This window comes from Drosophila hydei, unplaced genomic scaffold, assembly GCF_003285905.1.
Source record: "Drosophila hydei strain 15085-1641.00,03,60 unplaced genomic scaffold, DhydRS2 tig00000001-arrow-pilon, whole genome shotgun sequence".
NCBI classification, from domain to species: domain Eukaryota; kingdom Metazoa; phylum Arthropoda; class Insecta; order Diptera; family Drosophilidae; genus Drosophila; species Drosophila hydei.
In genome coordinates this window covers 12,555,014-12,687,001 of record NW_022045643.1, presented here as the reverse complement: position 1 = coordinate 12,687,001, position 131,988 = coordinate 12,555,014, and the positions used below count along the sequence as shown (strand labels likewise).

The window sequence follows — 131,988 nt, the reverse complement described above, 5'->3', positions numbered from 1 at the left end:
CTCACACGGGTCTAAAAATATATACTTTATTTATTAAGTTTTGTAGCTATATATATTGACTTGAATCTTGCTGTAGGACTCTGTTAGACAAGCAAAATATATAGTTTTTTAAGAATTTGGGACTCCCATTTTAAAATTCCTAAAACATTTAAGAAATTGTATGAATATAATTAAAAAAATAAAATATTATAAATATTATATATTATATACATGTATGACTTATAGGAACACTTAATCAGCTAAAACATGGGAGCTTGATGGAATTCCATTTTTCATTTAATATATTAAGCAATCCTATAATATTTAATATACCCCAGTTCAATTATTATTAATACTTCTCTAGTTAGTAAGCCAGAGACATATAATAATTTTCGAAAATATTTTGTCTGCGTCTTTCCTACGAAATAAATGTAATAATTAGCAAAGAATTTGTGGAATTCTGTTAAGTAGGCTCTAATTTCATTTTAATAACTTAATAAATGCCAGAACTTTCTAAGAAAATTATTATAATAACAGAAGACAGACTGAGACACCCAGAGACGAGCTGTGTCTATGCACTTCAAACGCGATTCCGTTCAACACCAGGCAAACAAAAGAGAGGGAGAGGAAGAGGCAGAGGCACGGCGCTTGGGGCAAGCACACACACACACACACACACACGAAAGACAGCAGCAACAAAAAAATGTGTCTACTTCATTCATAAGATTTTTTAGTGGCGCCTGGCGCCAACATTTTTCTCTTGCGTGCTGCAAGCGCGGCAACTCGAGTGTGTGTGTGTGTATGCGCTTGACTGCGCCTCGCAGCACTTGACTTGTAGTGCCAACATTTTCATTAAGTCAAATGTGCCACGTACCTCCAAAAAAGATTTGCCTCTCGATTGTCGCCAGCCCCGCGGCGGGCAGCGTTTAAATGCACTTCGTTGATTTAGCGTATCGCTCATAATTTGTTTTTATAGTTTTGCATTAGAGCGCGGCACGGGGCACGGGGCATGGGGCACGGAGCACGGAGCATGTGGCTTGCGGCATACAGCATGATAAGTGCATTGCCATACCCCAGCAGCTGCAACTGGCGCTTATCAGCACTAGAAGCGGAAACCGAAAGTGAACAGCAATGAGTAGCAGGAGGTGGAGGTGGAGGAGGAGGTGAAGTAGCAGTGACTTCGGAGCAGTGTCAACTGTGCCGCAAAGCGTGGCGCCACGTCTCAGCTACTGCACAGATAGGCTGATAGTTGGGCATCGTCCATTGTTCTGTTGCCGCATAATGGAAAACTTTAATTGCCGCCACAACAATATTTTCAGTTTATTTTGCCAAATTGGGCAAGCTGTTAATTTTGGTACAAATTCGGTTCGAAAATAGATGCGAAGCTCCAAATCGAAATATTCCATCTGCCCACGCAAATATTTTTCGTCGCCTTCGCCGAGTCATCGTGGCTATTCCAGATTTTTATTTATTTGTAATACCCTGTAAATAGCTAAAACGGAGTTTGATTGTAGTGTAGCGCAAAGACATATCTAACTCATGCAGATCACTATTGGAGATACAAACGCCCATTGCCCTATATATAAATCTACCCTTCGCTGTCTTTGTCCATTAATATCTATAAATCACATATATTTTTATTTTTTTTATATTTATATCTTGGCTGACATATCTTTAATATTTGACTTTGTTAGGGCTTACATCATTGGCTTGGCTATTTTAAGACTCGTATCCATTCCCAATATCTTAAAGATCCTTTATTATTTCGATTCGATTTCGATATGATATTCCCTACCAATCTCGTCCAGATCAGATTAGAAGTGCGAAAGTCATTCTGACTTTATAGCAACCCAACACATGAATAGCATTTTGCTTGACTGTGAGAGAGTCAAGAGCACGACATGCAACAGTTCTGCATTTTTTGCGCAGGGTATATTGTAGTCGTGAGCCACCCGAACACGTGATTTTATTATTTGGTTTTTTGTCGTTGGTTTTCTAGTTTACATTTTGAATTTGGGCATCAAGCTTATGGGTCGCTGCGTCTACAGAAGCGCTACCAAATGTTGACACTTTCAATTCGAATGCAAAAGTCTCGAGTCGAACGATCCGCAAGCTCCCTCTCAGCTGCCCAGTCTCTCAGCCACTTCACCTGCGATCGCTGTTCACAATTTGTGATTCTCGTATGTAAATGTTGTTTAACGACTCTATATGAATTCGTATGTAGTATTCGTATATTTATTGTGTCGCTGATTGAATATGCAAATGCAATTTCACACGTTCAACACAGGTAAATAAGCCTGCGACTAAATACAAAGAATGGTTCTTCTCCAGATTGGAATACATACAGTGCCTCTGTGTGCTGCTCTCTGCCCACTCTGAAGTGCCAAGCTGGAGTTCTTCTTCTGTTTCCCATATAAATATTGACTTAATTCCTTCGGGCGTATGTCTCTGACCTACAGCAGGCACCAACGCTTTTGGGCGTGCAGGTGATAATGGCAGCTCCCCTGCCACATTCCGCTGCACATATAAAAAATTAATATTACCTAATAAATCTGTCAGAAGTATGGCTAACTGCGCTTTAACAGCAACACACAATAGGCTGAGAAAAATAATTTTTTTTTTTCAATTTATTAAAAATCCTAATTTTGTGGAACATCGATTTGTATATACTCTAAGGCGTTGCAGTTTGGGAGTATACAATAAATATTTGTGGGTCACTAATACTAGTATAAATTACACAAATAATACTCTTATTGAGCTCTTCTTTTAGGTGTTTTCCAACACTTTTCCTATGTACAGCGAATCTATCAACAGCAAAAGGTGGTATTGTTTCCTTATGAAATATTTTCATAAGAGTATTTGTAGATCAGAGAGCATCTCGAATTCTGTAGCCTGCGTATGCAAAGATTCAGGCAGTAGGGCGCGGCTGCGCTAACCGGGCGGTCAGTCGGTAAGTTATTTTTTTCCCAGACGTTTACCTGTCAAATGTTGCACTCGCACACGAAAAATGATGGAGTGAAGAGTTTTAATTTTATGACGCAGCAAAGGAGAGAGAAGCCTGGGACAAAGTAGGCGACGGCGACGACGACGACGGAGCCGATGATGATGGCGCCAAGAAATTAACGAAACGCGCCATAATAAACACAAGAAGAGGAACGACGCCGAGCGTCGAACGCCGAGTGGAGGCTGTAGGATCGTTGCTGTAGATCGCAGATGCACAGCAATATAACTGATGTGAATGTGTGATCCTTTGCTGGTCTGGTCTGGTCTGGTCTGGTCTGGTCTGGCCTGGTCTTTCAGTGGGCGTTATCGAAAGGTGAAGGTGATGTTGGGAATCAGGCATGGCTAATCTATTAAGTATGCAGTTAGACTATTAGGTGCTAGCTTATCTGGCAGCAGCATCGATCTTGTTAGTCGCTTTTAATTGGCTGTGAAAGGTTTGGCGTTCAGCTTCAGCTTCAGCTTCAGTTTCAGTTCATTCAATAAAAGTGTTTCATCTGCATAACGCAAACGGCTCAACACTTTCCCACCAAAGTCCATTGACATTATTCGACTGCTCATTTATCGGCAACAGCAACAGGGCACAGTCTACACATATGTAGCCATAGATACCTATATAAACACCGATACAAGATCGTATCTCACAATCAGTTACAACAACATGTCTATAAATTGCCGCAACCGCAACGCATACGCTCGATCGATCCATAGTTAATTATGCCTCCGAAAAAAGGTAGAAAACTAAAAAATTAAAACAAAAAAAAACTAAACATTTTTACGAGCGAAATTTGTAATCATTGCCACATTCATATGCAAATGGATTTCCTCCATGTGTCTGTATCTGTAGCTGTATCTGTATCTGTAGCTGAAATGTATCTGTAACTAAGGGCCAGCTGCTGCTCGAACGGCAGCTACGCGTCTGTCGCTTCTGTGCTGTCTTGGCCTTTCTTAAAGCGGCCGTGTTTTTGGTGTTAAAAGTACCGTATTGTTTGCCATGTATGCCAACTAAAAGTCTACGAAAATTATAAAAAAGAGAAGCAACATGCTGTGCGACTCCAGTCCAGATAGCGATAAGGCGTAGTGTGTCCCACAGGTTAATTTATTAAATGTTCCAGCCGTTCTCTCATCTCTGTGTGTTGTCAACGAAAAAGCCAAACATAAATTCCAGATGCGACATCTTATAATTTCTTCTTTGCTCTGCCTAGCTTCCATCTGTCTCTGCTTTTCTCTCTCTCTAGCACATTCTCTTTCTCTCTCTCTCTCTTTCTCTATGTGTGCTCTTGCACGGTAGCAGCTAAGGTTGTGAAAAAGCTTAAATTTTAATCAAAATTAGATCTTTATCTGCTGCAATTTATTTGCTTTTTTAACAAATATTTTCATGCTTTTCGCTCTCGCTTTATCTCGTTGAACTTCTTTTCTGACAGTGTATGTTCACGTGTGCGTGTGTGTGCGTGTGTGTTTTGGACTAATTGTAAATATTTAAGCTTTTGACGCCTTAGTTGAGAGGCTGAAAAAGAAGAACCATTGCAGTGGTGGCATAAATTGTTCTCGCTTTGAGTAATGGCCGTGTTCCTGTTGACTTAACGCCATATTTGATATACCCCGTAGATGGTATAAAGAGAGCAAGTATACGATCTTACAGTAGTATCCATTTGCATTGGAAAAGAACAAAGTAGAACAGATCTTAAACTTATTGAGAATTATAAGAAAAATACTTACAAAAGTACCGATCGTGTAATAATTCAATATTATTCTATAATATTGACTTTCTGAAAACTAACTAACAAAAAAATAACTGAATCTAGGCCTCCACTGCTCATACTTAGTACTGGGTATCTTATGCTCTATCATTCCTGCATTGCTACTTGTTTTCGCTTGCGTTAAGTATACCTCATTTCAAGACTTAGGGTGCTTGGTATCGGTAGCTTCTTCTCACTTGCGTCGCCAGATTCTTGTCTAGTTTTATAATAGATTAAGTCGGTTGGCTTTGTAATACCAACAATAAAGATTTGGTTCAAAGCTGTTTTACCACATGGCTTAGCATGTTTTCCAAAAACTGTATATATTTAAGAAAATCTTAAGTTCTTTAAAAAAAAAACCAATTTATTTCTCATTTAAATGCCTCTCAGATATTCATACAAACATTATACAACGATCAAATTTCTAGCTGAGAATCAAGTTCCAGCTAATGCGGACAGATACGCTTCGTGGAAGCAACTGCTCCATAAAAGCGAAAGTCTTGACGCCATTAAAGCAATCAACAACAACAGCATTGAGGCAACAAGTGTCAACGAGTGACTAGTGCCATAAGTACACATAAAATAAAAGAGGGAAATAATAAAAAACCGAGATAGACTCACTAGCAGACATGGTACATGGTGAGCTAGTCAAATAGGAGTACATGACGTGCTGGCTGGGCAGATGATACGAGAGACATTGGCCAGCATAAACAAATGTCCAACACAAGTCAAGATAATGGAGGGTAAGGGAGCAGGCAGCAGGCAGCAGGGGCAGGAGTTAGAGTTGGAGTTGGAGTTGGAGTTTGCTGTGCCGCAAGAGATTAAGGCATTTCCTATTTGACGTCAAACATGTTTTTAGAAGGTTTGTTCGTTTTTTATCAAGCCGCTCTGAGCATTGTAATTGCGCACTCATGCCCGCTGCTCTGGACCAAAGAAGGAGAGACAGAGAAACAGACAGCAAACAGTCCGTAGAATAACGAGAGAGTGAGAGACAGGGAGTGAGCTAGAGAGGGATTGTGCGACAACAATTACCCCGCGGCTAGCCGGTCAGCTAGCTACTCAATCAAAGCCAAAACACCGACACAATAGCCGAGTGGAGAAAATAAGGTAGCCAAAGAAGCCGTCAAATTGTTACGCATAATGGATGTTTTTATCAGGCAAAATGATTTCTTGACTACTGGACTTGGACTTGGCTCAGATATGGATTTAGATTCAGAGTTTCGGGTCCGCTTTTGTTGCTCGACTTGGCCCATTGTTAGCCGTATTTGTCGGCGATCTGCTGACTTGGCTTTGATGTCAACGCTCGCAACGCGTGGCCATTGAACTTTCAACCGAAAAATTGCATATTAATGAATTGATTTAAGCAACAAAGCGAATGCCAAAAACCATACTTAGCGCGCTGATTAGGCCAGCTGTTGATCACATTTAAATCGAGCGATCCATTTATTACACATACCACCAGTCCGCACCGTTCGAGCCATTCAAGTGCCAGCTCATTGAGCATCGAAGGTAAATAAACAAATATTATTGTCGAAAAATATAAATACAGAGCTATAAATGTATGCAGATTCTTTGGCTCCCAGAGACTGTGAATGATGTTGAAGAATGCCAGCCAAGAAAGAAGAAAAAACTACTCTCCAGTAGCACTTGAATTTTGAATATATGTATAATATTGTAATAACTCAAGTGTCTACACAACAGAAGCGCCTCTCAGCGCGTCGCGTCGCCGGCAACTTTAGCACTTAAGTTGAAGTCTGAAGCGCGTAAAGTCGAAACAGTCAGGCAGTCCGACCGTCTGTCCGTCCGTCCGTCCGTCCGTCTACATCGGGCTCGGTTTTGGACCGTATTTGCTTATGATAATTTGAGAGCAAACAGCAATCGACAGTGGAGCAGAGGCAATGGATGTTAAGGAAAGGTAAATCTTGTCTCGCCATAGGTCGTGAATGTGCAGAAAAACAAAAAGCGAAACACACGATTAAACACCTCTCAATTATATACACATACATGTGTGTGTCTGTTGTGGGGTCTCGCGCAGAGGTTCGGGTCTACCTGTACCAACCGAAGCCAAGTGGGCTGCTATGCCCCATTGTGGTCGCCTAGACCTACACCGAGACCCACATGATTATGATGCCTTTTGCTTGCTGAATTTTATTTTTAACTGTCCCCGATCCGTGCCGTCGTTTGAGATGATCGCACTTGCAAATACCCTGTAAAAAGGAGCGCTAAATAATAAGTCACTATTTAAATGGGTATCATAGATAGATGATAATGGGAAATGACATGCTTAGGTAGTTACTGATTACATCCTGTAAAAGTGAGCTATAAATAAATCTTTATTTTCGATAGAAGATAAGAGAAAAATATGCCGTATTGCTGGAAGGAAGAAGGCCAAGCAATTGAGGCTGTGAACTTCCAAAATGGAGGTCTAATATATATAAAGATAGAGCTCACTTGGAAACCCAATATAATAGGGTACAACAGGATCGTTCAACTGAAAATGCATTTAAAATTGTTGTTACTGTCGCCTTGTTGATTGAGTGACTTAATTTGCATACAAAAGTAGATTTACATGCCTCAGCCAGACAAACAGTTGAGCGTCAACAAATAAGCGTCGAGCTATCCTCCAGCCTCCTCCTCATGTCTGGTGCTGTAACAATGGAGGTACAACAAGTGGCAGCCGTTAATAGTCGTCTGTGGAGGAGCTGGTTCAATCAACAATCGGGTAGCTAAAAGTTTAAATCAATAAATTTTGGCATCGGTTCACTCAAAGCCCGTACTGAAAAGCAATAAAATGGGAAAAATACTCTGTCTGAGCATTCGTTATATTTTCCATGGAAAATTACATGAGCTTCGCCTGCCTCAGCTGTATGCTAATTTTAATTTGAATAGTCGTGTGAGAACAAGGCGCGTGCTCATCGCGGTTTCATGGTTAATTTTGCAGTGGAATATCGAAGGCTCCAGAGTGCAAAGTCATGGCAAGGGAAGTCAGGAGCTGCGGGAATTAATTAAAATACATTATATGCATTGTTCATTGCTCTAAGCCACATCCCAAATATGCAAAGATTATTTATTTTTCATTAAACAAATTTAATAGTGGATTGCAGCTAACTGAATTTTAAGATAAGTCGGAAAAGGGAGAATTCGAAATATTTAAAATAAATATCTTAATAACTTAGAGCTATATCATATTCTATTAATAATACACTTGATTTTTCTATTTCCCTATGCTGAGGCGGGAAATATATGATTATATTAAGCTAAAACTGAATTCTGAACTGAATTACCTAACTAAGGAACGATCTATGTGAAGACTAGTTGTGAGCTAATAAAATATTAATAAATTATTTGCGTAAAAAAACAAATTTGTTATAAAAATATAACGACAATATATTTTTATATTACTATTAAATAATAATAATATTATATTATAATATTATTTTTTCTCAGCTAAACAAACAAAAGATCCTATTATAGAAGAAATAATACTGTCTGAATAATCAATATAATGTATCTAGATCAACGAAATATATATAGAATATATGGTTTACCTTAGAGCCCTGTTGGAGCCCAACTGTAACAGTGCGGAAAATATGGTAAGTAAACGAGGTCAGGTATATATGCTAATCATGAACTAAGCTACTAATCTGAGTTAGCCTGCAAATCATATTTAAATGTTACTTTATTCTTCACATTGTTTGTTCATCTATAAATATGCTAAGATTTAAAGGTCTTGCTTTCATTTCGTTTTTAATATCAAGTCGAGTATCATGTCAGGCATATCTGGCTGATAAACTTGGTATTTAAATGAAACACATTCCTGTCTGAGTCAGCTGCAAGGAATGCAGCAGCGAAAGTACACGAGCTACCTGTTGGGCTGACGATACCGCCTCTGATACCAAACGGAAGTAGGCCCTAGAGCATTAGTCAAACAGCAGGCAGATAATTTTGGGCAACACCAATTAGCTTAGTGCTGACAAATTGCACAGCTATTGGCGAGCCCGTCTCGCAGACCTAGATCCAGGCAGTCAGGCAGTCCGTCAGGCAGGCAGACAGCCAGAAAGAGACGAACCTTTGCCTAATTGTTTGACCATTGCATATGGAAAGAGGAACCGGAAGCGTGCGCGACCAAATGTGAAAACACGAGGCATAAATTAACGCAGACACGCATATGTGTTGACTGCATGGCAGAGGGTATCTACACTATGCAGACGTAATTTGGGCGAAACGCCAATGCCAACAGCCAAGAGCTAGCAGCTAACAGCCAACAGCCAACAGCCAACGGCGGACAGCGGACTGCGAATAGCTAATAGTAAATTAATTTCTATCGCTTATCGCCGCTGGCTGCCACAACATAAGCCCAAGTGGATGTGTCAGCCAGTAAAGTGCTGTGTAAATTAGCTCACAGAACTATTTATCATGCAAACTCAGGTATTTCGCAGTAGTGCAGGACAGTCAGATAAGAGCCCAAAGCTATGGCAATGTTTAATTACTTGAGCCAGCCTAACGGAAGTGCTTCTCTTTGCTCAGAGATTGGAGCTGCAATATTTACCGAGTAGCATGGCGAAGATATACGCGATGCTGGCGCTGAAAGCGAAAGTTATTTTAGCAGCGGTCACAGGTGGCGTATACTTAACATTAACACAAAAGCTAAAGTTCAATTTAACCATATGATTAATTTAATTAGCTTCCAACAGATGGTAAAACACACTGGCCTCAATAGCAAACACAAATGTATTACATAATTTATACTTTGTGCATTTATTTATTATTTTTTTTTATTATTTTCATATATCATAATAATTTAAACAAATCTAAGAGACTACAAAATAGATACTTAAGTCGATGGCATATTCAGCAAATAGTTAAATTGGCTTCTTTGGAAATAAATTTTATCTTAAATCTCGCCTCAATAAATTCTATTGATGTCTTCAAACAAATCGTTGTTGAGGCTATAATAATTTTATAAGACATTTCAGGATGCATAAGACATAAAAATTTATTAAAAAACAAATTATTTTTTCATATTCATATTGTGAGCCATCTAAATACAACTGAAAAACAAATATGAAAAGTCGATAGCGAAATCAATCAATAATAGAACGGACGGAGTCAAAAATAACTGCGTAAACAATGTCCTCACTTTTGTTTGTTAGCTTTATTGTTATTGATCATTTATTAATCAAGAATATTTTGCATGATATAGGAACAATTTAATAATTAATTTCCTAAGATTAATATTTATTGTGCATGATTTACCATTTATTTGTGTATTAATTTAGACTTTTTTATGTATTTAATTATTATTGATGATTATAAAATAACAATAATTAGTGACTATTTCAGCATCTGTAGTCGTTGAGTCCCCCACGTAAAGACTGTCATGGACATATAAAAGGTTCATCTACTTCCCGTTTGCCGCCTTCGCACCAATGCAATCGACCGGGCAGCAAATTTGTAGACGACATGCGTTTCCGCAGCTTAACAAATGTTTTGTCAAGCTCAAAAAGGCCAGAACGAGAAGATACAATTAAAGAAGATGAAGAGAAAGAAGAAGAAAATGCTATAATCAGCCAGCTGCATCTGCAGTGCTCAGCTCGATATCGTGTTCGAGTATGAGATGCAGTCCATATCGGTGCCCGGGGTACATGCGTATGCCGCCATATCAATGCCGCCGAATGACGCAGCGTCAAAACCAAAATCAAATAAATGAACAGCAAAACGGCAGCCACAGCAGCAACTACTCTGGCGAAGACAAGAGGACCACCATGATGGCAGAGACTACAAATGGGCAAAGCATAAATAAGTATAAAAAGATGCCAAATGGGAAAAAAGGAAAACTAAAAAACAATTTCGATCATGGTGTATAATTAAAAGGCAACACTACACCAACACCAGCACATACACATACTCTGGCATACACACATGCGCAGACACAGTAGTAGAGGAGCATGTGATTGTCTGCTTCAGCTGTAGCGTCTGCTGACTGTGCAACTTCGCACTTCAAAATTAAATACAATTAGAAAGAGCGTGAGAGTGACAGAGAGCGAGAGAGATAGAGAGGAGAGAGGCAGCGCAAGCAATCGATCTGTTGAGGGCGGAGCTAACAATACGTGAACAAAAACCGTTTGCAGCTGGTGTCAATTTCAAAATGGAGGCGCCAACAAAGCGAGTGAGTGCTTAGTGCTAGACAGAGACGGCAAGCTAGCCACTCTTTGTGCACGTTCGGTGCGGCTTAACAGCCAATCACAGTGCTGCTGAGGGCAACCTGCAAGAGGCCTAAGATCTGAGCTGCTGAGCAGCGTTCACAACGGAACGGATCTTGCAGGTAATGTCGATCAATGGCTCGAACTCGTCAAGCTCGTTTTCGGTCAGCGGCGACGGCAGCAGCGACATTTTGTCGAACTTGCTCAGTTGAAATGCGAACTTGGCGAGCGCAAGACGCGAGTGTCGGTAAATCTTTGACCAAATCCACTAGACACGTTTCCAATTCCAATTCCCAACCAGTTGTTGTCATAATCAAATTAACACCCACACGCCTATGAGACATTTGCCACAACTACGCCACTTTGCCAGCTGTGATTTGCATAATTGACGCTAATCGAATTCGCCTCGTGGCCCGCATAATAGAACTGAGAACTCATGCTGTCAGCTTTCGTGTTTTGTTTTGTTGATGTCTGTGATTGAATTGTGCCAAAACTTAAACAAATTGTTAAAGTGTGAAATCTGTTTACCCATACATTGTATATAAATCATGATCACCATGAACGAGCTCGTCGATCTGCGCATGCAGCAGCACATCGCGCACGAGATCTACCGCCACCAGATAATGCAGCGTATACCGGGTAAGTGAAGCTCTGTCCCCTCCACTCCCCCGCACTCTAGTTGCATATTAATCAAAATTTTTCACTGCCGCCGGCACCAGCACAACAATCGCTCCAAAAGCTGTTAAGGATCATTAGCATTAATGGCCGCTACTTTTGGCCTGTCACATTTGGGGCACTGTTGTTTTTGTAACTCGATATCAGCGGGCTTAGTCGCTATTACCGTTTTTATGACCATTGGCCCATAAAGCTGACTAATATGGCAATAGCATTTCTCGATTTTGCATAAGCAAATGCGAGAGATCACAGCGGGGCCTCTTAAGTAGAAGCTGATAACAGCTGTTGGAGCTGTTGGAGTCATAACGCAGCAGGAAAGTCGCTTAAAAAACAATCTGCATTCTTAAACTAGACCTTCATATGATAACAACAACAAACGAGATTTGCATAGATCTAATTGTATTGTAATTATATTCTATATATACTGTAAAACAGAAAATCTTTAATTCCAATTCTAATATAGTTCATTGAATATTCCCTTGACTTTTAACACAATTTGTTTAGATTTGTATATTATTAGAGAGAGTTCTGGAGTTTTCTAGAGATCTTATTTATCAGTGTCCCATCATCAGATATCATTGCAATCAATATATACCTTAATAGATTTCAATATTATATGTTGAACAATTTAGAGAGCTTTGCATAAATAAACAATTTGCCGATTAAGTTTATTTGTCAAGCACAAACTTAAGTTAAGATATATTGATCTAATTTCAAGATAAAGATCGTGTGAAGTTCCATTTTTGTTTCAAATGTTCACAAAGTGAAAATTCCATTTTATATTTTCTTCTATTGTTATCGTTATGAGCGCTTTAAGTTGACCCATTTCCATTGCAGATCCATTTCCACCGATGCTGCCCATTCCGATGCCGCGCCACGTGATAATGCCGCCACGGGTCTCGTTGCCCGGCGTGGAGATGACGCTGCAAAACGACGAGCTCTGGAAGCAGTTCCATCAGATTGGCACGGAAATGATCATTACAAAGAGCGGCAGGTAAGGTGCCCGAACAAAATATACATTTTTTAACGCTCAACACGCTTAAAATGCAACTCCAATAAAATGTTTTCATACATTTTTGTTGAGTAAAAAATAAAAGCCGTACATGCCTTCAGAGTCGCGCCCAAAACAACTTTTGGAATGTAATGAAAGCGGCTTCTCGGTCGATGCATTAGCACGCATGTGAAAAACAATACCCGAAAAACGAAAAACGAAAATAAAATACGCCGGGCAAAGAAAAACAATGCGCATGCATTGGCAATGGCGTTGGCACTTAAAGCGTCGCCAGCGGCGAGCTGTTAGCTCTCATCAGTCAGCACTTAGCCTCAGCATCAGCCTCAGCTTCAGGCCTCGGGCGTCGGCCTCGTCTTCGTCTTCGTCAACATCGACGTCGACGGCGGCACTGTTAAATGCTCATTAGATGCAGGCGCCTGCGAAATTATTTACAGGGACGTCGCGACAACAATTTTCACAGGCAAACAAAGCGGCGGAAGGATGCAGGATGTGAAAGGAACTGGTGGACAGGTACAGATTGAAGTGCAATCAAGACTTGTTGGCATGCCCACTTCGAATATATATGTACATATATCTCGGGCGAGGCGTAAAACGAACAAGTTCAGTGCCACTTCGCGTGCGCTGCATTCCTTGCATGGTGGAACATCGAGCACGGAATATCAAAGCGCTAGCCCAATCGGCCATAGATACTGTATCTTGTAGCTGTATCTCCTGAGTAGTAGTAGTAAACTACCTAAAAGTGTCCGGCACTTGCTCAAATGTGCGTAAAGTGGCGTCATCGTAATTTATTGTAGGCCTAGTATGGACAGAGAGCTCAGTATGACGTCCTTTTGGTCGTGGTCGGCGTTCTTTAAGAGCGAGAGAATGAGATGCCTCATGGCTTGACCTGCTGATGCCGCTGATACTGCTGCTGCATGTGGCATAAATCTTAGCGTCAAGGATACTTTGTCGTCATCGCTGTTGCTCTCGGCGTTTTTATTGTGGCGCCTGTCTGCAGACAGCCTCAGCTACACTTGCCCTCGAATTTGTATTCGTATTCAATTTCGTATCTGTATCTGAGCGTTGTGCGCTGCTCTTTGCGCGTCGAAAATGACCACAGCTTGTCGACATTGTCGACAGATACGAGCAATTTCACACTTTTGCCGCCGAGATGCACAAGTGGCGATAAGATCACATACGAATTCGAGGCACAGGAAGACGCAGCCCGTTGAGAGGCTTCCACTGCATTAGTATAAACTTTTGGGACAGTTTCAGACAGTCAACTCTTTCTCCTTGGGCTTTCTTGTGTATATGCCATGCATTATTCATAATGTCTGCGTATTAAATAGTTTTTATGCTCATCAAAAATGTTTTATGTGAAATGCAGCCAGACGGACAGACAATGATGGCGACTCTGTAGCCCTTGTCCGTTCAATCGATTTGAATTTTTAATGATTAGGCGCCACAGTGCCACCGTGTTGTGTGCTGTCTGCTGCCTGTTGTTTGTGTGTGTCTTTGGATGCCCAACGCCAAGTGGCGCTCATAAAAACTAATTAGTTGCCTGTCTCAGCTGTCCCATGCCTTGGCCCAAGTCAAATGCTCAAAGATTGCATCGCTTTTCGGTTCGCACGGGTGGCAACTGCGCCGACGACCATAAGAGATAGAACAAAGCGTATCACATAGAGTAAAATGCATGAGTTTTTTCAAAATAAAATCACTCTGTCACGAAGCTTTTAGTGCGGCGACAAGCCAAAGCCTATGAGAATCGAGGAGAGTGGCCCAACGCAATCCAAACTAAATTAACTGAAATGCAATCTGCCGCACAGCGTAACACAGGTGAATCACTTCAAAGCGTCACTGCTGACACTTGGCCGGCTAACAGAGTCGAATGGGTAAGAAGGTTGTAACTCCTAGGAGGTAGCCTCACGAAAGAAGAAGAAAATGAAATGCAGGCTTCATGAGAATTAAAGCTGTGATCAAAATACAAACAGAATTACTTAAATTATAAAAAATTATAAAAATTGATTATATATTATTTATTATACATTTTTAATACAATGATTATTATTGTTGTAATTGTTCTGGGCTACAAAAATACTTTTATTATGCAAACTAAAATATAATCGATAAATACATAATCGATAAATATATAATCGATAAACATAAGATATGTCAGCAGGACTTCCTAGTTTTTCCATAAAATATTTTATCCAACAGAATTACTTAAATTATAAAAAATATAAAAATAGATTATATATTATTTATTATACATTTTTAATACAATGATTGGTTCAAAATTATATCAAACTAAAATATAAATACTTATAAGTACATAATCGATAAATACATAATCGATAAATATATAATCGATAAACATAAGGGATGTCAGCAGGACTTCCTAGTTTTTCCATAAAATATTTTATCCAACTGATTTTTCCTTCCTTTCGGCCACTGTCTTTAAAGCTCATTAAAGCTCGAGGGTAAATTAAGATTTTTGCCAAATTTAAAAATAATTTTGATAGAACTTTTAGATAATTTAAAGTTCTTTTGTAGCCTTAACTATATATATATATATATATATATATATATATATATATATATATATATATATATATATAAATACTTATATATATATATATATATATATATATATATATATATATATATATATATATATATATATATCTATATATATTCTTGATCGAAATCATTAGGCAATTAAGCAGCTAGCTTATAACATGGTATCAAACTCAAGGCCTTTAGATAGCTAGATATTATCAAATTCTGAATCTGAATCAGCATACTCGATTTTCACCTGAATAGTTTCAACTGCACCTGTTTGACTGCCCCTAAAAACACGCTGAAATGCTAAAGATTTGTGTTCCGTTTTTTATTTGTTTGCTGATCTACCAAAATGCCTGAATTTGTTAATTATGCGAAGACGCGCCAAAGATCAATATCTTAACAAATCGTTTGTCAAAATGCACGAGAAATTCTTCGACAACAACAAGCGGAGCACAGAGCACGAAAGCAAAAACAAAATTTAACAAAAAATGGGCAAATTGAAAATGAAATTCTAAACCGCACGAATGTCGAAATATTTGGCCATGCGTCGCCGTTGCCTCTGCTGCGCTCTAATGAAATTCAAGAAAAACAAAAAGTAAACAGAAAAGGAATCAAATTAAATGTAGGCAAACGCAACGCAGTCGAGTTAAATTAATTAATCATCGCGCAGAGCACAGACAAAAAAACCAAAAGCAACAATAAAACCTAAAAGGCATTAAAAATACAAAATCATTGCCAAAAAGCAAAAACAACAACAACAACAACAACAACCGCGCAGAGACTCTAAACAACCAAACGAGCCTTTTGAGGCTGGCGCCAAGCGCAGTGACCACCTGCTGCGCCTCTGTGGCAGGGTCGGGGCTGCGCGAACTGCGATCCTTGTTAGCACAGCGCACACAGCCGACGATATAGACGATATCTGGGTCTTTATTTGTTCTCTTCGGGTTTCCTTTCTGTGCGTTTGCCTAGGCTAATTACATGGGCCACGAGCAGCTCACAATTAAATATTTGCCACGCCCCCAAAGGATACCTCAATTCGATTTCATTTCGACTTTTCTTGTTGACTTTATTTGAAACTCTGGCCCTGGCCCTCCTTTGATTGCAGACGCATGTTTCCCTCGATGCGCCTGAGCGTTTCGGGCCTGGAGGATGAGACCAACTACTGCATCCTGCTCGAAATGGTGCCCATTGGCGACTGCCGCTACAAGTTCTCCGGCTCCCAATGGGTGCCAGCTGGCGGTGCCGAGCCACAGAGTCCGCAGCGCATGTACCTCCATCCGGACAGCCCGGCCACTGGCGCCCATTGGCAGGCACAGCCCATACTCTTCAACAAGGTGAAGCTGACGAACAACACGCTGGACAATAGCGGTCATGTAAGTTTCTAGCAGAGAGTGCAGTGCGAAGTGTTGCCAATGTAATGTCCTTTACTCTCCCACTCAAGCAGATCGTGCTTGCCAGCATGCACAAGTATCAGCCGCGTTTGCATGTCATACGGACCGCAGATCTGGCGCAGATTCCGTGGGCGCCGCAGCAGGCTTTTGTATTTGGCGAGACAGAGTTTGTGGCCGTGACAGCGTACCAGGTAAGTCAAAAAAACACACACACAGAGAGAGAGAGAGAGTTAGAGAGATCAGATTTTGCCAATTCATTGAGCTGGGCACACTAATTGGTTAATTTCGGCAACGATCGCTCACGCCGTGGGTAGCCTGACCAACGTCTCAAATTAGCATGCAACGCCCATTGTCTACAAATGCCACAAGTGCAGGGCAGAAGTCACGTTGCCTTGGCTTGTTATTTTAGGAAGTTGGATAGCCACATCCTTCTGACTCTCGCTGTGTTTTTGTCTATGTCTGGGCCCATTCACAGCGCCGGCAGGTCGCCAGTCCTCGGCTGTCAGTCGTCAGTCTTCAGTCTGGGCTCTAATTAGCGTGATCACTTCCACAAGATCATCTTCACATAGTTGTCAAGTCATGACGCCAAGGCTCAAGTATACGACTCCCTGGCAGCGGTGTCAAGTGGCCCTGTTACTTAACGCCAGCTACTGGCCGTTGCTTAACAGATTGTGTGATAGCGACTGCGTCGACGTCTGCGTCTGCGTCTGCGTCTGCTTATGCGACTGGCAATTGTCATATTTCATGCAATTTACAACAGTAGTGCAACCGCTGCAACATTGACTATTTATCCTTTTGCCTCTTTTCATAGAATGATCGCATCACGAAACTTAAGATCGACAACAATCCATTTGCCAAGGGCTTCCGCGAAACGGGACAATCGCGCTGCAAACGCAAAATGTCTTCATCGCCAACCGATGATGATCAAGATTTGCCTCAGACCCATTTGCAGTCCTCTGGCTCGCTTGACATGTCGCCAGGCAAATCCACGACGACAGCAGCAGCGGCAGCTACAGCCGAGGCAGCATCCACATCGAACAACAGCGACCAGGATGGGCCGCAAATTAAGCGCCTGAGATCAAATGGTTCCGCCTGTTCGTTATCGTCATCGCTCGATGGCGCTGAGCCAGTTGCTGGGCCTGGCGCCAGCTCCTTGGGTTCGCCCCCTGGCGGCGCCGGCGCCACCGCCACAACCTCGTTCATGCAACATTTTCAGCAGAACATGCAGACGCTATTGCGACCCTCGCTGGTCGATCTGGCCTGCACCTACTTCGGTCGCCCCGCACATGAATACAATGGCACGACGCCGGCGTCGCATTTGTATCCGCCAACGTCCATTTTGCAAGCCGCATTGCCAGCACTTCCGGCCCTCGCCTTGCCACACAGCATTTCCGTTCAGCACACAGACGACTCCACAACGGACGACGCAGAGCTAGATGTTGGCTGCGAATCAACAATGAGAACAGCAACAGCAACAACAACACGTTCATCGCTGGAGCTGCACCAACATCCGCCACCCGAGGCACCCGCCAAGCGAAAAGGTTTCAGCATATCTGCCATACTGGGCGGCGGTAGCTAGTTGCCACAGCCGCAACATCAGTCTCCAGCTAATGCCTTTGATATTATATAATGTACAAATCTAAGCTGTACTTCGCCTGATTAATCCATAAGCTAATGTTAAGTTTGCAAAATAAATATTTCTATAGCCTCAACTAAAATTTGTTTGTCCTAAATAAACTGACTGAACTCATTCGAAATGAAAACGTAAGTAACTAGGCTAAGCTCATGCTGCCATCGGCTTCAATATTTGAAATATTTACTGTTATATCAATGGGCAAGGGGAGGGAGCCAAGGAAAATTTTACATTTAAAATCATTTTTAAGTTATGAAAGGTGCTAAAATTTAGGACGCTAAGATTATATGAGTCACATGACAGGAGGCGTTATAACTGGGATAAATAGATTTTGATATTATTTTGAATCAAATCAAACGAGTGCAATACATAAAAAATTTGGATAATGAAAAAATATAATAAAAATTAAACTATGGGCGTCATCTTATATTTGAATTTTTATTATATTTTTTTCATTATCCAAATTTTTATGTAAGAAAAAATAAATAGTTTTATAATTTATAATTTAATAAAAGAAATAAGAAGTTCAATTTGACAACAAAAGTGGACGAGTGGAAGCAACGTCTTGACGTCGGCTTGACTTATAGCTAGATATCAATTTTCAAATATGTATTTTTTGTTAAATATATATATGTATATATGCTTTAGTCAGAATTAATATAACACTACACAGCTAGGCGCCTCTTCGATTAACTTACCAATTTATTCAGCTCCCAAATATTTAGGAGAGACAGCCTAAATACCTTTGGCTAATTGGCAGATCTAAAGGATACTTCATAGCCAGCACGCCCATGCACTTTGCTGTAGGTAAATGAATATGTTGTTGGTCAGTTGGGATTTTATCTTTGGTGCAGCATCTAGCAGCAGCCAGTAGACGCAACTCAAATCACAACTTCCGCTTAACATTAATCCCAACCAATTTACAAGATAAACGCTAGAATTTCAACAACATCATCAGCCGACGAAGATGACGCCGGTGGTGCAGCATCCATTAGCTGCACTGCAGCAGCGAGTGGCCAGAACATAATTTGTTTGCAATTAAATAGCTCGACAAGGCATGAAATTCGGTTGCAGCCCAGCAAGAATACTCTGGAGACTCATAGTGGTTAAAGATGTTTATGAAATGGGCAGAGACTGAGACTAAGAGCGGCGGCGGCAACAGCAGCCAAGAAACAACAAAAAACAAGAGAAACAAGAGAAACATACACATTTCGTTATGTAAGCTGCTGTTGCTTGTTGTTGTTGTGTTTCCCTAGTTTATTTCGATGGCCAATGATGAAGTTTACGATGACATGCGTCACCACCCACGTCTGAAGTCGAAAGAGGACGTCGAGAGAGGCGTGTGCAGCCGTAGTCTCCGACCAAAGTACGACTAGCAAAAAAGAGAAGAAAATATAGAAAAAACAAACAATTTCAATTTACCAGCAAATCGATTTCTAAATTCTACTCACCAGGGAGCAGCAAACTGCGGTTTTATAGCGCACAGAACGGGTGACAGATGTCGTTCTGGCTGCGTTGACAGGCGCAAGGTTGTAAGTGCATTGAATGCCTCATTAAATAGCTAGAACTGCGGCTGCGACTGCGACTGCAACTGCGTCTGCGTCTACGCCGGCGTCTGGCAGATGTCGCAGGTTGTGCGGCGTGTGCGTAATTAATGCATTTGGCTGTTGTATTTTACGGCTCAACATTTGTTGTTGCTTTTTGTGTGCCCCATGAAATTAGATACATTGTGTCTCTGCAACCAATTGCTGTTGTGTAAACACAAAATGGGGAGCCACCCGAACAATAACGAAACCATTACCATTACCAATTCCTAAACGAAAGTTAATTGCTTGAGTGCTAGCAAACAAAAACAAGTGCTAATGTGAAAGAAAACAGTTTTACGCGTGGCAGCAGTCATTTGAAGAAAACAACTGACTATCAAATCAAACGGAACGCAAGTAGTGCAAGCGGGACAGTTTTGCACTGCTTGGTAAAAAGATGCCGTTTCAGTTTCACACACTATTCAAATTAGGAGAGACAAGGAAAGAGTTGGGAAAAAGGGTTACCATATCAGTTTTTGGTATTTGATTCGCAAAACATATGCATTGGCTGGCTATGTTAATCCCTCGCCGAAAATAAACATATTTTGTAGGCTAGAAGAATGTAACAAAGGTCGGCAGGGAGATGGCTCAGCGTTGTGTGTCGCCGGTGCCAAGCCATAAAAATAAAACCTCTCATAATCTATGTATGTACATATATCTTTTCCTTCGTCTTTCTCAAGCGTAGTCCTAATCCGTGGTTTTAAACTAGAGCGGAGCCAAACCCACTCAGAATCCTACAGAGCAGTTTATGCAAATGGGCTCACATATGGGCCGAGTCCCAGGCCGCGTCCGTGTCCGGGGATGGGACAATTAACAAAGAGTGTAATTTTTCGATCGTAGCGTGTGAACAATGGCACAAACAATTACCGGATAATAAAAATCCACCCACACATATGCAGGAAAACGGATTGCTTGACCGATTCGACCTCTGTTTCATTTTGCAATTCTATGAGAACAACTCAAAGTAGCAAAACCAACAATGACCGCTGTCAAGTGCGTGCGCTGCTCTCCGTTGTTGGGCACATTGTCCGTGCCCTTTGTCTACAAGGCTATTGATTGCAAACTATTGAAGTATTTAAGTTCTCTGCCTAATTTGCATATTATTGTTTTGTCCAAACACTGCTACCTGACAAGAGCGTCTTTAAACTAACCACATAAGAGATCGCCAGCTATTGATTTATCGATAATGCTTTTTCATCATTTAATCGATAAGTAACATAAAATTGCAGTTCTTAACAACCATCACAGCAAATAGTTTTCTTTGCTCTTTAAGTTAATATCTCTCTTATTTGAATGTGGTAACTTTTTTAATTCACTAAACTTATTAAAATTATGCCCAAAAACTATTTTTCTAATTGCCTTTCTCTTTTCCAACTATCGAAAGTTAACAGCCCTGTCCTAAGCTTAATCAATTATTAAACTAACTTAGACGCAGTCACGCTCCCATCTCTATGCCAAGCTGCATTTAATTACGAACTAATTGGTTTCAAAAAAAGAAAACAAAATGAATCTAGGCAACAATCATACTGAAGCATATCGCGTAGAAATAGACGATGATAATGAATCCTTTCACTCCTTCACACAGAGCGATGGCGATTCCCCCGACTTGGGATCTTTTACCGACATAGATGATGACTCCATAAGAGACGCACCTAATTTGGAGTTCGAAAATATCGCTATTAAGAATGTGAGTATACATACACATATTTATCTTCGTTGTAGGAAAAATTTGGATTTTTTAAATTTGCATCATTCAGCTGAAGCTAAGCTCGGATTCTAAGCCAGCTGACTGCAGCTTAGATGAATCCGCGTCTTTTGTAAATCCGAATCAATATCAGACGCCCAAATTGCTGCCGTTGCGGAATCCCTTGCAAAAATGTCATCACTTGGTGCCTCCGTTAAAAAACAATTGTCAGATGCCGGATATGGAGCTCTTTAACATGAATCTAACGCCTGCAACCAAGAACGATCCAATCAATAGCAGTGTTGGCACGGAAGCATTGCAAAAGTATGCCTTTACCGAAATTTGGGTTGAAGAACAACAAAATATCCCGGGAAAAAGACGTTCACTGCACCGCGAATTCACAGCCGCATTGGAAGATTATTTTCATGACAAAAATACCGATAGATTTAAAAGTATGACGGAAGAAGAGCAGCAAAAGGACCAGCTGAAGCTGAAGCCAAACCAAGTAAATAAAGTCAATTCCTTTTCGTATATAATCTAAGTTATCCTTTTATAGAGAAATACCGCTCCATCAGCTAACTTTCAAGCGACTTCCGAAAGCATCCCGTACGTCTCCCCCTTTGAGGACATGCCCGAATTTCCTGATGAGAAGATCTTGCCTGGCCTTGCATCGTATATCACTGTGCCAGCTGGTTACGATTTGTCTAACCTGGTGGAGTACAAGGATCCCAATCATTGGCATCGGCGCTCCAGCACTTTAAACGATTATCATCCATAACTATTACATTTAAGTGCAAGCAGGAAATTGCATATTAAAAAATAAGACACATTGAAGTGCACTTAATATTCATTTATTTCGGATTCTTAAGATAATGCAACACGTTATAGTTTTTGCCACGAAATGTGTATTATATTCAAAGAGACATCAACAAAGCCAATAAAAATATCTTCTGTAATACTAGAGGCGACGCAGTAAAGTTAGTTTATCTGTTACTATAAAAAATGCACATAGTTCTCGAGATTTTTAGCTCACAATGATTATAAATCATTCATAGCTGCAATGGGAACGATTGGTATTGAATCAAGTTCTTGTATGAAAAAACTTTTGTAGTATTACATTAATCCAAATTTATAATGAATATTATTGCTTTTTAAGAAAATCATCAGCTTTTGTCCAAGATTATAATTCGCCCTTGAATTCAGAATATAAATTGAAACTTTCAGTCAAATAAGAAGGAATCATGAGCATCCAGTGTGTCTGGCATTCCTTAAGTGCTTACGCATCGTGTAGCAATTGGAGGCACGAACATGTCGCATTGGGATGATTGAAGCCGGCGCCCAACTCTACTCCAAATGATTTCATTGCGATGCCGATAAAATTGTCGCCAGCGAAATGTCCATGACTTTGATTTTGACCGCCGTAACATTAATTTCCAACGAAATTACACATACACGACAGAAAGAGAGAGCGAGAGCGAGGGGGAGAGAAAGAGAGAAAAATACACAATAACAAACAATAAGAGCTGGAGCATGCAGCAAACACAAGGCCTGGGATAAAAAGTTTGCTTATCTACCGCTGCAGAGCCGGGACCTGGCTCGGGACCTGCAGTGGAGCTCATTTGCCTTTGACATGCGAACGTTTTTGAACCTGCGCCTAGCTCTTCTTGTCTCTGGTTTGTGGCACTCGGATGCCGTGGCTCCCAAATGAGAATTCAATAAATTTTAGCAAATAGCCCCGAGCAAGTCAGAAACTGCGGCAACAACAACACAATAGCCATTTGGCGTCGTTAGTCTTTTTGGCGACGTTTAACATGAATATGCAGTGTGGCTAATGTGGAGCCCATAAACACTTCCAGCGGCAACATGAATGGAACTGCAGCCCCACAGCCGACAAGCAACAGATGTCCCCACTGAGAGGAGAAAAAAGAAACCAAACAGGTTGTTACTACGTGTGCGGTGGTTAGCTGGAGCAGAAAGTTGGGGAATCAGCCGCTTAACAATTGTTTGTTAACGCGATTTGAAATGAAATGAAATGCCACCGTCGAAGATTTGCAATTTGGGCAATAGCCGTGTCTCGCTCGCTCCGGCTACCGGTTATCGGTTATCGGTTTGGCCAGCTCTGTTGGGCACTCAAAGACGCCGCCGCATTTCCGTTGGCCAGCGCAACAAGTTGCATGTGTGAGGCAACGACTCGAACAATTTTGCATGTAAATGGCAAACAACTACAACGTGAAAACATCAATTACATTTGCTCTTACCTTGCGGCCAACTGCCAACTGCTCGCCAGGATTACCTGCCGATCGTCGCGCTCAATCAGCGCGCTGGCACTGGCGCTGGCGCCAGCATTTAAGATGCGGCTCTCTCTGATCTGCTGATAAGCTCATGTCGTCGGCGTTGTAGTTGTGCTTCTTCTTATGCTGTTGCTGGCTCAGTAGAACTATACGAACAGGGAGAGCGAACTGTGCAACTCTCTGCGAACCAGTGTGAGCTTGCGGAGCTGGAACTGGTTTTCAAAGCCAACACGCGAAAGATAGAAGACGCAATTATGTATACAAAAGCAAAGAGTGAACAAAATGGAAGCACAGAAAATAATTTCAAAATATATAAAGGAAAGAACAAGAATTAGTAACAATTCATATGCAAGGTCAAGACAGATAATGGGACACCAGATAAAAGTGATTCAATTAAAGAGGCGGCACACTGAATCTTAAATACTCTGCCAAACGTTGAGCAATTGTAATGGATTGTAACTCTGTACGATATTTCGAAACGCTGTTAAACAAATTTTGTTCTAATGTTGAAAAAGAAAATCTTGTAACAATAGTAAAAAATATTTGCTTAATTTTGCATAGATATTTTTAGCTGTGTGATCTGAGTAAAACTGAAAGGGGCTCACACGGACATGGTTCTATTTATTTGAATTCAGCAAGAATATATATTGTCTTAAAGCCTACTATAGGATATATAGGCATCAATATAAATTATTATAATTAGTAATATTATTGTCAAGATTTTAGTGGCACAATGACATATATAAAAACAGATCTAACGAGTCGAACTAAAATGCTCTACTTCCACTTGTTGAGCTTCGATTTTTCTTTCATGTTCTGCCCTCGTATCGATGGGCGCATGGCGATGGCCCTTTAATGCTTCAATAAGAAAAGCCTTTTTTGAAATTCTTATAAAAAATCTTTATTTGCTCGCATTAAAATGCCAAAGACAATAAATCCATTACGAAATCATTTAAACAATTAAAATTGCATAATAAATACTTAGGATAAATACTGATGGCAAATACCTGGAAATCTTAATTAACTGCAAAATATCACAATACAACCTACAGACTACGCAACTAAACGCTAATTAAATGTATAAGGCACCTAGGAGCAACAACTAAGCCGCTGAACAACTGAAATGGGAGCAACAGCAACTTCAGCTCCACAGCACAGTGCAGCACAACAGCTAAGACGAGACGCTCACTCCTAATATGTCCAAGATGCTGAAGCTGCTCCGTTTGGGCTTTGGCACCGCAGCAGCAGCAGCAGCGGCGGCGGCGGCGGCAACGGCAGCGTTGGCCATACCAGCGATACGGCTAATCGATTCGGATTCCAGGTCGGGCTCAGGTGCGCTTGTCGTGGTGCCCACTACGTCCACAAAGGTATCGGTCTCTGTCTCTGGCTCGGCGGCCGAATCGCAACCAGACGAGGAGGAGGAGGAGGCACACGACGAATCAGGCGATGGTGAATAGGCCCAACTTGGATAGCTGGCGATGTGTCTGGCATAATCAATGCATGGCAGGGGCGGCGGTGGCGCTGACAGATAGAAATTGGCCTCCAGAGTGTCCAGCAGATAATGGCGCGGCACTAGCAGCCCACTTGCTGTTGCTTGCTGTTGGGGCAGCAGGGACAGCTCTTCGGTAAGACGCAAGCGTTTAGCCGACGGCGAGACGGTGAGCTCCATATCGTTAACAGCTCCCGCTACGTCTGCATGCGCAGGCGCAGAGGAATCGTTAAGCTTGCGCTTGCAACGTGATTGGCCCGTCTCCCGGAAGCCCTTAGCAAAGGGATTGTTGTCGATTTTGAGCTTTGTAATGCGGTCGTTCTGTAAGCGAGAAGCGGACTATTAGTAATTGATCAATTGCTTGATAGGAGCTTAAGACCACACACCTGATACGCTGTCACAGCTATAAACTCCGTTTCGGGGAAGACGTAGGCCTGCTGTGGGGCCCAGGGTATTTGGGTCAGATCGGATGTACGAATCACATGCAATCGTGGCTGATACTTGTGCATGCTGGCCAAGACAATCTGTAGGCAGATAAGAAAATATTTTGCGATAAGTGACTGTGGAGTGATTAAATGCAAAGACTACACCTACATGTCCATTGTTGTCCAGCGTGTTGTTGGTTAGCTTGACTTTGCTGAATAGCAAGGCCTGCGATTGCCAATGCTTGCCAGTTGCGGGGCTATCCGGATGCAGAAACATGCGCTGCGGACTCTGTGGCTCGGCACCGCCAGCTGGCACCCATTGGGAGCCGGAGAACTTGTAGCGACAGTCCCCGATGGGCACCATTTCCAGCAGCACGCAATAGTTGGCCTCCTCCTCCAGCCCGCTCAGCGAGACGCGCATCGAGGGAAACATACGTCTGGATAAAGTGAAGCAATAATAATGGCGGTTACTGACATGCTATGTGATCTCATTTTAAAGCTTATCTCGCTGCTCTGCATGCCAGAGTTGTGAGTATGCGATAAGCGGGCGCAAAGATACGCTAGGTAAATGATAACTAAGCATACCTTCCACTCTTCGTGATGATCATTTCGGTGCCAATGTGATGGAATTGCTGCCAGAGTTCGTTGTTCTCAAGCTTGGCTTCTACGCCTGGCAGCGAAGGCTGCGCCATTGTTGGTGCCACGAAATGTGTCCCGAAATTGGGCAACAGGCCGCACAGTGGATCTGCAAGAGAGAAGATGTTACAGCCGTCGGCAAGGCACGCATATCACTCAAAACCTTACCTGGCAGGCGTTGCATAATTTGCTGGCGATAAAGCTCATGCGCAATCTGCTGCTGCATGCGCATGTCTGCAATGTTTGGCAATGCCAACATAGTTTTAATTTCAACCACAATATTTGACACTTAATAATATTTATGTCAAGTCTATTGATCACTGTGATCGCCTTTTTCTATTATTCAATTCGAAATCTCGATAAAATGCGTTTCTTTTCGCTCACTAACGAACTGCTCTCCACGCCGTTCAGATTGAAACTGTTGCGCTCTGAAAATTGTGCGCTCGAAACTCAATTCCAACAGAATCCAGTCAGTTCACTTTTCAGTCTCCGTCGTCGTATCAGGTAGCTGCACGACCTGCTTCTCCGCTCATTCCACTTCCAGTTTGTGCTCTTCCAGCTACAGAGCTCTCATTGGTCGCTGCTTGACGCACAGCATGCTATCTCGCTCCGGCTTATGGTTGCGCCATTTTGAGCACGTTTTCCCTTGCCGGAGCTAAATGATGGGCGCCCATATTGCTGTTGATAGCATTGATTGCACTGGGGGAATCTCTTTGAACTATACATTTGGTTATTAACGGTAATGAAAATGGAAATCTTTTACATTTGGTCCACAATATAATAGCCTATTAGCCTAAAATAGCTTATAGTGAAAATGGTAATATAGATTTTCTTCGAAATAGGTAAAACTTTTTATTAAAATGGAGTATGCTTAAAATTGGGCCGAAAGGCATATTCATTCCTTCTCTGGTTTTATACAACTTTTTACAACTTTAGTTTTGTTCTTTTTTTTCGACACAGGAAATTCATCGATATGGACAGAACGACTATATACGGTAAGCTAACATAGAATTGATCAAGGAACAATGTTCCTAATTTAGAAAATCCATATTATTAAGATTTTGAGTAAGCTTCAAACTTTTAAGTTTTGCATATGACAAATATTGTATCAATACCTGCTACAACCTCATTTAAATATAGTCTGAAGTAAGTTTCCCTTCCAAGCGGCTGCATCTAAGAGGACTTCAAATTTTTTTTATTAATATTTCTTAAGGTCTACACATTTTTAGATCATATCATTGACAAAAAACACAAGTTTAAGTGTTTATTTTGGATTCGAGTTTTACATTTGTAGATTTCGACTTTCTCTCAAATTGACTATCGAATGATCAGCTCCCATCTGGCTGAAGAGGATATATGTTAGTATGTGAGCCTTATCCTGGATCAGCATACAAGATACCGCTTGTCTCTCGCTACCGTTCAGAGCAACCAAAGAGAGATGCGCCTGCCGATAAGTTGCCGTAATCAAATGTTAAACGGTACTTGTGTAGCTAAATGGGCGCGACAATTTGTTGAGGAACATCAAACTGGCGCCAGGGCCAAGCGACGGCCGCCACGTCCACTTAACTGGCAGTCGCAGTCACCTTTTGCTGTGCGCATTGCCACTTGTCCTGGGAACAGTAGGATGACAAAAATGACGGCGACGGCGTCATTGTCGGCATCAACTCACAGGCAAGTCATAAAAATGATCACACTTTGTGCAAAGGGATGCTGCTTCAATGCTGTTGTTGCTGCTGCTGCTGCTGCTGCCAACAAAGGGCACAAAAGATGCGCACTTTATGACCCAACGATGAGCGACAGCTAACAACCGACCGCCGACTGTTTCCGACTGTCTATCGGGCATTTTGGATATTATTGTTATGATTATTGTATGTTTGTGGGTCGGCTGTACAATTTATTTTTATTGTCTAGACTCTAAAAAGAGACTGGCCGACAAAAAACCGCAACGGTCGATAGTTTGAGCACGAACCGGAACACCTGAAGTCCTGTTCGATATCGAAATGTCTCATAATATGCATAAAATAGGTGACTCTAAATGGAAACCGAAACTCTTTCTTATCCAGCAACGAAATCCACAGTCCAAGTCATTAGTCAGCTGAATTTCCGGTAATTTGACTAGCTTTGCAGAAGCCAGGCTCAACATTTCCGCACTAAGTGCACTTCCTATCTGCTCTGACTCAGGCAATTAGTGTTCCTGTACAGTAGTCACATGCCAGACGGATTTGCGTCATTAGCGCTTGTCTCGCAACGAATTCGTCCTCGGCTCTGGCTCTTTTCATTGCCTGCTCCCGGAAAAACCCAGGGAAATTTGAGCATTCATTCACTAATTGCTGCCTCTTGGCTTTCAATTTACTATATTTTGTTTCGCAATACGCTTAGGGCGCTAGATAAACATCAGGTCGAAGCTTACGTTTTGCACATGAATCAGACATTTAGATTTATTGTTGTTGTTGCTTTGGATTTTGGTTTTCAATGTTTTACATATAACTTATACAATATGCGAATTCATCACACTCAAGCCACGTATAATACAGTATAACTTTTAATTCTTATAATTTATGTTTAGCTATATTATTTATATTTTTCATGTTGTTAATTCAGTTTCGTATTCTGTTATTTTGTGTATTTGTCGTTAGTTTCCTATAATTTGTTTATCACAGCTATACGTTTAAAAATATACATATACAGATATATATTTTTATAATTGAATTGCTTTTTTGTATTTTTTTTTCGTTTTTGAAAAAAATGTTTTATAAAATACCAACATACATCCAAGCACACACAGATATACACATACATATACACAATTGCAAGAAACTTACAAGTATAAAAAATTCAACATGAAAAATGTTGATAAAAATATAAAAAGTAGGCGCTATTGATTAGAATACATATTTAACAACATTTCAGCAAGAATCACGGACCGCTAACAATGAAAAGAAAATATATAATAGATAACACCAAAAGCTCAATACACAACTGATATGTAGCTCCAACTCCAGCGAGCATCTTTAAGACAGCTCGAAACCTGTGTTGCTGCTGACGGCATAGCGCAGTTTGTCTCGCAGCGTTGACTTCTTCTGATAGTTGGGCAGCTTTAGCAGATTGAAGCACGTGGATGAAGTGGGCAACCTATTGAGCGGATCCTTTTTACGTATAGTAAAGAAGCCGCGTATAACGCTTCCAATGGTATCTCCTGTGTCCTCATCATCGCCCACCTCAACGCAACGTATGGAAAAGGGCGGCTCAAGGTGCGCAAAGCCCAACAGTGGAGGTTTGGAGCAACTGGTAACGAACTATAAATATGCTTATTAATAAAGAATTCAAAGTTAAATATTCTTCAAGGTACCTTAAGAAATAGTTTGCGCTCATCCTCCGTAAAATCTTTGGCCAATATATCCCAGAGCCAGCCGACAACGCGATGGGAGTCATGAAATCCTCCATAATACTGCGTATGCTTACGCAAATCTTTCAAATCTAATGGTACCGTATCACCCGATATAAGACGCTGCAATTCCGGAGGAGAAAATAACGATAACCACTCGGGATTGACAATGCTGCGAAAGCCGCGATTGAATGCCTGCGTCTGTTCCCGTATTTGGGTGTTCATATGGAAATAGGCCATGTAGTGTATGTAGACCAGCTTGTTGTGATCGTTGACAACACGTGCTTTGCCACCTGGATGCAGTTCATGTGTAACTATCTTCCCCATGACATCCTGATCCACGGAGAAAGTCAAGTTTAAATCGGCCACATCTTGTTTATAGTGCTTGATAAACGTAAGGCTACGATATAGTTCGTTGTCGAGCGAGGGCAGCTCATCCATGCAAGAGTAGAGGGCTTGCTGTGTTTGGCCCAGTAGCTGGGAAAGAAAGAAAGAAGCAAATGGCACATCCACGACAATGCCCTCGTAAACAGCCTTGCCAAGCATTCGTCCCACAAATTCAAATAGCTGCAAATGATTGTCTTGCACATAAGAAATAGGCGATGGATATAGCCGCTGATCTGATGTGGTTTTGAAGAGATTCAGCGATGGATCAAATACTTTTTTTATGGTCTCCTCCAGGAATTCCTTGAACACGCCATCCTGATCAATGCCCGCCTCGTGCAATCCCTGCTGATTGATAAAACGTACTCGAATCACTCCTTTCAGTGCATGTGTCGGCTGCGCGGCCAACTGTCGATAGCCATCCTCAACAATCCGTTCCCGATGTATGACAATCAGCGCTGATCGCGGAGAAGCACACGCACTCTCTGTCAGTCCCATCACAGCTTTCTCGTTTTGTACGAACTTTCTGAACAGCTTGACCCGGTCTTCGTGTGGGATGATGTGTGGCATTTTCGCCAGCAAAAGCATTGCGTTACGCTTAGCCTTCTCCAGATCATTAATAAAAGTAGATGGCTTGATCTCCGGTATAAGCCAGTGATTGGCGGGGGTGAAAGGACGTCGACAGTCACGACGATATAAGCAAAGCAACAGCGTATGAAGCGAAACAAATACAGGATTGTTTACAACATTTTTAGCGCCTATTAAAAAAAATACAAATCATTAGAGAAACATTTTTAAAGTGATTTCTGTACCCATACCCATAATATTATCATTGATCAGCTTGTATAATATATTATTGAGAAAATAGGTTAGCATTACGTAGTCGTTAAGACGAAAGGGATTCTGCTCGGTATACATTTCATACTCGTCCAGAATGCTGTTGAAAATATTTCGAATTAATAATAGTTATCATATGAAGCATATTTTTTAGAATCGTCAATAGAACTCACGTCACATAGTGGGTCATGCAGTCACAGAAGAGCATAAGCATGGCTATTTGTGGCTTTTGTACCAATGTGTCGCATCTCAACAAGTCCAGATATTCCTTCATGCCGCAGTTGGGTCCCAGCGAGGTCAGTAGCAACCAAATGTCATATAACACATTGTCATTATAGCATATGCCCGTCAGAATGTCCAGCTTCATTTGGGAGAGCGTGCTTAAGGCAGCATAATACATGGCACAAATACGTGAAACCTGAACAACATCGCAATTGTCCAGCTTACGCCATTGTATCTTTGGTTGTTTGCCAGCAGCTGTTGCCAACAAGCCACTGCCACGTGTGGAACTGCGTTCGAGAGCGCGACGCAATAAATTGCTTGTTGAGGGCTGCTGCGGTGAGTGAAACTCGATGCGTTCATAGTTTTCGTTAATTCCCTTTAACAAATCACCAAGCAGCAACTTAATGCATCGATGATCCCACAGCATGTGAAACTGTTTCTTGATTAGTCCAACATTCTGATTTTGTGCCGGCTCCGCACATGGTGTGTGCCAGCCAAGCAGCTCGTGCCACTGCGTGAAAACACCTTTGGTGGTCACTGTATTGGGTATTAGCTCCAGCAAAGATGTGGTGGTTTCCTACAATAATGATACAAATATTATAGCAAAATAAACATACTCAATTGTATTCATGTGTACTCACAGTTAGCAACGGATAGGCCAATTTTTTAGCTTCAGCCAAATTTTCTATATTAAACATATTTACAATGTTGCCCAAATAAGCAAGCGATTTTGTTCCTGACATGCTCGCAGCGAACTCCTCGAACCACTGCAAATCCTCCGATATGCTAACAGCACGCTTCAGCAACGACATCGAGCTGAACTGCTCAATGCACTGCGGAACGCTCTGATGCAAATGATAAATTAGCGCCGGCACTGAAAGTATTTCGCTTAGAAACTGTGAAAGCAAGTTGCGACTAAAATCGCCATCGATTAAGGGTCGCAGACACAGTGTGATTATGGCAACAAGCGTCACCGGCTTCACGGACAATTCTTCGCGTGCGGTTCCTTTAAGCAGTATTACCTGTAAATACGGAAATTGCAACAAATTTTTATATTTATAATTTACATACAACAAACTATAGTTGAAATACTTACCCGCATGGTCTTGTAGAATCCGTGATGAACCAGATGCCCCTGAATGTTGCAACAGATCTTCTGCATAGCTGGCTGCAGTCGCTCAAATTGGGCATTACGCAATATAGCCCAAGACTTAGGAGCGGTGAACACAATAAGAGTGTGTAAAAAGAGAGCAAGCGATATGCTATCAGCATGGTTCTCTGGCTTAAGTTCTGGCAACAACTGCATGCAATTGGTTAACAGCAGTTTTATGTGTCCTATCCAGGGCAAACTGCGATCCTTGTGCAAACATAATGCCGCATAGGACATCTTTGGATTGTCGGCTTCCATTGCGCGATTCACATAGCGACAAATGCGCTCCAGGCGATCTCGCATATGTCCATCATTTTTAGCTAATTTTATTTGTGTTAGATAGCGACGCAGCACAGGATACACATGAACGGCGGGCTGCAGCTCTGTATCCTTTTCATCCTGTTCGCCCTCATGACTGCTCATAAAGAGTAAGTCGAAGTCGTTGCTGTGATGGTAAGAATGTACTTAGCTTTAGAATATGTACATGTAAATAAGTAGTTGATCTTACATTATGCATTTCTGATATTTGCTGCGGGCAACAAATCCTTTTAGAGTTGCTTGTAACAAAATTGCAGCTTCTTCCCGGCGCTTCTCAAGGGCCCGCTCCTCCCGCGCAGCCTTTGTATGCTCCAAAAAGTTGTTTTTATGTGATTCCGTTTGTGCAAACATTTTGTATACAAGTGTGTTATGTAGTTTTTGTTGTTTTTCTCTAGATAGGTGCAGCTAATTTGTTGTTTTCCTTATTGTATTGTGTTTTCGATGGGTTATATTGCGCAGCAATTCCACAATTCGCAATGTAATCTGCTTATTTTAATGTGCATTGCATTTTCAGCTTGCAGTAGCACTCGATTTTCCAATAACTATTTTTCATTTTCCTTTACCACTGCTTGTATATTCTATATGAACAAGTTTGGATGAACGAATATTGTAAAAGAGTGGCAGCACTATATCAGTGTAAATATCGATGAATTAAACATCGATGACTTAGTGTAATTGGTTCATAATTCAGAAATATTGTTCAATTCTAATTTCTAATAACTGCACTTAAATTTGATTAACTTCACAGTTTCCAAAAAGTTTTCTAATGAAATATTTTTGGTTTAATTATAACATTTTTAATTGTCAATTTGTTTACGAAATGTGACATGATAAAAGAAACACTAGAGGATATATCGAATTAGTACTCAGAGTTCGAGGCAGTTCATGTGAACTAATTCGCCACGAACAGTCTTAACTTTATTTGTCATCTCCATCTCCAGCAGCACTTTCTACGAGCGAGAACGTCGTCGCGTTTGCGGGAATTATTAATTAATTAACTGTAAAAATATAGTATAAATTTGCACAAAAAATGCAAACAACTGCGAGCGGATACAGTTGTGTGCAGTTTTATTTCGTTTCATCCCAAAATGTGTTGCGTGCACGCGCAAATATGTCGTGGTGATGCCAGAGTCAGCTAAAAAAGGCGATGTAGTATGATTTTGCAAGACGTTGAAAAACTGAGAATAACAAAGCGAAGTCAAGGTGAAAATTATACAAAAATTAATGGATGCGCGATCCGATAGCATATGCATATCAAATTAACGAAATATGCTCGTATTTCGGAACGATCAAAACTGTGTGAAAATAATTTCAAGGTTTGCAGCGCGAGCAAGCGAATAGAAAGCAAAAGGTAATTGAAAAATAGAACGATTTTGGCACAAGCGCAGAGCGTAGTCTATAGTCTATGGCTATGTTATTGTGTTGTTGTTAACGTTTTGTCTATGACTGGGTGGGTGGGGCGTGATTTGGGGGGCAGCTGGTCGTCGCAGCAGCAAAACAAAACAGCGAGCGTGTTTGTCGCGTATGTGTAGACGACAGAAGCACTTGCCTAAAACGGAACGGAAAGTGAGTGCAATTGAAAAGAAGCGACATGAAAACAATTGTGTTGCGCTCTGCCTGCGAAAGTAGTCACAACAACAACAAAAGCAGAGACAGGGGCAGAGGCAATGCGAAGAAAAGAAGAAGAGAGCAAATGCCTGCCTGCCTTTGCTGCTTTGTAATCTCATGTAATTTGCCGCAATTTTTACTTGTGTATTCTGGCTGTTTCCGTATTGCGTGTGTTTGTGTGTGTGTATGAGCGCGCTTTGCTTTGGGGTCGGTAGGTCGTTTTGTAGCGCGCGACATATTGTCGCTTGCATTCCGCCACAGTCACACACAGCCATCTGTGTGGGTATGTATGTATATGTATATGTTTATATTGTATTGCGAAGCTCTCCCCCGCTGTCAGCGTAAGGCGGCAGCAGCATTGCATGTTCCTTCGGCTCTGTCAGAAAAAGGCGCGCGCGTTCGGTCCGCTTTGCTGCTGTAGCTGAGAGTTAGTTTTGCAGGCTCCACCATTTTTAAAAACGCCAGCTACATTAGCTGACGCCACCGACGCCAGCGCCAGCACCAATCAACGTCATTCTCTCGGCTGCCGCTGATGCTCTGGTTTTGCTTCTGGGGTTGTCCGCTGCCATTACCATCCTCAGTGCTCCCCATAGCGTGCCCGTTGCATCAATTATAGGCTGTGCCGCCTGCCTGGCTTCGTTTTGTTAAATCCTCATTTCTGTTTGTGTTTATTCGAGTGCAGATAATCAAATTTATATTGTGCATGCAAAATACAAATGCGCGAAAAGAAATATGCTAAGCGAATACGATCGCTGTTGCTGAGTTAGCTGAGTTAGCAGCTACATATGAAACACCGCACAATTGTGAGTATCCCACAACGGCTGTTGTTATTGTTGTTTCATGTGCATGCGAGTTTTTTTTATTTCTCTAAATATGTACCGTTTATTGAACTTTGACGAATTGTCTGCCGTTATGGGTGTGTGGGTGCCTGTGTAATATTAACAACTATCATTTTGACACATAACCTCAAACATTCAAACTGTTCCTTAGTAAGCTATGCCTAGTTACCGTTATATATAAGCGCGGCATGTGCGAAAATTGTTGTATATTTATTGTGTTTGATTTTAGCTTTAATATCGTACACAAGTTATTGTGAGCTACAATTAAACAAAAATGTGAAATCCCACCTTAAAAAGAGTTAAAAAAAAACCAGTAAATTCCACTTGACCGCTCTTTAATACTGTAATTGGGTCCGTTATGTTTTAATGCTTGCTCATGTGCACACATACATAGAGCATATTCGTATACATGTATGTCTGTACATTGACACAGCTGCATTGCCGAGAGAGCTTTAAAATTGTAACAGTAGACAACAACAGCAATAAAAAAATCGAAGAAAGTCGCTAGCGAAACAACTACAACATCTACTGTAACAAGCTTTATTATAGCCGTTCGAAATGAGCACAGCGTATAAAAGAAGAAATTACAAATGAAATGAAATGAAATAAAATAAAATAAAATAAAGCGCAACAAAATTGTGTGAAAAGTGTAAATCACAGAAACCCTAACCACACTTATTCTGAATCTTTCCGTTCCCGAGCGCCCCTATATTAAAGCTAGACATGCCTTAACCTAATAGGTAAATAATGATTTTGAAAATTTGTAGTATTATTATTGATTTATCGCCACTGCAATCGCCGCCGCCGCCACCGCAAAGCCCCAAGCAAAGGTGTTATGTACCAAACTCGTTATTTATTTATTTATTTTTCTGATAAGAGCCACCCCGTATGTGCCGCCCGACGTCCGATTGACGGACGGACGGACGTTCGGAACGGGCTACAATGCTAATTTTTTTCTTTTTCACATTTAATCATAATTTATATTTTCGTTGTCGTATTTGTCAGGTTGCAATTTTTTGTTATTGTCGCCACATTTGTAAATTTAATAAATTAGCAAAAAAAAAAATTGATTTGATTAACTTTGAATGTTGTCGTCGGCGTCGACGACGTCGCCGTCGCTTGACATCTATTATCGCCCGAAATGGGAGCAAAAACAGCAAACAGCAAACAGCAGCATCTAAAGAGGGGTAAAAAGTGTTTCCATTTGTGACGTGATTTGAGCTGATCACGCGTTTTTCAATCAAATCATTGCACGTTCCATAATTATGTTTTATACAAATTCTATCAAAATGTAAAATTAAAACAACAATTAAAATAGAATTATAACTTTTGTGATCTTATTTTCAACTTTTTAAAGCGAACTCAATTGTAGGTATTTACAGAAATACACTTTTGTCTGATGTACTATCTTCACTTACATTACGTTTACGTTTCCTTTTCCCATTTCAGTACTGGGAACTGAACGAAATAAGCAACACACTGCAAACTATAACTGATTGTAATAACAACTAGTAGATCAAAACGATAATATTTATTGAGCAGTTAAAGAAGAGCAGGAACAACGATATGAAGTACACAACAGGAACAGACAACGCGCTGCCTACTGGCAGCAGCAGCAGCACCGACCCCCAAAATGCATTAAACGAAGTGCAATCAGGTGTCACAACCACACAACAACAACAACCAGAACAACAGCAGCAGCAACTGCAGGAGCAACAGCTCGTAGCAACGACAAGTTCCGGCCAAAGCACGGCCGCCGCTTCAAACCCCAATTTAAATCCAAATGCAAACCCAAATCCTAGCAACAACAACCAAATTGATACCAATGCTAATAACAGCGACACAGCACCAGCATCAGCAGCAGCGACAACGGCCACGGCAACGACAACAAATGCTTTATTTTGCGAGCAGGTGACGACAGTGACGAATCTGTTCGAGAAATGGAACGATTGTGAACGCACAGTGGTCATGTATGCGCTGCTGAAGCGACTGCGCTATCCCAGCCTCAAGTTTCTACAGTATTCCATAGATAACAATCTGACACAGAATCTGGGCACATGCCAGTCGACTCTGAACAGCGTCGTCATTGACATCAATGCAAATAATCCAGCCTACTTGCAAAATCTATTGAGTGCTTACAAGACGTGTCAGCCCAACGATTTAGTTGAAGGCATGTCGTCCTCCTCGTCGGACAAGGACTCAATGCATTGCTACGGCAGCGACTTTCAGATAACCAGCACAAATGCAACCCAGATGAGCGGAGACGAGCGCAAATTGTGTGTGCGCAAGGAGGATATACTGCACGAGGTGCTTAATATGCTGCCACTGCTAAAGCCGGGCAACGAGGAGGCCAAGCTGACCTACATGATGCTGATACCCCTGGCTGTAAAGGACACAGCGCAGCAGCTGGTCCCCACCGAGCTGGTGCAGCAGATATTCTCCTATATGCTTATACATCCCGCCATTGGCAGCGATGATCGCCGCTCGCTAAATGTATGGCTTCGCCATCTCGAGGATTATATACAGGCGAATAAGCGCAGCAGTTTCTTTGTACAGCCGGATCAGCTGCAGCTGCAACTGCAAATGGCCACAGGCGCTATTTCGGACAGCTCGTCATCGTCCTCCTCATCGTTGGGCAACTTGACGCGCAGCTTTGATTGGCAAACGATTGCACCGCCAAGCAGACACCACAGCAAACAGCTGCCTAGGCAACCAGGTGAATGGCGAGGCAGCGTTAGCGGCTCCTGTGGCTCCATCAATCCACTCTGTGATAATTTAAACGGTATTACACTGAACGAATTAGCATCTAGTCAGAATAGCTTAGGACTCTCCCTGGGCAGCAACTCGTCGCTGGTCAATGGCGTCGTTGCTGGCGCTGCAGCGGGCTCCATCATGGGCATTGGCGGCAACGATGATCATGACACCTCATTCAGCAAGAATGGCACAGAAATCCTCGACTTTGAGCCAATTCATTGCGATGGTGCAAGCAATGGAACTGCGGAGACAAGCGGCATATGTAGCGCTAGTCTTAGTCAGCAACAGGTAGGTGAAACCTTAATGTGATAATTTTAATATTAAGTATATACTTAATAGGACATTTTTATTTAGGTTAGTTAGTTAGGTCGCTAATGATGCCATTTAACTTAAAAATAAAGTAAAGAAAAGAGTTTGATAATTAGATAAGAAATTAATAAAACTGAGTCATTTGTAAGCATAATCTATCAGCTCGAAAGCAAATAACATGTGTCTGTATATATGTTTACAGAGTCCTTCACAAGCTGCTTCAATACTTCCTCAGCTGTTGCAGCCGCCACCGCCACCTCCTCCGCATCAGCTGGCATACTCCTCTATACTAATGGGATATGTGGGCGATCAGTTTGGTGACGTCAATCGCTGGAGCCTGGATAGCAAGATTGCAGCGCTTAAGACCCGGCGTTCGAACAGTCTGACCACACAAACGATCTCCAGCTGTTCATCAAACTCATCGAACTCGTCTGTGATTACGGTTAACGACAACTGCTCCAACTCAACAGAGAATTTGGCTCAGTTCGCAAATAAGCCGCGCAGCTTTTCTCTGTCCATTGAGCATCATCGCGCCAACAGTACACTGCCGAACAGTACCTCGGACACCCGCCTCGATGACTTCAAGCCCAGCTACATTAAATTCCAGACGCGTAATGTGGGTATGTCCGGAATCGGCTTGTGGTTGAAGTCGCTGCGTCTGCACAAGTACATTGAACTGTTCAAGAATATGACGTACGAGGAAATGCTACAAATTAGCGAAGAGTTTTTACAGAGTGTTGGTGTGACAAAGGGCGCGTCTCACAAGTTGGCGTTGTGCATTGAGAAACTGAAGGAACGCTCGCACATTCTCAGCAGGGTGGAACAGGATCTGCACACGGGTCAGATGAAGATAAGCAACGCTATCGAGGAACTCACAAACATTGTGCTGACGCCAATGAAGCCATTGGAATCGAATTCTGGTGAGGACAATATTGGGTTGCGTTTCCTCAAGGTAATCGATTTGGTCAGCAATGCCTTGCAACAAGATCCTTACTGCGTTCCGGATGAAGAAACACTGGGTGTGTTCATGTGGATACTTGACCGTTCCATACACAACGAGGCATTTGTAAATCATGCTAATCAATTGAAGGAACTCAAGTTTAAATTGTCCAAGATAAAGATGTCCATGGTACCCAAGCTTCACCATGTGAAGACAGCAAGTGGCACAACCAGCAATATGAATAAGCCCAGGTAAATCGCATAGCCTATCCTACACAGGTGTTTTTTAGTATTTAATTTTCGTAATATTTTCTGCACAGGTGGAACGGAAAGACCCGCAAATGTGATCCAAAAAATGGCAGTACTGATCGCATCAATCATCGCAAGAATTCAAATGATATGCTGAATTTTTCGCTGAGCTGTTTACAGCATCCGATACAGCATCATCAGCAGCAGCAGCAGCAACAACAACAACAACAGCAGCAGCAGCAGCAGCAGCAACAACAGCAGTTTGATTACAACGGAGGATATCAGACGCAGCAGTACAAGAGCTCCTCATACCCCAACTTTATGAATAATCCTCAGCAACAGCAGCAGCAACCGCAGAAGCATCATTCACAGCAAATGCAGCAAATGTTGCAGCAGCATGCACAACACTTTCCAGCGTTGCCTCAACAGACGCCACCGCCTCATCACAGACGTTCGTTGAATAATCTAATTGTAGTCGCAGGCGGGCCACAGCAGCCGCAGCAACTGATCTTTAAGCCCGGCCAAGGGATACTCACCAATAGCAACAACAACGACAATCTGCAGCAGCAGCAGCAGCGTAAGCCTAGCTTAAATGGTCTCACTAATGGATCCAATTTAATATCAACTGTGGAGCAGCAACCAAAGAAAACAATGGCCGCTGTGGTAATGGTTAGTAATGTAAATCAAACTGAATCCAGCCAGCAGCAGCAGCAGCCACCGCAAATATTAATAAACAACAACAATAATAATAACAATAACAGTAACGGCAGTAACAATAATAATAACAATAATATATTGAACAACAATTCGATTAATCATCAGCAGTTGCAATTGCTGGCTGCTGCTGCCGCCGCCGCTGCAGTAGGTAATGGGAGCTGTTTGTGCCCCGGTGATGGTTGTAGTGACGATGTCGTTGCCTGTAGCGCAATATGCAACAACAATAATAATAACAATAACAATAATAATTTTAATAATAACAACAGCAGCAGCAATAGGGATCACTGCCTGTCTCAGCCGCAGCTTATTAACTTAAGCATGGCCTCGCTTAAGGAAAGCTTCAATATGCAGCCGCATGATTATAAATTGAATGACTTCAAGAGCTTGGAGCAGCTCGAGACTCTGTGTCGGCAAATGACTGAGCAGGCAATGAATTAAGCTGTTGGCAATGTATAGTTTTAACTGTTTTTCAAGTTCAATGTTAAATTGTTCTGTCTGTCTGTTTGACTGTGCGTGGGTGTGTGTGAGTGTATGTATATTAAACCCCAAAAGGTTTGACCGTGTTTTGTAATCGTTTTTAGTTCTGTAAGATATTGAAAAGTGTGTTTAACTATTAAGTTAATTTTCTATGTTAGGGTGTGCGTATCTTAATCTGTGTGTGTATGTGTTTGAATTTGTTTGTTAAACGAAGCGACTGCTGTGTAAGTCTGGAGCTACTGCAACCAAAGTGAAACGGCTGGCCGTTCTAAACTGACAGGGTTTAGCTGACAGATAACTCCCTTCCCCAACAGCTATTGGCGCAACTAGAGCACAGCTTCAGAAACGACTCAGAGGCGCAGTTGTAAACGCTGCCAATGTTATTAATGTTTAAGTTGAATATGTCAAAATGTAGTTCCAACTAATCGCCAACTGAATGCAAGACAACAACATCCAACAAAGAACAAACCAGCATCCAAACCCAACAACTATAACTTTCTCTCTGTAGGAAAATTTGGCCAAATTTGATCAACATTTTACCCTATTTTGACGGCTGCACCCGCTAATCCAGACGTCGACGACGAAATTGCATACAATATATATATATATTTATATATATATGTGCATGCATATGTTAATAAATTATATTATGAACTCTGCATCGTGACCATGAGACTGACTAAGATTATTATATTCGCAACTATGTAAGAACTAGAAGAAGAGCTGGAATAATGAAACACGTTTGAAGCTACACACGATACAAGAAACATACGCGAATCAAAAACGTTGCTTGCTGAAAGTCACATAATGAACTATATAAATATATATATATATATATATAAATATATATAAATATATACAAAAATATATACACATATTTATTTTAAATTTAAAGGAACATATTTGCTGAAAACAAAACTGTAAACTGTAAATGTAAACACTTAAAGAAATTCATATGTTTGAGTTGTAACGAAATGCAGAAGTGGTTTAGGAACATTAAGCTAATGCAACACATACTGTATTTTGTATAAGTAGTAAGAATGTAAGCCAAAAACACACACACATGTTAGACAATGTATTGCATATATATACATATATGCAAATATTAAATATGTTTTGTTTTGCTTTTAGGCTTATTCAATTGTTCAATGTAAACATGTGCTGTATATGATAATGATGGCAATCGATATGTTATGTTATTTTAAATTGTTTTGAGAATTGCTTTATATATTTATATATGTATATATGCATATTTGTCAAATATCGATCGAGAATGCTTTGTAACTAAGCTTAAGCTAAATCTTAAACGAGAGTGGACCGCTGTAGCCCATAGCAAATTATAAGAACATAAATACAAAATGTTAGCTTAAATTAAAATTGTATGTAAAAACTGAACGAAATGCATGAAAATTGCAGGAATGTATATACATATATGGCTGATGCTTGACAAACAACTTCAATTGGTTTTTATTTCAATTATAATAAAAAACAACCACACACACATGCCAACATATACACCCACCCACACACATACACAAAAACACAAACCAAAAAAATGTTCTGTTGAAGGTAGAAGAATGCGGCAACAAATATATGTTAATTATATATAAAGAAAATTGATAGCCATAGCAAAGTTCAAAATACGAAAAATGGTTTAATAAGCAAAAGTTCAACTATTCAAAATATTGTGCATAAAGTCAAGTTAATTAAATAGAAAATAAATCGAGTCAAAGAGGATAAGCGCAGGCATAGAACGAATTATCAAATGTGAACATTCAGAGTGTACCTATTACCAATACACATATACAAACAAGCATATATATATAAACATACATATATATATATACTTATTTATTTTAAATAAATTATTTCAAGAACTAATTTGTGACTGTTTCTGAATGAGTGACTACATGAGACTTGGTTGCCTAACAACAAAGGTTGCCATGCGAACTTCTGTTATTTAAAGTAGAACGTTTAAGGGCTTTAAACTGACATATCGGACACAAACAACTGTTGAAAAGGAACTGAAACATATATATATATATATATAAACATATATATTATAGATATAGATATAGTACATAACTTATTGAGAGCAAAATTTGAACGATTAACAATATGCACAGGCATCGCTATAATAATGTACAACTTGATGGGCTGTCTGCGGGTCTGGCAAGACACCAGCAGCAGCAGCAGCAGCAGCAGCAGCAACAGCAGCAACAACAGCAACAACAGCATATGCCGTTGCCACGTGGAGGAACACTGACTGGGGATGAGGAGCAGCTGCCAATGTGGCCAAGCGAGCGCATTCCGCCTGGCGGCAGCGGTGCCTTTCATTCTCCAAAAGTGGAGTACAGCAAGGAGACTGCCGAGTTACTTAAGCGTGAGTAGACGAAGTCTTGCGTGCCATTTAGCTTGCCACTGTTTGCGTTGCAGTGCTCATGAAGGAATCGAGGATGTCCATGATTATGCGCAAGCAAATCGATAATAGCTTACGCAGTGGAGAGCCACTTCCCTTGCCTAAGCCCCCTCGTCCCAATACCAGCAATGATCTCGATAAGGAGACTCTGGCTATACTGGAACGTGCTCGCAATGCTAAGCGTAAGAACTTGCGCCAAATTGAGCGTAGCGGAGCTTATGAGACGTCCTATTATCGTCCCAAAGTGGACAATCGCATGTTGAGCGATAAGGCCAAGGCCAGGCTCCAATTCACCATGGCTGGAATTGAGTTGCCAGATCCGTCCGTAAAGCCGCTACGCCGTCCCCGCGAAGATCGTTTGGTTACCGAAAATGACTTGATCAATGAATGTGAGTCCGGCAGTTTTTGTAGTTCTTTAACGCTCCATATACACGTATCTATATATATATATGTCATCTCAGTGCTGGATCAAATCAATGAGCGTGCCGAATGGCTAGCCGAAATGGAGGCTTTGGGGCAGGGTAAGAAATATCGCCCGGAGATACACGATCAAATCTCCGAGCGTTTGCATCGCATCCGTAGTTTGGAGACTAAGATCAAAATGAAGGAAGATGGAGGCTATCGCTTTGTCGACTAAAAACAAATGTTAAATGTTTAATGTATAGAAATAGTGTTACACGAGTAAATTGAAAGAACCGTTGGGCAAATAATGTTTTCTACTTCAATTGTTGGCATACTTTTGGGCGCAGAAAAGAATGGGGAGACGCTTAAGTTGTAATCATTCGTATTGTTTTATTAAAATTATTTACTTGATAATATATAATCGTTTTGTATAAGTTTAATTTGATTCGTGGCACATATTTGATACAGAAAAGAACCCACACAGCTTAATAATTTAAGAAGCGCAACTCAATGAAATTACGAGCGCTCGCTATTGGGCATTTGGCAAAATGAGCGCACACTACACGATTGAAAATACATATGAATTTGTTTAAGTAATCGAATAAATTATTGGAGTATATGTTTAAATATATAGATAATACGGCTAGAATATCCTGTTCCTATTTCTTATGTTTCCGTGCGTGTATATATATATATATAGGTATACACATCTATGCTCCATTTAAAAATAGACATTTTGTGCTACAATTGTACAAGATCGTGGATTAACAGGATGGCATGTGGCATCGGAACTCGCCTGCGGCTTCGGCGAAACGATTGCGTATCAAATAGCCGCTAATGACCTCAGCTACCTCGTGTGGACGGTCCTCGTGTACGGCGTGACCGCAGCGTGCCAACACTTGCATCTGGAAGCGTCCCTGCATCTGGCCTACGGTAAGGGTGCGATCAAGGCCATCAATGCTGGCCAGGAGCAACTGTTTGGGTAATCGTAAATTAAGGAACTTGTCGCTGAGACCCGAGAACCAGCCGACCCAATATTTTTCCGATTTAGCCAGATCGATACGCCAGGTATAGCTACAAATATTCAAAATACGTTGCTTCATTGGTGCTCACTTTACAAATCAAAAACTCACTTCTTGGCCGCATCTGTTGCAGCTTTAGTCGTTGTGGGCTTCTTGAAGTCTACGCTTTCAGCTCCATCTTCGCCAGCATTGCCCACCTCTTCATCTTCAGAAATACTGAATGCATTGGGAAACATGCTTGTGTGATGCGCCTCCTCTAGCACTTCGTCCGGCAGGGGAAGATCATTCGTTGCCAATTTATTCGTTGTACAGCTAAAACGGCAAATCAATTAAAAATAAAAGCTCGTTTCGCTATGACGTCACTCACTTAATTATCTGTCCAGGCATTGAGACTTTAGCACTGTCCACATTCCGCACCTGTCCGCTACGTATGCACCACTCAATGGCATTCGGTATACTCTGAAAATACTTGGGACGCGAGCGCAGAAAGCTTTGCATACTGGCCAAAGCTTCCATAGCCGTGCCCTCGACCACATCGATTACGGTGATGCCAATCAGACTCGGCACCAATGCCATATGAGCAAAGTGCACAGCAATTGCCCCGCCCATTGAGTGACCAACCACATAGATTTGTGGCACCTCCTCGGGATAAAGCTTCATGATCAGATCACCAATGTCCCTATAAGTATATGCACCGCATTTAGGCATCCACTCACACACAAGCCACAAATACTTAGAGAAGCAACAGGCTAACACTTACTTTGATAGTGTGTCCGCCGACAAGTCGTCTTCATCATCCACTCTACTGTCCCCGTGTCCTCGAAGGTCGACGCACAGACACTGACAGTGAATCATGCTTGTCACTTCCGCCTTGAAGGTAAAACGGATAGTGATGGAATATGATAATTGCTCACATGTACAGCATATATACATACACAAAAGTGCGCCCAGGTAAGCGCAGAATAGCCCCCACCGTGCAACAACAGCAATACAGGGCCGGGCTTCTCGGGTTTTTTAGTACGATAGACCCGAAATAATCGTTGCTCGTCCACGACTACGTCTTCCTTCTCGGTGAAGAACTCGTTCCACATACATGGCTTGTAGTCCCTAATTCGTGACTTCTTAAATGAATCTCTGTAATGGCATATCAATTAGATGTCATGTCCTTCATCCTCCTCCCACATGCATATAATTAGCGGATAAAACTTACGCTCTGCCAATCCGGCCACCCGGAATGGTGGGTGGCAATTTGGACTTAAGCATTGTTCGTTGTAAGCTTGACATTGCTTACGGATTGTCTGTTAAATACTTGCAGATGATGTATTACCAAAAACTTTGTATATTTTTTCGTTATGTTTTCTCTGATGTTAGGCGCCCGAAAACTTTAACATTCGCTGCAATGTTATTAACAGCGCATCTAAAATGAGTGTTAACACAAATATACTGGTTTTGTATGCTTGATTCAAAAATTATTCAATAAGTGATGCGAAAATATTGAGCAACAGTTGAATTAAACAACTTTTTGATTCGCGGGAAAATTACCTGTGCAGTTAGTAACAGACTTTTTAACTATCTCTTTTATGTTAACGAAAGCAAAAAAGATTTTTAACAGAACAGCTGTTACTTAATAGTTATCGATATTGTTAGATTCTTATTAGAAAACGTTGAGGTATACTTACATATTATATTTGCTTGTATATTTTATTATACTTTATTTTTATATTATATATATTCATGTTGGCGACGTTCACGATACTTCGTTGACTATCGAATAATCAGTCATATCTAGTAATGATCGATATAACATATTGTCAGATATATCGGCGGCCTAATTCAAAATTTAAATTGAAACACCCGATTGTGAATAAAATAATAATAAAAATTATAACGATGGCATAAAAGATGCAACTATTGGTAGTATTTTGAATATCTGTTTTGAATATAAATTTCACTATGAATATGTATGTGTATAAATTTATAATTTTTTAAAAACCTGTTTCTAAAAGCTCATCAATTTTTCTAAAAAAATTCAACCATGTTGCAGGGCTACAGTGAGCATGACCTACATGGAATTCAGGCTGATAACGAACAACTAATGTAAACAAAACTCTAGACGACGTCGCACCAATGAGACGCGAACCATAGTTTTTGATATCTGCCTAAACAAAACGGAAACTGAGCAAGCTTGAGTTCTCAGTTGCCCATTAGCGGTCGTAGCGTTCGCATACACTGAAAATTACACAAATTGCTTTGTCCACTTATTTGATAACGTAATAAGTCAGTACAAGTGTTCTTGGCAACTGAAAGGGTGATAATAATAGTTTGGTATGTGTACGAATAAGTACTTTCGGTTAATGAAATTGTGAAAAAAAAGAGAAAGTATATTGGTTGAAGCACACTCGAAATACCCGCCAATTCAATATATATTTATCTTAAGTCTGGCAACGCCTACATATCAGCTGTTATCTTTAGCTATTCGCTATCTCTCTCTCTTTCTCTCTTAGCTCGTTTGAGTGTCTTAGGTCTTGCCGGCGCAATATGTAAGCCAAAAGTTCGTGCACTTTGCAGTCATTTGTTCAATTAATTAATGCAATTTGCGTCAATTTAATAACTGATGCAACATTAACATAGTTCCGAAACCGATACTTGCCAGTTAGTAAATCGTTGCATTTTAATCGCTCCAATGACATTGTGATAAGGTGAGTGCCGCGCTGATAACAGGCATTTTGCACACCTTTTCTATATACATGTGTGTTTGTGTGTGTGAGTGTGTGTAGCTATATTTGTTTACGTACGTATTTTTCTTTTTAATAGCCCGTGTTATTATTATAACGGCTTAACGGGGTATTGTGACACGTTCTCTTATAGCACAAACAGTTTTTCATCGAATTGCAGGTTAAATAATGGCATCGAAAAGTGGAAATGGTACAGTCCCAGCCTCCATGGTGGGAGATGAGCATGTTGCAGTCCAAAAGCTCCAGCCAGATGCTAAGATCTATGAGCGCCTAATGTCACTGGGTGGCTTCTACAGAGAGCAATACGGCGTTGAACCAGAGTTCTATGTGCGTGTGCCAGGACGGTAAGAGGATACCAACGTGATATCTATGTAATTTGTAGCCCGATTCTGATATGTATGTGTCCTGCGATAGCGTCAATATAATAGGTGAACATGTCGACTACTGCGGCTACTCGGTGCTGCCCATGGCCGTAGAGCAGAGTATTATCCTAGCCGTTGGCACCAACAAGCAAGTGGCACAGCTGGAGCTACATCATCTGGACGAGGGCAAATTTCAAAGTTTTGATTGCGATCTAAATGACCTTGAGTAGGTTAAAGCCGATAACGTTTAATGCATTTCTGTTTACAAACTAAAACTCTTCCACTGCTAGGATCAAGCTGCCTAAGACTGGGGGTCCGGCCTGGTACAGCTACTTTCTATGTGGCATCAAGGGCATACAGGAGGAGCTGGAGGCGAAGTGGCGCCCAGTTGGTATGCGCATTGCTCTTAGTGGCAATGTGCCTTTGGCCGCTGGTCTGTCCAGCTCTAGTGCTTTGGTCAGCGCCGCTGTATTGGCAACAGGACATGCGCAGGGCATGCACTTGGATCGCAAGCAACTAGCCTCGATTTCGGCTAGCTGTGAGCAGTATATTGGCACACACAGCGGTGGCATGGATCAAGCCATTGCCTATCTTGCGAAGCAGGGCTGCGCCCAACACATTGAGTTCCACCCGAAACTGAAGGGTACGCCGGTTACGTTGCCCACAGGAAGTTGCTTTGTGGTGGCCAATAGTCTTGTGCAGAAGCGGAAAGCAGCCTCTTCCGATTACAACGAACGCGTCGTCGAGTGTCGTTTGGCCACGCGTTGGCTGGCAAAGTCACAAAAATTGCCCAACTGGAAGGAATTTATCAGATTTATAGATCTCGAGGAGGCTTGTCATTTGGACAATGCTGCTTATGTGAAGCTAATTGAGCAGCAGTTGAAAAAAACACTTTACACACGCGAAGACATTTGCGAGACCCTGGGCATCACGGAACAACAGCTGGAAACCGATTTTCTAACGCCCAGTACGCAGCATATGCAGCAGTTCAAGCTGCGCCAGCGCGCCTTGCATGTTATTCAGGGTTAGTTTCAATGGGAACTATAAATATATTCGTTATCTAACTGCTGCTTATCCGCAGAGTCTGGCCGAGTGGTGCAGTTTCGTCAGATTTGTGAGCAGCTGCAACGTCGCTCTAGTAAGCAGGACATTGAGCAGCTGGGCAAGCTCATGCAGCAGTCGCATCACAGCCTGCGCGAGCTCTACGAGTGCTCGCATCCGGATTTAGAACGCCTCGTTGCCTTATCTGTGAAACAAGGCGTCAGCGCGCGTGTTACGGGTGCCGGGTGAGCGATTCATGATAGCTCTTAATCTGCCTAATCTAATATATAACATTAATTTAACTACGTTTACAGCTGGGGCGGTTGCATTGTGGCCATGTGCGATTCAGTAAAAGCTGCTTCGGATTACGTCAACGTACTCAAGAAGGAGTACTACGCTCAATTGCCCGCTCATCTATTGGAGCGCTATCAGCCCAACGACTTCAATGAGGTCGTCTTTGCCACGTTTCCCAGCAATGGCGCCGAGCTCTTTGTACAATAATAACAGTTGCGTTTTCACACCTGTATATAATAGTAGCTAACTCTTAGCAGTTCCACGCCATATAATATTCCTATTGAACTATTGCACCTTTGTAATGCCCTAGTTCCAAACCTACTGATGTCAAAATAATTATAATACATAAATGCATGTAAAACTGCTTAAATTTAAACAAAGTCTCATGATTTGCTTCTTTGGATTGGGACACAAAATATTCCTCATTTTGAACCAAGCCTGATTTTTATCAATAAAATTATTTAGTAAACTAAGAATTTCGAATCAGAGCAAAAATAAATAAAACGATGAAAGTGCTTGAAATTAATTAATACTAAACATGCTCAGAGCATAAATAATTGACTAATTTCGTTATCTTAGTTATTTTTAATAGACATAAATTTATAAAATTATGCATCCATCAAAACTGTCTTGTCCAATTAGAAATATATTATTTCAAAGTCAAGGACAATGTTTATTAAGTCAAAATAAAAGTTGTCGAAGGGGACGATGAGTTGAGGAGTTGTTGATTACATTGACAAATATCAAATTATATAGTACACATAAGCAACAAAGTACAAACTAGAATACAACAAGGCACATGAGCTACGGAAATGGTTTTCCCATCTATCTGCGACTCAGATAGCCCGCGTTCTTGAAGAGCTTGTAGACCTGTTCGCGAGGAATCTTTTCTGCCTCGCGATGGACAACTGCCATTTCCTTGCGGGTGAGCAAGGACTCCTTCGCCAGGTTGGCCGCAATGACCGGGTCATCGTAGAATCGGGCGCTCTTGGATAGTTCGTGAGGAAGCTGCGACTCCCACTGTGCGTTTTTCACCACCGAGGGATGCGCGTCTGCTGTGGCATAACCTGTGTACGGCGATTCTGGCTCATAGGCTGCTTTGGCTGGCAGTCCCAGCGCTTGATGATAGAAGAACTGAGCACGAGCAGTGCTCAGGGCCAGCGCAAGGCAGCCGAACACACAAAGCAGGCGGGTGGACCACATCGTAGGCGCTGCAAGAGAGGAGAACATATTGTAGCTGGGCATTGTATGTGAGCCGTTCCATTTTTGTATAATTGAAAGCTAATAAATGATATGGCTATATGGCTAATAATTTGGGTGCGTTGCTCGTTGGCCGTTGGCCGTTGGCCGTTGGTCAGCGGCAATTTGTAATCTTTCAGCAAAAACTGTCAGTTACGTGCGTCATAAATTATTTACGGAAAAATCAATTATCGCGCCAACAAGTGGAGCGACTGGACACAGGCCTGAGCACGGCTCAAGCCTAACTTGCAGCAATTGTTGCCACAGCTACTGCAACGGCAACTGTTGCTGCTGCTGTATCTGGCGCTTTATCCATGAACTTTTCGCAATTGACGTTTGTTTTTGTTCTTGTTTTTGCCTTGTGATAACACTGGACAGCATTGGTCATGTTTAAATTGTCAGTCTGCTCCACATAAGCTGAAATATTTCACAGTCTTAGTCACAATTACAAATTAGCATTCGAATAGGCGCAAGCTTGGCATTTGAATAGAACTAGAGCCAAAGTCAAGGTTGCACATTTACAGCCCACTCAATGGCTATTCAACAAGGTTTATCTGTCCGTTGATTGTGATCTCGGTTTCGCCCACAATTTGTAAACGGCTCTCACAAGTTTGAACACGGGGCAACTGGAACTGACACTGCACCTGGCTGGCAAAGTTGAAACAGAAACTGTAACTGAAATCCGAATAACGAAGTGGCGTACTTTTATGTGTTTCACGTTGAATGCCACAGCAAACGAGTTTCACTCAACGCGCGCCGAGCCGAGTCCGTGCGAAAAGCGCTCAAAGCTGTCGCCGAGTGCTGCGGGCTTGAGTAGCTTTAGAGGCGTCGACACATGGGTGTATTTATTTTTTATTATTAAATTAATTATGGATGAAAGAGCAACAATTGCGTCGACCTAGGCCTAGGCCGTAGTCTGTGCAATTAAATGCGTCAGTTTTTTGTTCAACTGCGTAAAGTTTCTCATGCTCTACAAAATGCCCGCCAAAAAAGGTCGCCAGTTGCCGGTCGCTGTTTTGGGCGAATGGTGCGCACAGCCTTACAGCTTGAGTGCCCTGGGCTGCAATGCTCGACCAGGTGACACCCTGCACACGTACCCTGAGAAGGTGAGCAAGAATACCCCAAGTTGTCTAGTCGGATTGCCTCCATTTCCTTGCCCTAGACCCACCACAGAGATTACTATTCAGCTAACTAAGCTAACCAAATGACCATATCACTTAGCCTACTCGTTTATCGAGTGCTGTGCGCACAGGGTATAGTTATTGTTTCGCATGTGTATACGTGTAATTTGTTTAGAATCGGAATCCAAATCCAAGTGCGACTGCGTTTGCGATTTCGAGTTTTGAAAGTGTAGTTTGACCCTGAATTTGAATGCTCAACCAGCTCGATGTCTCAGTTTCTCAGCTTCTCAGTCGCGACTGGAGCTGAACGTGAAGCTGCACATGTTTGACCCTAATTTGTTATGGCTGCTTGTAGTTCCGCTGGGGTTATTCAACCGCTGATGTCAGCTGATGCGGAAGCAGCTCTCCACCAGGGGCTCTGGCCGAGGGAACAGCTGGGGCCTAGTTGGGTTGCCTTGAACTTTATCGTGTAGGCGGCACAGGTGCGTAGCTCACTAGGTCTTTGCGGTAATTACATTGCCTGACTCTTAGCCCCGCTCTATGGGTTGGGTGTGGTCTAACAAATTGGTCTTTATTTATTGCCTGTGTCGAATTTGATATTTAATTAATAGACATTTGTATATGCATATTTAAGAGATATATGTATATAATTTGTTTATTTGTTTTGGCTGCTTTGTTTGTATGTTACCTTAAGCTGTGCTGAACAGCTTTAACAATAGAATAGTTTCAGTATGCAATCAAATTATTTTCTCTTAGAGCATGATCAACTTGTTTTCAAAACATAAGATAGAAATATTATATTCGAATATATATTATATTCTATAAAATTTTTGTATTATCTAAAACCAAAATTTGAAATGATGAAATTTGATCTTAATATTTCTCCTCTCGGAAGCCAATCAAAATGAGGTATACTTCATTTCAGCTTGCTAAGAATATGAGCATAGTAATAGCAGCTTTTTGTTCAAGATTTCAAATTTTACGCCTTCTTCTGCAGAATCTTTATTTAATTACATCTGCAATTTTTGTCAATCACTCATGCCAAGCCATTTAAACAATGCCTAAATATAATATAAATGAATGGATAAAACTGTAGATCATGAATTACAAAATAATTTTTGAAACATTTACAAATAGCTCACTTTCATTTAACAGTTATTTAAACTTATTAATTTAAATAACAGCTCAAACTACACGCACTCGCACGCACACAAAACTCAGCTGGACGCTGTGCCTTCCGTGGCGCCAAGGCCGATGCATGCAGTTTCAAGTGCACGCAATTCTGGCACAATGCAAACGGCTTTGCACAACACGGCGTATGAGCAACATGACATCCGCTTTGCCTTTGCTGAGGTTAAGCATACGCATAGTGTGCACTCGTTAAATGAGCGAAAGTTCGCACTGACCCCACCTTGAACGGTAACAGCCCGAACAACAGTAAGAGACAGTGAGCGAGCCGTTTGCCTCCAATGTCTGCCGGCTTTTAAATGAGCCTGCAGCTCGCGCAAAGAGAAAGACAGAAAGAGAGAGGGAGACAGAGAGAGAAAAGATTAAAGAGAGAGCACTCAAAAAGTTTGCTCGCTCGCTCAACTGCACTTGTGAATTGTTCGCTTGGACGACTGTGTATGTGTGTGTGTGCGTGTGTCCGTGTGTTGGTGAGTGCATTCTTAATGCAATGGAAAATCTTGCTGGCGTTGTGGTTCAGTTGTCGTTGTGCGGTTCGGCAGTCGGTTTCTTTCAACGCATTTGCACGTCTGTGCGAAAGTCACAATAAAACTGAAACTGAAACTGAAATTTCAAAAAGTGCACATAAATTAGCAAAAATCAATGGCATAGGCAAAAATTATTGTATTATACATCAAATATATGAACATATTAAAGTGACCTGGCCCAATTTAGAAATCCATGCCACTGGTGCAATGTTTCTAAAATGCTGCAGTTGCACAAACCAATAAATTGGGCGCACAATTCGCTTGCAAGTTTAGCTTCAACTCCAACTCAGACTTCCAATCAGTTGCGCTTCGGCAGCAAGCGAAATGACAACGACCGCCATGACGACGGGTCCATCAAATGGCGTCAGTGATCTGGCCGGCACAACAGCAGCAGATCAATATGTGGAGGACATTGAATGTTTGCGCAGACTGTTTCGCTCGAAGAATTTAATTAAGTTCAGCATTGGCCAAATCGCGTGCAGCGCGGGCAGCAGCAGCGGCGACAACTATATGTCCTTGGTGAAGCGGGTGACAATCCATGATGCGGGTAAAGAAGCTGCAGAGACCCGCATCCATCACTAACACATTTAAGTCAAGCTGCGTTCAGCCTATTGATTAATTTTGTTGCTTGTGTTGTTGTTGTTGCTACACTTTTAGCGGCGACGTCAACTGACCTTGTTAAGCGAATTCTAAATGCAATATAGATATACATGTATATGTAATATACATTTGCTAAAGGTCAACACGCACACTCGCCCACACATACTCACAAAAACACACACAAGCACACAGAAGGCAACTGAGCGACTCTCTCATCACACACACACACTCACACACACAAGCATTCTGATAAAGAGCAAACAGTTTCATTCATAAAATTTACTACGGCGCGTAAACAAAAATCAGCTGTGCAGCTTGCGAAAGAGAGATAGAGAGAGACGGAGAGAGAGCGTGTGAGAGCTGCAACCGTTACTCTCTCTGTGTTTTGCTTTGCGCGAAATTTGATTTATTTTGTTTTGTTTCTTTCAGCTGCCGCTGGGAGCGCGACTGCAGCTGCCTGCTGCTCAGTCATCATAAAGCGTCAAATTGCGAGTATCTCGCGCCGACAGCTTTATCGTTGCGGCGAGGCGTTTACAAACGAGATCAACGTGTATCAGCATGTGGTACCGCTGCTCTGCCGCTACAGCCAGCAGCCGCTGTTTCCGCAATGCCACATAGCTGCGACCACCGATGGCAGCCCGAATGGGGAGCCCATTATTGTGTTGCAGGACCTCAAGGCGCTGGGCTATCGCATGATGAACCGCTTGGCTGGTCTTGAGTTGCGACACTGCTTGCTGGTGATGAAGGTAAACAAACTGCTGCAGCACTTTTCCCACAACACACACACAATCTAATGTTCATCAATAATTTTGCAGAAACTGGCGCAATTGCATGCAGCTTCACTTGCCGCACAGCATCTGGAATCTGCACATTTTGCCCAGCAGTGCGCGCACATGAGCGAAATTGTATACTGCCCGGATGCCGCAGACTTTTATTCTCGCATACTGGACACCTCGGTGCAGCAGGCGCTGGACAGCCTGAATGCCTCAAATGCGGATGGCAATCTCTCGGCGCCCATACGCCTCATTGAGCAGCTGCAACCAAAGCTGTTCGGACAGATACATCAAAGCATTAATGCGGCCGCCGCAACTCCGTTCAGCGTGATCTGCCATGGCGACTTGTGGCTGAACAATTTAATGTTTCGCTCACAGCCCGAGGAGGTCATCTTCTTTGACCTACAGGCCATGCGTCGCACCTCGCCAGTGTTTGATATTCTCCATTTCATATACACCAGCACGCACCGCCAGCTACGCGATGTGCATACGGACACATTGCTGGCTGCCTACGCAGAGGCGCTGCGTAAGGAGCTTGGGCAACAGCTGCGTCATACGCCGGCTGCCGAACATCTAGGTGAACTCTGCGAAATCTTCTCACTGCAACGTCTCAGCGAGGACTACGTGCGTCATGTGCACTACGGATTGGCCATATCTATGTGGATATTGCCTGCGGTCACGTTCGATCCCAATAACATACCAGACCTGGATGTCATAAGTGAGCTGAATCTGAATGGTAAAGAGATTAATTGTACTCAAAAGTTGACGCCCGAGTATCATCTGCGCATCCGAGACTTGGCGCTAGAGTTCTATGAGCATGGCTATCTGGACGTGTAAATATGTATAGTACTATTAGCTATTAAGCCATTTAAACCAAGTTGTTTTCACTTAATAAACACGACAAGTATTTTCTCTCATGTTATGGATATCAATCTCAATTTGATGAATCTGATTAGGGAAAGAGAAATACTTAAAGAGCTTTGGCAGTTATAACAAAGACAATTGCAGCATTTGTTGCTTCCTTTATTACCAATAATTCCTCACTATTGTAACTTAAACGAATTTTGTTGATAAATGTTCTGTGTTGGCTGGTTGTTGGTATCTATAATAAAAAAGCCAAGATCTAAAAGAAAAAACAAATAAAAGGACAAGCTTGTTGGGCGTTCCTATAAAAGCAAACATGGAATTTCATGATAGGGGGCGTAGACTTTGTATTCAGCAAGCGTCTCACTTATTGCCACCTCCGCCCCAGCCAAGAAAACCTTTGACAAAGCCCGTAATAGAGGCACCCTTCTTTCCAGGCGATTCGAGCTTATCCTCCAGGGATGGTAGTTCCAAGTAGTTCATAGCCAGATCGAAAAACAGGGGTTTGCATGGTATGGGCTCCATATCGGGCGTCAGTTTGAACACATTGGGCGCCCGGGTATGCAGCGATTGGTCCTCCTTATATTGTGAGAGGCGTTCGTACAACGGTTTCGTTGTCTTCTGCGATTTAGTGGTTACGCCACTGGCATCCTCGCTATTGTCATCTTCCAGCACGCTATACGCATGAGCTGAGAACTTGCTGCCATCGATTGAAGAAACAATTTTCTTTAGCTCCGATTGGAGTTCAAATTCAGCACACGATTTGCCCTTAAGTGCATCGTTGGCATAGTTGGAGGCGCGTTCGTACAGCGCCACTGCTTCCTTCCACTTTTTCATATCAATTAGAGTGAGTGCAATATAATAGCAGCGGAAGGCTTTAAATGTAAGCGCTAGGTTGGCCACTTCGCTCTGATATTGAGCATCCTCTTCCATGCCGCTGATTTGCTGCATTTCGGTGACATTCTGCAAGATGATCTCGTACAGACGTGCCAAATCCTGCGGACGTACGCGTTTTCCTTCGGTTTGAGCTTGGGTTTTCTGTTGATTGGGGTCATCAAAGTTCAACTTGGCCTGCGTAAATGAATTCACAGTTTAGGTGGAACGGACAACACCGTTGCATGTAGATAAATTACCTGATCAACTAAACACAAATTGCGCTGTAGTGTGCGGCTATGACGTATGTAGCTCAAGTATGCGAGCAAATATTGCACTCCTGAAACAGTTTGACCTGTGGTCAGAGAGCGTAGCTTGGGATCCTGCTTAATCTCGTCGCGCACTGCCTGTATGGCATCCTTACAATCCATCAATATGCGTTCGATTAGCTCAATCTTGGCGTCCAGTTTGGTTGTCTTGGCCAGTGATTTGTCCAGTTCCTGGGCGCTAAGCAAAAACAGTCGTACCTTTTCGGGACGCACGGTTACCTTGCGACCACGCCAATCGATCGTCTGGAGTCCCTCGCTACTCTCCGATTTTGTTTGACTAACCAGCACGTCCAAGTTCTCCAAAACACCTTGTGCACGCAGTTCGAGTATTTCGTCGATTTTGCCGCCACTAGCACCACCGCTAATGTTATACGCACAGTAGCGCAAATTGGGAGTAAACTCATTCACCTTGGCACGATACAGCTCCTGATCGTCGTCGGGCAGCGCCTTCGCCAAGTTCTCATATACCACCTGGGCACGTTTTAAATGCTCACCAGCCGACTTCCACAATTGCAGGTCAAAGTGCAATGTACCATGCATCCAGGCCACATATGCCTCGCACTCAAGTTTCGTGCGTGCATCGAATGCCTCCGTCTATGATATAAAAAAGAATTATATTTACTATAATCTGCATGTCTTATTGGCTGCACAGAAAAGTAGCTCAATTTGTATATTTATGATATCAACAAGTACTCATTCACTTACATTGCACAACTCTTGTAACTGAAGAGCATAGAAGCAGGCGCGTCGCAACTTGTTAATCAAATGGAAGCGCTTTCGCGGTTCCGTATTGGCCTCCTGTTTCAGCTGCATGGCATAGGCCCAGGCACGCTCCGCACTGATCAGTGGTATATGTATGAAACGCTCATCTGCTTTTTTCCCTGTCAGTTGGGATAACGTTACATCGCGACGCTTAAAGTGACGCTTGTCGCCTTGGGGATACTTTAATGCCTTGCGCAGACGTCGTATGCGGCGTGTACAGTAGCCACGATATCGTTGATAATCACCGTGTCGGAGACCATGTTGTTGTTGGGCATCCTTAATCATATGCAAAACTGTAGTATTTCCAAAAAATTTATTATTGTAAATTTGGTCACTTTTTTAGGTTAATTGTCTGTCTTTGCAGTTCCCTTGATGTGGGGTGCCTAAACTCACTTTCTACTGTGAAGATTTTCGCTGGTTCCGACACCAGAGTGCTGCTGTCATTTTTCTCCACAGTCTCTACATTATTTGGACTTGGCTCCTCGACAACCATTATTATTATTTTAATTCCAACAATACACCTACAACGTGTAAATATTCACGGATTTGTAAGAAATATACGAATGCACGACGGTCGGGTCGTCAAACGTAAACGTCATCATTGTTTTCCACTCCAGTGGTGGTACTTTATGAGTTAAAAGTATCGATATTTTACAACAGATTCGTACTATTTATTCGAGCCGTAACCATCTGATTGCTGAATTGGTTTGTGTAACTTATTTGTTAAAATAGTTTTATGTTTTTTTTTATGAATTGTTTATTTAATAAGTGCTTGTTTTAAATTTCATAAATTATTTACACTTACGGTTATCGATGCTATCGATTTATTAAGACCTTTGCCACCACTAGAAACTACTATCGTGCCCTCCCTTTGAAACTTGTTGGCTGACAACGCAAGAGCGTGCGTTGACGTTCTGCCTGTTTAAAATAAATTTCAGACAAGTTCGCAGGTAAATTACAAGTAAATTTGTGTATTAACATAATCACGGCACCTTGCTCAACGCGGCAAGTGTCACAGTTCATACGAAATTGTGCTGAAAGCACTTGTTTTGAGGTTATACTTTCACTGCACGCAACCTGACTGCCCCGTCTGCCGCTCCTTCCCGCATTGCACTAGTTTTGTTTTGACGGCTGCTTTTGACATTTGCAACGTTGACAGTGCGCGGAGCTGTATGATAATTGGAACATTTATAATTCAACAAACATTTTGCTTCCACTAGCATGTCGCGCAGGAAAGAAAACGAGGAAACGGACAAGCAGACGCGTATTGCCATTGTCAGCGATGACAAGTGCAAGCCGAAGCGTTGTCGGCAGGAGTGCAAGAAGTCCTGTCCAGTGGTGCGCATGGGCAAACTGTGCATCGAAGTGACGCCCACATCGAAGATAGCATCACTTTCTGAAGAGCTGTGCATTGGTTGCGGTATTTGCGTCAAGGTAAGGTAGCATGTTGTATATGCTTGAAAGTGTTTTTCTTGACGAACAGCTGTTAATCAAATTTCTTTACAGAAATGCCCCTTTGAGGCCATTACAATCATCAACTTGCCCAGCAATTTGGATAAGCACACAACGCATCGGTATAGTAAAAACTCGTTTAAGCTACATCGCCTGCCCATACCTCGTCCTGGTGAGGTACTCGGTTTGGTTGGCCAAAACGGTATTGGCAAGTCGACAGCGCTGAAAATTCTCGCTGGCAAGCAGAAGCCGAATTTGGGAAAATATGCGAACCCACCTGACTGGACGGAAATTCTAGCCTACTTCCGTGGCTCTGAGCTGCAGAATTATTTCACTAAAATCCTAGAAGACAACCTGAAGGCCCTGGTCAAGCCGCAGTATGTGGATCAGATTCCTAAAGCAGTTCGTGGTTCTGTTGGCGACCTACTCGACAAAAAGGATGAACGTGATCTGCAAACGAAAATTTGTGACATGTTGGATTTGTCCCATATTCGTGATCGAGAAATTTCGCAGCTTTCTGGTGGAGAACTCCAACGTTTTGCCATTGCGATGGTGTGTATACAGAATGCTGACATATTCATGTTCGACGAACCGTCCTCTTATCTGGATGTTAAGCAGCGCCTGAATGCTGCCCTGACTGTCCGTTCGTTGCTGCATCCTACCAAGTACATGAGCGACTTTCAAACTTATAATATTTACCATGCTAACGTGTTACTCTTTTAACAGGTTTATTATCGTTGTGGAACACGATTTATCAGTGTTGGATTATTTGTCAGATTTTATCTGTTGCTTGTATGGCGTGCCCGGCTGCTATGGTGTTGTGACTATGCCTTTCTCAGTACGTGAAGGTATCAACATCTTCCTGGACGGTTTTGTACCTACTGAGAATATGCGTTTCCGCACGGAGTCGCTCACTTTCAAGGTATCTGAATCGGCTACGGAGGAGGAGATTAAACGCATGAATCATTACGTTTACCCATCCATGGTTAAAACGTTAGGCAAGTTCGAGTTGACCGTAGAGAAAGGTCATTTCAGTGATTCTGAGATCCTGGTGCTGCTTGGTGAGAACGGTACGGGAAAAACAACGTTTATTCGCATGCTGGCTGGTAATCTGCAGCCGGATGGTGAAGTTGAGCTGCCCATGCTGAACATTTCGTACAAGCCGCAAAAGATTTCACCGAAATTCCAAAATCATGTGCGTCATTTGTTGCATGACAAGATTCGCGATGCCTACGTGCATCCGCAGTTTATTGCGGATGTCATGAAGCCCATGAAAATCGAAGAGATCATGGATCAGGAGGTGCAGAACCTTTCTGGCGGTGAATTGCAGCGTGTGGCCTTGGTGCTCTGTTTAGGCAAGCCAGCTGATGTATACCTTATTGATGAACCTTCTGCCTATCTGGATTCTGAGCAACGTTTGGTCGCTGCCAAAGTGATAAAACGGTAGGTATTTGATTTTTTTATATTTACTGAGTTTTATTTCATTTGATTTTTCGAATTTGCAGTTATATTTTGCACGCGAAGAAGACTGGCTTTGTGGTAGAGCACGATTTCATTATGGCCACGTACCTCGCAGATCGTGTCATTGTTATTGAGGGTCAGCCGTCGGTGAAGACCACTGCATATTCGCCCCAATCTCTACTCAATGGCATGAATCGATTCCTTGAGCTGTTGGGCATTACCTTCCGACGAGATCCCAACAACTTTAGGCCGCGTATCAATAAAAATAACTCGGTCAAGGATACGGAACAGAAGCGCTCTGGACAGTTCTTCTTCTTGGAAGATGAAGCTGCGTAATTGTGTATAGAATTGATTGCCGTCAGCTTTGTTTGAGAACTCGGGTTTATTCGTTCTACTGTACAAGCTATTCGCGTTTTTCTCTTTAAAAGTCACCTTATCTTTTTATTGCATTTTTTAACAATGACACATCTTGAAACATTATTTTCGTTATTTTTGTGCAGAATTACAAACAATCGAGCATATTAAGAGTTCTTTAAAGTGAGTTTTTTTACAAACACCGAAAATAAACTATATATAAAAACAAATACAATAGGAAAACCAATTTTGTATAGTCGAAATAAATTAATTTACTTTTTAGAAAACGGCAAAATAAACTGTGTTTTATTTATTGTCACAATTAGTGTATAATTCATATTCAATCCACCTTAGACTTAAAACGCAACAGGTGGCAGCGCAGAAGTGGCAATGGCAAGTTTTGCCAGGGGTTTTGAAAGAATTTCATTAAAATAATTGCTTGAGTTTGGCAAAATAATACGCATTTATTGCACTTAATTATTAATTAGCATAGTACACTCAAAATACGCACAATAGAAATATATAAATATTTGCATATAAATTACATAAGAATTTCTATGATTTCAAATACGATCACAATTCGAAAGAAACATAATATTTTATCATACTAACTACAAACATTTATATTAACACATGCATATGGGAAAGACATGTATAAACCAGAGCTTGACATTATTTATATTTTCATTTATGAATGCTTTAAAAGCATTAAATGAATGCGATTCAAAATGTACAAAATACCAACTTTTCGAAAAGGCAAATTTTTTTTAAATTGAACAATTACATTTGATCTGCTGCTTAGCGGAGTTGACTATAGTTAAGTAATAATTGTAAATTTGAAGACTTATTTTACTACAAATTCCATACATGTAAATGCGTCAAAAATTGACTCAAATTGTTATACATTTGATAATCTTATGTGCAAGTTTCAAGAGAGCTTTGTTAAAGTACACAGAGAAAGGAGATCGCTTTGTAATTAGATTGAGAGAGCTTCAGATTAAAACTGTTTTATAGATTACAATGTTAAATGGACATTTAGTCAAAAATGTTGGGTTACTCTGTTTGATCGAAAATCAGATCTTTTTTCTTTTGATTCTTGGTTTGTTTTCTGTTCTTTTCAGCAATGTTTATAAATGGAACTTTTCAAGACTTAGTCATTAGTGTTGAACTTTCATACAAAATAAAAGTTGCTTAAATAATTGATTCAAAATGGCTACAGAAAGTATCAAAAATAAGTGTATATATGTATGTACGTAAGTATGCATATATATATATATATATATATATATATATATATATATATATATATGCATATATATATAAAATATGGTTAGAGAGACACAGAGACAACTGCGCAATGAGGTAGATAACCAACTCATGCATTCTCCACATCATGTAATTGTGCCGCGACTTCCTGACTTAGTTCCACAGCCTGTTTACGTAGTTTGAACGCCTAAAACCAAATAGTAAATCGTTTTATTTAATTACAAATGCACAACGTGCGCTCAGATTTAGTTACATTTACCTGTGTTCTCAGCTCTTTTTCACGTGTAATCAGCTCATTTATTTGTGTCATGGTAGTTGCTAAATTGCGTTGATCAATCACCCAACGCAAATAGAGTTCTTTAAATAAATCAAAAATGTATATAATTAATAAATTTTATGCTATATAAAAAAAACGAACCGCTCCACAATTCCAAGCTAATGGGTGCCACAGATGGCCAAATCACACTGGCATTTGGTTCATACAACGGATTAAGTAAGGTTTGCAATACATCTGGCCGATTAAGGTACGACCACAAGCTGGTGGTCCTTGTGTGCACTTGCAGCTCGTGTCGCTCCCGTTCTGAGTTGCACAAAAACGTGCCATATTGCGAGAAGTAGCTGTGCTCAAAGAGCAATATAAGGAGCTGCGTGCTGAACTCAAAGCTGCACGGAAACTGCGTAAACAGCTGAAATATGCAATCCAGAAAGAGAACGAAGGTAGCACCCGAGCTCTTGTTCCGCATCTGATGTGGCGTGTAGCAGGAATAGCGATGTCGCGATGCGAAAGGATGACCCGCCTGGATCCACTCACGTTCAATCAAAGCTTGCAAGCTGCAATGCGATATTAATTATAATTATAATAATGTGCTAGAATACGTCACAACTAACCCGCGCACTGTGCGGCAGTCTGGATTTAAGATGATTTGCACCAACGATGTTACAATCAGGGTTGAGTCCAGCCCTTTAGCGCCGTGCACCAGCACTGGACTACCCTCCTGGTCCAAGCACTGAGCTACCACGCAAGAAGCATTCAACGAATTGAGCACTAGGCTTAACCACCCGCTGCTCTCCAGACGCGACAGCCACTTATCTGTGCTGCATCCAATATCATTGCAGGCCTCAATGAGTTTCGCAAAACTGTCCAGAATGGAGGCAGGTGAGCTGACATTGCCGATTGCGCGATTCACCTTCTTCCACTGCGAGTAGTGCAAGTCAGTTTCCGTGTTCGATTTGCCCTTGCCCCATGTGTCGACAATAAAGCCCTTTTTACTGCGTCCCAGCACAAGATTGAGTATCGCTTCATCGGCTCGACAGCGCTTGATACCCTGTATGGACAACGGCTGTGCGCTGCGCATCAGTATGGCCTGTGTGCAGGAAATAATAAGTTAATTTAATTATATTCTTAAACAGATCAACAATCTAATTAAACTGACGCCGTTCTCATGCCTGTAGCTGAGCAATGGGAAACGTCCGCCATCTCGAAATGCAGCGGAGAGTGCGATTTGTTCATCGCTAATTGCTTTAGGTACAATCAGTGTGGCGCCATATGTGGCACAGACGCCAAAATCATTGTTGACGTGGCTGATGCGCCACTCACAGGCCGATACAAAGCTGCCACTGCAGCTGCCAACCAACGCAGTTGCCGCGTCCAATGCAAAACCATTTTGCAGTGGATGGGGTATGCTGCTGATACCGATGCCAACAGACGATGTAGAAGGCGTGCAAATTGTTATGTTAGCCACATTTGGTGATGAGGCACCGCCCATACTCATGCCGCTAATAAGATGCGCAAATTCCAGCTCAGGTCTGCAATAAGGTCCGTCATAGTGGGATATTAATAAAATGATTTTTTGAACAAACCTGAACATGGTAAAGCCATCCTCTAGTATTGAATACATGGGTCTGTAGAAGAATGGATACTCCAGCTCTACGTTCTGTATTGCACTGAGCGCCTCCAAAGAGGCGGCCACATTGAAAAAGTCTTTGGCATATTTGATCTCCAGAGATATAATACGCAAATCCTTGCACTTAAGTGTTATGATGCCGCCCATGACAATGTTCTGGCCCATGCTCGGCTTCTTCTCCACGCAATCGATGTTCTTGTGCAGCAGCTGGAAAATGCACAATGTAATTCAATTAACAGTTAACTAGCAGAAAGCAATTTTTCGCTTCACTGGAGGTTTACCCATAGCTCCTGTGTGTTCTCCTGGCGTGCGCTGAGCAGTAAATGGTGACCCGTTATACACAGGGTGCCCTCAACTGTTGCATTTGTTGCATTGGTATGCAGAAATACCCCATCCAATTTGGGTGTTTTTATCAGATCAGCGAACTCCATGTCATCCAGGCACCCACCCTTGACCTACACACACACGCACACAAATTGTGACTGACCACCCACGGAGCGGTGATTTTGTTCACGCTAATTAACTTTCTGCATTTTGCCTGCGGAGCTGCCGCAGCGGCTGCTGCTGTTGTTTTTGTTATCGTTGTTGCCACTTGATTGCTTCTTCTTCCGCTACCCGCCTTTTCCTATTTTTACTTTGCTAAGCGAGCAACAGCAGTGTGGGTGTTACAATGTAAAGGAAAGCTAAGCTTGCATTATTCGGTTGCTGCAAATATGTAAGCACTCAGCACACACACCATTAACATTTATTACTTTTTTTAAATTATTATTTTATGCTAAAATAGCAGTTTTGTACATTTTGCAAGCGATAACGGTGTGTAGCCGTTCACTACGAAGCGCGGACACACAACGAATAAAGCTCAAGCAGCCGTATATTCGGTCAGCCAACGGCGTTGAAAAAATACATGCCAACCGCCCCTATGCGCGCGCAATTCAAATAAAAAACTATCGGTATAAAAATCACACGCCAAATAGATATATATTTATATAAATATTTATTTATACGTAAAAGTAATTTTCAAAAGATTTGTTTACAAAAAATAGGGAAGTTATCCTTTTTCGTCTGTTCCATGGTATTGAAACCAAGCACAACACTCGTCAGTATTTGTCTTTCAGGCTTATAAGTTAGGGATTCTCATTTGTTTCCGTTTATTTTGTATCCTTCGGATTGTGATCGTGTGAATTTAATTTTTAAACATAATAGAAAATATACCTATATATGTATTTTTGCGAGTACGCGTGTTTCGTTTGTAGTTATCGAAAAAAATTGCTTTTCTGGTAATTGTCACAATACGAATATATATGTAAATACTTAACAGCTTTAACGTACAATAAATGTATTGCAAATATACGCATCAACCAACTAACACACAGTTAATAGATGTGTAAACTATATATTTTTTCTTTTGTTTTTTTTTTCGTATAAGATATCACAACAGGATGCCAAAAATTGCCTAAAGCACGAGAATGAGGTGAGAAAGTGAAAGCATATATAAATAATCAGCTAAGTAAAATAATAATAGAAACGAAAGATTATCATTGGCGATACGCTTTATTTTCTCGCTAAAACATATGATTTTCGATTCTTTGTACCAACAACTTAAGCTACGTATAAGTAAATAAAATTATACTAAAATTAAGCACTTATAACGAAATTATGAATCGAACTGCAAATGAATTATTTAGCAAAAAAAAAATGTTTTCTGGTTTTCAGTTTGTTTTTAGATGTAAATGTAGTGTTTCATGTGAATATTTACATTATGCAATATTAGAACAAAGAAATGCACAAAGAAATTGGAATGCATAAACAAAACGAAAAGTTTGTGAAGAGGAAGACATTTATGCAATGGATAAATTAAAAACAATTCTAAATATGGCAATTGACAAAAATGTATGTATGTAATGTAAATACGTATTATTAAATATAACGATTATGCGATATTGGAAGAGCTTTGGAAACAAATCGGTGGAAGTAAGTTAATAAGCTAACAAACATAATTTTGTATTAACAATTTACTTTTTGTTTTTGTTTTGTTTTGTTTTGTGTTGTTTAAATTTAACATGAGAAATTAAATGCATTCAATAAATATGTATGTGTATGTAAAATGGAAGTAAATTTGTTCTTAACAACGCTTGGTTTTTGTTTTTGCTTTGTGTGCCAGAGCCTTCAATACATATATTTAAGTATACATGTATATTAGCTGTATGACAGTTAAATATATATCTATATAAATGTAAATATGTGTGTAATGTGTAAGTATATGTAAATGTACATATGTTTGCATGAATGTGTCTGTAGCATTCGTATAAAACATTAGCTTTCACAATTCGCTACAATTAATTTCTCTTGTATGTGAGTTTAAGTGCGTGCGGTAGTGGGCGTGTGTGTTGCCTAGACCAATCTTAAGTATCTAACTAATTTAGATAGTTGCAATTTGTCTACGCCTAGCATAACTGGTATATGTATTATATATGTATATATAAATATATAATATATATGTGTATAGTATAGAATTAAAGTATGTTTAGGCCTAATCATACTTCCCTTTCTTTTCTCTTTATGCTATATACAACGTTTTTCTAAATATATTAATGAAGTTTTTGAACTTATTACACAACTTACGAGTAATTAGCAATTAAAAATTCTTAGCAATTTTGGAGTTTGTTTTTGTTTGTGGTTTAAGTTTTTTGCAGCTTACATAGTTATCAGTTTTTCTTTGTATGGATATTTCTGCTACACAAAATAAAAGTAGAAAAATTTGTGTGTGTTGTATAAATACAAAAGAATAATAAATAGGCTTAAACGTTTAGATTTCGCTTGTTTGTTACTCCATAGTATATAAATGTGTATAAAAATAGTTAATTAAAAAATCTTAGATCTACACACGTTAAACTTGTAATTCGTACAAAAAAAAGTAGTTTAAAATAAGCACACGCTTAACGCATCTGTTGCTGTTGGAAGTGTTTCGAAGTACCTTTATGTGTATGTGAGTGTGAGTGTGAGTGTGTTTGTGTGTGGGTGGGTGTGTCTGTGTGTGTTTCTGAAGGGGGCAATAGTAGAACAGTTATGCGCATTCACCGAGTCAATATTATCGCTCTGGGTATGGCAAACACGCATAATCTTGAACGCTAATAAATCGGCGGCGCTGGCTTTGGCAGCACAGCAGCTGTTGCTGCCACAGCAACGGGGGCGTTTGTTACACTGCTGGGTGGGGCTGCCACAACACTTGATGCTGTAGACGATGGGCTGGACGATGAAGCATTGCCACAGCTATTGTTGTTTATGTTATTGTTGTTATTGTGCCGCTGGTTGCGCAGTTGCTGCTGATATTGCAGTTGTTGCTGCTGCTGCTGCTGTTGATGTTGATGATGTTGATGCTGCTGCTGCTGGAGCTGCAACCGCTGCTGCTGGTGCTGCAGATTGTGCATAAAGTAGGCGTTCACATTAATGTTGCTGTTGCTGCTGTTCGTTGTTGCTGGAAGTGCTCGCACATGTTGCATTTGGGGCAGCACCGGCTGCAGTTGTTGCTGTTGCTGCTGCTGTTGTTGCTGTTGGTGATGATGCTGCAAATTCAATTGACCAGCGGCGCGCATCATGTGCCAGTAGTTATCATCGCCAATTGGAGCCTGTCGACTGCCGTACTTGAGCTGCCGTGTTATGTCCTGCTTGTAGTCGCGATGATCCCTGTCAATCGCGTAGGCCTTGTCGCGCAGCTTTTCGATCGTCTTCTTAAACTCGACAAAGGCTTGTGGCGACTGCTGTTGTAGGGCGCTGGCCAGCGGGACCAGCGGATTGTTCTGCTGCTGCTGTTGTTGTTGCTGTTGGCTGTGCTGTGGCAGGGGCAGATGCTGATGGTAGGCGAGCGGGTCGAGCAGAGCGTCCAGCAGATTCATATTGGACATGATAAGCGTGTGTATGCGCTGTAAATCGAGCGCCGGATCGAGAGCGGTAACCAAATCCATTTGAAAGTAGTCCATTTCCTTGGCGGAGACGTTCTTGCAGCCTGGCGCATTCTCATCTGAGCGGCCGCAGCAGCTGTAGTAGCCACTGATAAATGCCGAGGGATGAAAGTATTGCATCCGGATGGAGTTCATTAGGCAGATCTTATGTAGTAGGTCGAACCACTCGCGCTCCTCCACGCAGTTCGTCGTTTGTACAATAAGCGGGCGGTCTTTGTGCACGATCTGTGGAATGGAAAATGTGAACAATCGTTTGAAATAAGAAAACAAGTTTTAAATTATTAGCGTTCTTTTCACTTTCAGCCTATATAAATAAGCAGTGAAACCGCCGCAATTGTCGTTTCACACGCGCCAAAATCCCACGCGTGCCTCCAACGTAACCGAATTCTTTGCTTTAGCTTTAAAGTGCGCCCGCGACTTCTTTAAAGTTTTGAAATTTCCCTTTTTGTCGCCGCAAAACAGAAATGAAAAGGTGAAGCAGAAGACTAACTAACAATGGCTCGGCAGTTCGAGCTGGAAACTTTAGTTGGCCATAGCTGGGGGGAAGTGCGGCATGTTGCCAGCTCATTTTCATAATAATGTTAATTATTTTTAATTGCGAGCTTGCCATTTGCATAGACGCAACGCGTATAGATGGAAATTCAAGTGATAAGTGAAAGTTTGTGCCGATGTTACTTTTGCTGCTGCCCTTTGCAATTACAACTAATTTCTTTGCCCTCCAAGCGGCTGAGTATAAATCAAATTTTAACTTTAAATATAATTCAAATTAATCAAATTGGTTCTTGGTGACAAAAGGTCGACAGCATACCTACATTACTCTATAGTAAAACAAAGCCATCAAATCCAACTAAAAGATTAAGTTTCTCATTGAATAAAGTATTACTAGTTGTGGGCCACACACACGCACACATGCAAGACATATGGCATCCGTGTCTGACGCACACACGCACACATTTGCTGCAACGCAACTGAGCACTGAGTATGTGTGGGTTGCCTGCACCTAATTTATTTATAAAAATTCATTTGTAAAATTGTGCATTTCCGGTATTATTGTCTTACATTCAATAGGGTATATTGACTATGTCTGAACGATGTTCTTTTAAGTGTCTAAGGAGTATCTAAGACTCAGTCTGTATATGCATTTCCCAGCTCGTTTTGCCAACTGCAACGAGGCGTGTCCATTCCTATTGCTTGATATGCTGTTCCACTTCTTAAGAATAGACTTATCGATCGAGTGATCTGTAGTTGCAACTCACCTTGAAGCAGTTTTGCATCTTAAAGCTCTTGTCTTTCAATTGCTCCACGCTTCCGATTTCCTCAAGTGGTATATCACAGATGGGTTGCTTGCCCTTCGACTTGGCATAGCTTAGCGAGTGCGTTGTCAGGCGAAAGTAACGTTGCTTAAATTGGCGTCCAAAGCGTTTGCGGCATGTCGGATATTTGGTCATCATGCTGTGCACCCAGATGGATAGAGACGGACAGCGAGACACACACACATAGCAAGGAGAGAAAGAAAGAGAACGAAAACAAATGAGCAAATGTTATGCATTTAATGCGTAGTTTTTTTGTTTGCAATATAAAAGTAACAAACAACAAAACAGAATTTTAAAAGTTCCAAAATTAAAAGCAAATTTTCTCTTACCCCTCGCTAGACGTTAGTATTTTTTTGTATGTGCAAATGGTTTAGATGTATGTGCGTGCGTGTGTGTGTTTTTGTTGTGGATGTGTGATGTGTGGTGATGGGAGTTTGTTGGGCGTGATGTGATGATATGGGTTGTTTTTTATTTTATTTGTTTTTGTTTTTGGTTTTATTTTAAAGCAGCACGCGCGTAAAAGAAGAGAAAGACAAAGAAAGTTTTGGTATTAGAATAAAATAAAGCATAATCAACCAAATGTAGTGTATACAAAAATTTGAGAAATGTTTGTACTAAGAGAAATGGCAAGGATGGAAAACTATCGATAGCGTGATATAATCGATTGGAAAACTATCAATTGTTTTCCAATATGCAAATATGTATAGAAATCAAAGAATTTGAAAAAAACTTACCCCTCCTTTAGTAATACTGGTTCTAGTGGCAGCTGCGGCATTGCCTGCAACTGTTTGCTAGGCGTGTCGCAGGCATTTGGCGTTGAGATGACCTCGAGAAAGTGCTTTACCGCATCCACATGCTTCTCAGTGCAGAATTTTTTGTACAACTCGCCGGTGTACTCCTCCTTGCAGGGTTGCTGCGACGATCGCGAACTGACCAAATTGCCCAGCGATTGTATCGTTTTAGAGATGAGCGTTAGGGTGCGATTCGTTTGGGCATCCTGCAGAGAAAAAGAGCAAAATGAGATCAAGAACACCAAATTGTTATGTTTCTGCTTACCAGTCGCTCTGTGGTCAGGTCAAAAAGCTTGGGACCTAGTATGGCGGGTGCAAAGAATCGCAGAAATATGAAGCCAGAAACCACCGAGTAGCGTACCTCGCGATTGCGCGGAAAATGTTTGCCTGCGCATTCGCGCAAATCATAAAAGATCTGGCAGAGGACCTTGGGACAACGCTCCGCACTTTTAGTGATAGCCTCGAAAACGCGCTCCACGTAATCCTTGAGATTGTGCAGATTAGTGTCAACAGCTGAGCGATCCTTCACCTTGCTGGGATCAATTTCGCATGGTTTCTTCTCGGCAACAATTTGTGATAGCACCGGACGTAGCGTCTGGTGCAGATAATGAAGACCCGATAGCCGCATTGCTTCATCCATCATCTTGGAGACGAGTGTATTACCACGGAAAATGGTCGTGGGATCGGTCAGATTCGAAATTTCATGATCAGCCAAGGCTTTGATAATGGGCGCAATGCGCTCCGTATGCGTGAAGAGGCGTACTAGGGGCTGCGCCACCTCCGTTTTGCCCGACACGAGTTCACCGAGAATGTACACTGAGGATAGGGTAATAGGCCGCTGATCAACCGACTCCAGAAGCAAGTTAAGTAAATCATCGTAGGTGGCAAGCGGAAATACATGATCTGCTGTATAATTTAGATTCAGGCGTAACGATCCAATTGTGGAGTCCACGCTGAGTCGAGTACCAGGTGGCGTGGCGCAGGAACGGGGTGTGGCATTCAGGGAACGGCAACTGTTCGTCGTGGTGCGCGGCTGCAGATAATACCAAGCAGATGGCTGTACCGCCTGCTGCTGTTGATTGTTGAGCATCGGGAGACGGACCTCGCCCAGGAATATCTTATCTGTCATAGCGCCATGAGCGTCGTGCCAAAGCGTGACAACAATCTCGCAGAGATCAGCGCCGCCAAGTGGGTAAATCGCATAGGCCTTATTCGCTGAGGATTCAAGCGACGCAGCAGATTTGTTACTATTCGTGGTGCCCGTGCTGCCTGCCTCAGAGTCAATGGAGAGATCGAAGTACATGACCTCATCGAACTCAGGATCGACGGTCTTCTTGCGTTGCTTAGTGCGTTTCGTAATCACCTGCTTGTTGCTGTAGTAGGCCGTGCAGATGACAAAGGGATCACAGGTGCCCTGCTTTTTGGCCAGATCTATGCACGCTGGCACACGAATTGCCACGCGCACATTGCTGGCGTGCGCATTCTTCCAATTGGCCAGCTGATCCGTGGAGGATGCTGCCAGATGCGCCTGTAATTGCAGCTGCTGTTGCTGCTGGTGGTGGGGCACATGTCCAAACAGGCCTGCCGCCCGAGTCTTGAGTGTCATGGCCGCAGAGTTGGCGCCACTTGCTGCTGCCGCAGCTGCAGTTCGCTGAATGTTGCTTAGTTCGTTGTTCTCCTTGTAGTCATTCAGATGGGCACGTTGATGATGCGGATGATGCTGCAACGAATGCTGGACCAGTTCGATGCTTTCTGTTAGCAACTGAGGAAGCTCCTCGAAGGTCACTTGAATATGCACCATACCCTGCACCTCTGAATCGGAATCGACCGGACGCAGCGAGAACCAGTGATCCTTGTGGTTGTACTTGTGCAGCTCCTCTCTCTTGATAGCTATTTTGCCAATTGGCTTGTCTTGCTTCATATCCCGGTCCCACACATAGACAGATAGATAGCGAAATCGACGCGGTATTTTGAACTGATACTCCTCGCCAAAAAAAGGCGACAGGGTGCGTTCACTGATGGGTGTGCGGCATATTTCCTCCTGATCCAAGGCAATGGTGCAGTATACATCTCGAGTGCCCTGAGTGCTGCAACTTGTGTTTGCTGCATTTCGACTGCTCAGATTTTTTGCTTCACCTGAAAGTCAAAAATTTGTTTTTAATATAAGAACGCAAGTAAAACTATTACTGAAAAATATTAACCGATCTTCAATTGAAACCAGTTGTTCCGTGAACCGAACCGGCAACAATCGTTTGATTGTGACTCCAGCCCTAACGTAAAGTGAATAATTATGCATAACTATCGCCATAAATTTGTTTTGGTTTCAATCATATCTAACATCGATAAGATTACGCTTGACCTCTTCAAAAGTAGCGAAATCTCATTGCGAAAGCAGCAGTTGCTTAACAAATCATTACGGCTTAAATACAACATTATTTAGCACAACGTATTTGAGCGTTTCGTCGGCTCACTTTGATGCCGCCAAAGGGCAGGCCAACACCAACGTGACTTCCTGTGCGCCGATAAATTGCATTATCGATGCGCAGCCCCACCTGGGTGAAAAACAAGCGGCAACAACAAATACAATGCCAGATGCTTGACTAGACGGCATGTCCCTTTTTTAGAGCGTTAAAAGTTAATAATAAGAGTGCGCTGCTGCTGCTTCTGCTGTTGCCTTGATAAGCCAAGTTAATCAGGCAATGACCAGCGGGAAGGCATTGGCAAAGTTAACTCAATACAGTAAAAACGTTGTAACCGATTTCGATATACTCTGTTTACAGTTTAATAATAGAAATACATTTTTACCTTGTGAATTTAAAACTGTAACCGCACAGCAGTGACTTTCAAACTAACACATTTATGGTATTTGCATATGTGAAATATTTTGTATCAATACAAATTCAACAGTTTGATGCATAAAACTAATATACTCTTTCTTGACATTTTGCACAGAATATAAAAATTAGCAGCGGCAGTCGAGCGGAAATATAATGCGTATGATGAATATATATACATGTGTGTGCGTGCCAGGCAGCACGTTGGCATGCAAAGGCAAATGCGCAAAAATTTTGTGTTGTGCGACTCTTCTGGCATTTCCATGAGCCGAGTGGAGAAAATGCCTCTCCGGCCATCCTATTGACACAGCTGGCTGGGCTGGACTAGGTGAACTACTATGATAGCGACTCGCCTATGTGCGTGCGTGTGTCTGTGTGTAAATGTTTCTTTTGGCAAGAGACCAATTGGGCTATACATATATATATATATTTGCCTATTGTTTGTACTTGTGTATTAGTGACAGAATAACGTTTCTTTTTACGCTCGCTCGCGCTCTCACTTTGTTGTCGTAAGAAAAAACCCAACAAATACGATTGATAACAAAAGACGATGAAGCCGACGGTTGTCGTTGTTGCTTTTATTTCGTTTTTTTTCGTCTTGGCATTCCAAGTTTCGTTTTATGAATGGAAGAGGCAACGTAAATGCTACAAGAAAAACAATACAGTCACATTTTATATGCAAAAATACAAACGAAAGCAGCAGCAACAACAAAATGAAATGAAATAAAATACAAATCAAATGACAAAAAAATGCTTTTACTCTTTGCTCCCCCCGCTCGGATACTATTCAGTCGTTTGCTTACTCTCTCCCTCTCTCTCTCTTCTCTCTGTCTGTCTTTAGCTTGCTCTCCTAACAGCGACACGACAGACAGTAAGTTTCATTCATTCATGATTCATGAATTGGCATCGCGCGCTGCTGCTGCTGCTGTTGCTGTTTTGTGTCGTTTTCACATTTTTTCGCCTCTGTTTTTGTTGGCAGAGGGAATTCCATGCTCCTCACAGCCAGTCAAACAAACTGCCGAATTTTGTGCGCTGTTATACTATACGCTGTGACACTTTATTATACAAAATTCATTAATGCAGGTTTTTCCTTCCTTCCTTCCTCTGGCTTTCGTTTATGCTTCTATATTGCGTGGCGTTGTCACATGACAATACACATATACAAACACATATACACGCATACACAGTGAAATTCCGTTTGAATGAACTGCAGCATTGGCTAAATTTAACCGTAATAATTGGGTTTTATACCAAATTATTTAATCACAGAGAAAGTCAAGGTAACGTGTTAGTAGATAACGAATTTCTAGGGAACCCAAACCCACATACACACATATATACATATATATCGAAATGAAATTGCGAAACTGTAGAACAGAGCGCACATCATCCGTTCGATTGGCCGTCCTTGAAAACGGTTTAAAGTTCATATCATATTACATGTGCCAAGTAATCATTCCACTTTATGGATGGGGGCTTTTTATAAACTCAAGCGGAAGTGAAGTTTTTTTCTTTCTGGTTTTGCTTTTTCCAAAGACGTACGATATTTTATAGATTTTATAGAATTATAAAGTATAGTAAACAAAAACAACATTTGATTGTTATGTTACCAAGAATCTAGTAATGAATTCGGAAATTCCCTTCTTTTAGACACTAATCTATACACACGAGAGATGACTCGAGTTCTTTAAAATATCTTCGATAGATCATAAGATAGAACTTGAAGTACTCACTGAGCGAAGCTCTTCGAGTCATATGAAATGCATTGAGGCAATTAGAAATTAAATTATGTATTGATAACAAGACTTTAAAAGGGTTCAATTTGTATTTTTTAATATGAATCAGCTTATATGATTAGCGCAATATCTTTTTGGCTCTTCCCCCAAATTTATTTGAGTTGATGGAGGGATCTAATAATAGCGCCTGTTTTACACGTGTTCCATGTGGCAACATCTAAGGCCAGCCACACACACACACATACACATTGAATGAGTGCTCGACACGTCCCCCCCTCTCTTCCATGATGATGAGAAGGAAAACGTAAGCCAAAAACAACTTTGACATTTGCTCATGGAGTGTGCCCCGTCAATGTCATTCAGGCGCACACAAAATTACGACACGATTCGTGCAGCTAGAGAATCGGCTTTTCAAAGATAGATGTGAATATCTCTATATACATATATCTATATATATATACTGTATGTATGTTAACGTAAAAGGCGCGCCTCGTGTTTCGACAGACTCATTAAATGCTTTCAATTTCCAGGTCCCCGAAACGGCAAAAGGAAAATTAAATTTAAAGGCTTTGTAAATAGATTTAATTTTGATGCCAACTCTCCTACGCTTTTCCTTCTCTTCTCTGTCTGTCTGTCTGTCTGAGTGTTTCCCATTTTCTGTTTTTCCTTTTGCACAATATGCAAATTGATTCAGTGCAGCGTGAAACGCCTGCGAATTAATGAGGCGATTACTTCAAGAGCACTGCATAAAAGCTAAGAAAACGAAGGAAAGACACTTTGGACTGGGGAAAAAAGAAGTTGTGCGGTCTGCGGATATTCTAAAAACAAAGAAAAACGACAAACAGCTCAAGATTGGCAATCCGAAGATCGAATCCCCTTCCAAAACTTAAATGTATTAAGTGTGTCTATTCAGATATCTTTAGATTTATATACATTAGAAAGTATATACAATTATTTATTGTAATTCAGCAACATTATGCTGGAAAAAGCGAATCAAATTATTATACCCCTTTGCAGGGTGTAGATAAGGAAAAAAAAGTCAGCGAAATTTGTATGCGAACGAAACGGAAATAGAGATAAATTCTCTCGCGCTTTATATGTGTAGTGGATATATATTTTGTTCGCACTGCCGAGTCAGCGGATGAGAGATTTACAGACAGACCAAACGACTTTGACGTGATGATGATGATGATGATGATGATGACGTCTGGGTCTCTGGCCGTTTGTCTAAACGTCAGCTTCCTGTCGAGCAAAGATTACTTGCACTTTATGCAGATTTTAACCAAAGGTGTACGCCCTCAAAGCTGCACTCTAACAGATGTGTGTGTATCTATGATATAGGTCTCTGCTTCTTGTTGCATTCATAATAGCGTTGCACATTTTAGCTGCATTCATTTCCCTAGGCCCTGTGAACAACTTCCTTTTTCCGTTTGCCACTTCCTTTTGGTCACATAAAAAGGGTTACGCTCCAATCTAATTGGAACCAAAGGAAGTAACTGGTTAGTTAGCGTGCAATCAATCCAGTTTACTTCAACAGGCCAAATATGCAATTGCATTTTCATTTGATGCTCTTCTCCAGTCCTCCGGTTCTCCAGTTCTTGAAGAAATGAGTACATTTTAATCATTTACACAAAACTTCCCTCGTCTGCTTTTGCCCGGCATGTCTGCTTCGTCTCTTTCTCTATCTCGCTCTCCCTCTCTCTGTATCTCATCTGTTGCGTCCGTCTTTGTCTGTTGCGTTGCTGTACGTGCCGATCGATTTCCGGTCTGATTACGTTTCTCATCCACACGATCATCTTCTTCTTTCGCCTGGTCGCCCGCCCGCTTCCCTGTGCGTCTGTTGTTTGGCTTCTGCTCGCGTGTTTACAGCTTTTCATTAGCGTCATTGTTCGTTCGATCGATCGATCGATCGCTCGTTCATTGCCGTTTTGATCATTCTCTTATGAAGCACTTGATGTCGCTTGATACACGCGGTAAACGAGCCCTAACTTATGGGCAGCTATCTAGCCTACCTGTATGACTATTGTTATTGTTTGTAGGCTGGCTGTATAGAAACAGGCAACAGGCAAGTAGCTTTCTATCGTTTGTTTGAGCTAATTCATAGCAACGAAACAGTCACACTTAGTATTTTTATTTGACAAATTAGTAACCTGCAAGATTTTTTCCATTTGAATTTAATGTGATTCATTCAATTTATAAATTTTTCCTATACCTTATAATAATCATAATCATTCAATATTCCTCCTGATTTACTACAAATTCTTTCTCATTTCTGTCGGAATTCCGTTGATTTCTTTCGTATATTTTTCTTGTTTTGGTTATCAATTTCATGTCTGGACTCTTGTCAGCATCTTAATATAATCAATATGGCAATGAGTAACCGCATTTCTGCCTTGTCATTGCTAGTTGTATCTTGTGGTTGCGGTTGGTTCAGATGATATATGCGAGCGCTTTGCTTGTGCTTGTGCTTTATTTATTATACAGCTCTACAGCTACGAGTACGGCCACGGCTTTCTGTTTTTCCTCTGAGTTTTCATCAGTGCAACTTCAACTAATTATAAATGTATTATTATGACAGGTCTCATGTGGCATGCCAAGCAGCCCGCGATGCTCATTTTTGGCGCCATTAACCTTCAATTAACCATGTCTGGCAATCAGTCAAGTCACTGACTTTGTCACCAACTGTCGACGACAACGACAACGACACACGACTCGCATCTAAAGCAGCGACTCGACAACATAATGCACGTCGAGGCCTCTGGATGTGACCAAAAATAGACGCTTATTAACTTTGCCAAACCTCTGAATTAACAAAAACAGCAACAGCAACAGCAACAACAATGACAAAGTTGCTCTGTCGCCAAGTTTGTATAATAGAAACAATAACAAATAAACTTCTGCTAAAACGCCCACAACAAACCAACAATTGTTACCATGTTGCGTGGGCTTACGATAAATATAGTATACGACTATTGTCTGTACGGGAGGTACTATTCTTGACCAGGTTGACATCGCATAATAACTATATGTACCCACTATCTAAATACAGTAAAGCTTGCCTAGATTCATTTCTATAGGTATTATGGGACTTCAAAATAGACTCATTTTACTGGGGAATAATTAAGTTCCAAGCTAGCGTTCTCCTGATTATCTGAAATGTGGAACTTTGTATGTTCTTCTATCCAAAAAAAAGTAGGGTAAAGTGAAATACAACTTCAACTGAAGATTTAATAAGCCCATGACACTTCCGACCTGGGACACCTTTATAGTGCCTGCCACACACATAATCTTAAAACGACACTTGAAACAAGCGAAGCGCGCATAAATAATAGCATTAAATTTATATTTATGTTAGGTTAGCAAACGTAATAAAGGCAAACTTGAAGTTTTAATTACAAATTACATGAGTTAATTTTTATATATTAATGCCAGTTGGGTTATATAAAAAAATATATAAAAGAAGTGGCAGCACAGCGTGAAGTTCAAAGCCTTGGTGCTTAGGGTGCAGAGAAGAGCCCAAAGACAATCAACCCAGGGCTGACCCCAAGCAAAGTCAAAGCACATCAAAGTGACGCGAGGCGAGGTCAAGCGTTAAGTCATAAAAGACGATAGCCGGAAGGAGAGGGAATGACTCAGAGCGAGAGGGGTTCAACTCTCTGTGTGTGCTGCATTATTATTACGACTATGGTTGGGCAAGAAAGTAAAAGACAAATGTTAATCATTCGAGCTGTCGACAGTTGCAGCCTCATCTCGATGACGACGATCGTGATGAGCTGCGAGCGCAAGTCGATGACGTTGTCAACTGTTGTTGCAGCTAATCGACGCAGCGGCAACTTCAGCTACAAGTTAAACAACATTGCCACAAAAGTGCATAGCAGGCGACCTGAATAAAAAGTATTTTAGTAACGCGCTAATTACATGCAATTGCTGTTCTTTGGAAGTACAAGTACAACAGCAGCAACAACTGCGACGACAACAAGGACAACAACCGCAGCAGCAGCAACAATTTTGAAAGTTTTGCTAACAACAATTCTAAAGCGTTGAAGCTGGTCACACTTGACTCCTACCTAAAGAGTAGTGATTCGTGTCGAGAACTTATACTGCATCTCATATTATTATAGTATATGGCCACACTAAATATCGAATTTGATTTGAAAGTAAATGTAGCAATTACTTTCGATAAATTATCTAATCCGCCATCGATTCGAATATCCAATAAGAACAAATTTCGATTTTTATTACTTATGATATCGTTCGATTGCACGAGTCAGTATAATAACTACTCCACTTATGCAATGGTTATCGAACTATACATTTGGGTATGACATGAACAATGCATTATGTTCACATAACTGAACTAGTGAATGAAATTAGCAAAATAGTAGACGACGTAGGGTTGCCGATAGTGCCCTTGACTCTAACAAGTTAGTTACTAATATTTGGAGCACTTAAAGTGTGAAAACTACAGCTACAAAGCAACAGATAACTGAGTTAGATTGTGCTTAAATATGAACCTAGCACAGGCAATAACATTAAAGAGTTTCAAATGAAAAAATTCCATTTTAATTGTTCTTTAGCCAAGTAACAAGCATACGCAGCTTATAAAGACAAAAATATGTATTAGAAAAATGATTTAAGAAAAAAAAAAATAATAAATGAAGCAACCGACAAAGACAAAAGGAACACGACAAACGACAAGGCAGACTAATTGTCAACAAAGCAGCGAAGATCAACAGAGATCAGAAAAACAAACTAGAATAGTCCCAGGCACTCGGACAATCCTCTCCTCAGTGGTTCAAGTGGTTGTTGGCAACCAGTTTGGGATTTGCTGCTCAGACCCCAACAACAACCAACCGGCTTTTAATTAATTGCCTTTTTAGGCAAAACTATTTCTTGTTGTACACACATGTACACACACGCACACACACATATATATATATATATATATATATATATATATATATATATATATATGCATGCGTGCTCATTTATGCCTGTTACAACAAGCAAATATATACAACAAACTGTCAGCTACTTGTTAGAGTTTTCAAGTTCAACAGAATCCGCAGTGCGTGTGTGGCCCATGTTAGCCCAGCACGTAACCCTGCCCACCTCCACCTCCACTTCCAACTGGCAACACCAACTGCGTTGTCAGCTGGGCGTCGCGTCATGTAAATTCTCATCAATATTTCAGCATAAATTGTATAGCTGCTTGTCTTGTCTTGTTTCTTGTGCCTAGCATCCCCGTTAAATGAGTCAGTTATGAGTCACTGGCTGCTGAATGGCGTGCGCCCTCTATAGCCGGAAAATTGCAAGTTTGCAAGTTGACCACCTGAGCGCTCAATGGGTGTTGAACATGGGGCGAGGGGATCACATTCTCATTTGCGATCGCATGGAAAACGAAATTTAGGTTATGCGCTAAACATTTTAATTAAATGGAAAAAGTATTACGCCAATTTCGGTCAGTGCTGCAGAGGTGTAGAAATCGCAACAGCGAACAAAATGGAAAGCTCCAACAACAAACAAAAGCGAAACTTTGTGTAATTGAAACTGAGCACGAAGTGGAAGTATTATTAAGCATGCAAAGCATAATGAAGTGGAAATATGAAACTTGAGAGAAAAATATGCAAAGACAGACCCAGACAAGCGGGCACAGTGCACAAAACGAAGAATGGGACGGGAGGGAATGAAGGGAACGTTCAACTTGCAATAGCTATATAACGGTGCTTACATTTTAAGAAGAAACATTTTGTCACAATGTGACCTTAATTTACTCAATGCTGTTGAACTCTATTTATATATGATTTGTTGACTTTAATACTCAGCATTTTTATATGAATTAATTAGCATTCTAATTTTTAGTTTAAATATGTCAATATTCACAGATATGAATAATAATTAAAACATGAAACAAAAATGACATAAATGAATTCTTTAATAGGGTATACCCCGTATTTATATAATATTTGTGGCTATATTTCTTTCGATACCTCATGAAAAACGTCAGCCACCAACTTTAGTAAAGCATAAGATAATAAAGTAAACAGCACAAAAGCTGCTGAGGTAGCATAATGCCGAAAGCAGAAGGAGAAAAAGACAGCTGAGCCGTTGTGGTGCAAGCAGCAGAAAGGAAACGGCTGGCAAAACGGACAGACAAGACAGACAGCAAAAAGTTCAGTCCGACAATGACACAAGCAAAGCACATGCGAAAACAATTGAAGCGTGCAAAAAAAGAGCAGCAACAAAAAGTCTTGGAAAGGGGAGCAAAGCAAAAGCAAAAGCAAAAGTTTTATGGCAAAAGAACTCGAGCCGAAACCGTGCACACACGCAAGAAAGGAAATTCATGTGATGGGAAACGGAAATCAAAAGCTGCTACAATGTTTGCTGCTGGTGTTGTTGTTGCAGCAGCTTTGCATATAATTTATGAGTCCAAGGGCAGGGGGCAGAGGCAGGGAGGTAGTAGGCAGAAGGGGCGACAGCGTAGCGTAGCAAAAGCTGCTTATGAACGAAACGCAGAATGAATTTGTTTGGGCGGAAAATGAAAATGTAAAGCAGCGAACAAGGCCCTGAGTAGAGCGCGCCACTGCTTGGGGTATAAGTAATATGGAAAAGAGGTAAAAATAAATAAATGTGTATCAAGATATGTTTATTTGCAGAGCGTTGGGGCTCCGTGCAGGTGTGAAATGCGATCGGACTACCACGAAAGCAGGCAGGCAGGCAAATGAGGCCATCACAAACACACACACATAAATAGAAGTAACCCTTTTATGTAGTTGTTGTTGTTTCTGTCCCACGTTTTGGCTGTGGTTTTATTTTTGAATTTTTTGTTGCTTTCATAATTCTCTATTCACACGACGAAGAGACCAAAAGCGACAAAAAAGGCGATACAGGAAATGTAAAACCAGTCAAGTACACAAAATAACCGCAACAAAAGCACGAGAATCTGTCGCCTCTAGTCGCAAATGCTGAAGTGGTTACAGTTATGACCAGACAGGAAGATAAATATAGGGAGCAAAAGACAGAGAGAGCGAGAGAGTGAAAGAGGGAGAATGATAAAGCGTCAGGTATAGAGATACAACTCTTGTCCATTCATGAGCAAATGACGATGTTGACCTTTTTTGATATTGCCGATGATGAAAAAACTTTGTTTTGTTATCGGGACTTGGACGTGCAATCAAGAGGCAAAATCGAGGTTATCAGCATCATACATCGCAATCCAGCTGCTCTTGATAATCATTCATAAAACATCATTCGCGTTTGTGTTGGGAATATGACATGAATGTTTGTGTGTGTGTGCGTGCGTGTGTGTGTGTGTGTGTGTGTGGTAGGCGGCAGCACTAGAGAAAAGTACACCGAATTCGAATTCCATTCATGAAAAAACCCACACATCGTTCAATGTGCACATGTATGTGTGTCTATGCGTGTGAGTTTTTGTAAGTGTGTTGGCACATGCGCTGAAGCTGAAGCGTCGTCACTCTCACACAAGCAAAATTCATTCACAAAAAGGGGCAACTGCACGCGGCAGCGGGGGCGATGCCGTAACATTCAGCCAGTCAACGCAACGGCAACGGTGTCGGCTGGTCGACAAAACAGCCAGCGGAACTAGCTTCGTGTTGGCTGTGCCAGCAACAGTAACAACAACAATATAAAATGTTGGTTTGTTGCTTTCTGCATCGAAAAACACACACGCGAGTGATGCCAGAGCGAGATGGCATGATACGGTTGTACCTTGCGCGAAAACAGCACCGCACGCTGCTGCCTCACACTCACACACAATAATGCATTTTCAGCCAAAAAAAATAGCATTCGATACTGTAATTTTTTATCGTTAAACAATAAATTTCATTTAGTTGATTTGTGGAATCACTAACTCATTATTATTATTGCTGCACGTCTTTTTTTTAAAGCTACTATTGAATTTGCTGTTTTATATTTGCTTGGGCGCCTCCTAGCGACGCGCTCGCATTCCAATACACTTTTCACATCAACAAACTAGCGTACGCGTGTAAATTGTTGTTAGTTTATGCACATATTGGCTTCATTTAGTGGTTGTTCTGAAGTTTTCATTGATTTGCACAGATTTACATACCAATTTTCACTTTTAATTGCTCTTCAATTCGGACTTCGCGTGTTTCAGCCATGTTGGATCCATAACTACTGCTGCTGTTGTTGTTCGCGTTGGTGTTTCTGTTGTTGCTTGCCTCAACAGCAACGACGTCAATAGCGTCGTCCTGCTCTTCACACATATATCGCTTCTTTTTCAACAGCATTATGTTAGTGTTGGTTCACAGTGTTGCATTTAGATAAGAATTGTAAATGAGAATAACTCGATTTCGTTCTACCGCAACCGACACAGACAACGTATGCGTTTTGTTCGAGATTTTTTTGTTGACTTTTGTATTTAAATGCTTTTAACATCACTTTATTGTTGTTTTAAGCACTTTATGTATATTAATACTTGCATATATACACATCATTTCTGGGTTTCAATTCAATATTGCATAAAGCCGACAACGACGAATATGCGTATAAGATGCAATGAGCTAAATAATATTCCGATTTCGACTTGTGAAAGAGCGAATAGCTAAATGCAATAAAATTACACGAGCACGAAATCGCACAACCGTTCGCAACGAGAAATGAAACGATAATGACGAACGGAATTCAAACTAACAGAGCAAGAAGAAGCAAGAGAGTAGACAGAGAAAGCATGCTCAAAGAATAGTATGCTGTTAATATAACAGACTCTGTTAAACTATTAAGTCATGTTTCGAGCGTGAAAAATAAATAGGTAAAACTAACAATGTTGCATTTTTATCTCTGTTGGGATGATTTTTAGCATATAGTAATCAAATATTATTTCTGTGATTTCATCAAAAAATCCAGAGCCATGCCAGCAGAAAAAATAACTGTTTATTAACACTGGATTCTCTCTTTTTTTATCGAACAGCTGAGCGCTGAGTGGCGCTAAATGTTTGAATAAAATATTTTGTAGCAAGCCCGTATTAATAGTTGCAAATTATACGTACATAATTGATACAACTACAAAGGGTTTCGCTAATGCATTTTATGTAAAATGGATTATGCAATCAATCAGCCTTAAGAAAATGTAAATTACTTGTTCGCAGCTTAACAGTTTATGAATGAAATTGGAATGCCTAGCAACAGGGGTTGCGCCGGCAACACATATACAAACATTGAGACACACACACAAACAAAGCCGGACTGGTGTACACATGTTGCTTTAGCGCCAAGCGGAAGCAGTGAGTTCCGGGAAAGTTCGGGCATTTTTGTTGCGCTGAGTGCGCTACAGGCGGTCAACATTGTGTGGCTGTACAAATATACAAAAGCCTATTGAATGCTGAGAATATATATTGTATGAATAATACACTTACGTGTGTACATCACCTATATACATATACTTTAATACAGCTTATGAATGTATGTATGTAAACGTAATTCCCTTGCTTCTTAGTCGGAAAATACTTGGAAATTTATTTTGACCAAACTTGCGTTTATTCTCTAGTGTTTAGGATTATTTAAAGATTTGAATGAAGTGAATGAAATAAATCTAAATATTATTTATATAATTTAATTTAATTTACAGCAGGCATTTCTTAAGACTTTCATGTACCATATGTTTTACTATGTAGTGTATTTATATTTTAGGTGGGCGCTTCGGTTCAGGGGCCAAGAAACCGGTAATCGACATTTAAATGCACAACGTAGGGAAATTTAAAATTTACTCGTATTTATTCATTGTTTGTTTTGTTCGATCCATTTGCTGTTGCTGCTGCTGCTCTCTGAACCGCACACGCATTACAGCAACAACAACAACTGTGTGTTATCAGCTACCGCACACATTCACATTAGGCGTTGCCGGCGCCGCCAACAAGTGGAAGTGCACAAGTGGTTGCTGCATCGACATTTGCGCGTTGTTGTTGTACTTGTTTCCGTATGTGTGCATACCCTATATTCTTGATCGGCCTGCTCGACTACCAGAAATATTTATATATATATAAACATTATAAGCAAGCCGATTTAAGCATTTTAAAATATATTTAAATGAATAACTTAAACACATTTAACACAATTTACTTTGCATTAACATTATACACATGCTATAGCTGATTCGAATTGAACTGAAAGTCTGCTAAGTTCATAATTAGGGTATTCGATAGCGTACCCCATCGTTGCTAGCTGAACTTCGTGCGTACGAATGTCATTTGCATTTTCATCATTTCGCTTAACGAAACGTAACCAACGTGGGAAGTTGGAACGGACCGGACCGTCTGCTCGTCAAGTGCTTCGGCTCCAGCTGTCCGTCCAGTTGCTTGCGCCTTCCTCTTGCACGCTGTTCGTCGAAGGTGCGTTCGTCTGCATCTGTGATAAAAATAGAGTTTTCTGTTGGTCTTTGTTGTTATTGTAGCCGCATTTATTTCGATGAGCGTTGGCGTCATTTTCGGTTTTCTTTTTATGCCCATTGTGTGTGGTTGAGAAGGGTATGATGATTAGCTGGCTAAATATGCATTTACACTGGCAATTATCGATAAAACACTGCTTAAAACAATAAAAAGAGAAGCAGAGCACTGTCACTAAGTCAATGTATGATGCATAGAATGGTATATCTTAGTCTATCATTTCCTATGTATTCATCACCATGCTGGTTATTAGTTATATATTTGATGTTTTCGCTTTAAGGTTGGCCATTTTCGTCTGATCATACTCGTCGGCTTCCGTTGTTTTGCCCAAAACTTCATTTCCCCGACATTTCATTTTTTATTTATCACATTTATTTCAGTAACCTTTATTTAATTACACTCTGGTGCATACATCAAATTTCCAATATAGCTATATATAACATATATATGTGGGTCTATAATATTTTACATTTGTATTTTAAGATTTGCGTATGGGTTTCGGATCGCTTATCTACAAATTTACTGGCGCTTTGCACATAAAATCACTAAATTATGGATTTTGTGACTTTTTTTTATATTTAAGTATTTCTTTTAAATATAGACGGACCTAGAGAAATTAGGCTATATTTTTGTACAATAATTGAATTGAATTATGATTGTTAAAAGAAGTCTTTATTCTAATTAAATTAAGCTAAATTGAAATTTGTCTTATCGCTAGTTAAATATATAAGTTATTTGCAAATTGTTATAGATCAAATATTCTGGTAGATTTGGAAGCTGACTACACAGAAAATGAGAAGAGGTCGTTGATCCTTTTAGGGAAAATTCACATGATAGAACAAACAAAGATGGTATCTCATTATGTTTATAAATATTTATGCATACGACTAGAGTTGTGCTGAGATAATGTTACATAGTTAACTAATTCTGACGTACATACATATATATATATATTACAAGTATAGATTCGCTAGCAACTTCGATTTCTACTGACTTAGCTCTGTAATATAATTGAATAGTTGTTAGATCTATTAGGACTCCAGTTCCTATAGCTAGACTCGACTGTATGAAAACGCTTCTAAAAATAAATTCTACAGTAATGTTTGGCAATTGGTGGTCCTTAGACCCAATTGGTGCGCATGCTAGGCTATAAAGCATCGTTGTGACTCTTCGAGATTGTTGTCTCGATCTGATCGATTCGCCGAAACGAGGGCATATACGTGGAGCTGGCCTGTGTGACTATTGAGTTGTTGGAGGAGCTCTGCAGGAAGATAAATATATATATATATATATTTTTTAGATAGAGGATATAGTCGGATGCATCAGATAGGCTTTACCTTTTTCTGGCGATAGGAACGTCCTCGCACTCGGGTTGTATTACGACGCACTGGATTAACAGTCGTCGACTTCTGGGATAGACGCACCGAACTGAAGGTGCTGCCCCGATGCCCACGTCGGATTTGTGGTGACGGCGTGCCGGTAGCTAAGGAGTTCGTTAGTTAGTAAATAATGATTAGAGTATGGTTAGGGATTCGGGATCCAAAATGTGTCTGATCTAGATAACGTTGTTGCCTTTTACTTCAATTAAGAAGACACATCCCTTAGTCTGTTGGGTTGTCCGCCCATTTGAGATTTCCCTGTATACTAATTCCAGGTACTTACGTGTGCCCGGTATCGCGGTGCTCCGTTTGGTGGCCTGCATCATGCCAAAGACAACCGCACTGAAGGAGCCGTGATGCGAGGTCTGTCGCTGTAGGTTGGGCGTCTGGGCGAGTGGCATGCCCGCCGGCATACGCACAGGTGAGATCAGTTGGCTGTCCGAGATGCCCTTTGGATGCACATAGTAGGTGGTCATCATGCCCTTGCCCTTGACGTTGATTTCGCCACGTTTCTGCAGAACGACACGTTACGAATCAGTCTCCCCTCTCTAAGCTTATCAACAGTTCACTAATTACCACACAGGTATAGCCGCGTGAGCAGAGAAACTCTGCCGTGTTGGCCGGTACCTGGACGCGCCAGTTCTCGCCCGTGGAGTCCATGCGTGAGGCGACGTTTACCGTATTACCCCATATGTCGTAGACAGGCTTGCGTGCTCCAATCACGCCACTGACCAGAGGCCCACTGCAGATGCCGACACGCAGCTGGAAATTGTTGAACGCATCGCCGTTGATCTCCTCCAGCTTCTTCTTCATGGCAAAGGCGAACTCCACCAGGTCACAGACGCTATCCTCGGGGGTTTCACCGCGAACGCGCAAATGCTCGTGATTGAGTCCAGCGGCGGCCATGTAGGTGGCGCCCACTGTCTTAATTTTCTCAACTGATGCAAAGCGCGGCTCCTCCAGCAATTCATCAAAGTCACCTGGACGCAGGTGAACGGCAAGCATCATTAGACGTGTGGACACCATTGAATCAATCAACTTACAGATAATCTCATTCAGAATGCGAATACACGCCTTGCCATTGTCGATGTCCTCCGAGTAAAAGTCCTGGAAGTTGGGAATGGAGGCGAACATGACGCCGCAGAGGTTGTGCATTTTGGAGTAGAGCTCGTCCGTGTGCTCGTCGGACAGGTAATACTCAGCCACATGGTCCGGCAAAATGTTCTGGGAGAGCATTCAAATCAAGCATTTAATTAATGAGCAATCACGAGGCTGGATTAAGAAACCGTTACCTTAATTAATGTGTCATTAAGTGCACGATTCGATTTCATGTTGGTCAGCTCTCGTTCCGCTTGCTCCTTCCAAATGAAGTCCAGCCGCGAGGTAACCTGCAAATGAACAACGCCATTGTATAGATTGGGCAATATATGGAAATATGTGCAAAGAAACAATTTATCAATAGACAGCTAAGTTCCTATAATAAGATTGATTTGACTCTGTCTCTGCTATTTGATTCTAGAATAAGTTTCTCTAGGTTTTACTGTGCACTGTGCTTGAAGGACATATTTCTTGAGACTTGCCTAGCTCAGCTCTTATCACGCTCCACACATATTATCGAACTATTTTTCATGTAACACTATAGAAAGTTTTTACTTTATTTTTTTTCTTTTTTACCATTGAAACTGAGAAATCAGGGTATGTTTTTTAGAATGTGTATAACAGGCAGAAGAAGGACTAGCAGACCACATAAAGTACATATATTCGTAAGCAGGACGAAGCTGTGTCGATTTAGACCAGTGCGTCCATCCGTGCGTCTGTCTGTACATGTAAACGTAGCGATCTTCTAATCCCTATAAGCTATACTTGAAAGTTGAAATGCATATATATGCATACATATGCAGCACGTGTTTATAATTTCTCATTTACGATAACTAAACCCATTTTGTAGTTATTGATAAAAATCAATATTCGTTTTTACAAGTATCTTCAATACCTATAGATTTACTGTTAATGTAATGATTTGGTATATTCTCAATGTTGGATACCTCCCCCTTACTTTCCCCACAATTTAAAAAAACGTATTTCAAATACTAGAAAATTGTGCTTTGGCAATAACAGACATATGAATGGTATTATCAGGCCCTTAAAATGTGAACAAGAAAGTCTTTCTGTAGTAAATATTATCCAATAATTTAGTTCCCATAGTAAAGCACATACTGAAGCCCAGCACAGGCTGTGGGGTATCTACTAGTCGGGCCTTCTCGACTAGAGCACTCTTACGTGATTTTTTATGCTATATACAAGCTATAGAAAGTATAAAAGATAGGAGAGGCTTAATGGTATTTCCTAGTTGAGCAGTTCCAGCTAGAGCTTTCTGGTTCACTTTCAAGAATTTAGGAATTTCCTTTAATACGCACTATATTTATAGCTTCTATACAAATGCTCGTAGCTCGTATATCGTATGTCGTATATCGTATATCGTATATCGTATATCGTATATCGTATATCGTATATCGTATATCGTATATCGTATATCGTATATCGTATATCGTATATCGTATATCGTATATCGTATATCGTATATCGTATATCGTATATCGTATATCGTATATCGTATATCGTATATCACAACCAGCTTAATTTCGCCTTTTCCCAAATCAGAAAAATTAACTTTTTTAAGTAACTTAAGATTTCCTTTAAACTTTTCGTTTCTAAATATGAAGAGCTAAGCAAGCGTGCCGTAGAGTTGTTTCCAGAAGTCGTATAAAGACAGCTTAAAGCTAATGCGAAGCAAATGAACAACTAAAGTTGTATATCAAGTGACTTACCTCGACGAGTCTCGCATGATAGCACACCATGATGAGAAAGGTGATGAGCAATATTAGCATTTGTACGCCCAGAGGCATGCCGTTCTGTCTCAGCTTGGCCAGGCTGAAGCTCTCTTCGGTGCTGAACCTGATGAAGATCAGTGTGGTGTAAAAGGCGACCATGCCGAGGGCCATGATTGCCTTGATCAGGTAGTACAGCTTGAGCGCCGTGGCCAGGGAGACGAGGCAGAGCACCCAGGTGAAGACAATGTATTCGCGGTGCACACAGCGGAAACTATCATCCACTGGGACACTAATCGGATTGTGACTATTCCTAATTAATGTGTAGGGTCGATGCGACAACTCGAAGGACTCCAGTGGTGTGGTCAGATTGGCAATGGACTCTATGGACAAGCCACCGATAGCTGGCGCGCGTATTGTGATATTTCGCTGAATCGTCTGCGTGATGGAGACCGTCGAGTCCCTGTCCCAGGAATCGTTGAGGAGCCGCACGTCATTCGTGGTGCCGTTGTAACTAGAGGATGGGCAGAGCACCAGGCCAATCGCGCTTAGCAAGCACATGGACACAATGACGCCGCAAATGAAGAGCGTGCGACGTCGACGCTGATGAACCAATTTGGCAGAATTGATTTTCAGGCAACCAGGCAGGCCTGGAAGTCGATCAAATTGATAAGCACTGACAGCTGTTAATATGAAGCTGATTTACCTGGAAACTCCTCGGCCATCACCAGGACGCAGCAGAAGGTGAGCACCACAGTGCCGACCGCCAAGCAAATGATGACGATGGTGCAGCGTGGGATAATGATGACCTGGCATAGCACCATAAATATCCAAATGACAAACACACAAAGCATGTTGGAGCTGATGGTATGTGTAATACAGAAGGTATAAATCAATTAGCAACAGTTCATTAATTAAAGCCCAAGCAGTCCGAGAGAGGGAGAGAGCGGGAGATAGGCTGAGAATTGTTGACCTTTCACATTTAGTTCGATCCATACGCACCGAAACATATCCTCGCGCAGCTGACAGAATTTCTGCTCCTGGCTTTTGTCGATGAACTTCAATGTCCAGGCATTCAGATATTCCCGTCGTATTTCCTTATTCGAATTGATTTGTATATTCTGTTCGATGAACTCGTCAATCTGTGCGGTATTCCATTAATAGATTATCTTTCAGCATATACGAATCGATTTATCACATACCTCTTCATCCATGGGGGTTACCGAAACGCGATGATCAAGTTTTGAATCTACCAATATGGAATCTGCGCGATTCAAAGTCTCCTCCGGACTGTTTAACTACAAATTTTAATAAAATACCAATTTTATTATTATTATGAAAAGGGGTTTGTGTGTAACAGCGCCATCTAGCGGTTGGTGGATTGTTTTCAAACTATTTCTGCATAAGTTAACTCTGTAAAGTTCGTGGGATTTGAATCGTGAGCAGAGCCACTTCACACGATATTTTGTATTGAGTACAGAATATAATCGAATGAATGCTTCACTGATTACTGGGTTTATTCATTAATATATATATATATATATATCGTAAAGACGTCCGTTTTACTTGGCGAATCGCTCATTAACTGATTAATGTAGCATTCATTAAAATCTTAAATTGTGATGGGATTGTTTGTAGAAGCGCTCTATTTCAAAGTGTCTACAATTATGCTATATATCTTCATGTCCAAATTGATATTTTCAGTATTTTCTGATTATCTGAAGTATCTATAAATTTTCTAAAAATTCTTAAGCTCAAGGATCCTAAATTCTGAGTTTCTTTTCTACTAAAGTTTATATAGATGATTAGTTTCTTCTATAATAGTTTCCTTTATATTTTTAAAACTGATCCCAGCACTCAGTTAGCAACTGGACTTACATTTCTAAATGGTATTTCCGGTATCCACTCGGTCGTGCTCTCGTCTTCTATGACCAGGCCCTTGGCGCTGATGGAGTCCGTTAGATTTTGTATGCTGGCGCCATTGCGCGGCCTCAGCTGCTGTTCCAGTGGATTGGACATCATGGCCGTTGGAGAGGAGACTGTGGACAGGCCAGCAGGTGCTCCGGCGCCACTTGCGTTCGCATTGATGGCAGCACCGGCGGCTATGCCATTGCGCAGACGGCGGTTGTCCAGGGCCACGCCCTCGACTACATTGGGCAGCGAGTTGAGCGAGATGTTCTTCTTCTGCTGCTGCTGGAGTAGCTGTGATGGCTGCTGCACAGCCAGGGCGACGGCGCACTCCAGGCTGCGTCCATCGATGCTGCCGCCGTCGCCAATGGCCACAGCTGCGGTGCTGCCCATGCTGCAATCGTTGCCGCTGCCACTGGCCGAGATCGATTTGGGCAGCGGCGCAGTTCCCGAATGGGGAACAGAAGCGGCAATGCTGCTGCTCTGATGAACGCTGCTGCGCGTGCCAAAGCGTCGCTTGGGTCTGCGCCGAGTCAAGGATGTTAAATGCTGGATAAGAAGAAGCAACAAAGCACTTACCTCAATGGCTCCGTTCGCTTGATTAGATAGGTAGTCACGTTCATCTTATTGAGATGATTATCTCGGGTGCCGCCGTTGCCCGGCTCCACCTCGTAGGCATCGTTCAGGCAGTTGAGAGTCGCCTCCGAGATGTGCACGCGTCTGAAAAGGTGGTGCGGCTCAGTTAGTTGGCGAAAATTAAATTCAAATATTTGTCCACGTTTTCTGCGATTGTGCGTAAAGTTTGCCCACCCCGCAGCTCCCTTCTGTGTGCCTTCCATAATTGGGATGCCCTTGTGGTGCTTGCTGCCTTGTTTTATGTTTGTATTTCTATTTCTCTAGTTCTCTAGGTCTTTAGTTCTCTGGCCCTGGCGCTGCTTCTGGCTGTGGCTATGGCCCTGAATTTGGTCTGTGCCTAGACCACAATTAAATCAAAACATTTTGCATTAAATGGGACCTTTTGCTTTTCATCTTGTTCGGTTTGTGGTCGTTCCCCGATTTGTTTTGTCTTCTTCTGTTGTTGCTGCTGCCAGTTGTTGCTGTTTTCCGCCTCTGTTGCTGGTCTGAGCTAGCAAAAATGACGGCAGCAATTATTGGTTGCTGCCAGCTTTAGACATGCCCTAATTGGCCAATTAAAATGTGGCTAACTGCGAGTTAAGGCTAAGGCAGCACAACACAGCACTAGACACAGCCAAAGTTATTTGGCAGCTCGTTTCGGCTTGCAGCAATTCGAGATTTTTGCATTCCTGAATCTTTGCCAATAAACTTGAGCTGCAATCCGATCGAAATATTATTACAAAGTGCCAAGCCAAAGGTCCTAAATACTTTCAGCAGTGCTTTTTGCCAAATTAAATGTGAAATTCTTCAGTTTAATTTTCTTTTGGGTTAAAATATAGCATACTTTTTGGGGCGCAATTGAAAACATCTTAAGCGCTCTCTAAAGCAATAAATAATCAAATTTAAAATTTATTTGAATAGCTACAAATTGCTTAGACCATTTATGACTATAAAATATATTTTTTATAGATTCAATATTATTATAAATATGTCAAAGAATGCGTTACATTATCTTTACACTTTTCGATATTTTACTTTTTCTATTTTACTTCTAAAGGGAATCTGCGACTGACTTCGTCTTCTAGTGATCGTGCGTCCAACCAACACTGTCACTGCTTGGCAGGCATCTTCTAGGCGTTATTCGTTTATCTCTTTCTTATTTCTTTGAGAAACTAAAGTTCAGTATGCATCATCTATTTACATATATTTTAATTGATTGAAAATTCTATCTAATATCTAATATTTATACATGATAAACAGTCAATTTTCAAATATAATTCAGTAGCTCTATTACAGGGCGTTTCATCGGTTGGCTTAGACTGAAATATGATCAATTTGATATGAAAGCTGTAAACATACGCGTAATTGGCTCTATTACATATATAATTCATCAGTGGATAGTCACTCTGTTGCTTAATTGAACTAAGACTTCAAGCAGATATCCATACAATATACCTTTATTATGAGTACTATAAATAAGTTGACTCAATTCGAATCTGTTTCAACTCCAAGGTAAATATACATCTTAAATTATAAATATTTTGTTACTTTGTGAGGCTGCAGCTAACTGTGAGGTACCTTTATTGTAGGCATACATATGCTATGCTACCTGCTTGTTGACAACAGAGCTAATTAGTGCAACCACGGGAATGGCCTTGGTGAAACTAATTCGTGAGTGGACTTACCCGGGAATGCCGCCAGACTCCATGTGATTTGCAATGATAACATCATTTGACCAAACATCAAAATGCCATTTCTTGTTGCCCAGCACGCCGCACATCACGGAGCCGCTGTGTATGCCGATGCGCATGTTGAGGTCGACCTGTAAAATTAACGAACGCAAATTATGCAAAGCACGAATTTAACTGCGACTGCAACTGCCAGTGCAACTGGAACTGCAACTGCGACTGCAACCGCCGCATACTTTTTGGGGTCGCTGCAGCTGTCAGAATGCCTGTTGAACTGACAGTCATTCGGACATTGCGTCGGCCAATTGTCATTATCCCACGGTAAGTTTTGCATTCATTAAATGCGCTTAAAGGACCCAAAGGTCGAGGGAAGATGAGGTTCCCCTTGAATCGTAAAATCTATTAATTTTTTTTTGCGTTGCGCTATGAAAAACACATTGTGCTGTTGCTCTTTTACCCTGTAAAATGGGGATTTCTAGCTTTAAATCGCATTAACTTCCACGCCTACGAACTCCACTAAAATTTATCCACATCGATATAGAAGTCAGTTTTATTGAAATACATAAATGTGTTTGCTGCAAGAGCTGGTAGATGGTGTTTACAGGGTATCTTAATTTCCAACAGCCTAGCCTTTTGTTGCTGCTGATGCCGTTGACGTTGCCGTCGCTCGTTTTTGGCTGCCTTTTGCTCTGCTGAGATTTGCATACAAATGAATTGTCAACACGTCCAGCAACGACCAGCGAACAGGCAGTACATGGGCCACATAAAGCGACGCAGCGGCCACAGCAAAAACATTGTGCAAAATTCGTAAAAATAAAGCGGCTATCTACAAAAAAAGAAACGAAAAAATGGGCTGACAGCTGAAAAATCTGCCGCATTAAATTCCAAAAAATTATGCCGCTGCGCAAACGTTTAAAAGCTTTCCGCAGTTTAACTGTTGACTCTAACTAACAGCGCTCTGTAAGCTTTATTGTAGTTTTCTGCCGGTAACAGAGTGGGAGTTGTGGCGTGGTTTTTCAACGCTTAACACTTTGCTTAACTCTTTCTAACAGCGCTATGTTCGCTATATTAGGTTTTCTATTAAAGTATTGCAGCTTTCTGCAGCATAAAAGTCAACTGTTATGCGTTAACATCAATATGTTAGCTGACATACGTTTACAGCACAACGCGCTGTTAGAAGCATTAAAGTATTTCAGCGCTTGTGCACTCAATAGCATTCTGTTAACTGCCACTGTTTTCAACAAGCACCTAAAACTATGCAACAATAAATAAAATCGCACTGCAAACATATACGTCTACTCGTATAAAAGATATAAATGAGAGCAAACATGTAAAAATCCACTGACTGCCTTTGCGCATTAATTAATTGACAGCAGATTACAACAGTCGCTTTCCTGTCACTTACGTGCGTATGCAGGCGCACATCCTTAATGGCCTTTATCATGTGCAGCCCGGTTTCGACGCTGCACACCGCATGATCCGGCCGCGTCTTCCAGTTGTCGCTTTCGAATTGTGAAACACAGTAGTAGCAGTCACCGAGCAGCTTCACGCGCAAGCAATGATTATCCTGTGTAGCAGAAAACAATGTGAAAGGCATCGTGCAACGTGCCGAACACAACTTACCTCCGCGATGCGATCGAAGCGAGCAAAAAGATCGTTTAGAATTTTCACCAATTGCTGCGCTGATGTCTTGCTCGCCAGCTCGGTAAACCCCTTTTGAAAGTGATTCAAACGTTAATTTGAGCAATGCACACGAGACCTGCTTCGCCTACCTTTATATCCGCAAACAAAATGCTCACATTGTCCATGGGGTACACGTAGAGCTTGTTGAACTGCGTCTCCACAGAGGGGTCCGTGCCCTTGTACATTTCGCTGCGTATTTGATTATTCACAATGTTGGGCAAAACTGCAAACAGAATGTTGCACAAATTATAAATTCAGCTCAAGTAGCAAGCAAATCAATATCTAGAAAACAATCTTGGCCTGCAGTCGTTCAGCAACTCAAAGTAACTGAGCCGAGCTCAGCTTTGCTACCTTTACCTGCAGCTATAGGCTACCTGGCTGTGAGTTTTCAGGCATTGAAATTGTCTATCGGCCGCAGATAACGCAGATAACTTGCGTGTTATGCAGTTATATATTCAAATATTCTGAAAAGACATTTACTTTTTGCTGCTTCGACAACTTCAAGATATATTTATAATAATAAAATATTTTAATTAATATAAAATATTCTACATTTAACTGAAATGTTATTTAACTTATGCAGTCATTTAAATATATATTTATATATATATATATATTTTTTTTTTTATTATATTTTAACTCTATTTTTAGTTGACTTACTTGAATCGAGTAACTTTTGCGTGCGCTGCAATTCCTTTTCGGACTCTTTTTTGTGCTCCATGGCCTTGTGGGTCTCGATGAAGGCCAAGCGCTGTCCGCGATCTGTCAGATATTTGGTATACATGCCAGCGACATTAATGGCGGTGTATAGAATGAAATTGGCAATGATTTGGAATAGCACGCAGTTCGTATCCAGTGGCGTCTACAAGTATTTGTATTGCAAATATAAATAAATATAGGAAAAAAATAAAGTCTAGTGCGTGTGGGTCGTACCGTCTTGTCCTGCAATTTGTTGATGGTAATTACGGCCAGGTGGCAGCTGGCTGTGATTGTGCCGCCCACGACGCACCATTTGAGCGGCAGCGGCAGCATGGCATAGGGCACAAATATGACGAACAGAATGTACCAGACCAGGTACTCCCGGTTCTCGAAGCCCACGCCCTCGCTGATGAATCCTGTCGCAGAGGCAGTAAAACATTTATGACGGCCAAAGGATTAGCAAATTTAATGGCCTGCGCATGTGACGCATGATTTATGCCCTATACGAGCCGGTGTCCCCTCTTTCGCCGCTCCCTCCCACCACACTCACCTTGTATATTGAAGAGCACCCAAGTGCAGACCGCCGCCCAGTGCAAATAATTGTTGGCGAAGCAGCGCCAATACCCTAGGAAGCAAATGGCCAGATTGGCAATGCCACAGCAAACTGACCAGGTAATCGCAGTGGCTGTGCTCGCGTAAGACGTGCTCTAAACGGGGTCAAGTTTGGATTAGACATGCATGTGATGGACGTGATCCTTGGGCCACTCACAGTTTCTAGGCGCTCCTCCTTGGGCTGCAGCATCCAGATGAGCGCCATCACAATCTTCAGCACAAAGTCCACCACATTCACGATGATGAGCGACTTCTGCCTTTGCCTGTGTGTGTAGGTCAGATAGCTGCGCTCCAGCGAGCTCTGCTTGAAGGAGTTGGTTAGCGAGGGGCACAGTATGCCCTTGACCACGTTGCCGCTCTTGAAGGCCGAATACGTTTCATTAGTCATCGGACGCTGGGGGCCAGCCATGCTGGCAATGGATTGGCCCGATTCCAGTTCATAATCTGTAAAAAGGTTACACGAGACTTAAATGCAATGCAAGTATCAGTCGAGAGGAATATAATGAAAATTATTAGGCGTGAAGTGTGATTATCTAAAAGGATGCTTTCTGGTTATGAGTCGCAAATATCATAGGGTATCTTAAGCCTAACATTGAAACTTGAATTATGACCAGAGCCATAAACTGTGCTGGAATGATAATGTCCTTATAAAGATTAATTGATGAATATATTTTATACAACATTTTCTCCTAGCACAGTTTGACAGTCACTGGCTTGGGTTAAACTTTTTCAGATGTGAGCCAATTCTGTGTGGATAATTATTAATTATTATTATTCTTTTAGTAAAGAATTGTAGATTCTATTTGAAAGGGTTAGCTAATTTCTTACTTTTATAGACAGACTTAAACAAAGGATTATAGATTCTATTGGAAAAACCTTAGCTAATTTCTGTCTATTATAGATAGACTTAAACTAATATATGCCTTAAGCCTTAAGCCTTAAGTCGATTTTAATTCTCACTTAAGCATTTTAGACCCACAACTTTTATTTGGAAAAGTAATTCGAAAGGTAATTACAGTAAAAAACTAAGAGAATTATAAATACTCTTATAAAAACAGATTGATTTCAGCTTGTTTAGCAAATCAGTGCCATTGATAATAAATTGAAAGATTCGAGATCAATTTTCCATTTACAATTTTTTATCGATTGCTGTTCTATGTGATCTACCTCTGGGTGGCATCATTTTGTTGCTGCCTCGAGCTCTTATAGTGTTCGAGCTATATATAAAAAGAAATCTAATTTTAAATATTAAGTATTTAGTAAAGTTTAGGGCATATCCAATAAAGGCTTAGCGTGAGGTATTTGAAAATATATAATATAATATATATTTAAAAAATTTTAAATATAAATATATTTTAAATAATAAATATATAAATAAAATATTTAAATATAGTCCGACAATTTTCGGAATCTTAAAAACACAAATGTAATGCAGATGAGTATGGCTAAATTGATTGATTTTGTTCTAATCAAATACAATTACTATTATAAATAATTTTTTAAATGTAATATTAATGTCTAACATGCACAAAGCCATTAAATTCGAATTCCCAATCACAGTCTAATCCTAGATCTGTTCGACACAGTTGTTAGCTTTACTAATCTGATTTATCAACGAGCAAACATACAAATTTCAAATGCTTGATTAATGCAGCCTCTGTATATTGTTTCTTTTATGAGATGCGTATTAAACTCAGCTCTCCGTATCAGTTATGGCCACATTCATACATAAGATATGAATTCGCTGCCAGGTGGCTCGTGTGGCCATTGCCAATTGACCAAGTCACATTGGTCACTTATCGACCCATGTGAAAGTGCTTCGCTTGGCTTTGCTGAGTTTGAGTGGCAATAGAATTGGTACACGTGATCCTACTTCCGCTCAATTGTGTCCGCATAGAGACTTGTTGTAGAGTGAAGTGTCATTTGGCTTACCAAAATTGCTGTTGCCAAATATGCTGCAGCTTTCGGTGCGTCGCTTGGGTCCATAGCCGGATTTGTCCTCGACGATGCGCACGGACTGCACGCGCCGTGGCGTTTGCTTGGCCAAGACCCCGCCGACAGGTCGGTCAACGTCTCTGCCGACGCCACCGCCACCGCCGCAGCCGCTGCCGCTGCCGCTGCCGCCGCCGACTGCGAGCATTGCCTGCTGTTTCTTGCGCAAATTGGATAAAATTGATGCTGTGGAGGCTTGCAGCGAATGGGGCAGGTCGCCGCTGTCGTCCATCTGTGCCCCGTCGCCGGGCAGGCGTGGTATTTTGGACATATCCAGAGTGGTTGGCGTACACGTTCTGCCAGTGGCTGCTTCCTGCTGTTTTTTGTTTCAGTTTAGCTTTTAATTAGCCCTAAGTGCCTCCACACAATACGCTTACCTCTGCTGTTGTTGCTGCTGTTGGCGCTGTTGTTGCTGCTGTTGCTGCTGTGGCCGTAGCTGCCATTGTTGTGGCTGTAGTTGCCATTGTTGTGGCTGTAATCTGCTCATCATTTGTGGTCTGCGCTGCGGGATTGCTCAAGCCCTGGCCGCAGTCAACATCGTCGTAGTTGTTCACGTCATCCTCGCCGTCCTCGTCGTCGTCGTCGACGTCGTCGTCGCTCTCCAGTCTTAGATCGTCTATTTGTGCCAAGGTAATGGCCCCCTTTTCGATGGCCCGTCGCAGCACCACGCCCTGCTCCGCCTCCTTCTCCGGCTCCTTTAAGGTCGGGCCACGCTGTGTCAGCTCCGGTGGAGCGGACCGGGTCACGCTGTTGCTTTGGCGGCGCTGCTGTAAGGCCGAGGCTGGCGTTGAGCTGAGTTGCCGTAGATGCACTTCGTCCGAGACCAGCTTGTCGTCATCGTCGTCCATGTTGCGCTGTTGCTTCTGGTCCTGCTCCTTGTTCTGTTCCTGTTCCTGTTCCTGCTCGTCGGCGGTTCTGCAAAAAGTAAATATTTTGAGTGGTTTTTATTGATAAAGAAGCCTGAAGGAGGGGCTCGCATAGCCTCATCATCATCATCATCATCATCATCATGTTGCAGCTTTAACTTTCAATTTGCGCTTTGAAGTTGTCAACGATTTTATTCTGCTTGCGTGAGCCGAGTCTGATTGCTGGGACCGAACACGTTCGCTTTTTCTGGGCCTTTCAAGGCGGCGCCACATCTAATGAATGCAAACATTTTCCCTGTAACTCACAATCAAGTTCGAGCCAGGCACAAATATAAATGGTCTCCAAGCGCCAACATTTCCGACGAGGCGTGAAGCCATTTGCCACGTCTGCCTGAGCGCGGCCCTCATAAAGGAAAGCACCTCACGGACTGACTGAATAGCCTGTCCGTGGAAAATGATTAACACAAGTGTAAAGTTTTCCCGAAATTAGCATCTGTTAGTTTTCCATTCGTAAGCCCGGACATGAACATGTCATCAAACTAAGTGAAAATTGAAGTGCAATGCGATAGAAATAGATATTCAGCAAAGCAAACGTTGCCAAAGGAAACCATGTTTAAGAATGCACAGAAACTGGGCTGTGACCGACTATGGAATACCCGTTCCCAGCTTCAGCATGTGGAACTACTTTTCGTGCCTTTGAGAACAAGTTTAATTGAGCGTGCCAACAAAATGAACGACTTATGAGCTCAGTTATTCAATAGATTCAATAGATTAAATATTCGACTTATTATTATCAAGTGTTATTTAGCTTGTTATGAACTAATCGTTCTATTGAACTACTGCTTGAGCTCATGAACTGATTAGTCAACTGCACTAGGATGAACATGAACAAGTTCATTTAAATTGAACTAAAGTTACATATATTAATGTAGGTATAGGTTGAGTATATATTTGTATAAGACTATTCATATATGTATGTATGTGTATATATATACATATATATATGTATATGTATATGTATATGTATATGTATATGTATATGTATATGTATATGTATATGTATATGTATATGTATATGTATATGTATATGTATATGTATATGTATATGTATATGTATATGTATATGTATATGTATATGTATATGTATATGTATATGTATATGTATATGTATATGTATATGTATATGTATATGTATATGTATATGTATATGTATATGTATATGTATATGTATATGTATATGTATATGTATATGTATATGTATATGTATATGTATATGTAAATTATATGATTTCCAGTCCTGTGGTGACTGAAAGTTAGGTTGAGAGGCGACTGTGCCTCTTATTGCTGGCCTCGGGCTCAGACAATGAAATAAGCCATTTAACGAGCAAATGACGGAGTGAATATTTATTTAAGCGGTTTACTGGAAGAACGCTTTTTAACCCTGCTTTTAATTGTTCTTTTTTGAATAATCGAAACAGTTAATTTTATTGGTTTTTCTTATTATATTCACTATTTTTAGTTTTACTTATATGACACCAATTTTTAGCATGTCCTATCAGTACGAGTTAAAACACGAGACTGATCTATATTTTTACAAATCATAGCCTCACCGGCGTAAGTAGAGTTGCTCTTGCCAGGGCTGTTCCTTAACTTGTCTAGCACCCGATAATAAGTGTTGAATAATACCTTATATTAAGTGTTATAAGCTAACTAAGTGTTATAAGTTAACTACCCCCCCCTCAAGTGTAAGGTCGTCCTCGACCGACCCAATTCCAGCGACGACTCCTCGCAAGTGCTTCGCGGACTTCTTTGCGTCGATGATCCACCAAAGAGTGAGGCCAATGCAGATTAAAGTACAGCATATGGCTCCTCTTTCGGAGTGCCGTACAACGACACATCATCAAAGTGCACCATTTCGGTTCCTTGGTCGCATATTAGCAGCGGTGACCAGCGAGTCGGTGCAGGTGTTCTCGAATGAAATCCGCAAGTCGTTCTCATTCACATTCAATACGGAGCAGTATGAGCAGCGTACTGATTCTTCGCTATCGCCGTTCAGCAGGCGCTTACTAAGCTTGCTCTTGCGCCTACGTATGTGGCGTCTGTTGAAGCTGTTGGTGCACGACGTGGACGTGGGCCTTGGCATCGGATGATGCATACCAAAGTTGTGCAGCTGCAGCGACTTGAGTGTGGCTGGCGCCGTCGATGACTGGCCGTGCACGTGCCCGTGATGGCCGTGATGACTGTGTCCCACCACTCCAGCGATGCTATGAGCCGTTACTGGACGAGTGATGTGTGTAGTCTGTCGGCGCGCTCAGCTGGCGATTGAATTCGGCCTTGCGGCGCGTCAAGTCCGTCAGGCAGTATTTGTTCAGATGGCCGTTGCTGGAGACAGGGCTCTTGGGCGATGATGCCAGATGCTGCGTATAGGCCGAAGGAGTTGCTGCTCACGCTTAGCTTATTGCCGGCGTTGTGCAGCAGATTGTTACAGTTCTTGCCGCTGATCTTGGCCGACTTTTGCCCGTCGTCGGTATCGTGTTGCTGCTGCTGCTAGCCGCCCTGTACTCCTTGTCGTCGCTCTCGCTGCGCACCGATGCTCGATACGCAGGAAATGTCTTCGTCTTGCTCTTCAGAGAGCCGTTCAGCAGTAGCTGCTGTTGCCGTGCGGCAACTGCCGACAATGCCGGCAGCTGCAGTTGACGTGACGCCGCTGCCGATGAGGATGAGGATGAGCCGGCAGCCGTGGCAGGTGTCGACAGAGATGGGCAGCGGTTGGAGCAACCTGTGGCTGTGAAACTTCTTGAATTAATGCAGTTGGCGGTGTTTTGGGGATTTCTTGACTTGGTTCTAGTATGGATGAAGAGTCGCTTGGCTCTGCCGCCGCGAAGAGTTCGTTAGTTGTTGCTGGCTGATGAGCTTCTACTGTTGGTGGTGGTGCCGTGAACAAGGGGGTTTCCTCAACGATTCCGCTTGTAGATTTGCATGCTGTGGTTCTGGCTTAGCATCCAACTATGGGGCGAATAGAGCTGTTGCTGGTTCTTGTGGACGACAGGATAAATCGTAATTTTTCTGCAGGCTTTTTTAATTTTTGGGAATTTGGTTATAAAATGTATAGTGTTGATGGATTCCTCTAGCCAAATTGATTTTAAATCTGAGGAGTCCAAAATGTTTGGGCTAACAATGAGCCTTCGCGAGAGTAATAGCAAGCATTAAACTTTGCAACTCGATCGTCCGCATTCTGTTTCTGGACAGTGTTTCAGTGTTTCAAATAAATAAATCAATTTGTGAGTTTTGGCTATCCCGAGAATTCCATTGACAGCAAATGTTAACTGGTTAAGCTGGTCTTGAACCTCAGTGTTTACTTCTATCCGTCTACTGTTGGCATTCATTAGTCGCATTTCAGTGGACCTAATCTACTCTAAATGACCGGCATCGGGTGTACCCGCCACCAAATTGTTTTATAAAAATTATGCCAAGTGGCTAAAGGTAAATTGAAAAACTATATCTAACTTATTCTAAATTGCCTAGCGGCTTATAATAAAAGGTGTAATAAAAAAAAACAAGGGAGTCATCTTAGGTTGTCCTTGTGGACCACCCTTCCTTTAATGAGGACCTCGGTCCCCAGGTCTGCTTCCACGGCCTTCTCGACACATAAAGGTGTGAGTTTGTTTCCGAGCCGTCGGTTGGACTTGACCAAAACCTTGTCACCAACATCGAAGACTCTATTCTGCCGCTTTGCGTTCTCCCTAGCTCTGAGCGTCGTCTGAGCGTTTCTGATCTTTTCTTCTATCTTCTCTTGTGGCTCATCAGAGTGCGCCTGAACCACATCAACTGGTCTCTGGTCGATGACCGAATGGATCGACTTATTGTATTCGGTTGTGGCCAGTAAAATGACTTCTACGGTGTCATTTATGCCTTTGTCGATCTTTAGGCATCTGGCTAGCTCTAACAGAGTGCTGTGAAAGCGCTCAACCTGTCCATTCGATATGCTATGCAATGGTGGTGCATTTGAAATGCTGACCCCATAGTTGTTTGTGAGCATAGTCATGATGGTCTCTGAATTCAATGACGGTTCATTGTCACAGTAAATGGATCTGGCTTTTGGAAAAAAATTCATAAGTTGCATTACGGCTGGCTTCAGATCCACAATGGTTCTTGAAGCGACCGGTTGGACGATAGCAAACTTAGAGAACTTGTCGATGCAAGTGAGAAAGTATTTCTTGTCAGTGGAGAAAATGTCTATGTGTAACATCTCTCCTACATGTGAGGGGATCGGTGTCTCTCCAAGCTCTTGTTTTTTGGGGTGTCTATCATACTTAGCCCTAGCACATGTTTTGCAGTTTTGTACTATTTCCTTGGCAATTTTTGCCATCCGTGGAAAGTAGTACTCTGAGAGTACCTGCTTAACATTTTCCTGTGCAGACCTATGGGCCCTATTATGCTCGACTGTGAGGATTTCCCTTCCTTCTCCAACCGCAAATATGTCCACTACGCGATTTTTGCAATGCCAGAACTTTGTGGCTGGGTATCTTCGCACCAATGCATCTTGTATCATTGCAAGCGTGTGTAAATTACAGTGGAGAGCATTTACGCATTTGGGTGAGACTACATCTTCGAGCTCGTCTAGCAGCGATTCGACGCATGTATAGCTGATCAAGTAGCGTTTCTTATTTCCAAAAAGAATAAAACTTCGTTTTAAGGGGAAACGCGCCTCTTCTAGCACTATCTGGTTTTGAAAACAGTTCAAGGGTTTGTCTGTCGTCTCAATGGTGTTGGTGAGAGATACCTCACTGTGGATCGTTGCAGCGCAGGACTCAATTTCTTGCTCATTTATAGCGTTGAGCTGCTGTCTTGACAAGGCATCCGCAACCAGATTGTCCTTGCCAGGTTTATAGAAGATACGTGCATTAGACTCGTCAATGCGCGCTTTCCACCTTTTGATTTTCGCATTTGGATTAGATTCCGAAACTGCGAAGGTCAAGGGTTGATGGTCAGTGAAGATATTAATGTCTTTCACCCCATACAAATAGTGCCTTAATTTGGCAAGTGACCATACAATGGCCAATAACTCTCTCTCATTGGTTGCATAGTTAACCTCACTGTCCTTCAATGTTCTTGAAATCATTGTTATAGGACGACCCTCTTGAGACAAAACTGCACCTATGCCGTGAGCCGAAGCATCGGTCGTTAGATCGAATGGCTTCTTAAAATCGGGGTACCTGAGCATTACATTCTCGGATGACAAAATATCGCGCAACTTCTGAAATGCCCTCTGCTGCACTTCAGAGAATTGAACCTTTATATTTCTGGACCTATGCTTACTGACTGTTCCATTTTCACCCTTCAGGATATTCGAGATGGGTCTTGCTATTGCGGCGAAGTCCCTAATGAAACATCTGTAATAACTTGCGAGGCCTAGAAATGATCTAACCTCGAACAGCGTTTTTGGTTCTGGATACTCCTGTATTGCCCTAACCTTTTCAGGATCCGTCGTGGTGCCAGTGCTGGTGACTACGAAACCAAGAAAGTTCACGCTTTTCTTAAAAAAACGTGACTTTTCGACGGAGACCCTCATGTTTGCTTCGTGTAAGCTTTTTAGGACCCAATCCACGTGTTTAATGTGGGATTCCTCATCTTCTGAAAAGATGATTACGTCATCGACATAAACATAGCAAAATTTGCCAATCTGCTCTCGCAGTATGTCGTCGATGGTTCTTTGAAAGATGCTTGCTGCATTCTTTAATCCAAAGGGGAGTCTTTTGAACTCGTATTTCCCCCCGTTCACAGAGAAAGAGGTTTTTTCACGGTCGCGTTCAGCGAGTATGATCTGGTGATAACCAGACTTGAGGTCTAATGTTGAAAAGAATTTGGCTCTCCCCAAATTCCCCAATATCATTGATATATTTGGCATAGGGTATTTGTCCGGCACGGTTTTTTCGTTAAGTTTACGAAAGTCCATTACCAACCTCATTTTCCTATTGCCCGCTTCATCAGTGCCCTTCTTGTCTACTACCCATATTGGGTTATTGTAGGGAGAGACGGACTTTTGAATTATATCATTCTTTAGTAGATCTTTGATTTCTTTATTAACGAAATCAGCCGCTCCCATTGGATATGGGTAAAGCTTGGCATAGATCGGTTGCTCGTCTGTAGTCCTAATGGTAGCCACGACTGATGTGTTATACGGCAACGCCTCGTCTGGGTCTGCAAAGGCCTTTTGTCTGGTCTTCAGCATTTTCAAAAAAGAACTTCTAACTAATGGGGATGCGTCTGCACAGTCTACATTTGTGAAATTTACATTTTTGCATTTGTGGAAGGTGATTGGTTCGACCTCCGTGCCCCACTTAAGTTGTCCTGAAGCTAAACAAAGCGAAGCAGATGCCTGCTTTAGCAGGTCAAGGCCTATAATCCCATCAAAGGTTGATAAGTCCGGCAGAATAAAAAAAGTTGCTTTTAACCCAAACATTGAAACAAAGCATTTGTGTGTAATTTGTGTCTCGCCGTGAATGGAGTGAATTTTGAAGGGGGACTCTACCGAGCGGACGCCTTTCAACCCTTTATGTGGCCGAATGAAATTCTTGGCCGCGCCCGTGTCTATGAGGAATTGCATGTGAGTCCCTCCTACTCTTCGTCTGATGACGGGTAGAAGGGATTTACTCCTAAAAAATTAAGGGCATCAGAGTTATAACTAGTAACGTTATTGATTTGTGCCGCTGCGCTGGAGGCAGCATCAGCACACACCTCTGCCCCCTGTCCCGCGCCTTGCGTGACGTGATTCAACCTTTGCTGCTTTCTCAGACCGCCTGTGCGGTCAGATGCGGGGTGCTTCTTGTTCGCGTAAGCAAGGGCCTGAGTGGGCTGCATTACCCTTGAAAAGGAAGGATCGACCTCCATGGGCACTGGTGCGCCATTATTGTTGTGCTGCCTGGTGCTTCGTGGGTCAGTCCGAAATGGGGCCCTGTTTTGCTTGCTAAAGTGCGGATTCTTTGTACCGCTAGCTTGTCTTTCGGCTTGATGCGAATACCTCTCATATTGGTGACCCTGCGCTTTTGCATGCGGCTTGCGCTCTTTGTCTTCAAGACTTTTTGCAAAATTAGCCGCGAATGAGTACCTTTCGTGATTCGACTCGACCTCTTGCGCGAGAGCTAGCGCTGAAGGCAGATCTCTGGGCTTTGCTGCAAAGAGCACATCTGTTAGACTGCGCTTGAGACCCGATATGAACACACGCAACGCATCGTCGCGGAATTTTTCACATAGGCCCTTTGCTAAAGCCGGCTCATATGACATATTAACTTTGTTTGTGAGAAGAGCGAGTTTCTTCTCTACTTCATCATAATATTGAAGCAGGGACAGGCCACCTTGCCTCAAGGTACTTAATTCTTGTTCAATGACATGAATTGGTCTCTTATCACTGTATGTGAAATCTAGGCGATTTATTATCGCATCAAAATTCAGCACAGTACCAAATGAGGCTAGCACCGCGTCTGCGGGGCCCCTAATCTTGCTTCTTATGATGATGACGGCCTGATAATGACGAGAACTGCCATTATACGGTCTGAAGATCTCGTAAGTGGCTAATGCTGCCTGCCTCCAAGATACATACGATTCCTGTACCCCTGCAAACTCAGGTAAGCATTTGACGGCATCTAGTGGCTCGTCACAGTGAATATCGTTCCTAATTCCTATAGCAGCATACGCTACTACTTGTGGGGCGGCAACGTTTGCTACCGCTATTTGTTCAGCTAACTCATTAATTCGTTGAGTTAATACATGTTCCCTCTGCTGGTTTACAGCGGCCTGTTCGGCTAAAGCTTTGCTAGTAGCCGTCCTTATTATTTCCGTAAGCTGATCTGCATCCATTCTACCTGATGGTGGGGGAACTACACAGTCGGAATCTGAGTCGCTAGACTGCCTGCGAGGGTTTCTATATTGGTTGAACCGAGACATGCGCAGGTCAGTGGTCGCGAAAAATAAAACGGGCCGTCAGAAGATGGGTCGAATTACGTCACAGCTCTGAACTACGAGAACTGCATGCACAACTTCAGACACACAGAAAGTAACACAATGTAATTTTATTGACGATCTGAATGATCAATTGCTGCCACTAAAATTCCCAAAGTAGTCACTCTCACTTGGTTCTGATCATTAATTTTTTTTTTTTTTTTTTACATGCAATTGCAATATAAAATACTCGCTAGTCCTAGGTATTTTTTTATAAAATAAATTTTAACACTTTTTGTGTTTGAAGAAAAATTTTGGCTAGAGTATCCACTTACAAGATTCAACTAACACAAAACAAAAAAAAAAATCCCTTTATAAGATCTGTCAATTGCAGCTCCCGCGCTGCTGTCTTAATTGTTGTTGGTTGTGGAGTCCGACCACTAGTTGGGCGCCAATTATATGGTTTCCAGTCCTGTGGTGACTGAAAGTTAGGTTGAGAGGCGACTGTGCCTCTTATTGCTGGCCTCGGGCTCAGACAATGAAATAAGCCATTTAACGAGCAAATGACGGAGTGAATATTTATTTAAGCGGTTTACTGGAAGAACGCTTTTTAACCCTGCTTTTAATTGTTCTTTTTTGAATAATCGAAACAGTTAATTTTATTGGTTTTTCTTATTATATTCACTATTTTTAGTTTTACTTATATGACACCAATTTTTAGCATGTCCTATCAGTACGAGTTAAAACACGAGACTGATCTATATTTTTACAAATCATAGCCTCACCGGCGTAAGTAGAGTTGCTCTTGCCAGGGCTGTTCCTTAACTTGTCTAGCACCCGATAATAAGTGTTGAATAATACCTTATATTAAGTGTTATAAGCTAACTAAGTGTTATAAGTTAACTTGTATATGTATATGTATATGTATATGTATATGTATATGTATACGTATTTGTATACATATATATGTATATGTATATATATATGTAATTGTATATGTATATGTATATGTATATGTATATGTGTATATATATGTATATGTATATGTATATCAAACTATACATATGCATAGTTATATGTATACATATGTATAAGTACATATATTTATATATAGAGTAATATGTAGGGATAATGTGAAAGTTGAAGATGTGTTGTCATTTGTGGGGAGGCACCTATATCATTTACTCGCTCGTCTAGCGGTAAATTCGATCTAATATTCTATGCAGTATATTCAAGTCAAAGTCACAATGGCGCAGAGGTAAAGCAAAGCAGAGACGGCGATGACAGTCAACAACTAGAAAATGCCGCGTTGATGTCGTTGTCATTATTCAAATTAGCATTTAGACACACACGGTTGCACCCACACACACTGACTCACACACACACACAAGCAGGCTCATTCATATGCGTCATGTATAGAAATCGTAGCATACTTTTGGGCATAGCGAAATGCTGCCTCGAAAACTGTAGACGCAACAGAAAAATTCCAATAAGTCGCAGCAGCCAGGACCATGTATCTATGGATGGATATGTCTATGTGTGTAAATACTACATATGTGGGCCACAAAATTAAATTTTGCAAATGCTGGCAGCTGCTTGTAAAATAAAATATAATCATATTTATTTCTCGCACTTTTAAATACAATTTTGGCTCTCTCTTCTTTTGGGTTTTGTGAGTTACTTAAGCCGCTGATGAAATTTGCAACTGAAAAAGTTGCTAAAAAGTTTATGGAAGTTTATCAAAATACAAAAATAATTATAGCTGAGCGAAATGCGGTCTATTTTTAGCTTCTTTCTGTGGTTAGTGCGCTATTATATAGTACTTTTCTAGGCGCTACGAACTTCCCATTACTGTGGGTTTTGGCTCTTGTATTTGTGTCTGGCTGGCTACATTATATGGCCGTTATCAGCTGCCATTTGGCAAATGGGGCAAACAAACGTTGGATAATGCGATCGACTCGCAGTTCAGGTTTGATTAATGTAGATAACACTCGAGTTGATTGCATCAGATAAATAATATGTAATAATATCTAGGAGTTCACAATTTGAGCCAAATGAAACCCAAGTCTTTTAGCAACAATTAAATGCTTTCCTAACTGGCTGGTGATACGTGTGAATTTTCAGTTTATAAGTTGACGCTTTTAACACTCCTCTCATAAGCACAATCGGCTTTTATTGGGCATATTGGTTTTCGCGAGTGTTTGGCATTGTTGCTGGGAATCTTCGCACACCTGTTAGCTTAATTCGACAGACGCGATATCACATAGCACACATCGGTTAAGTTGTTTTTCTTTTTCTTTTCATATACGATTAGCACGTTTTCTGAGTGGATTTTCATGCGTACGAAACTCGACTGACTCTGAAAGCTGCATTGTATTTGCGGACTAAACCAGTTGGTTACCTCTATTTTGTTTTTTTTTTTTTTTTTGTCGCTGATTTCGGATGAGTAATCCGAAAGATAAACACAGAGCACAGAGCACGGAACACGGAGCCCAGCGCAGAGAACAGAAACGCGTTGTTTATCAAGCGAGCCGCGCGAGGGCGAGATAAACGTCTAATATAATTATCACTTATATAAATGCGTTGATAATGGCGCAACAATATTCAAAACACAAAATCGATTCGCTGCCCTGGTATTCGATTTTTCGTTGGCCATGATTTAATGATGATGACTGAGTTGGCTCCGAGCTCATTCTGCGGAGCAGCTGTCCGCAAGCCGAATCTAGTTTCGCAACTGACTCATATGACTGAGGCTGGGCTTTGGGAACTAACTTTCGACTCGCACTACTTTATTTGACCAGCAAATTTGGTATTATCTACATATCTATATATGTGAATTCGATGTATATTTATTTCTGTTTCATTTTAGGCGAACGCTCTGCGCTTATGCCGCGTCTTTCACATCGAACTGGCGTTTGGCAACTGAGCGCCAAAAGCGCCATTGACTGTCTATAGCATGGGCTTCAAATACACACATATATTTATTTATATATTTATATATAACCAAGTAGTATCAAATATGAAATATGACACTCACATATGAAACAGCAGTTACAGTTCTCAGTGGGCAAGCGTCAGAGCGAGAAATCTGTTGGCCGTTTGCTTAGGCAACATTTCGTTCAGTTTTGTATTTTTGAGTAACTGTTCTCGTGCTCTCTAATTATAAATACGATTTCAAATTCAAACAGCTAACTGTTAACAGCTTGCAGCAACCTGTAGCCTCTGAGCCGAGTAAACAGTAGATGAGGCATGGGGCGACAAAGGTAAGCTACTTTTTCTCTGTAATTAAATTTATTCTTTGTGAGTTTTTTTTGCAACAATTATGCTTTTCTAACCGACTCTTATTGATATTCTAAATTTTTTTTGAGTATTGTGTGGGCTGATATTAGACTGGGTGAGGGACCATATCAAATTTAAGCTGAGTGTTACATGAAACCATTTGGCAAGTGCGTTGCGTACATCCTCTCAAGTCTGTTGCGTCTTTTTCTGTAGCACAATCATGTGGCAAAATGTTAGGGTGCAAGTACTGTTTTGAAGGGAAGTGTTGTTAATTACTTGTTTATTATGTTTTCGGCCCAAGGGTACTCTGAAGTTTTTGCTAGTTTTGAGTCTGAGTTGTTGGTGACATTTATATTCCAGATCTCAAAATAGGCACCAGCATACTTTTGTATATAAATATTCTGTGATCAAAACATTGTCTTAGTCTCGATATCAAATATATTTTTGAGCTCCCTCAAAATATATTTTTGAGCTCTTTCACGTATTAACGAAGGTTCAGTTGCCGCTCGAGTTTATGTAGAGTTCTTCAATAGTTTGATCTACGATCTACAAATGATTTCTTGTTTATCACAAGTGGAGCAACATTATTATTTATCTTTATATACCTTACCCCTTTCTTTATTAAGAGAAAAGATACTTCTAAGGCTGGCAAGAGTATTTCCTTTTCGATTTATATGCCTTATAGAATTTATAGAGCAAGCATTTCACATTTTAACACATACTACAGACTATTAAAAATATTTTGAATTAATTATTATGCTGAAAATTAATTTTGTTAAAGCTCTGCTATAGATTATTTATATTTAATATAATTTTTATTATTTTATTATTTATCTTTAATATAAATACTTCACGTTTTCAATTTGCCCATATCAGTTTCAGCGAGGTTCTAGCTGTCATCTGTGACAATTCACCTGTCAGAAGGCAAAAGGAAGCCAAAGGAAGTGAACTGAGAACAATCAGCCAGGACTCAATATATGTATAGTAAGACATTTAAACTAGGAAATGGGCTGGCTGGCTGGCTGGCTGGCTGGCTGGTCGATAAATATGTTTGATAAGCTCATTATTCAGAGCTCATTGTTGCTCCCACGCTTACACACACGCACACACACCCACACTCCCTGGCAATGCGTGTTAGTTATGTTATTAGTTGTGCCTCGTCTTGTGCCTGGGTGCAGTTTAGTGTTTTTTGTGCAGGATATTCTTCTTTCATTGAAATTTCCTGTCAGCTGCTATGCATGTGTGAGTGTACCTGTGCTGTGTGAGTGTGTGGGTGATATGATATGAAATGTCAAGGCATGTCTGCAACGTTCGCTTTTATTTATGTAGGCAGCTGCTGTTGGGGTTAGTTGCGAAGTCGCCAAGCAGCCAGCTAGCAATTCATCCAGCCAGACAACCAAGCAGCTAGTGAGCCAAGCTGCCAGCCAGCCAGCCAGTCTGTTTATGGGCCGGAAGGGTATTGGCCCTTTTTATGAGCTTCTGTTGGCTTGTTGAATTTATGGCCATAAGCAACTTGTTAAAGCGTATTATTGGGTGTGTAACAAGTGTGTGTGTGTGTTGTGCGTGTGTGTGTGTGATTTCTATGACTTGTGTTTGTTTTTCTTTCCACATTTTGTGCTGCGGCTTGCAAACTCTTGGGCTGCCTTGGCTACTCGTAAGTAGATTAAAGTCAAATTTATATGCCGCTTTCATAAATACCTAGATGTGTGTCTGTATGTGTGTGTGTCTGTGTGTGTTTAAGTTTGTGGTCTGCGTTAAGTGGCAGCAATTAACACTTGACATATTTATGCTTGGTCCCGAGGCGAAACGTTGTCTTCTCAATTGTGCATTATGCCCTGCTAGGCAACAACAACGTCAGCAACAACAACAAGAGCATCAGCTAACGGGAGGAGCAGCAATAAAAACAACCACAATTACAACCACAATTACAACAACAACAGCGACAATTAAGGCAAGGCCAATTCCAATCGATATGACAACAATGTTCCGCAAGCTGCTGACTTTATTTATTAAGCGCTTTAGCCTGCGGTGGGCGTGGCATCAGCTTGAGTCATGTGTCGACCACAAACACAGAAACGGGGCAGAGGCGGTTGGGCTGGCTCAAGTGTGTTGGGCTTGCATTAGGTTAAAAGTGTCAAACAAATATTTAAAGATAATTAGCTCTAGCTGCCAATAGTGGCAAGTGGCGAGTGGGATGTGGAAGAAGTCAGCCGAAAAGTGCCCTACTACATCGGCCAATAATAAAGTGCTTCTGTGAGACGATAAAGATTGATTTCAATTAATTTTCTTGTTCCCATTTGCCCTAAGCACTGAACTAGCTATGAGGCCTGGGGTTCAAACACCCCAGCCATAGAACCCATAAAAATAGTTTTCGAACTATTTTCTGAACATCCCAACAAAGAATGTCCCCCCACGCAGGCAACAGTAACAATTGACCGTAGAATCAAACATGCAGGAAAAGCCAAGAGAACGAGCTAAATAACATTTTCAAGCTTCACTTTAATTAATTTAAATTTAAATGAAGACAGCTCTAGCTCCAGTCAGTGTGTGTACGACTTGTTAATACCCCAACTGCAGCAGGACTCGCAAGACGTGGAACAATCTCTTAAGAGAATCTCTGTATCAGAGTTATGGAATCGAGTGACATATACATATCGATGCTATGGAAAGATTGACGCGCAAATATCTAGTTTAGAATATTATATATATCTTTAATATAGGACAAACAGGTGAGCAGAGACAAATCGATTTGAATATTGTTCCTCTAGTTAGACAAAAGAATGCTACAGACCTATTTTCATTTAGCTTGGCATTGGCAATATATAGACTATATTGTGGGCGTATTATTATTACGAGTATTTATTATACTTTGTTCCTAAAGGGAAAAATAGTATATAGTTTTTTTTTTCTTTTTATTTCATAACCACTTTTGACGCTAGAGATTTGAAATTTGAAACATATTTATCCATTGGAAACCTCCTTCTATAACCTGTTTAGATAGCAAAGTATCTGGTATACTAGAGACGGTGCTAGAGTCTTGAAATTTGGAATATATTCCAAAGTTTTGGACAATTAAGTTACTGCAGATCGTTGAGATTTATAAAAACTAACCTATCCACGCAAATCGAAAATAAAACAAAAAATTTTAGTGCTTTTGAGTTTCAATTATCAGTAGATTTAACTTCTCCGCAGATAGACTTATATGAACCTTAGGTGCTGAAAATATTAATATTTGAAAATATTATTTATTTGAATACATTTTAAGGGAAAGAGTATCAGACAGTCGCTTTCTTCTAATTGTAACTTACTTAATTTTATTGAAATACTTAATATACTGATAAAAATAAGAAATATTTCCATTTTTGGATTACTCAAGCCTAATACGATTTCTCCACGTTTTCACTCTTAACCATGAACTCGAAAGGAAACTCGTATTAACATAATGAGCAATGTATAGGTATGTATATATATATATATATATATACATATATATATAGCTATATATATATATGTATACAATTAATGTATTTTATGTAAATAACGTTGATGAGTCGCCATAATTAATTTCCGGCAGAGGCTTAAATGCTTGCCAAATGATGGCCGCAGGAAACGCAGCAGGTGCCAAATTCGCAAAAAAAAAGGAAATTTTTTCTTGTTTCTGCTTGACTTCTGTGCGGCTGATTCATTTAGCTAAAAGTCGGAGGACGAAACAATAAAACGCTGAAAGAGACAAGCGGGCGAAACGGCGTCTTACACACGGCCATTGACCCAGAGAGAGCGAGAGAGAGATAGTGAGTGAAAGAGAGAGTGGAAGTACTTGGTAAAGTGGCCAATCTCATTGTAGTTGTGCGTGTGTGCGTGGAGTGTGTGTATATCTTCTGGATTTGGGTTAATGTTGTTGCGTTGGTCAACATGGGTGTGCATTTGAAAGGGCGCAATAAAGCAGAAAATAGAAAAATTACTCAGCGGCACACACAAGAAAGGGACTATTGGGGACGTTCCGGTTTACCCTTTCTGTTGCAATTCGCGCAAAAGATAATTCCTTTTATATTTAACACGCATTAGCAGTGGGAACAGGAAAATATTATAACTATATATAACTATATTTTCAGCTTGGATTAGTTAGTCGAAAGGCAGCTAACACGTTTTCGGGAACTCTAGAAGATTGGGCCAGAAGCGAGTACAGCTTGAATAAGAAAGTCATGTTTGAACCTTTTTGTTTGTGTTACGCATTATTATGCATAAAATGTGCTCAAGTTGCCCACAAGCCAAGGCAGCCAAGTCGGGCGCTTTGATGTCCTTTGCCAAGGACTATTTCGCTTAAATCAAAGCATTTACATTGGCCGCCGTCTGTTGGTTTGACTGAATGCTGAAGTGGTGCGCAGTCGAGTTTGGGTCGACTCACAGCTTCTTGAAAGCCGAAAGCCGAAAGCCGAAAAGAAAAAGGCAATAAGCCGTATAAGTGGACACTTTATAAGGCGCACCACCACACAACAGTCCTTTGCAATAGGCATTTGGTCGGCCATTCAAAAGACATTAAAATTGATAAATTGCCATTGCTCTGAAGTCTCTTAAATCTTGATGCAACAATCGAGCAATAAATGTGGAAAACCTCAATTTATTTTTGACATTTGCAATAAGCGTAGGCAGCTCTCGAACTGTCAAGGCAGATGGCAGCAACTGGTCGACCTAAGCAAATGAATTGGGTTCAAGAACTTTATGCAAAGTTATGTGGCATAAGCGATATTATTTAACTTACGTTAATGCAAACTGACATTTAATCGGCCTAGCAGTTGAGCCGCTAAACCCTGTGCAAAGTTACCCTTAAGTCAAAATTCACTTTCATAAAGCAAAACTCGTTGCCGGCGCTGTAAACGGACCTAGGCCAAGCAGTTCAAGACTAGACGGTAATATACCCTGTGCATACAGTGCGGGGCAATTGAATGGGTGTTCGTTCAAGGCTTTTTCTCTTTAGTTTTTTTAAATGCAAAATTCCATGCGTGCCCTACTCAAGTGGATCAAAATTAAGATCTTGAATTGAGATTTTTGCTAATCTTTATTCTTTACTTTTACGTTACTTTTTTTAACTAAACTAGTTTGAATAGAATGGTCAGAGTATAGGGATCTAAAATGTTTATGTCGGCATTGTAATTTTGAATAGTGCAAGTCACTCTATGATATTGCCAAGTCAATCAACCAGCTGCTGTTCTCGACTTTGCAGTTTGTTGTTTACTCCACAGAATTAGCATAGCTGAAAGAAATTAGCATAAAATCAAATCGACGTTTTGAGCTGTTGGCTGCTGTCTGCTGTCTGCTGGTGCTCGCAGCTGCAGCTGCTGTGGGCGTTTGTGAAATCGAGATGTCGTCATGCGAAATCTGAAAAGTTCACTTTTCTTCTTAGCTACACTTGGACAATTAAGTAGTAGACGACTGACACCGCAGCCTCTGCAGCTGCTTGAGCTCTATAATTTATTCAATTGAATTGCTCAGCCTGTCTGCCTTGTCTTCGATTGGACTGGGTTAAAGTTCAGTTCGCTTGTCAGCTCAGATGTTGTTATTATTCAATACCAGTTAGTTAACAGCGACAACTGGGCGTATGCGCAATTTAGCGAGCGTGCACATTTCTGTTGCATACTTTTGGCGGCCAATGCCGAGATATGAACCGGAATGAAACTGATTATTTAAGACTGTTTTGCTTTAAATTCTGAGCACATTTCCCAATAAAGCCATCGAGTGGCGAGTAGGAGACCCAGCCAAAACACCAACCAATATAGAAAGAGCACCGCCAGTCTGTCTGCTGCCATTTATAAAACATAATTGAAATATGAGATTGACATTGAATAGCAACGCTTTGTTGCTGCTGTTGCTCCATTTATAGTTGCTGTTGTTGTTGTTGCTGTCGGCACTTTTGTTGTGCTCGTGAGCCTTTCACAGTGCCATTGCGACAATATTTTTGTTATGTCTCGGAGCTTGTTGCTGTCGCCAGCATCTAATTGATTAATGTTAATAGATGAACAAACACCACTGCGACTTCCCATCATATTTAATTTCTCGGCAGAGCGACTAGAAAACGACAGCAACTGCAGTTTCTTGATCTCGCATTATGTGCGCGTGTAATGGACACTTATTTATCGTGCCCACTGTGCCGCTGGCCATATGTCACAAACAACGCCTAAATACATTAACTTAAAACGTTTATTATACGCTTGCCGGGGATATTATAATTTCTTACTTAATGTGTAATGCGTACAAATAGACATTGCTGACCTAAGAATGTCGTATGACTTGGTCTGTATTAATAGACGACACTGATTTCGGTCTATCCTGTTTCAGTCTGCTCATTAAACTTTAATTTTTTTTCTGTTGCAAGCAATTCACTCTAACTAGGATGTGATATTTTTATGAAATATGGTCGTTCTGTTCAAAGTTCTTTCTTTTTTTTTTGTTCTTTCTATCTAACATATTGTGTCATCAGTGTGTCTATGTTAACCCATTATATTTAACATAAATCGCGCACTGTTTGTCATCAGAGTCTCTATGTTAACCCATTACGCTTAACATAAAGTGCGCTCTGTTAAGGGCAACAGCTCTGCCCAGCCCATTAACAGATTTATGTTACAGGCAAGTGCTTATCTTTTATGTCGGTATTTAGCTATTAAATGATTCAATTTAGTTGCCAGCGCAGAGAGATAGTCAATGAAATGAAATGGCCCAAGTTCTACTACCAGAAGCTTCACTTAAAGATCGACTTATTTCTCTTACAATTTGTATGTTTATTGAATGGCCAAATTTAATCAAAGCCAAGGTGAAGTCTAGTGAAATTGTCAAATTATTGCCAGCTAAATAACAACAATGGTAGCCACACATCTAATACACACACACACACACACACTCGCACAGACAGTGTCGAACTCACCTAAGGCAAACACGTTCCTCTTCCTGCTCGGCGTTCATTGTTTTGTACTGTTTGGCTGGTGCTCTGCTTTCGGCCTAAGCCCTGGTGTCTGTTTTTTGTGGATTTCCACTCCTCGTCAAGTGGGGGTTTTTTTTTTGGATGCCAGTAACTGACAGCTGGCAGCAGTTGAGAATCCTCGAGTTTGACAATATTTGCCGGGCTTTAAGGTGCTGAAAGTCGTTTTAAAGTGTTGTCAATTTGCCTAATACCGCACAGCGACGTCGAGCAGCGGCAGATGAGGTTGTCTATTACATGATTTGGGCGAGGCCTGCAGAGATTTGCCGAGCTGTAAGCAAATAAACAGGAAATCGGATATATTTCATAATACTTGAAAAATGGCTGTCACATAGAGAGTCTATAAATGTTTTAAGTTCCACAAAAAGCTGTCAGTAGGACTATGAAACGGAAACACTGAGTTCCTCGAACACTCTCAGTCTCAGTGTCAGTCTCTGTCTCTGTCTCTGTCTCCGTCTGTCCCATGCCCCCCACTTAGCCAAGCCATTCACATTTAACAATGCCAGTATATAATTTAATAAATAGTTGCAGTTGACAGATTTCAAGTGGAAATGGGGCGAGTGTTGCTGCCACTACATGTCGCCAACAACAAGAGCCAGCACGACAGCAGGCCTTGCAGCACCACTAACAGCCACAGCAACAACTCTTCGCCTGAAAAAAGAGAAAACAACAAAAACAATGTTTCTACAAAGCAATACTCGTATATCAACGACGACAAGTGCAAAAGCGTGTGCAAGAAGTGCCAAGTAAACCAGACAGCCTATGCCTAACATCGCATATAGAATACTCTTTAATACTAAATGCTAGTATTATTTAAATACTACTTTCCCATGTCTAAGATCTATGGCTCTCTTTAACTGCTGGCTTCACAGAGTAAAAACCTTTCCTTTAATGGGCCTAGATGGCTCCAAAGTTGTACTCCTAGTGTGCAGATCTATCGATCAACGGTGATCGATATGAAACTGTAAACTGTAAAGTATATAAATAATTCAATCTATAAATTGTAAAGTATATATATTTTTCTTACTTCTCACACCTACAGTGAGCATGGTTGATTTCTTACTTTATTTTCGGATTCTTCTTGTGAAATTTGGATTGATAGAGTTTTGCTTGCTACCAATTTCCTGACTGATACTGAGATCACAAGTTAAGTCAACGATATATTTCAAATTTCAAGTTTTTATTTGCATCTAGAAGTGCTTTTACTATTAGATTTTATATTGCGATCATCGATTCTCTCTCATTAGGGGACACCCGAAATATATAAACACTTTATCAGACAGCATACGAGTACAAATTGTATTCACACAGACTGACAGACGGAGATGGCACAAAGCCAATATACTCGTTTTGTTACTTTGTGCAGGACTAGACAAACAGCTTTAGGCTGTGCCTTTAATTTAATAAAAATAATTTGATTTTGTGCACTATTCGTGTTGCAAACTTATTGGGGAATATTGAAGGCAGGCAATTCGAACTTTGAACATATTCTCATATCTTAGCACTCGCCCAGCAGGCTGCAGGTAAATTAAAAAAGGAACAAAATTAGTTCAATTAATTAAGCTAAAAATATAGGTCAAAGTCGTGCGAGCATTCTCAGTCGCCTTCAAGCTGAAACATAACAAGTCTTTCCACAGCTCCACAGTTTGAGAGCAATTGCTAAGTGCTTACAGTTTCAGAGTGACAAATTTATTTATAAACGAAGAAGAACAAAGGACATTCTAATTGAGTAGAGTATTGTGTAGTTGGTTATTTACAGGGAATGCGATTTGGCTGCAGTCCTTAGCATTTGAAACTATAGGTGTGTGCGAGTGTGTGTGCGTGTGTTTGTTTTTTTTTTGTTGTGCGTGGCAAGCACTGCGAATGCGAAATATTTTGCATCCGTTTTCATGTGCAGAGCAACCAGCAGTCGCGCAGTATTCCCTGTGGCGACACTTCCAGCCAAGCAACATCCACATCAACTGCAATTCAATCAGTGCGTGCAGCTTGGTGGCCACTTGGCGATGCTGTTTGTGGCTGCCAGCAGCCGGCAGCCAGCAGGCAGCAGCCAGCAGTCAGCGACATTTACGCTTAATTGCAGGGCCGTGTTCTGTGCCTTGTCGCATTATTAAGTCATAAAACTCAATTTGAGGCGCTTCAGCAGGATGCACTTACGCGTAATCGCATTTCTGACGGGGCTGTCTATTAGCCCGTTGGCGTTTTAAAGCAATTTTTCATGGCAGTAACACTCACACCACTCACACCATGAAGCACCGTTTAAGGGCACCGCTTTGCAGTCGTAAAGGAATGCCTTAAAGCACGACCATGATTTATCTGCATCCTGTTGCGTGAAAAAAGCGTGTCAAGCGGAAGGTGTCCGGGCGGACAGAGCGCGCTGCGAGGGCACGGAAAGCAATTTCTTTCACGCATTTTCCGTCGAGCTGGTTGACAATGTAACAAGTTTATGAGTGGCGCAACATACCTAAGAGCCTGGACTGTGTTGTGCCTCATCCTTGCTGTGGCATTTATCCTGCGCTTGCCATGCGGCCACTGACAGTGCCCGAAGCTATGGCCAGAATATGCACCATAAAAGGGAACTATGTATTCTATGGCAGGGTTTTATTGATTTGTGAGCTGAAAAGCTCAACCTACAATAAGCAAGACTTTACATGTTGTGCTAGAGCTAAATAGGAACTGCTGACTGCTAGATACCCTAACCCTGTTTCAATACTCAGTGCTGTAACTGCTCTCCACATTTTCACAAAAATCTTATCAAACTATAAATTGTATTTAAGTTCAATAATTTTATACAAATTTTGTAGAAGAGGAAGAGGTTGCTAATAAAGTTAATTATGTACTATAATTATTTATATCATATTATATTTAAGCCTATATAGGGCTTTAAGCTTTTAAGAACATTGGGGTATATTTTCAAGATGCGATATATCGATAGATCAGAGTTAATAACTTCCAATTAGTATGTATGTTATGTGGGCTCTGGTCTAAGGACTAGAAGACATATTTATTTCCTTATACATGTGTGTAAATACTCAGAGAACTCTTCTCCCAACGGCATATGAATGCGTTAAAAATAGCTAAAATTTTTTGAAAGCGATCAATAAAAATACGTAAATTGCTGCATAATTCAGCAAATGTTTATAAATAAATTCTTATCAGTGGCCGCTATAAACGGTTAAGCGCACAATTTAAATCAATGATTCACATTTGCTTTTCACTTTACAAAGTTTTGCAATAATAAAACTGAAATTTGAATCGCTTTTGATATCTTAAGAATTTATTTGCGATAATCTCAAACAACACCTTGAGCAGAACACAATTTATCCATCCGACATTAGGTATGAAATCAATATAACTAATGAGCGAGAGTTTGGCGCTTGAATTCCCTGATTTCTTATCCAATTCATAAAGCATCGAGTTACTGAGAGAGAGAGAGAGGAAGAGAGAGCAGAAATTCTGTGGAATTTAATTCTAAGCTGACGCACTCGAAAACCTAAATACATTTTTAAGAGACTTTGCTCGATATTAAGAGAAATTATATTATATTAATTCACACTTGAAAATAATTTAATATATATTTTAAATACAAAACGTGTTTCTTTTTGAGAATATAAAAGTCAGCTGTTTAAATCAATACAAAATACTGAAATTTATTAATTTTAAAAATAATAAAGAATTTTTTTCCATTGCTTGAAATTGTTTAAAGTTATCTATAACATGTTATAATTTGTTATTATTTTTTATTATTATTATTTGTTATATTATTTGTTATTAATAAAATAAAGAAAAAAAAACTTCAATATTAAATATTTTTTTTTTAATTTTAAATGCGCTGAATGTGAAAGATTCGCATTTTAGACATATTCTTATGATATCGCAGCTATATTAGATTTATCTTAATGTTACAGTTCTGTAAACGTCTCTGAAAATATTTTCTTAACAGCCTTTTGTGATAGTACTCTTCTCAACTTACACATTCGAGGTCAGCAAGAAGCGTGAAGGCAGTGTTGAGAATTAGGTATCATTCTTAGTTACTAAATTTTGGTATATCTCATCACTTAAAGTCGAATAATAGACATGAGACAGGCTATCAGTCAAGCCTTAAATCCGATATCAATTTTAATTTAATTTTTAATAATTAAATCATTTTCTTTTTAAGCATGCTGCAGCTTCACTCAACTCTTTCGACTGCAGTTGAAAGTCTCCTTAAAAATAAATACTTCTTACTCTTATTTGAACGGGCATAAAAGTGTATATAAATTTATGGCGCTCCGACTATGTAGCATAGTCGAAATACCCTTTCGCCTAGCCAAGCCACACACACACACAGAGGACACACACATACATGGATTTGTAAACACGCACAGAAATCCTCATATAATTCGTTTGAGGAGGAATCAAGGAGGGTCTTAAACAAATTGACTGTAAATATGCTTGTTGCTATTTTGTAGCGCTGCAGAGAAGTTGTAAAATTTTGTGAGCTGCGTCAAAATGTACGCTCACGATTTATTATTGTTGTTGTTGTTGGTTGTTGGTTGTTGGTTGCTGTTTGTTGGCTGTTGGCTGTTGGCTGTTGGTGTGGCAGTGGCTGTGCTGTTGAATTGTTTGTTTGTGCAAAACATTTTGCCATCGTGCGGCTGAAAATAATTAAGTTTTTGATTCATGTCGACGATGCCAGTCGCAGACAAAGGTGCGCTAACTACACTTGCCACAGCCAAGGACATGGCCAACATGCACAAAGGACCCATAACAGCCGGTCGTTGCAACTTGCGACGTGCATTGCTCCTGTTTCTCTTGTTGATACTGGTTTCGTTGTTTCTTTTTCTTTCTGCTTTGTTTCGGTGCGCTTTCACATTAAGCCTGGGATTTATGTAGCCATGGAGCGTAAAAAAAAGGATCCAGAGTCTCCGACAGAGGCGGTCATTAAAGCGAGCGGACCGTGCAACTCGAGTTGCCTGCAGTCGTAGTTAACAGTTGAGAGTCGAGACTCCTTGCAACAGCTCGTGTTAAACTTAGCCCGGTCTTTGTAGATGGCCAGCACAAAGCACATATCAATTAATTGCGCAGTCAACGGCAGCAGCAGCAGCAGCAGCAACAGCGTTTCGAGCTAGTTGTTCTTGTTGCTGTAGCTGGGTAATTAGGTGCTTATTAAAAAAAATTACAATTAAAGTCTGAGACATGATCAAATTATCAGCAGGTGATTAGCTCTGTGAGCTGCTTGGTTAACAAGGTGCTTTCAGCTAGAGTTCAAATAAAGCAAAGTCAGTTATCTACTTGACCTTTCTCTTGGCGTTGATTATTGACGATGCAAACAAGAACTTTAATTAATTGAAAAGATAAAGCAAAACACCTTTTCTCATAGCATTCACATTACTTTAAGTTACCATTTGTTAGTTATTGACTACTTGTTACTGTTTTGAAGTAACTGCCTTGAATGTTAAAGAAAAAATACATTTTAAACTGTTTTACACCGATTTGTTTATTAATAAATACTTTTCAAATGAGTATTATTGAAAATAAAATATATTGGAGATATTGAAAATAAAATATATATTGGAGAAAGCTTGATCTAAGACTTATAATCTATATCTATAATCTATAATTCTATAATTCTGCATATTGTATAACAATAAATGTAAGTTTTTCATAGTTTTCATTTTCTAAATACACAGATGCTGCCTTTGAGGGGTATCTATTTTATAGGTATTACAATTGTTGTTCCCAGCAACCAGCGGTAAGTTAAGCATTTTAATTTGAGAGCAGCGGTTGTCCCTATAGACATATTTTTGAAGGGACTGCTGTCATTCGTGTATTTTTCGCTCTATTTTGCACATACTTCTTTCGTTTTCACAGTTCTCAAAGCTTCATAATATGAGACTGAGTACTGCAGCTGCTTATGCATCAACAGTTCTGATCGTTATCGAAACTTTGTAAGCTCGTTAGAAAAATGAAGTTAAATAATAGTGTATTTAACTTGAGTGCATTAAATTAAAGAAAGCTACATAAGAAGTTATGATTCCCTTTCAGACTATGTCTGGCTTTAGACCAAAGATCTCATAGTGCCTAGCACTAGAGCTAAAAGTCGACGCTACACTTAAGACATATCTGACCGGATAATGCATTTTCTCTTCAATAGCTTCACTTTATAGCTCTTTCTATCCTTAAGCAATGTACTCTGTGCTTGTTATAGTTCATAGCCTTAAGGAATACATGAAATTAATTCCTGTTTATATTAAGTTGGCTAAACTAAACAGGACACCAATCTTTAAATCTTTCAACTAATAAAATAAAATCAGAAATTTCAGGCAGGCTTTGCAACCAAGCTGGTTACTATGTACCATGCTTGACGTGCTTGGTTGTAACCATTTGAGAATTATATGGCTGCAGCTAAAAGGCTACAAGTGCGTTAAGCCAGCGTCCACGTTTTGTGTGTTGAACCAATATTTATATATATATATATATATATATATATATATATATATATATATAAATATAAATAAATATATATATATATGTATATGTTTGAATATGCCTAGTAAGTTGTGTGGATGAGCATCAATAGCTGAGTCGAAAAATCAAATTTCATTAGCAATAAAATAGAGATTACGTTAAAGTCCGACACATATTTTCACAGGCTTTTCAGTTTTGTTATTTTGATTTATTGCCAGAAACGTCACATTTAATTAGGTTTAATTATTGGCAATTTGTTATGCAACAGCCAAACACAAACATAATTCATTAATTATTTAATGCATTTTCAGTTTTCATAAATATATTGGAAATTTAATTGAATTCGAACTGGGTTTCCCTGCCTCAAAACAAAAGCTTTTTTGCCAGCCGCGCGAGATGTACAACGAATTGATTTGCAGCATCCAGTGACGCGTGCAAGCGTGTGGCCATTTGCTACTCGATTTTAATCTAAGCCCGATCATGTGATGATTTTAGTTGTTGGTGCTGTCGTAATAACGGACTAATTAGTTATCCAACGGACTGCATTTGGCAAACGGATGCGGTTTGCCCCGATGCGAACGAATCAAAAGGGGCAAATCTGACAACTAGCAGAAATGATTTGCAATTTGAAATGCAGCTTCATGCATGACTGGACAAGTTTGGCTTCCAAATTGTGAATATACAGAACACATATATATTATTCATTTTCGCATATATTCTGCTCTATACAAATCGAGTTCTAAGCTTATCAAAAACATGAGCAGTAGAGGGAAAATTTCATATTGCTGTTAGTATTTCTTAGGCAGTCAAAGCTCTAAGGACATTGCAGTTGATAACTCGTTTACAGTATAAACACAGCTTTACTTATTATTAGTAGTTTCCCAATGTGTCAATTTAAGAAGATGAGGAAGAGGAAGATATGAACCCATCTGTATAACTAAGAGATCGTAAATCTTACAGCGGAATATGTCGAATGATTCAAAATTCGTACATATATATATAAAACGCTTAGAGAGAGAGATAGAGAGCAGTGAGATAGAGATAGATAGAGAGAGAGAGCAGTGAGACAGAGAAAAAGAGAGATAGACAGAGAGAAAGAGATCAAAGTAAAATTTCAACTCTCCGACTTGATAGGGATAAATAACTTAGAAAAGGAGGAGTTCACAATGAATCAATATGTTTTTCTCCCTTCATGAAGACACTCTGAATATTTTGACTTCTGTTACATATTTATATTTATGTGTCATATAAATATTTTAAATTTATTTATGCATATTCAAAAGCCCCTTCTTTGCATCAGTCTACTCCTTCGTGATCGTCTTTATTTTTGTATTTATACGAGAATCAACTGTCGCTTATTAAATGCATCACATAATTGCAATTAATCATAATTTGATTTAAAATATATATTTCTTAAAATATATATGAAATAATTATTATTAAAATTTTTGATCCAAGCATATGGTTCATCTGGCCAAATTTAATTTTCATTTAAGGCACTTAATATTCGGTGTGCTAAAAGCCCGTAAATTATTCCGTTACAAAATGAATGCTGAATGGACTTTATTTTGGTTTATATCAACATAAATTGTTAACTAAGTGCTTTTATTTACTTGCCTGGAAACTGCATAAACGAGTTGAATTAGGAAATCAAAATAAAATTTGCTGCCAGCGTCGCTTATGGAATGCATAAAATTTAGGAATATTTAAAGGAAGACTCGCTTCGGACTGCAAACCAATTTAAATAATGACAGGCATTAAAGAAGAGAGCCTCGGGTATTTCAAGTTTCATTTCCACAGAGCCATAAAAACCAAGAAAATATCAAAGCATAACAATGCCAGCCCGTGTATACATATACATCTATATACATATAAAACGCAATGCCATAATCCAAAATAAAATGACGTTGCACTGCGTATTGTTCCTCAAAATAAATCCTTTAATATCCTGTATAAATTAAGGATGGGTATAAAAGGGTAGAAGAACGCAATGCTCACTTAAAGCTCAATTATATGTCAAAGACTGAAGCGAATCACTCCACTGATCATGTTAACTCTTTTCAAATTGATCAAAATAGAAGAAATTAATTCAAAATAGATGAATATGAAAGTGTGCTAAGGCTATAGAAAGCTACAGACAGGGCATTGCATAGTCAGTCACTCTCAGTTAGGGCAAAGTAGAGAAATAACTAATAACAATTGCAAAAATTTTATCAATTCTGCATTCAGTTGGCCTTGACTGACTGCGAATTACTCTGTCATGGGAGGCAATGAACAAAGCGAGAAGCTTCCATTTATGTTATTGAACTTTTAGACAAGAGAAACTAATATACCCTTCTGCACTTGGCGTACGCTTTATAAACACAAAGAATTTTCCGCTGTATGCGTCGCGCTGGAAAATTAAATGGGAAGGGGTTGCTTTGTTATCTGCTGTGAAAAATAATTGTGATGTTAAGTTGCGTTGACTTTGAGTGACGTCGAAGCGCATTAAATTATGATTAAGTAGGAGGATTAAGTGAGGGGTTTTCGCGCGAATGAAATGGGGTTACGCTTAAACAAGGAGTCGCCACGCCCCAGCCCCACTGCTCCACTATTTGACTTTTGCACATTTTTAGCACAAATTAATTAAAGCTGCCGGCGCGAAAGACCAGTTAATTATATACTAAAAAAGAGTTAAGTTCAGTTAAGTTTAACTTAATAATAATGGTTTCATTACATTTATTTTGCCAGAATTTAAGCAATTTGTGATATAGAAAACAAGTTGGGTTCTGTTATCTTCTATTAATTATTACTTTATCTATATCGTTCGCCCACAAAAGTACATTTACACATCTACTACTCGGAGCTTCGATGAGTTTTATTGTGACTTCTGGGAAGTCACGTGATGAGTTTTATCGAGACTTCCCCTTTAGACTCCCCTACTTCAGCTGTTAATCTGATACTTGATGTGTATTCATCAATGAACTATTCTCTGTTACAGGGAAAACCGTAGCACGGGAGCACGTGTACACAACCAAAAGTGAAAGCTTGCACATTATTTGTTCCAGTATTTTGTTTGTCATCAGTCTCATTGCTGACGTAATTAAGTAATGAAGTGAAATGCTGAGTAAACACACGATATAATGTGTTAAATGTCTAAAATTTGTATGTAAATGAGCCAACTTTGACTTTGTAATCTGTCGAAATCAGTGAACAATTTAAAAACGGAAATTCACTAAATTAATCGTTATGTTTAGATGCTCTAAATGGAGCAATAAATTGTTTTACTATGTTATCTGTTTTCCATTCAATTATTCATCACGCAAATATATGTTTAAATATTTTATTTTGTGTTCAACAATCTTTGTTGCTTTTCCAAGGCTTTCATTTTCAAAATTAAATCAATCCACGACATTGCAAATTTTCATCATAATCTGCATCTGGCAGCTTTAGATGATGGGTTAACAATGCCAGTTTCTGGCGTTGTTTGGGGAATATTGTTCTTGTCTTTAGCATAAGCACAACTGTAACTGAGGTTTGATGAATTCAGCTTAACTGCCCTAAAAGTTATTAGTCTTAATTATCATCAATTTATTTCAGATTATCTTCAAGGCATGCCAATGCTGTTAAACGTGCACAGCACATTCTAGCATGACATTGAACTGTAATTGAAACTTGTCTAGTTATGCTAAGCGCCCCCGATTAGCATCCAGTGCTTATGTTAACTATAACATGCGACTTCTCTGTTATGCCCTGTTAAACTACTCCGTATTATTTAATCGTGTCTGTTAAGCATTCAGAACTGTTACGCCAATATTAATACGCAGCAATGCAAAGTTTGACAAGTTTGACTTTAATTTAATTACATTTCGGTCAATTCAGCTTGAAACTTTTGAACAAACTTTCAATTAAAATTCTTTTTTGTTCTTTGTATACAAAAACATTTTAATTCGCATTGAACTCTGGATAGTCAAGTTTGTTAGGCAGGCTTTTAACAGCATTGTGGCATGTTTTTACGAAATAAAATTTATATAATTTTCTGCTCGATTGTTATTCCATGGTTGATGACAAATTATGAACATGTGCTGTTGTTGCTTAATTTTGCTTTTACGTTCGCTCTATAGAATGAAATTTATTTCGAGCGCGCGCTTATCAGTTTTTTCTCGGTTTTCTTTTTTTTTTTTGGGGAATGTAAATACATAGGAAATTAATAAATTAAGATGTGCGCTACCTGTATAATTAATTTCTCAATTATGAGGCCTTAACTTGTGTTTGTTTTGGCCGCTCAGCGGTAACGCGGCAGTTGTTACCCGTTTTTATTGAAGATACTTTAATGCGACTTTTATCGGTGTTTTATCAAAAGCCGTTGCAGAACTGTTAACAGACAGCGACAACGACAACGACAACGGCAGCGACAACGACGAAGGGGTTGAGCAGAAGAGCCAAACAAACAAGCAGCAAACGAACAAGCAAACAAGTTGCACAGTGGAGCAAAAGCACAAAGACCAAAATAACAATAACAAAGAACTATGAGTAGTTGGGGCTACGGCACTAATACTTGGGACAGTTGATATTTGAGTTCTGTCAGTGTTTGCACATGCACTTTGCGTGCGTTTGTATTTGTATGTATATATAGGGATATATATAAATATATATATATATATATATATATATATATATAGATGTGTACAACTGTAAGAGATGAACAAACAATTGCCACAAACAAAGTGAGCAATGTCAAAGGATTTGTCCTTTTGGCATTTATAAGCCCGAACAAGTTTCAGTTCATAAAGAGAATATCTAATGGACCACATCAGCTTTCGGTACATTAATTTTATAACTATATACAGTGCAGCTTCCCCAGTGTGCAAAATAAAAAAAGAAAGCGTATCTGTACTGTTATATATAATTAATTTACATTTAAATTTGTTGATTAAAAAGAAAAACAAAATTGAGGAAATTATTTTATTTACTATAATTTAAAAGTGTTCGAATTAGGCAGACTATACTATACTATACATATATCCATACTATACTATACACGCATACATATATATATCCAAGTTCTATAAACATATTTGCTCAAACAATATATTTCTATGCGAGAATCAGGAACTCGAAAAGATACAAAAGTAAACAATCATTTTATATGAGCGCCAAGTATTTGACAAAATAAACAAATCAAAACAAAAGCATTTCTTAGTTAACATTCATGATATTTGTGGCACTTGAACTACTGATCTCGCAGTGCTGATAGTTGGAAATTCATAAAGCTAAGTCACGCAGCGCTACACACGAGTCACGTGTTCCAAATGTTAATATTAACTAACACTAAAGTGCTGTCAAGAGTTCACCTTGCGTTGATTGGCAGCAATAGAGATCGTAAACCATAAATATTCCTTTTATATATGAGTGACATAGAATTCTCTTGGGATTCGTCTTTGTTGAATTCCGTTGATTCCCTTGAAAGCATTCGCTTCTTGTATCAACTTTCAGTTAGTTGGCTAGACATTGTTCCCACACTTCCGATTGCATTTACAGTTGCATATTTCTTGGCTAGTTTTATATGACGCCATTGTCTGTGGCTCGTGCAGCTCCTCCCTTGGGCACTTCGTATAAAATGCTTTACGCTGCGGCAAGTAAACAGACAAAGTGTATGAAGTGAATTTTGATCAGCTAGCAAATAGACAACAAATTATTGGCAATGCCCCATTGAATACACTTGCCCTGCCCCAGCATCAGCTCCTCCCTGCCTTCGGGTCGTAACCACTTTTCCGACAAAATTTTCATGTCTTTTTTTGTGTTTGTTTTTTGTTTAATACATTTTGAAAATTGAATTTCAAATGCCACGCATATGAATGAAATTCTTGTTGCTGTCGCTTGGCTATTAAAGCAGTTCCCCGAGATAAACAAAATAAAAATAAAGCAAACGCCAAAACACATATTTGTATAGTTAGCGATAATATAAGGTAACTTATGATATAACCTAGACAAATGGCTGCCTTCAACAAGCCGACTTTTAAATACCCTCTTCAATACTTTTAAATGCTTTAATATGTGACATAGTAGTTATGTTATCAAAGCTGAGTAAATACAGTCACACTTGACGATGTTCTCGTCTCTAGATTATTCAATTGATTCTGATTAAGAATATCTTTTATGGCAATATTTAAAAACTCTCTCCATAGAGAACTGTGCGTGTTTACATAGTCACAGAATTCTTGTATCTATAAAAGTTTATCTGCATATACTTATAGTTCTAACTGTGCTTACTTTGCGCATATATCTGAGTCATTTGCTGATTTTATGACTTTACTTATTAGTTTGTTGCCTTTAAATGGACATCCATAAGCTCTAATAGAGACTGCAGTTTGCTAATCTAAGCGTTCGATCAAGCATGACATTGTACCTATATAGACATATAGATATATAGACATGTAGACATATAGACACACATGCATACATGAACTTTGCTCATGTGGCACATATTTTGTGTTTATTTGTGTGTTTCTTGTGGCTTAAATGATTTTGGGCATTTTCATTAAAGCCAACTAATTCGCTTAGTTGGCTGACTGCATTTGATGCGCCCAAACAGCACAAAGGCAACAATTTTTGATTGCTAAAAACCTCGCAAAGCCAATGAAAGTTTTTGGCCACAATGCGAGTTCTCTCTTGGCTTTGTTTTATTTTGTTTTGTTTTGTTTCGTTTCGTTTTTGGTGCAACTGCAGCCTTGACAGCAATTTGACAGACATAAGTAAACAACAACAAAAACGGGTGAATAATTTAGTTGCGTTCACGTGCCGCAGCAAGTTCTACTCTGCTGCAGAGATAATTTGAAGCTCCGCTAAATTTTCTTTACTTTCAGCTTTGAGATAATCTCTTTCAATAAAAGTCAATTTATGTGCATCGAATATATCATGAAAACCATAAAACTTTACCTTTGACAGCTTATGTAGCATATCAACTTTGTGTGGCAATAGAGAATTTTCATGACGCATACATCGCAGATTGTTGTATTAAATTGGGAATTAAATTGCGAACAATTAAAGTCCTATTTATAAATTAATTTTATAATCTTTTAAAAAATAATATAATTGTGTCTAATCATTCTTAGCAAGTCGATTTATCTAGATCTTAGCATACTGAATCCATCGACAAAACTTTGTTTAGATATTTCCAAGTTATCTATTATTTCTCCTTCGCTCTTCAATGGGAAAGAGAATCTTTTCAGCATGGGATACAATATTATTTATAGCTCTATAACAAGAATCAGTTCAACAAGTTTATCCAATAGAGAGCTCTTTATTATGCTTCTTTAATTAAACTTATATTTTTAGTATCATTTGATTGAACTTTATAAATTTGTTAATTATATATATATATATACATATACACATGTATCTGCCCGGCTATTGAGACGCCAGCAATATAGGCAATATTTAGCTTCACAACTTAAATAAAAAGTTTTACATGCTCATTAAAAAAAGTATTTGGCTTCTGTTCCATGAAATATTTTTAATTAACTGCCTCAAAGCAATTTGCTTTAATAAGCAATAAACTCAAATGAGTTTAAAGCTGTTTTTTATGGATTCCCTTTATAAAGAAGCGGAATCATTCAGGCAATTTTTGTGCTGCAAATGCATTCAAGTTCAATGAGTAACTGAATGGGCAATGGCAACAGGCAGAGAGGAGATTGGAGTTACGAGTTTGTCTGTCGCAAACTAGGCTATCAAACAGATAAAGGGAAGCAACAAGAAGAACAATTGGCAAAGCAACTACTGAGTCAGACGCTTTTAGTGGCAACGAAATGGAGCTGGATGAGAGAATATCGCGTTTATGAACGTCTGGGGAGCGCACTCGACTTTGGCCATAATTGCTGTTAGTTGTTGGCCAACTGGCCGCTGGCCAAGCAGCCAACGCCTCTCACTTGTTTCAGTTGGAAATGTAATTTACAACGGTAGCGCCAAATGTGATCTCCCAACATGACAGTAAATTAATAAACATGGCATACCCTAGTAGCTGACAACATTGTTTATTATCATATCGTTTGCAGGGCATTTCTTTGGGCTCGTGTTGCCCGCTGCCTCCGCCCGCCGCCTCTCGCCTGTCGCCTGTTGCGCTGAGCTGCTTAGCGACACGCGGCTTATGAGCACTTGCCACATGATGCGCTCTACCCCAGCTTCACACTCAACATTGATGCCTAGGCCGGTCTCAGTGTACATCTAAGAAGCCCATTCTATATATATGTACACATATTTATGCATATACATAGATGATGTAGAAATTCAATGCTTTGTGCTTCAATTGAGCAGAGTTTAATGTTCGAATTGCTCTTGAATTGAATTAAATTGCGTGCGATTGGTGCGTGAATAAGTCCATTAAATGATGTGGCATTTTGTATTAATATTGCCGCAGCTATTCATATTGCCAATGCAGTTTGATTACTGCTTTACCCATTGAGGCATTTCCTCAACAGGTTTTTTTCAATGCTCTGATGGACTCGTTGCCAAAGCAACCTTCGCATTGGCCTGCAGCCAAGTCCATTTCAGTCCATTTCTTTGGCCTTCGGTATGCGTCTTATTGATTCAATCAT

At 40.7% G+C, this 131,988-nt stretch overlaps 15 protein-coding genes and 1 long non-coding RNA gene across 26 annotated transcripts; 8 read left to right on the top strand and 8 right to left on the bottom strand.

Moving 5' to 3' along the window:
* The first annotated feature begins 2,628 nt into the window (after positions 1 to 2,628).
* On the top strand, positions 2,629 to 3,201 carry LOC111599842. 2 transcript variants are annotated; one of them, XR_002751460.2, is made up of 3 exons: positions 2,629 to 2,688; positions 2,750 to 2,929; positions 3,022 to 3,201. It is a non-coding gene; the product is annotated as an uncharacterized LOC111599842 (long non-coding RNA). The 2 variants fall into 2 exon arrangements; XR_002751461.2 differs by having other exon boundaries at positions 3,001 to 3,201.
* Positions 3,202 to 11,269: 8,068 nt separating this feature from the next.
* On the top strand, positions 11,270 to 18,260 carry LOC111599792 (T-box transcription factor TBX6). Its single transcript, XM_023315568.2, has 5 exons — positions 11,270 to 11,560; positions 12,434 to 12,590; positions 16,258 to 16,525; positions 16,597 to 16,734; positions 17,355 to 18,260. Exons 1-5 carry the CDS (start codon positions 11,470 to 11,472, stop codon positions 18,120 to 18,122), a joined length of 1,422 nt encoding a protein of 473 aa, XP_023171336.2. The 5' UTR covers positions 11,270 to 11,469; the 3' UTR covers positions 18,123 to 18,260.
* A 2,925-nt stretch (positions 18,261 to 21,185) lies between these two features.
* Positions 21,186 to 22,401, top strand: LOC111599820. Its single transcript, XM_023315608.2, has 3 exons — positions 21,186 to 21,446; positions 21,517 to 21,948; positions 22,000 to 22,401. Exons 1-3 carry the CDS (start codon positions 21,264 to 21,266, stop codon positions 22,219 to 22,221), a joined length of 837 nt encoding a protein of 278 aa, XP_023171376.2. The 5' UTR covers positions 21,186 to 21,263; the 3' UTR covers positions 22,222 to 22,401.
* Positions 22,402 to 24,738: 2,337 nt separating this feature from the next.
* LOC111599800 (T-box transcription factor TBX6) lies at positions 24,739 to 27,518 on the bottom strand. 2 transcript variants are annotated; one of them, XM_030222960.1, is made up of 6 exons: positions 27,400 to 27,518; positions 26,453 to 27,002; positions 26,234 to 26,393; positions 25,818 to 26,085; positions 25,610 to 25,747; positions 24,739 to 25,544 (listed from the first exon to the last, which is right to left on the bottom strand). In XM_030222960.1, exons 2-6 carry the CDS (start codon positions 26,541 to 26,543, stop codon positions 24,906 to 24,908), a joined length of 1,296 nt encoding a protein of 431 aa, XP_030078820.1. In that variant the 5' UTR covers positions 26,544 to 27,002; positions 27,400 to 27,518; the 3' UTR covers positions 24,739 to 24,905. The 2 variants fall into 2 exon arrangements, with proteins under 2 accessions (XP_030078820.1, XP_023171346.2); XM_023315578.2 differs by having other exon boundaries at positions 26,453 to 26,983.
* A 1,609-nt stretch (positions 27,519 to 29,127) lies between these two features.
* Positions 29,128 to 33,215, bottom strand: LOC111599814 (ubiquitin-protein ligase E3B). The gene is made up of 7 exons (XM_023315601.2): positions 32,771 to 33,215; positions 32,209 to 32,707; positions 31,754 to 32,134; positions 31,064 to 31,689; positions 30,872 to 30,990; positions 29,634 to 30,811; positions 29,128 to 29,580 (listed from the first exon to the last, which is right to left on the bottom strand). Exons 1-7 carry the CDS (start codon positions 32,929 to 32,931, stop codon positions 29,296 to 29,298), a joined length of 3,249 nt encoding a protein of 1,082 aa, XP_023171369.2. The 5' UTR covers positions 32,932 to 33,215; the 3' UTR covers positions 29,128 to 29,295.
* A 294-nt stretch (positions 33,216 to 33,509) lies between these two features.
* LOC111599778 (protein Smaug) lies at positions 33,510 to 41,274 on the top strand. Of its 4 annotated transcripts, none has more exons than XM_023315548.2 (5): positions 34,709 to 34,991; positions 36,477 to 38,069; positions 38,293 to 39,281; positions 39,350 to 39,941; positions 40,981 to 41,274. In XM_023315548.2, exons 2-5 carry the CDS (start codon positions 36,594 to 36,596, stop codon positions 41,020 to 41,022), a joined length of 3,099 nt encoding a protein of 1,032 aa, XP_023171316.2. In that variant the 5' UTR covers positions 34,709 to 34,991; positions 36,477 to 36,593; the 3' UTR covers positions 41,023 to 41,274. The 4 variants fall into 4 exon arrangements, with proteins under 4 accessions (XP_023171314.2, XP_023171313.2, XP_023171316.2 ...); XM_023315547.2 differs by having other exon boundaries at positions 34,710 to 34,991; positions 39,350 to 39,947; XM_023315546.2 differs by lacking the exons at positions 34,709 to 34,991; positions 40,981 to 41,274 and adding an exon at positions 33,510 to 33,931 and having other exon boundaries at positions 39,350 to 40,448.
* A 1,241-nt stretch (positions 41,275 to 42,515) lies between these two features.
* LOC111599781 (UPF0193 protein EVG1 homolog) lies at positions 42,516 to 43,601 on the top strand. Its single transcript, XM_023315551.2, has 3 exons — positions 42,516 to 42,855; positions 42,909 to 43,280; positions 43,353 to 43,601. Exons 1-3 carry the CDS (start codon positions 42,591 to 42,593, stop codon positions 43,526 to 43,528), a joined length of 813 nt encoding a protein of 270 aa, XP_023171319.2. The 5' UTR covers positions 42,516 to 42,590; the 3' UTR covers positions 43,529 to 43,601.
* Positions 43,602 to 43,706: 105 nt separating this feature from the next.
* Positions 43,707 to 45,938, bottom strand: LOC111599780 (protein phosphatase methylesterase 1). Its single transcript, XM_023315550.2, has 7 exons — positions 45,858 to 45,938; positions 45,526 to 45,732; positions 45,251 to 45,449; positions 45,076 to 45,185; positions 44,683 to 44,994; positions 44,427 to 44,627; positions 43,707 to 44,367 (listed from the first exon to the last, which is right to left on the bottom strand). The coding sequence occupies exons 2-7, from the start codon at positions 45,597 to 45,599 to the stop codon at positions 44,058 to 44,060; spliced, it is 1,206 nt and encodes a 401-aa protein (XP_023171318.1). The 5' UTR covers positions 45,600 to 45,732; positions 45,858 to 45,938; the 3' UTR covers positions 43,707 to 44,057.
* Positions 45,939 to 46,502: 564 nt separating this feature from the next.
* LOC111599786 (N-acetylgalactosamine kinase) lies at positions 46,503 to 49,123 on the top strand. 4 transcript variants are annotated; one of them, XM_030223435.1, is made up of 7 exons: positions 46,503 to 46,640; positions 46,820 to 47,014; positions 47,211 to 47,394; positions 47,465 to 47,638; positions 47,703 to 48,436; positions 48,494 to 48,698; positions 48,768 to 49,123. In XM_030223435.1, exons 3-7 carry the CDS (start codon positions 47,219 to 47,221, stop codon positions 48,952 to 48,954), a joined length of 1,476 nt encoding a protein of 491 aa, XP_030079295.1. In that variant the 5' UTR covers positions 46,503 to 46,640; positions 46,820 to 47,014; positions 47,211 to 47,218; the 3' UTR covers positions 48,955 to 49,123. The 4 variants fall into 4 exon arrangements, with proteins under 4 accessions (XP_030079295.1, XP_030079292.1, XP_030079296.1 ...); XM_030223432.1 differs by having other exon boundaries at positions 47,193 to 47,394; XM_030223436.1 differs by lacking the exon at positions 46,820 to 47,014.
* Positions 49,124 to 49,314: 191 nt separating this feature from the next.
* Positions 49,315 to 50,655, bottom strand: LOC111599837. 2 transcript variants are annotated; one of them, XM_023315632.2, is made up of 2 exons: positions 50,594 to 50,655; positions 49,315 to 49,958 (listed from the first exon to the last, which is right to left on the bottom strand). In XM_023315632.2, the coding sequence occupies exon 2, from the start codon at positions 49,948 to 49,950 to the stop codon at positions 49,573 to 49,575; it is 378 nt and encodes a 125-aa protein (XP_023171400.2). In that variant the 5' UTR covers positions 49,951 to 49,958; positions 50,594 to 50,655; the 3' UTR covers positions 49,315 to 49,572. The 2 variants fall into 2 exon arrangements, with proteins under 2 accessions (XP_023171400.2, XP_023171399.2); XM_023315631.2 differs by lacking the exon at positions 50,594 to 50,655 and adding an exon at positions 50,436 to 50,460.
* A 2,173-nt stretch (positions 50,656 to 52,828) lies between these two features.
* LOC111599802 lies at positions 52,829 to 55,102 on the top strand. Its single transcript, XM_023315581.2, has 3 exons — positions 52,829 to 53,366; positions 53,849 to 54,165; positions 54,235 to 55,102. Exons 1-3 carry the CDS (start codon positions 53,144 to 53,146, stop codon positions 55,027 to 55,029), a joined length of 1,335 nt encoding a protein of 444 aa, XP_023171349.2. The 5' UTR covers positions 52,829 to 53,143; the 3' UTR covers positions 55,030 to 55,102.
* Positions 55,103 to 55,194: 92 nt separating this feature from the next.
* Positions 55,195 to 57,641, bottom strand: LOC111599794 (signal recognition particle subunit SRP68). The gene is made up of 4 exons (XM_023315570.2): positions 57,414 to 57,641; positions 56,964 to 57,313; positions 56,190 to 56,852; positions 55,195 to 56,127 (listed from the first exon to the last, which is right to left on the bottom strand). Exons 1-4 carry the CDS (start codon positions 57,511 to 57,513, stop codon positions 55,420 to 55,422), a joined length of 1,821 nt encoding a protein of 606 aa, XP_023171338.2. The 5' UTR covers positions 57,514 to 57,641; the 3' UTR covers positions 55,195 to 55,419.
* A 235-nt stretch (positions 57,642 to 57,876) lies between these two features.
* Positions 57,877 to 60,507, top strand: LOC111599793 (ATP-binding cassette sub-family E member 1). The gene is made up of 5 exons (XM_023315569.2): positions 57,877 to 57,970; positions 58,241 to 58,454; positions 58,527 to 59,137; positions 59,199 to 59,915; positions 59,978 to 60,507. The coding sequence occupies exons 2-5, from the start codon at positions 58,242 to 58,244 to the stop codon at positions 60,267 to 60,269; spliced, it is 1,833 nt and encodes a 610-aa protein (XP_023171337.1). The 5' UTR covers positions 57,877 to 57,970; position 58,241; the 3' UTR covers positions 60,270 to 60,507.
* A 1,110-nt stretch (positions 60,508 to 61,617) lies between these two features.
* LOC111599787 (myotubularin-related protein 9) lies at positions 61,618 to 64,294 on the bottom strand. The gene is made up of 7 exons (XM_023315562.2): positions 63,739 to 64,294; positions 63,414 to 63,664; positions 62,987 to 63,359; positions 62,442 to 62,917; positions 61,972 to 62,384; positions 61,813 to 61,910; positions 61,618 to 61,740 (listed from the first exon to the last, which is right to left on the bottom strand). The coding sequence occupies exons 1-7, from the start codon at positions 63,886 to 63,888 to the stop codon at positions 61,663 to 61,665; spliced, it is 1,839 nt and encodes a 612-aa protein (XP_023171330.1). The 5' UTR covers positions 63,889 to 64,294; the 3' UTR covers positions 61,618 to 61,662.
* Positions 64,295 to 66,175: 1,881 nt separating this feature from the next.
* On the bottom strand, positions 66,176 to 82,735 carry LOC111599801 (GTPase-activating protein). 2 transcript variants are annotated; one of them, XM_023315579.2, is made up of 6 exons: positions 82,180 to 82,735; positions 69,786 to 71,656; positions 69,464 to 69,726; positions 69,059 to 69,064; positions 68,673 to 68,868; positions 66,177 to 67,641 (listed from the first exon to the last, which is right to left on the bottom strand). In XM_023315579.2, exons 1-6 carry the CDS (start codon positions 82,358 to 82,360, stop codon positions 66,586 to 66,588), a joined length of 3,573 nt encoding a protein of 1,190 aa, XP_023171347.2. In that variant the 5' UTR covers positions 82,361 to 82,735; the 3' UTR covers positions 66,177 to 66,585. The 2 variants fall into 2 exon arrangements, with proteins under 2 accessions (XP_023171348.2, XP_023171347.2); XM_023315580.2 differs by lacking the exon at positions 69,059 to 69,064 and having other exon boundaries at positions 66,176 to 67,641.
* Positions 82,736 to 85,373: 2,638 nt separating this feature from the next.
* Positions 85,374 to 117,133, bottom strand: LOC111599815 (adenylyl cyclase 78C). Its single transcript, XM_030224473.1, has 24 exons — positions 116,915 to 117,133; positions 98,329 to 98,830; positions 98,064 to 98,231; positions 97,856 to 97,988; positions 96,081 to 96,367; positions 95,862 to 96,018; positions 95,546 to 95,727; positions 95,273 to 95,474; positions 94,702 to 94,835; positions 94,553 to 94,642; positions 94,335 to 94,496; positions 92,927 to 93,063; positions 91,206 to 91,346; positions 90,597 to 91,149; positions 89,921 to 90,016; positions 89,721 to 89,860; positions 89,425 to 89,579; positions 88,719 to 89,368; positions 87,183 to 87,278; positions 86,934 to 87,114; positions 86,467 to 86,870; positions 86,174 to 86,402; positions 85,849 to 85,994; positions 85,374 to 85,772 (listed from the first exon to the last, which is right to left on the bottom strand). The coding sequence occupies exons 1-24, from the start codon at positions 116,950 to 116,952 to the stop codon at positions 85,659 to 85,661; spliced, it is 5,097 nt and encodes a 1,698-aa protein (XP_030080333.1). The 5' UTR covers positions 116,953 to 117,133; the 3' UTR covers positions 85,374 to 85,658.
* Between the last annotated feature and the right edge of the window lie 14,855 nt (positions 117,134 to 131,988).

Excerpts from the sequence above, each read along its gene's own strand:
- LOC111599792 (XM_023315568.2), top strand. The coding sequence starts at position 11,470 with ATGATCACCATGAACGAGCTCGTCGATCTGCGCATGCAGCAGCACATC. Across the intron at positions 16,526-16,596 it reads CGCTGGACAATAGCGGTCAT|ATCGTGCTTGCCAGCATGCA; the intron begins GTAAGTTTCTAG and ends CCACTCAAGCAG. Across the intron at positions 16,735-17,354 it reads TGGCCGTGACAGCGTACCAG|AATGATCGCATCACGAAACT; the intron begins GTAAGTCAAAAA and ends CTCTTTTCATAG.
- LOC111599820 (XM_023315608.2), top strand. The coding sequence starts at position 21,264 with ATGAATCTAGGCAACAATCATACTGAAGCATATCGCGTAGAAATAGAC. Across the intron at positions 21,447-21,516 it reads AAAATATCGCTATTAAGAAT|CTGAAGCTAAGCTCGGATTC; the intron begins GTGAGTATACAT and ends TGCATCATTCAG. Across the intron at positions 21,949-21,999 it reads TGAAGCTGAAGCCAAACCAA|AGAAATACCGCTCCATCAGC; the intron begins GTAAATAAAGTC and ends ATCCTTTTATAG.
- LOC111599800 (XM_030222960.1), bottom strand. The coding sequence starts at position 26,543 with ATGTTGGCATTGCCAAACATTGCAGACATGCGCATGCAGCAGCAGATT. Across the intron at positions 25,748-25,817 it reads CGCTGGACAACAATGGACAT|ATTGTCTTGGCCAGCATGCA; the intron begins GTAGGTGTAGTC and ends ATCTGCCTACAG. Across the intron at positions 25,545-25,609 it reads TAGCTGTGACAGCGTATCAG|AACGACCGCATTACAAAGCT; the intron begins GTGTGTGGTCTT and ends TCTCGCTTACAG.
- LOC111599814 (XM_023315601.2), bottom strand. The coding sequence starts at position 32,931 with ATGTTTGCACAAACGGAATCACATAAAAACAACTTTTTGGAGCATACA. Across the intron at positions 32,708-32,770 it reads AAATATCAGAAATGCATAAT|CAACGACTTCGACTTACTCT; the intron begins GTAAGATCAACT and ends TTACCATCACAG. Across the intron at positions 30,812-30,871 it reads GATCAATGATAATATTATGG|GCGCTAAAAATGTTGTAAAC; the intron begins GTATGGGTACAG and ends TTTTTTTAATAG.
- LOC111599778 (XM_023315546.2), top strand. The coding sequence starts at position 36,594 with ATGAAGTACACAACAGGAACAGACAACGCGCTGCCTACTGGCAGCAGC. Across the intron at positions 38,070-38,292 it reads CTAGTCTTAGTCAGCAACAG|AGTCCTTCACAAGCTGCTTC; the intron begins GTAGGTGAAACC and ends ATATGTTTACAG. Across the intron at positions 39,282-39,349 it reads AGCAATATGAATAAGCCCAG|GTGGAACGGAAAGACCCGCA; the intron begins GTAAATCGCATA and ends TTTTCTGCACAG.
- LOC111599781 (XM_023315551.2), top strand. The coding sequence starts at position 42,591 with ATGCACAGGCATCGCTATAATAATGTACAACTTGATGGGCTGTCTGCG. Across the intron at positions 42,856-42,908 it reads GACTGCCGAGTTACTTAAGC|TGCTCATGAAGGAATCGAGG; the intron begins GTGAGTAGACGA and ends TTTGCGTTGCAG. Across the intron at positions 43,281-43,352 it reads AAATGACTTGATCAATGAAT|TGCTGGATCAAATCAATGAG; the intron begins GTGAGTCCGGCA and ends ATGTCATCTCAG.
- LOC111599780 (XM_023315550.2), bottom strand. The coding sequence starts at position 45,599 with ATGTCAAGCTTACAACGAACAATGCTTAAGTCCAAATTGCCACCCACC. Across the intron at positions 44,995-45,075 it reads TCGGCGGACACACTATCAAA|GGACATTGGTGATCTGATCA; the intron begins GTAAGTGTTAGC and ends ATATACTTATAG. Across the intron at positions 44,368-44,426 it reads GCAACAGATGCGGCCAAGAA|CTATACCTGGCGTATCGATC; the intron begins GTGAGTTTTTGA and ends GAATATTTGTAG.
- LOC111599786 (XM_030223436.1), top strand. The coding sequence starts at position 47,219 with ATGGCATCGAAAAGTGGAAATGGTACAGTCCCAGCCTCCATGGTGGGA. Across the intron at positions 47,639-47,702 it reads TGCGATCTAAATGACCTTGA|GATCAAGCTGCCTAAGACTG; the intron begins GTAGGTTAAAGC and ends TTCCACTGCTAG. Across the intron at positions 48,437-48,493 it reads CGCCTTGCATGTTATTCAGG|AGTCTGGCCGAGTGGTGCAG; the intron begins GTTAGTTTCAAT and ends GCTTATCCGCAG.
- LOC111599802 (XM_023315581.2), top strand. The coding sequence starts at position 53,144 with ATGACAACGACCGCCATGACGACGGGTCCATCAAATGGCGTCAGTGAT. Across the intron at positions 53,367-53,848 it reads GGTGACAATCCATGATGCGG|CTGCCGCTGGGAGCGCGACT; the intron begins GTAAAGAAGCTG and ends TGTTTCTTTCAG. Across the intron at positions 54,166-54,234 it reads ACTGCTTGCTGGTGATGAAG|AAACTGGCGCAATTGCATGC; the intron begins GTAAACAAACTG and ends ATAATTTTGCAG.
- LOC111599794 (XM_023315570.2), bottom strand. The coding sequence starts at position 57,513 with ATGGTTGTCGAGGAGCCAAGTCCAAATAATGTAGAGACTGTGGAGAAA. Across the intron at positions 57,314-57,413 it reads GAAAATCTTCACAGTAGAAA|TTTTGCATATGATTAAGGAT; the intron begins GTGAGTTTAGGC and ends GAAATACTACAG. Across the intron at positions 56,853-56,963 it reads AGTTACAAGAGTTGTGCAAT|ACGGAGGCATTCGATGCACG; the intron begins GTAAGTGAATGA and ends TTTATATCATAG.
- LOC111599793 (XM_023315569.2), top strand. The coding sequence starts at position 58,242 with ATGTCGCGCAGGAAAGAAAACGAGGAAACGGACAAGCAGACGCGTATT. Across the intron at positions 58,455-58,526 it reads GTTGCGGTATTTGCGTCAAG|AAATGCCCCTTTGAGGCCAT; the intron begins GTAAGGTAGCAT and ends ATTTCTTTACAG. Across the intron at positions 59,138-59,198 it reads TCGTTGCTGCATCCTACCAA|GTTTATTATCGTTGTGGAAC; the intron begins GTACATGAGCGA and ends CTCTTTTAACAG.
- LOC111599787 (XM_023315562.2), bottom strand. The coding sequence starts at position 63,888 with ATGGAGTTCGCTGATCTGATAAAAACACCCAAATTGGATGGGGTATTT. Across the intron at positions 63,360-63,413 it reads GATGGCTTTACCATGTTCAG|ACCTGAGCTGGAATTTGCGC; the intron begins GTTTGTTCAAAA and ends ACCTTATTGCAG. Across the intron at positions 61,911-61,971 it reads TAGCTTGGAATTGTGGAGCG|AACTCTATTTGCGTTGGGTG; the intron begins GTTCGTTTTTTT and ends ATTTATTTAAAG.
- LOC111599801 (XM_023315579.2), bottom strand. The coding sequence starts at position 82,360 with ATGCTGTTGAAAAAGAAGCGATATATGTGTGAAGAGCAGGACGACGCT. Across the intron at positions 69,727-69,785 it reads ACCTGACCACAGAGCGACTG|GATGCCCAAACGAATCGCAC; the intron begins GTAAGCAGAAAC and ends TTTTCTCTGCAG. Across the intron at positions 67,642-68,672 it reads AGATGCAAAACTGCTTCAAG|ATCGTGCACAAAGACCGCCC; the intron begins GTGAGTTGCAAC and ends TCCATTCCACAG.
- LOC111599815 (XM_030224473.1), bottom strand. The coding sequence starts at position 116,952 with ATGAACGCCGAGCAGGAAGAGGAACGTGTTTGCCTTAG. Across the intron at positions 91,150-91,205 it reads AAGCGAACGGAGCCATTGAG|ACCCAAGCGACGCTTTGGCA; the intron begins GTAAGTGCTTTG and ends GACTCGGCGCAG. Across the intron at positions 90,017-90,596 it reads CGGAAATACCATTTAGAAAT|TTAAACAGTCCGGAGGAGAC; the intron begins GTAAGTCCAGTT and ends TAAAATTTGTAG.